Raw genomic sequence first — 144,179 nt, forward strand, 5'->3', positions numbered from 1 at the left:
GAATTTTTTTATGGTCATATTCGTATTCAGCACACCGAATTGCAAAAGAAATAACTGTTACTGTTCGGGACGCCGAAAATTTGACAAAATTTGTTGTCAAGTACAATTTGCATAAAGATGCATATTACGATCAGACACCATATTACAGATACTTTAAACCCTCAAAATAAATTGTGACACGTTCACAACCTTAGCGAATTCTCCAGCTGCCTGAGATAAAGTTTTCAATGAGAAATTTATAGTCAGACTCACGATGGGGAGATCAGATGTTGATATCTGGCACTGAGATGATCTAAACATGCATTATACATATAATAGTGTATGCCATTTCGTCAGCATCGAAGTTCGGTATTGGTTATCTGCTTCGAGACGTTCTTGAATTCCAAACGGGACTGGGTAGACAGGGACTACGTCAAGGAAATGGAATAATTGAACTCGGAAAGCGCCATTGGAAATATCTGGCGCCCGCTCGCGCGCGTGTCCAAACCTTACCAACCTCCACCGCTCTTTCCCGGTACCAGAATCCTTTATGAAAGCACCGCATTGTCAGCGTCGCATTCTCATAACTTCACTAAGCCGGGGTCTCTGCAGAGCAAATCTAGAGATGTCATGGAATGTATGCAGAATGCCGCAGGGAGAGTCACTACGAATAGCAATGACAGTACGGCTCGTCAGCGGCATAGAAAGCAAATCCATACAAGCATAATGACCTGATCAGATGTTGCTGTTGTATAGACAAGGTATTGAGGTACCTATATAAAGGTGCTTCTATAGGCTACGCATGCTCACACAAAGAGTTAGACCTAACCGAATTAATTTGTATGAAAGTCGACAATCTGAAATATTGTGTACAGTGAGTGCTCTCCATAAAGAACACAATTGGGACCAAAAACTAGGTCCGCTAACGAAGACTGCCCGTTAATAGATTGTAAAATACATTGTGAAGCACCGTTGACGTAATTCAGATATTTATTCGTTAACGGAAGGTGTCCACTAACTCTGGGGGTGTCCGTTATATTCAAGTTTCTCTTGTATGGTATGAATGCAATATGTAGTCAAAACTATGGTGTTTCTCAATGTTTATTAACTTCGTACAAGGAAATTTTCAACAGTTTTGTTTCACGTTTGCGGTGTTTTTCCCTTAGAAACTACCACAATTATGTCTATAAATTTCGACTCAATAATTTTTCAATAGAATTTTTTGATGTTAACTTTGGAAATTGGAACAAGATCCACAGCGTATTTGCAATCGATATTTGGTTTCCATCCATTGTGCATTGGAACATTGCAAAAGTTTTCATAAGCCATCGGTCACATTTTTGATATTCACAGCAAATTGTAATTACTTTTAAGAGGTGTCACGGGCCCTGATTCGTCAAAATGTCAACTTTTCAAAATATTCCGTTCAATTGCAAATTAAATGCAGAAAATCTCGTGTCAATCGGTTAGCTGGTTCTTCCAAAATGACAGTGTAAAAGTATTCAAGAAAAAGTTTGCACGTGTTTTTGTCAGATCGAATATCTGAAGCTTTTCAAGCCATTCGTAAATCGATCAAAAGAAAATAACTACTGCACCAAAGTTATGAAATTTTGTAGAAATGTTCATTTGACATGCGTTAGTAAAATGAGCTTCCAAATTAGCAACAGATCACGTGAATTATTTAAAAAAAAATTGTAAAATAAGATTTTTTGAATTTATTTTTTCTTCCAAACATTTAAAATTCTAACAATCTATTAATTAAATTTTAACAATTCTATCAACGTTCGAGATTCATTTTACAAACACATGTTAAATATTCCTACAAAATTTCGGAAATTTTCGTTCTGTTTGTTTGTCGTTTTATTTTCAAACGGACAAACTCAAAAACTGCAATTTCAGAAAATTCATTCAAAATATTTTTTCTTGTATACAATTACACATTAATTTCTTCTCTTTCTTTTTTAGAAGAAAAGATTGACGGATGGATACGATATATTTTGCATTTGATTTGCGTCAAAATAAAGTATTTTTCAAAGCAGTTTCTCTAAAAATCGACTGAAGAGGTCGTGGCACCTATTAAAGTAATTGAAATCTTCAACCATGTAGCTAGCGCGTGGGCTCTATAAGACGCTATAGACGCTATTCCTTATAAAGTGAAGTCGGCACACGTAGATCTCTTTATTCCTTCAGTAGTTTTAATTTTATGGCCGTAATCTTAGTGCTAATCTAAAAATAACTAACCAAACTTGTCAGATAGAAGAATTTTAATTTTTTATATTTTTTGTACTTGTCCGTTATAGTGAGGATACACTATGTCTGAACTAAAAAAAAAAAAATCAGAAAAACGAAATAAAAGGGAAAACTTCGGCCTCTTCAACTAAAATACTTGTTGCAAAATCTTCATGATCTAAACGTTTCCAAAAGTATTTAATTCAATTAAAAATGTATACACGTTCCTTAGATCTGTAGAACATTTCACGCCCGCAACTGTTGCATCTATAAATTACATTTTTTATATATATATATATATATATATTTTCTGAATAACTGCGAATTTAAAAAGACCGATGATACCGGTGCGTGAAATCGCCGGCTCCAGGGGGCGCATCGAATGTCAAGTATTCGCCGCTGGAATTCATCGCTGTCTTCAACGATTCGCCGTCGAAGAAAGGACGACCGTAATTTCTGCGAAGTTCTTTCGAGTTATATCCAATACGAGAAGGGGTAAGGAAAAAAAAAAAAAACCCAAGAAATATAAAAGTACCTATATACGTAAGGGGGAAAAAAAATAAGTCAAGTTATAATAAAAATCATGTCGTCTTCGTCGACTTCTTCTACTTTGTGCTGTGGACTCGCTTATCTATTTATTGAGGCTGAAAATACGGCTGATTCTGAACTGACGGAATTTCGTGATTCCAGATACAACGGTTCATCTACGAATTATGCATCAGTTGTTAATTTATCAACTGACGTGTCGAGAACCGAGGAGCAACTTGTTGATGAAGAACAAGGTAAGAAATAATGCGATATTTCTTTCCTCCTTAATTTCCCAGTGGAATAATTTTCATAATTTTCAGGAATATCAAGATGAAGATTTATCGTAATATTGAGGAAAATAAATTGTACTGAAACCTAAAAATTATCCCTTTTATTATTTTATTAAACTTTCAATTGTCAAAAAAGATCGACCCAATTGGGAACATTTTTATACAAAAAATAATTTCGTCATTCATGAAAACACTTGATTTTTTTTTCCTGAAAAAGTGATATTGCAAACTTTTATATTAAACAGAAATTTTATCCATATGTAAGTACTTATGCAATAAATTGACTTTTTTAAATCTCCTTTAATCATTCTTCCTTAATCATATCTTTCTTAAATCATGAGGAAGGGTAATTTTAATTTTATCGTCGTTTTTAAGGACATGGAGAAGTTCCGAAAAAATGCAGATAATTTTTTTATGCATTTTCGGGCTGATATTTCTAAATTAAAGGACTAGAAGGGAAAATATAAATATAAAATATTGTGTGCAATCTAAATATGAGTTCAGTCATTAAAATTATTAGTTCTTCATATTTTTATAGCACCGCTAGTTTTATTGCTTTTATTAACAGTTTAACCGCCAAAGTATATATTCCTAATTAAGAGCGTAGGTTTCAGTTGTCAGATTATTTTTTTATACAAGCACTTGATTTTTTCTCTGGATGTGTAATATTAAAACATATAATTTACAAAAATAATAATAATTCATTTTGGCACATATGAAATATGTGCCAAAAAACTATAAAACTATAACTTTCTTAAACTATTTTCTAAAAAAGAGTAATCTTAATGTTGATTGTATGGTCATTGATTAGTTCAGAAAACGTGTAGGAAAAATTTTAATGCGTTTTTCGGTTGATATCTCTAGATTAAAGGATCAGAAAGGAGGAGCAAAAAATTATCAAAAACAATCCTAACCTGTATTCGATAAGTATAAAAGGTCAATTCTTTATATCTCTATAATGCTGCTTCTTTTCTCGAACTTATATATACTCTAAATCACAGTTTTAGAATGGGTTTAATCACCAATGGACATATATGAATACAAACCAAATTAATTAGCATTAAAATTATTAAAATTAAAATTATTGTTTCAAATTAGTTCTAAATGAATGATTACCAGAAACGTAGATGAACTAATTCGAAATATATATATTTTTTAAATGGAATAAACTTTTATTTCTTAATTGTTTTCAAATTTTTTAAATGTACCTTATTCCTTCGAATTCAAAATGCCCCATTTCATTATTTTATTAACCTATCTGGTGAATGTTCCCAATGGGGAACATTGGCTTTATTAATTAAAAAAATTCGTATTTTTCGTTCATGAAAGCGCTTCATTTTACCTCTAGGTGTGATATTCCAAACTTAATTTATAAAACAAAGATTTAATAAATTTAGGCACCTACATTTTAAGTTCTTGAAATCAACTGCTTTTTTAAGAGAGAGTAATTTTAATGTTGGTTTCATGGGCATTGGCAAGTTCAGAGAAAAATGTATGAATTTGTTTTCTAAATTTATTTTTCCGTTGATATTTCTAAATTAGAGGTTCAGATGAGGAAATAAACGGAAAAAAATGATAAAAATCAATCTAAATCTTATTCGTTTGGTAAAAGGTTAATTACTTATCTTCTTATAATACCGCTAGTTTTTATGAATTTTAATATTAAATCACTTTCACAATAAATTTGATAAACAACGAACATCTATGAATGAAAACGCGCTTGATTAGTTATAAAAATGATAAAAATTGCAATTATATATTATTTAAAATAAGTTCTGAGTGCGTAATTACCTGAAAAATACATAAAAAAACTTTTATAGGAATAAGCTTCAATTTTTTTTTTCAAATTTATTAATAAGTACCTTACTTCTCTCTACCTATCTGAAGTTAGTTAATTTTTATTTGGAAAGCTTTTATCATTAGTATTTAAAAAGTATTATTTATCTCCAAGAAATTGAGTACCAACATAATATTAACTGATGAAATATCATTCCAAATTTTCGGAACGATTTCTAATCAGTAATATACGTAAGAATGGGAAATACAACAGAGAGAAATGGAAATTATCAGAAATTGGCTTATATTATTCAAAATGAATTATTTATAATTACTGGAAAATTTTATACACGAATCTTAACTTAGATTTTTTTAATACAATAAGTTTTTCCAATTCATTTAATGAATTTATTCATTAATTCTATACTTATCCAACGTTTATAGAAATCATTATCTTTAGGCTTGCGAAGCTTATACATATACGGCATTAAATTTTTTTTAAATTAAAGTTGATTATTTAATTCATTTTAACGTCTTAACGTTCTTTTCAATTGAAAAATCAGTCTGTCCAAAAAATTGACTATCAACGTTTAATACTTCAGCATTCAAATACTAACTGAAGAAATCTTATTCCGAATATTAGGAATGAGTTTTGATCAGCAGAGGAAGTCTATGAATGGAAACACAGTACTAATAAGGAATGAAAATTACTAAATTACTAAAATTTTTCGTGTTTTCTTTTACTAAGAAAAATATTTTTCCCATTAATTTTTTTATAGGTAGCCTATTACGTATTTAGTCACGATTTTCGATGATTCCGTGCTTAAAGCTTCATCATATTACTCAATCTGCACAATTTACGCGTTAAGATGTGAAAAAAGAATTCATATTACAATTGAAGTGAAATGATACCCTAGCATTAAAAATATCTCATTTTCCTACTGAAAATTATGTAGGAATACCATGTTGATCTGAAAATGTACATGTTTAGCATTAAATTACAAATGAATGACCCAATCTTAGTGGATTATTGCTAATACCTATGAAAAAAAATATTGCATATTTTTGTTTCTCCTCAAAAGTAGATTTTCAGGAATCATAAAAATTGTCGTATCTTCAGAGCACTATTACTAATGCAATTTTAAATCTAAAAGTGTATTTATAATTTTGCGAAATTCATTCGCATATTTGAATGAAAATTTAGAACTCACAGATTTCGAATTATACAAATACAAATACAAATACAAATACAACGCCACAACAGGCAAAATGCCCAACGAGGTGGCTGATAAAAAGATGCCCATAAAAATATGGATGTCATATGTTTCAAAAATACAGCAACCCCATTAAAAATGCAATTAACACAAATTATAAACAATATATACACATGATAAAATATTATACAATGCCCATAAAGAATACTTATGGTTGTCTTATTCTAAGAATGGATAGCTTCTCGATTTACCCCAACATGTTTATCGTATTTCTTTTTAAACGTGTCAATTGTGTTACAATTTACTACCTCCGGGGGTAAGCTATTCCATTTATTAACAACCCTATTAGAGAAAAATTCCCTGCGACACCATAACCTTGCATTGTCCCTCACCAATCGATACTGGTGTCCCCTTGTAAAAGCGGTTGATTGGCGGTGTACTAAAAGTTCATGGTCCATCCTATCCATCCCATTGAAAATTTTGAACACTTCGATCATATCTCCTCGACACCTGCGTTCATCCAATGTAAACATATTCAAAAAATGAAGTCTCTCTTCATAACTCAAGCCCTGTGTGCCAATAAGGACACGCGTAGCTCTTCTCTGCACCCCTTCAATCAAGTCTATGTCCCTCTGTAGGTATGGTCTCCAAAACCTTACCGCATACTGCAGTCCAGGACGAACTAAGCCTCGAAAAAGCGGAAGAATGACTTTAGGAGAACGCGAAGAGACCTTTTTGAAAATGAGACCAAGCATTCTATTCGCTTTTTTGACAACCGCTGAACAATGTTCAGAAAACTTAAGTCGCTCGTCAATGAGAATTCCCAAATCGGTGACTCTAGTTGCATCCGGGATAGTGACACCATTCAACTCGTAAGAGAACCGCGGGTTGTTCGAACCAAAATGAGCGACCATGCACTTATCTACGCTAAACGTCATGCTCCATTCATTTGCCCATGCTGCAATCTTGTCTAAGTTGGTCTGGAGCAACTCCCTATCGCTTTCATTCCCGATTACCCCCATTAGCTTATGACTGATTTTTTCGATTAAATTCTTTCTCATTTATTACGTGTGCGCATACATAGCGGGATCAGATTCATAGAAAAACTTTAAAGCAATATTCATAGTAATTTTTATTTGATAAACATACTACCCAAGATATTGACCATTAACATAGTGCAATATAACATGGATAAACTTACCAAATGTCATTACAGTTATTCAGAGTTTTTCTGAGCATTTAGCGAGCATTTTGTTTACAAAAATTATTAGTTATTATTATTGTTATAATTAATTTTATAATATAATTAATTATAATTATTATTATAAAATTATTAGTTATTAGTTATTAAAATTATTAGTTATTAGTTATTAAAATTATTATTAGAAAGTCTGAATTACGTGGAGGTTGAATTTTATCCAGTACAAGTGGAAAGCTGGGCATTGTACAATTTTTTTTTTCACTTTGACACTTTTGTTGAAACACACTGCACTTTATTACGTTTTTTTTAACTGATTAATGATTATACAGGGTGTCCCACAAATTCGTTAATAGTTTAAAAATTCATAAAAACTGAACTTTTTGTGAATGCGGTTTGCGAACAAAGTTATTTTCTCTCACTGAGCTGGATTTTTGTGGTACGGAAAAAATGCAATATCAACTTCAATCGATAGAGGTTGCTGTACGAGAGCAAATCACTGGAAATATGCAAAGAATAGTCCTGTGTGCGATAAATTGCTCGTTTCTGGAATTTTCCCGATACTGGCACTTGCATGAGATTTTCATGGTAATCTTCGCATTGGTAGATAAAGCAGTATTGGTAAAGGTTTTATACTTCAGCCCCGAATCACCGGATGGAGCTTTGAGAACGTTTCGGATACAGAAGAGATTAAAGAAGGTTCTGGTCATACAAATCAAGCTTGATTGGTCTCCTTGCAGCTCTCTCTATTGTTAAAACCCTGAACTATTTTTTCAGACCAAAAAAACAATCCCTGTTAGTGAGAATACCTTTTTTTCGCCAACAGCATCCAAATACGCCAATTTCTAAATCTTTTTTTGATTTTTAGAAATATATAGCATACTTGCATGTAAAATTAAACTAAGAATGAAATTAACTTTTTTTAGGCTAAATTTATAAATTTTTCATTCAGCTTGTACGGAGCAGCATCGAACAGGTACGCTTATGGGAGTCTTAAAGTCAGTTATTTTTCAATCATTTCAAATACCATGACAATTCACTTAAAAATTACAATTATTCATCGGGAATTGGATAATATTTCTCATGTTTTATTTACTTTTCCACTTGAATGTAATCATTTCATGTTCTGTAAATGAACTGAAGGAGCGAAAAACTTGAGAAATATATTGATCCTCAATTTCTAAAAAAATGACAAAATAGGTTTAAAAAATACATTTCTTTTGTGTCCGTAATGGCTTTTATAGAAAAGCACGTAGTCTCTCTCTCTCTCTGCCGTGAATTTTACATCAACTCATAGGAGGAGAAAAGAAGAGAGTACACTTAGTATTCGAGCACGTACTGGGAGCTAAATCCTTCAACAACTTACGTTGTACTTACTCGTAAAGCAATCCCTGGAATTACTTCAGTCGCTCACTGCTTGGACGAGTTAATTACAGGGCTTAATAACAGATTCTTCTTGCGTCTTTGAAAATCTTTTCTCCACTCGTTGATCGTATTCCTGCAATTTAATGACAGATTACGAGCAGTAGAGTCCTAAAAATATAGCGACCTCCGTTGATGAAGAATTAAACATAATATTTAATCGAAATACATCCAGCGTATAGAGATAGGTACGCACCGTTGAGAAAATACAGCACGCGCCGCTTAATGTAACCACATGTTGACTCGGGGCTTCTGATAACAATAACCGAACGATAACTATATCCAAAAGTCTCATTTGTGGATGTGTGGTAAAATGGGTGTTGGTGAAACGTGAACTCAGGGTCGCTCTTATCAGACGGGAGGCCAGAGGAGAAAATAGTAGCGGGCCAGAGGCATCTTGATGATTTCCGGGTCCCCTTAGAGCAGAGTTTTATATATATTTTGTGGGCGAACGGAATCAAAAATTCAGAAAATGAAAATCACGAGAATAACGAATAATAAAGAAACAATTCCAGCTCTCTTGATACTGCAGAGTAAATCCAAGAAATAATTTTAGAAATTGTAATTCACCCAGAATTTAAAAAAAACGATGAAGGATCTGAAAAATTATAGAATTATTTATTTCTAGATGAATATGAAGAAAATTGATGAATTATTTATTTTTAGATGGGAATGAAGAAAATTCCTGATTTATTTTTTTTAGATGAAAAAATGCAAAAATATCCAGAATTATTTCTTTTTTTTTCTAGATGAAAATGCGGAAATTTCCAGAATTATTTCTTTCTAAACGGTAATTCAGAATCCCAGAACTCCTGAAAGGAATTATCATTACTGTAAAAGCGGGAAGAGTCCAGTCCAGTCACTGGAACTATCAACATATACGTTGGTGCTACTCCCCAGTAAATAGATTTTTTAATATGCTCCAGTAATTGATAGGTGTTGTGCGATATATCCGCGTATTTCTGAGTGCAAGCTGAACACATAGGACGTTACTACGTGTGAATTGAGCTGATGGTTCACAAGCTATGTCCACTAGAAGACTTGTAAATATGACAGCACGTGGCGCTGCTAATGCTAAGCGTATGGATGGTCGGCGGGAACGGCGAACTGACAACCTGGTGAGTGAATTCCAAACAAGTTATTTTTCCTGGTTCTCCACCGCTTACTTCGGGTTCACAACTACGTATTGATTAAATATTTTTGTGTGTGAGATTTTCCACAAGAACTTCAAGTTTTGGCGGGTTTAGTGTTGCCACAGGGAGAAGGTGATAACGTATCTCTGGAACTAAATAACGGATTTCAAAAATTTTTGTGGGAAAGGCTGCAGATTGTTCTCAACATTAAAAAAAGAGGTTATAACTTTCTGTGTGCCGATTAGTAAATTTTTTATTCCCGAAAATAAGACTAATTTAACTTGAACTTCAGTGAAAATGTCGTTACATCGCTCAAAGAATGAGAGGATGTATGACAAGGGAATTGATGACGTGGAACCACACAGTGAACACTCCGTTGAGACAGACAGTGACCTGGTAGTTACTGAAAATATATCAAAGACTAAAAAGCGTAAGAACAGGAAAATAAGGAAAACCGAATCCAATATACAGAGTGAAAAGGATAGTGATGAAGACGATAGCCAAGGGAGGAGAACAGCGAGGAAATTTAACGATAGTGTGATGATGCACAATTCAATGACAAGTGCTTCAAATGTAAAATGGAAAAGAAAGGGAAACAACGCAAAAAAGAAGAAAGAGGACGAAATAAACACTGATAGTGACACTTCAAACAGAACAACAGAGAGGACAAACTTTCAGGATACAAAATTTAAAGTTGAGAAAACAAATAACAAGACCCCACCGAGTGCAGAGATAAGAAGGAGCACAAGACTTCGACTGAGAAGACAGATGATGGAGTCCATAGAGTGTTCTCCAACCTCCTTCCCGAATACTCTAAACTTGCATAATCCTAAGAGGGAAAGAACACAGTCAGATTGTAATGAACAACAACTACGACTTGGTCGTTTTAGATTCCTCTATGACACAGATTCATCAGAAAATTCTAAAGACCAAGGAGAGGACACAGGAAAAGGAAAACTGGGGCGTCTGTGGGCAGAGGTGGAAGAAAAGGATCAAATACAGGATCAAGTCAAGGGTAACAAAAGTTCTAGAAGTGAAGAACACGAAGAGGACGTGGAGATAAGACTGGGACGATTTTGGGCAGAGACAGCAGCAAAAAATTATTTTCAAAATGAGAAAGAAACTATGGAAAAGGAAAAATTAAAAGAAGTGCAGCAGTACAGCGCCGAAGAAACAAAAAGTGCTACAGAAGCAAGATCATCGCTGTATACAAAATCAGGAACAAGCAAGGATAATGAAAAAACGAAGAAAATTAAAAAAAGCACTAAGCAGAAACAAAGGGAAGAGATTGCGAAAAACGAAGATAGTAGAGCTGGACAATCATCTCTGCCAATGGTTGAAACAAGTGGGGAGAATTCGACAACAGAATCATCTGAACAACTTACTTTTAGTGAAGAAGAAGAGGTTTCAACAAGAAACAAAATTACAAATATTCCAACACTGCTTAAAAAGGTAAGAACTATAGTGAATTCAAACACAACAAATAATAATAAGGGTGTAACAAGATTCAACATACCAAATGCTCCAAGAAAAAAAGCTAACAGGATCCTGTTAAATATATTAGAGTGGTTTGAAAATAATACCAATGAATTTAACATTCTAAAGAAAAATACTATCACCAAAGAAGTAGAAGATAAATTGAATAAAATGGTGCAATCAGATATTACAATGCAAGTAAATATTTCTGGAACGAATGAAAAGCAAGTAGAGAACGAAACAGAAATAGAAGAAGATTCCCTACTTTACGAAAGAGTAATAGAAGAAATCAACTATGACGAGAAGGATATAATACCAGCACACAGTAATGAAAGAAAACAGATTGGAGAGACATCACCAAAAAGGGTAGCGTGGACTTCTCTAAATGAAGTTGAAACAGCATTTAAGGAGGTAATGACAAAAAAGAAGAAGAAGGAACTCGCACGTAAAAATAAAATAAAGACTGAAAAACAGAGAGTCGCAGAGTCACAACAGCAAAGATGGAGCGGAAAAAATATGAAAGAGTCATCGAAACAGCATCAATTATATTTATATCCTAATAAGAAAGATAGAACGGGCACATTTCAGCAAAAGATGAGGAGTATCACCGAACAAATAACAAAGGAAAATGCAGTAAGATTACAGGAAATAAATAATGGAATATTAATTTACTGCCGGAATGAGAAGGAAAAAGAAGAAATTAGACAAAAGATTTTACGAGACGAATTTTGGAGAAATACTATATATGTATGGAGTCCAAGACTCAATAGAAGAAAGCAGAGCATGCGTTTACCAAGGAATAGAAATTATCAAATATACAACCCCAGAAGAGGATATGCGAATACATATGGCAGAACAGAATGGTATGATTATAAGCAAGGAAATAACAACAGATATGAGCGAACAACAAACTGGAACAAAAGTGAAGGAAACGAATGGAATGGCATGGGGTATAATACAAGAACTTACTTTGGAAGCAATATGCAAGCACGATGGAACGATTATCGACGACAAAACACCAATGGATATGAGAGAGAAAGGCGATGGAATGGTGTAGAAGAAAATGAGCGGGGAAACAGGCAAAACAATGCAAATAGGGCCAATTATGAAAACAACAAAAATGCAGTTTATATTTCACATAACAAGGATACCTCTAATGACTTACATACGACTTATAGACCTATAAAAGAAGGAGGGATCCTCATAACAAGAGTTTTCAACAATAAGAAACATTTCTAAGAGTAAGAGTGGTTTTCGCTTGAAATAAAATATACAAACACATCTAACATTTAGAAAAAAATGAATATGGAAACGATACAGTGTGGTCATATAAACTTGAACCACTCGTACTATGCGTCGTCTTTACTCGGACAAACTGCCACAGAAAAAGAAATTGACATCCTCAGCCTTAATGAACCATATGTCTTCAAAGGAAAAGTTATGGGAATTCCTATGAGATGGAGGATAATTGCCAATGAAGAAGAACCTAAAGCAGCAATAGCAATAACAAACAAACGACTGAATGTGATAAAATTAGAAACCAGTAAAAATATTGTTGCTGCAAAGATAGAGACTGATAACACTAAGATTGTATACATATCTACATATTGTTCTCCATCGCAAGACATAGAGGAACATCTATTACAACTTGAAGATGTGTGTAATAAATATGACAATGAAATTATTATTATAAATAGTGATTTAAATGCTCATAGCAAAATATGGGGACCAGATCCAAAGAATGAAAGAGGTGACAAGGTTGAAAACTTCTTATTGACTAATAATATGGACTGTGTTAACAACAACAAAGATATTCCAACATTTTTCTGCATCAGAGGACAATCATGGATTGATCTCACAATAACAAGGGGAGGATTAGAGAAGATTCGAGATTGGAAGGTGCACGATGAATGTACCATTAGTGACCACAGACTCATCACTTACAAATACGAAGAAAACAGGAAAACAGAAAAAATCAAAAGACAGAATTTGAACTTTAGTACTAAGAATGTTAATATAATGAAGTTGAAAGAGAGCTTGAGAAACTTTCTACAAAAAGATGATATAGACAGCATTAGACAAATAGGCATCGAGAACTATGTGGATAACTTCCAAAAAGAACTTATTAAAATGTGTAAGAATTCGAGCCTGAAGAGAATTAATCGAGATAAAACTGAACCATGGTGGAATGCACAATTGCAAGAACAGAGAAGTAAAGTGAGAGCATGCAGAAGAAGAATGCAAAAAATACAAGGGCAAGAAGAAAGGAAAAAGATGGAAATTTTATATAAGAAGCAGTATAACATATACAAACGTATAATTAAGAAAGTAAAGAAAGACTCATTCAAAAAATACCTGGAAAATATAAATAAGGAAAATCTATATGGGAGGAGGTATAAAGTCATAATCAATGAAGAAAGAAAACAGGAAATTCATCAGGTCATGAACTCAGAAGGAAAAGAAGTGTGTGATGTAGCAGAGATGAATGACGTAAAAAATAGATATTTCTTCCCCTATGATCTACAATATTCGACATTTATGAAGATAGAGGGAGATTTGGATATGCAGTATATTGGACAAGAAGAACTCTCTATGATTATAGAGGATTTCGGTAAAGACACCACACCGGGAATAGATGGCATTACTAAATCTGTCGTAAAAATCATATTTCAAACATGCCCCGAAAAACTTCTTCATATCTACAATCTGTGCCTTGAACAAGGAACTTTCCCACAGATTTGGAAGAGGGGAAAAATTTTATATATAACCAAAAAGGAGATACAGATGAATGATATTAAAAACTTCCGTCCTCTTTGCTTACTATCAGATCTGGGGAAAACATTAGAAAAATGTATATATAACAGATTAATATATCACCTTGAAAAGGATAAGATAATATCTGATAATCAATATGGATTTATGAAAAACAAAAGTGCAATTCAAGCCCTACAAAAAGTTAAAAACACAATAATGGAGAACTTTGAGAGAGATAAATTAACATGCTTGATATCTTTGGATATATCTAATGCTTTCAACTCCATTAGAATAGATCAAGTTAAAATTGTCATCAGTGAAATGAAAATACCAACATATCTAAAAAATATATTGTTTGACTACCTACAACAAAGAACGTATTGGAATCAACTTACAAATAAGTTTGAAGAATATAACATTGGAGTACCACAAGGTTCGGTATTGGGACGCATGATATGGAACATTGCAGCAAATGAGATTTTAAAAAAGGCTACATCTAAAGGTATAATACTACAAGCGTTTGCTGATGACTTCTTGATCATAATAACAGGAGAAGCACCATACAAGTTCATCAAGAAATCAAAGAACATCCTTAAGGAGCTTGCAAGATGGGCGGACAGATTTGGCTTGAAATTTAATCTTCAGAAATGTCTATTTACGATAGTAAAAGAAAGGGGCAAAATACCAACGATCCCCTCCATAAAGATGAATAAAAAATCACTAAAATATGTAACAAAATTCAAATACTTAGGCGTAGTCATCAATAGAAACTTTTCATGGACTGACCATCTACAATACATTAAGAACAAAATGGCCAAAAAGACGCAAGAAATTGTTCAAAGATCAAGGGCCACTTGGGGTGTCAAAGCTGAAGTGCTAAAAAAAATTTATTTGGAATGCTTGGAGAAAATGGTAATATATGGGTACGAAATCTGGTACACAAATACAAGAACTCAGGATGACAAATTAATTTCTATCCAGAGGAAAGCTTTAATTGTAATCTCAAAATGCTATATTACGGTTTCTAATGAAGCATTGAATGTACTTACTGGGATACCACCCATACAGATTACGCTTCAAAATCTGCTGAAACGTTACAAATTGCTTCAACTTGGAGAACAAATATGCATTAATCAAAATATTGTTAAAAGAGAGCACATAGAAGAAAAGCCGGCTCTAATACCACCGTGGGAGAAAAAGAAGATCGACTGGAATGAAGATCAAAAGGATAGTATGGAAAATTCAATTTACACAGATGGATCCAGGATTGAAAACAGGGTTGGCTGTGCTTATGTGCATTATAAAAACACACAGATTGAAAAGGAGCAACTAACAAGGCTTAGTGATCATAGCACTGTATTTAGAGCCGAAATTACAGCGATATCACAGGCGGTGCAATATACTCATGAAAATCACCTTCAAAATGTGCACATTTTTAGTGATTCGAAATCGGCACTACAAGCGCTAGCAAACCCGAACAATTATAACGAAATTCATCGTACAATACAAAATCTGGCAACGATAAATAATATCAAATTTCATTGGATCAAAGCGCATAATAATAATAAAAGAAATGACTATGTGGATAATAAAGCTAAAGAGGCAACAAAAAAGGACCAAATTGACATTAAAACTAAAATCACTAAAATACAACTTAAAAATGCCATAAAAAAAAATATACAGGATGAATGGCAGAGGCTGTGGAACTCAACTACAAAAGGCAGATTTACACACTCAATAATGCCGAAGGTTAAAACAACCAACATCTATGGAGACTTCTACATCAACCAATTGTTGACTCAACATGGGGCACTGGGAGTCTATCAGGCAAGGTTCCACAGACGAGACTCATTATGTATCTTCTGCAAGAAGGAGGCTAGCGACGCTCAACATATAGTATATAGATGTGAAGCATGGGACAAAGACAGAAAAGAATGCAATTTTAGCGATCACAACATAAAAATCTTAACATTGGTGAAAAATAAGAAAATAGCAAATTTCTTAAAATCCATCATGCAAAAAAGCGTGGAATATTATATACATCACCAATAATGTCCTATTTTATGACAAGGTTTAAATGAATACATAATATATATGATATATTTGTTTTAAATATATAGATATTATTGAAAAGTTGAATAATTGTAAGGTGTTAATACAACATTGTATATAAGTGCATTTGATGAATACGAAAAGGATTTTCTGATTTAGACTGTATTAGCGTATACCATTTTTCAATGTAAAGTTCTCACTTTGATCTTTTTTGTTGCTGAGTTATACTGTAAATTTTAATTATACGTACTACAATTTTTTTTAAATTTATGTCATATACTGATTTTTTACGAAAATATGTAAACTTTTGTTCGTGATAGCATGTGTGGAGCAGTGCACATAAAATATATGTTAATATCTAATACATGGTTACAATGCATAAAATCGACTGAAATATAACTTGTAGTACAGTGTTCTTCGATCTCGTGCAAAATTAGCTGATTGACGGACTGATTTGCTTCGTGTATTTCAGCTGACCTGATGTGTGTATAGGTTTTTTTTTTTTTTTTTTTTTTTTTTTCTTTCTTTCTTTTTCTCTTTTTTTATGTTGAAAGATCAAATGATTGTCGGACTCATGTGTGATATGTGAATGTGTATCTACAGTGTGATAATTACAATGTAAAATATAATACTTTAGTGAAGCAATTATTATAAACCCCAGGGACACTAAATTGCTGCTCGCGAGTTGTTAATGGTTGCTCCCTGGGCCAAGATGTAAAGTTGATTTTTTTTTTTTTTTTTTTTTTTTTTTTTTTTGTGGAGAAAATAAATGCTCCCTTCGGGGAACCCCGTATGGCGAACTATGTTTGCCGGGCCGGGGGTTAGTATCTCTTACTGTAAAAGCGGGGTCTTTCAAAACGCGGACCCCGGAGCGATGGCACTTACCGCATACTCCTAAGGGCAGCTCTGAGTGAACTCGTAACGTAATCGTAAAACTTATCGTGAACGAAAATGTAAAATTTTGTTTTCCTACATAAATTGGTTGCAATTTTTATCCGTATTTTATTTTATTTTTTTTAATTCTAAAATGAGATTTTTTTCATCTTTAAGCTAAAATCCTACATTTTTTTATTCAGAATTTGTGAGGCGTTAGGCTGAAACTGTCCAATTCATATCATGAATTATTTTTTCTAATGTGCAATATGTTTCATACCGTGTTTCTCTAAAAATACGCCCTAGCATAATTTTTCAGGATGCTCCTAATATAAGTCCTACCCAGAAAAACACTAGCTAAAATCGTCAATGAGACGCATTTAGTATGTCTTTGTAAGAGATGTCGAACGAATGTATCCAATAGGCTTACTGGTTGTTTTTTCTGTTAAAAGATCTTTTATCAAACATTTATAGTTTTAATCCCGGCCATAAGTAAACTGATAAGTAAACCCGGCCATATCAGAACCCATACAAGGCATCGTCGAAAACACTACCAAAGGCAAGTAAATTTGCAAATTATAGTAGAAATATGTCAAAGGCGAGTAAAATTTCCAATTAAAGAAAAAATTTCAAAAACAAGCATAATTGATAATCAAGGAAAAAAATTGTGGAACGAAAGTTGCCAATTATAGAGCCAAAAACACCGTCAAGGGTAGGTATATTGCCATTTATAGCAACTATAAAATGTTTTGTAAAACTAGCAACTACCGCTAAAACTACTGAAAAATTGCTATTGGCAGGTAAATAGAGGTACTGCAATTCACAATCAATTAAAACAGTTCACCAAAAAAAAAAAAAAATCTAATAATAAAGTGTATATGTTTGACAAATATGTGACACGAATATATTTATATAATACTTGAAATCATAATTGTTATAACTTATAAGTTCTGAAAATATATAATCTTGATTCCTAATTTCAGTACATAATGAAACTGCGAGAAATCCTCGTTGAAGATAAGGCGGAAAACGGGATATTTTATGCAAAAATAATTCAGACGGGGCACCGAAATTTCGAGAATGTCTCGTAGTATATGGGTCATATGGTCAGCTCGTATTATATACAAATTTTAAACACAATTTTTAATCAATTAACGTGTACAAATTTCTTGGCAGAAATACCAAATATATGCCCTGAAAAGTTTGTGCAATTGTGCATCCCTAATGAACCCTATAATGAATTTCTTCTTTAAGCTTCATTATTACACTATACCCTACAATTGTTATATATTTTTCTGTAAAAAAAGAAACGTAGATTGGAGATAAAATGTATCATAAGTGAGATGATGTACATTTATGAGGTTCCAACATCACCGATATCTCATTTCCTGAGTAAAAGCGATTCACGGAAACTCTTTGCTGGAAACATTCTCACTGTAATATTCATTAAAACTAGTAAATGGCCTTACGTTTTTTGAGGATTCCAGAGTGAAATGAGCAAGGGTATATCTTTTTAATGACCAAAAGTGCAGGTTATCATAATGAATTTTCTGTTATTTTCATCGGTTTATTTTATTTATTCTTATTTCAGTCCTTACAAAGCTTTTCTAAGAAACTCGTTCAAGATAATTGCAGTTTCTTGATGTTCATGGCTATTTATAAATTTTTATTTTCTGATGGCTTAGCAAGAGCCTAATTATCTGATTCGGTAGCATTTCCATGATTATGAATACATAGATTTGTAATTCTCGCATCTGTAAACCAAGAAAAAATGGGAAAACTGGTGAAGTTCGGTTGAAATACTGACTTTAAATTTCTCATACGCGTGAATCGTTTCTCACCATATCAAATGCATTTTTGGCATAAACTGTACGCATGCTATCACTCTTCTAAAATGTAGTAATGACTTTTTTTACAACCGTCCACAACCCCGGTCTATCTCTATTCAGGCTATATAAAACCGTTTTAACCTTAAGAGGCAAGTTGATCCAGAATTGATTTTGTGTATCCTAAGCATTGTGTATTGAGTGATATTAGAGATTTTTTTCAGTCATGCTTTCCAAATCCGCATGCGGTGTACATGCATGTATATGTTACGGTGAAAGTGATAAATCCGATTATATTTTATCCATAATTAGGGTGGCCAGATGAAGTACCTGGGAAAACGGTACAAAACACGGAATCATTTAATAAAAACACGGAAATTTTTAAAAACACTTTTTTCGGGGACATTACAGTATAAAATTGCAAACTCACAATGCATTAGGAAAATATTATCACACCGCTTCTAAGCAAAGGTGCCATAATGAGTAAAATATCAGGATGGGGCTATGAATGTCGGACGTCCCGTATTTACGTGATTGAAAGGCGTGCGTATTGAACAGGGGGTAATGTTTTTATTGCATCCACAACTTGTAATTAGTTTCACATACATAAATCCTTTCTTTTTGCGATTAGTTTTCTAATTTGAAGATATTTCATGAAGCTACGGCACTTATGCTTATTGGAGATTTTTCTTATGTTACCGCCCTCTATTTGCTCTACAGAGAACAAAAATAAAATCATGTAATGTGCACGTACTAATTTTCGATCTCTTATTGCGCAAAGAGAAACCGAGACAAATAGTCACCTAGATAGTCTATTTCGGGCAGTCAATTTGTTAGCGATAAAACGGGAGTTTAAAACTGGGACAATTCGCCACACTATGCAGAATCGCCTTGGTAAGTTTGATTAATTTCACTAAATCTATCATTTTTATCGGCAACTATGCATAATTCCCAAGCGTCTGTTAAACATGATAACGGTACCAAATTTAAATTGCCGATTTTACATCACTTATACCACATGGTAGCCACCTTCTGTATTCGAGGGCCGCACCCGGGCACCATTCTGGCGTATGAGCAGCACACGGAAAACATACAGATTCGTATACCCCCCCCCCACAAGTAATATGCACTAAGGGCAATTTAGTCGATAAATTTTTACTCAGGGCTTTCGGTATGTGGTTGCATTCTCAGCTAGATGAAATGCAGAAGAAAATTACAGTTTCTCTTCCGCAAATTATTCCATTCAACACGTTCGTAGTTTGCATTTTACAGACAAAACCAAAACCATATACAGACAAACAAATGTGTGATACATGCATTCTTTTCACGAGAGTAGGAAGTGTTTTGAAGCTGTGAAATTTCTGTTATACCGGAGTCTGACTATATTTATCAAAAATGCAGGATTGAATTGGATTTTTTTTCATATTTATTAGCATTTAAATTTTCATATTTATCAATAACGTTCGGGTATTATGCATAATTGCATAATCACTGGTGAAACACGATAAATTCCAAAATGCCCAACAGAATAAGCTATTCAACTTGAAGCCACATTCGATAAGAAGATGATTATAATAAATAACAATATAAACTTTCTACGTCATGATTGCTCAACGTCGTTAAAACTGCTAAAAATTTAATTTAAACAAACATAATGAAAAAAATATTTATCAAATTCACCAGGTACGATGGGTGTTTCGTATAATTACCGGTAAAAAGTGATACTTTTAGCATTCATCAAATTTACCGATGGCGCTTGTGTATCATTCATAATCTTCTTTAAAGGTCGTAGATTTATCAATCATACCGAGACGATTGTGTATAATAATATATTTATCACATTTACCGTAACACATAAATGCGTTGTGGGTTTGGTACTCTCTCTATGGCGAGAATTTCCGAATAAGGAATTCAGCTTTCATTTGCGACTTGAAGCTGGGAACCACAGAAAACCAACTCTCAGCAGACAGGATGGAGTGAAACGTATTGACATGTCACACATCCACGTGAAAACGCTTTATTACACTTTTTGTGAACTGGGAAATTTCTGCGGTTCCACAATATGCACCATCTATCGGTGGTTCGATAGGAAAGGCACTTTCTATAAAAGTGTAGGTAGTAATTGCTGCCGTAGTTTTGGCGTTAGAAGTGTTTTAGACCTGTGGGTGCTCGACCGCTTCGCACATTTGGATTTTTCGGGCGAAATTTTACCTTACTGTTTTTATGTACAGGGTGTCCCATAAATTCGTAAATAGTTCAAAAATTCATAAAAACTGAAGGAGTTCGAATAGTTGAATGCGTTTTTCGAAAAAAAATATTCTGAAAAGGGGGACTTTTTTTCGCTATAGTTAAAAAAGGAAGGCAAATTACAGAGTTCTGGACCTGAACTTTTCATCAATCTCTTCTGTGTCTGAAAGATCAATAAATCGTCAGTCTGTGATTCGTGGTTCAATAAAAACAACATCACCACCAATAGCGCTTTATCCAGCAGTGTCACCACCACAATCAAAACATTATGCAAATTCCTGCAAATGAGCTGTTAATCGTGCACTCTGCATTTTATAGGACTCTCATTCGCACATTGTTAGTGATTTGATTTATTGCCATCGCCCTCTATCGACAACAGCTAAAACTAAATATTTTCTGAACAAAAAATAAAAATAATCTTCTTGAGAATAATTTTTCGCAAATCGCATTCAAATATATCAACTGTGTCAATTTTTTGATCATCTATGAATTTGTTGTACACTTTGTAAACATCTAACTAATAATTAGATATTGCATAAAATAAATGAATTTTTAAATTTAACTACTATTATGTACTCAAAGTAATTTAATTATTATAATTTTGTTGGTTTCTCTTTTTTTGTGGTGGAAGTGGGTGTGAAATATATACCCACAAGCAGTTTTTGAATATCCATGCCGAAATTAAAAAATTTGAAACTTCATAGGTGTAAACATCAACTGGAATTATTTGTAGTGTCACTCATTCAAAATAATACGTGCACTAATACGAATTACATATCACCACTCTCTCCTTAACACTTGAATAAATACTATGTAAGGTTACAGTATAACTAGTTGCGTCGGATGTCGAAAATTCCATTACCGTCATTAAAATGATGTTAACATTAGAATATATCTACATTGTTATAATTGATGATTCTCAGTCCCGACACAGTAAGTTCGTGATCTGAAATGTAGCTCTCTATCGAAGCGGAAGCGTTTCGCCGAAGTACAAGATTTTGAAGCGTTATTAACTTAATATACCTCGTATCCATTGCTGTAATTCGCTCATCCTTTCACGCTCATTATGCATCATATTTCTCAAAGCATCATTGAAACTTAAATTGAATTAGCGTTCCATTTTTCTTCAGTAAGTACATCGAGAAAGCTTCAGTTGTGTGTGTGTGTGTGTGCACGCGTGTGTGTGTATGTGACTTCTACAATAATATTAAAATATTTGCATCGCGGACGAGTCAGAAAAGGATTACCATATCTGTATCGTGTTAAATTAGTTGTGAGTGCGGTATGCTTACTGATATACAGGGTGCCCCGTATATCCTGAATATGACTTAATCATATTAGTTATTCATCGTAGAAGTATGGTTCTAATTTAAAAACAAGTACTGAAAATGTGTTCAGGAATAACCCTGTACCGGTTTTGAGAGTGAAAATATATCGTGTCATGAAATAAAAAAGCTAAATTTTTGTACGGTTCCTCTGTCTTTTAACTTCCAATTATAAAGTTGTTGCCCTGTCGCTCCTGATGCCAAAAAAAAACTCCCATGTTTGTTTTCCAGTGCAGCATCCACTGAGGTATTTGCGTTCAAGAATGAGGAGAAAAATCGAGAAAGTAAAGCATAAATGAGGAAAAGAAGTCCGTTAGTTTGTGCTGTTCTTTTCCAACTTTTTTTCCGCGATTCTTGAATTCAAATACTCAAAATGCGAGTACGCAAAGATCTCAGCGAATATTGCACTTGGAAACGTGAAAATTTTTGTTGGCATCAGGAGAGATAGGGCAACCACTTTCAAATTGAAAGATAGACGACAGAGGGGGCCGTTTAAAAACTTAGATATTTTATTTTATGGCACACTATGTTTTAACTCTCGAAACTAGTACACAGTGATTAATGAACAGGTATTTCGAGCATTTTTGAAATATAATCATTCCTCTACGACGAACGGTTGATGAGGTAAAGGCCGAAAAAATTAAGACTTACATGTATAAATAAACAATTCCAGTAACATATTCAGATTGTAGAGATTTGATTCATACATATATATATATATATATGAAAAATCAATAAGAAAATTATACATTCGTTTGAAAACAGACAGCATTGAAGTTCAAAATTTGAAGTTAGAGTATAGTGCGCAGCTGCATAGACTTAACTAGAAATTGTATACAAGTGAAAATTTGGAGCAAAGACAAAAAAAACGAACAAAGAAGGAGTTAATTTAACAACGAGAGGCGGTCTTTCTCTCATTCTTGCGATGAAGTGGAAATTGAATTTTAATGGTAATACCATAAGCAGCATAAAAATCACAGAAACTGTGAGTCATAAATACAGTAAACCATTGGCAAAGTTTCAGTGATTTTAAAGCCATTTTGATGAGCTGATTCTGAATCTGGTATTGACCTTGCCGAACTGGCTCTATAGTTTTTGAGATAATACATACTCACTACAATGTGATTTGTACGATGCTTATGGTATCACAACAGAAATTTAATTTTTACCGTATCTCAAAACATAGAGCCAACAAAACCAATGCAATAGATCCGGTATCACCGCCACAAAATCACTCTAAATTTTTTTAAATATCTCAGCAAATGATTATACTTGTAACGCACAGTTTCAATGTGATTTGTATGATGTTTATGTCATTACCGATCAAATTTTATTTTCATATTATTTCCAAAACTAGAGGCAATCTGAAAAAAACCATTGGCAGATTCAGAATAAGCGGCTCCAATATAACCTGAACTCAACACTGATCAAAATTTGTTATTTGGTGGGAATGGATTTTCCTCTCTTCCATTACATCTACTGCAATTACATTTCCCACCCAAAATCGGCAGTTGCAAAATAAAAACTAGAGCTAATTATCAATTTTGTGTGTCATTTTGGTTTTTCGATTGTGTGTTCGATTCATTTTTGTGTTCGAAATTATCTGTGAGTCTGGTTGATTCTTTTAAGAAATTTCTCGACTAACCCGTTTGCAATCACGAACGAAATATTTCGCCCAAACTCCAGTGGAATAAATTCTCTCTCTCCTTCAGTTCTCTGTGTTTTTTTTCTTTTTCCCTCATCATCGCGCAGCTTTAACGTATCGTTATGAAACAAAGTTGCTTTTTTCCCCCGTTTTTTCTATATTCAAGTTGGTGATTTTTTTTTTGCAACATATACTGCATCTTTCTACTATACTGTTATATTTCTACATGTCCGAGCGTAAAAGAGCACATAGCGTGAGGGTGAAAAGACTCATCTACTCTATACTCTCTTATGCGTTTACCAATTACATTGTTTATTTTTTTTATATTTATTTCATTCTCTCTCTATACTTCTACGCCCCTCACTTTCTTTTCTCTAACGTGCGGTTTGGTTAGGACAAGATTTATTGCCGATTCATCAAATAGAGATCATGCAAATTTGTTGCCAAAAGCTTGTAATTGGAAGAGTTAAATTCAAATGCGAATCATGATGTCGGATCACCTTCAATGACCATGTCTATGCTATTTATACTGTGTTCACGTGCAAATTTCGGTTTACGAGTGACTCGGTTTACAAATGTTTCGTTACTTGATCAAGTTTTGACTCGATAAACGGACGATGACTCACTATAAGAGTAGACATATTTCGTTTTGTTTACGTTATCGCAACTGAACCGATGGTTGTTAGCTTTCACCTACACACGTGTTGTGGGATTATGCGTAATCTTCAGCAAACAGAACGCATCTTAACTTCCGAAAGTTTTGTCAAAGATATTTCCTTATTATGCACTGCCTTAAGGTCATTGATGGAGCTAGGGATGGGGGGTTTGGTCACCAAGATTAATTTAATTAATATTTACAAATTATTATTTTGTCCTCATTTACTAATTTTTTTTTGTCCTCGTTAGTTTATTAATATTATCATATTTTTGTATTTTAACTTTTAAGAATCTCATCAATGATATTTTAGTTTATATTCAGATATTATTGCATTAACATCGAGAATCTCATTAAGCACATTTTTTTCCCTCGCTTTAACTGCTTATATAGCGAGTCCTCTGACACGCTATATTGAGATTCAATACTTTCCAATACTATCCGGAAATTTCCATATTCTTATCCTCTGTTATAACGTTATTACTCTTCTTCATCCTAAATCAAAAGTTTAACTATTTTCTAGCAATTAATCACGCGTCACTTCCTATGACATTTGTATCTAGAACGCGAAACGGAAAATTAACTAGCGAATAATTACTGACTAACAATTAACGGCTTTTAATTAGTGTAAAGTCTTTTCACATTCGTTGTATAGAGAATGAGAATTGTGATAGAAAAGATCATTATCAAGCGCTAATGATCATTAGCAGGGAACATCTGTTCGTGTTAAGCCTATGAAATGCTAGCCGAGATCGATTTCTCTCACTGTTTAGCGATGCTGATCCCTTTCTGTCCACGCGCGAGTCGTATTAATCACCATATAATTCTGGGAAAATATCTGGAATATACGCTGCTTTTTAAATTGCATTTACATAAATTATCTTTTAGCCATCTTGATGATTGAATGGATCCATATAATAGTCAAAACAAAGTTATTTTTTCGTTCAGTCAATATTATTTTATGTAGGATTGTACAACTTTTCATACACTGTATAAGGTATTTCTACCTCTCGAGGGCCAGTTACATTATATAGAGTGGGATGTGACCACATGATCTGTATTTTACGGCACATCCCAGTCATTTTGGTCGAACTTTCCTGAAAATATCCCTTTTTTCTCTTATAATCAACGAGATTTATTTGCATTTTTGAAATCAGGAATTAAAATTATTTTCGTTACTTACAAATTTTACTATGATAATTATGGCTGTAATAATTATCGTAATAATGTTATCGTAATATCAATGATAAAATACAATCATGTAAATTTCTTCATCTCACAATGTCTGTCAAATATACTACGTTCAAAAAGTGTTCCGCGACTTATTTTATTACGGAAGAATGAATACAGATAAAACCTATTTATTTGGTGTTTCCTTCGAAATAACTACCCTGTGGGATTATGCATTTTTGCCAGTGTTCATGCAAAGATGTAAATGTGGGTTGCAAGGCTTTTTTTGACTCATCCTCCAGTACCTTCGTCACTCTACTTCTTCTTTGGAACTTGAGAATCATTGCTCTCATGGTCCGAGTAAGATGGAAAAAGTCACATGGAGCAAGATGAGATTATTAAGTTGGTTGTGAAAGTATCGGAACGTAATGTTTTAACAGGTAAGGAAATCTACCTCCAGGTGAGTCCTTATATGTCTACATGATTCGGTGAGACGCAAGCGACCAGATCTTTGAATGGACAAGTCGTGGTGTGCTCCAGAATTTGCTCAAGGGGACAACGACGCTCAGGTCCCAAAAAAGTGCAGCGAGCAGCGTCGAAAACACTGGAGGATGTGCCAAAAATGACTTTCAATCCGCATCTTTGTATGAAAAATGTCAAAAATTTCACAAGGTAGTTACTTCGAATGGAACACTCTAAATGAACAGGTTTTATCTGTATTCATTCTTACGCAATAAAATAAGTCTCGGAACTTTTGAACGTAGTAGTAGTACGTTTTCTTGGTGAATTACATTTTTACACACCAACGGCAACTTTCGGTAGCCCTTCATTTTTCACCATTAACGGTTTTTGCGCAATGTTAACCATAACTGGTAACATTACATGGCTTTGACAGTTTTTTGGCTGTAATTGGAAACTTTACTTGTTTTTGGTAATTAAAAACGTGAGACGGAGTGGATCCTTCCATGTTATATTAGGCCTTTGATAATTTTTCTTGGATGTGTTATTAACAACTTTACTTGTTTTTGACAATTAAAAATACGAGGCGGGGTGAATCTTGCCATGCCATATCATTTATGACTTTGCTAATTTTTTTGGCAACTTTACTTGCTCTTGACTGTAAACGACAACTTTTTTTGCCTTTGAATATTTTTTTTTTACTCTAATTGACAATGATCAACTTTATTTGCATTCTGCAATATTTTTTGGCGATAATTGTTTTTTTTTGCGATATGTATCTCGATTCCCCGTTTATTCATGATGGCTAATATGGTCAGCATAGGCATTTATCGTGTTTTTAGTGTATAAAGATGCTTTTTTGTTTACGGGACGGAGATGTGCTTCCGTAATTTCGTGCTATTATGCGAAATTTTAACAGAATATTTACCACCTGAGGTTTTTATAGTATTTATATTGTTATAAAGTTTGTGAAACGTAGTTTCAAGCAGGAATAATATGCGTATTTTCACTACTATAATCGGCTCACCGAAAGCCGTGCTTGAAAGTGTTACCAACTATGACCTTTATTCAATTTCTGAAATGCAGGAAATGCATTGAGAAACACATTCATCAAATGTCACCGAAATCGTAGCTGATAATGAATGAAATTTGCTTAAGAGACGTTTATATTGCGTTCGCTTATCAGAATTTTGACTAAACTTGTGATAAGTCGTGAATGAGGAATTTAGTGGTGCTTGTGTATCCGATAAATCGATCAAATCTAGAGAAATCACCGGTGTGTTTGACGTATGTATTTGGATTAACCCATTTGTACCCACTGTACCTATTTGAGTAGGCTACAGCGAGAATTAGGAGTTGTTTGATATTTTAACCTTGCGGCTAGAAGTTGTATATGTTAGCGTGTCTGTAGATGACAACCCTACTTAGAGATTGGCATTCAAAAAATTATCGACAAGATATTTCTGGTATCCACTCTTGTATTTTTTATCATCTCGTAGGTACTTTTGTTTTCCACCTTATACTATCGATAATATATTGTTATTTCCATGCAGTGATTCTTTTTTGATAGATTATGTATACAGTAAAAACTTCGATTAACCGTCCCTCGTTTAACCGTCGCGTTGTTTTTTACAAACATCTTTGTTTCTCCATGCTCCATGGCAAGAAGTCGTATTACATGTTTTGTGCGGACTGAAATACAATATATTTTTTCACATAATATTTTATCAAATAGAGTGTATAAAATACGTGTATACATATATATATTGAATATAAATGTGTGAACACAAATTAATAGTTATTATATAACATATGAGACATTAATAAAAATATATACAATATTTACAAAAAGTAAAAATTGAAGAAAAATAAAAAAATAAATAAAAATTGTATGTGTGCGAACAATCAGTTGAAGTGCGAGAAAAGTGTTATCGAAAATGGTACGAAAAATTAAAAATCAAATAAAACAAAATTTTTAAGAAGATACAAAACAAAGAAAAAGCAAACTGAGAAGAAGATACAGAAAAGGAATGAAGAGGTGAAGGGGGGAAAAATTAAGAAACGTATTAAAGAAACTAAACAAAAATGAAAAAGAATAAATTAATATACCAAAAAAAAGCAAAAGAAATCAAACATTTAAGATTTTAAGAAAAATTAACAGAAGAAAATATGTTTCTATAAAAAACTGTTAATAAGAAAAACTGAGAAAAAAATGTTAATAAATAAGTAAAAAGAAGATGCGAAAAAAAGTAATAATAATTTCTTTTTCCTCAAAAAAGAAAACAACATTTATGTAGATACAAAAAATTAAAAAAAAACGTATATTTAGAGAGAAAAAGTTGCTCATACACACAGGTACGATAAGCTATCAATAAAACCATTAAATATAGAAAAATATTCATCTGAAATGAAAGAGTTATCCGTTACCCAATTAAGTGGGGCCGACCGTATTTCTATTTATTATTTTTTTAGTTCTTCGCCCGTCTTAACACTTACAGCGGAAATCACAAGATTAACCGCCTAACATGATGAACTTTATTTCGGCAATCACGAAATATCTCGCCTCCTTCAAACCTTATTTCGGCAATCCCGAGCCCAACACTGCGTTGAAGTCATTTTTACAGTCAAACATGCTTTCCACTTTCCCCCCTTCCCTTCACCTCCGCGACAACTGCCAGTGGGCGGAGTCAGATTTTGTCCAATAGTTAGGTTTCGTCTGAAGTCTGACAACAGGAGGAGAAAGACGGCGCTTGTCCTTTCCGTTCCAGGTAGTTTATTATGCGTGCATTATAAATAATATAACACGATAGAGTTTCTCCCTTCCCCTTTTATTATTATTCTTAGTGCTTTCTGTGTTTATTATTATTTCGTTGTATTATTAGTTTCGGTTATTTTCCGTGTATTTTGGTGTAATTATTATTATAATGAGGATCAGGAAACATTTAAAAACTACTTAAAGGGTTAAAGAAAGAAATGACAAGGAAAATTATTTAAAAAAAGCGAAAATGTCTTTTTTTCTTTCTAGCCCCTTTTTTAGGCAACTTGCCTACAATAGCTTCAGATTTCGTTATTTGTTTGTATGAATCTAAAATGAAAATGCATTGCACACAAAACTACTTTTAGAAAATCCATTCGTTAAATATGTAATTATATATTTGGCTGAAAACAAATTTAAAGCACAAGAAACTTGGACGATGAGAACATAAGTATCTTGATAACATCCTACGTTTTGTTGTGGGTTTGTCAACCATTTGTTTTCTCGAAAAACCAGGATTTCGTTGCTCAGTTTGTTCTTTCTTGTACATTCTGTAGTTAACACAAAGATTCAGGGAAACATTAGACGTTAACATTCCCGTAGGAAGAGGAAAAAAACACATACATAATCATGTCACAACAAAAGCCTCTAGCTATTCTCCCAAGACTTCATCCTTCTCAGTCTAGATAGTTTTAAACCACTCTCGCTCTTAATGATCGCCAATTTAATAAAACCCTCTAACAACCATTTTTTTTTTGTCCTTTGAAAAAAAAAAAAAGGAAATCATTGAGAGGATTAGATGAAAACTCAGAAGATTAAAAGCCCTGATTCTCCCGACGCCATTGTTTCCAGTTCGTCTTCTTGAAAGGGGCCTGAAAACATGAATGGTCTGTTCTAAGAAAGAAACTTTAAACTTTTCTTCACTTTTAATCTCAAGGGTTCCTTACCTCCGTATCTTAAAATTCGGGGACCTTCAATGGAACTAGGGGATAAAAGTTGAAGAAAAGACATTTCAAAGAGGATATCATTAGTGACACAATGCGACGGACATAATTGGGCCAATTTCGGCTGCAGTTTCTTATGGAACTTAGATTTCGAGAAGTTTTCTCCCTGAAGGAAATTGAAATATCGCTTTGAAACATTATGTATATATAGTTGGGACCGAAGATTTCTTTTTGTAAATAATAGTCTTCAATTAAGTAAAAGAAAATGTTTCGAAGAACAGGTAATTGGGGAGAGTGACTATCGATCAACACCTTCAAGAAATAGATAGATATGCACTGATGATAACAAAAGACATAATCTTGCTCCAGGCTTGAATCATTTATCTGATCGAGAGGTTGATGTAAAATAGTCATTAAACGTTTTTTTACGGGAAAAACCAAACATCTAATAGCACTTTTCTCGAAATATAATGAGCAGAAAGTTGGTATAAATTACAAAAATGACATGTCGTGTAAGGAAATAAATTTGAAGGAATGGAATTTTTTTCAGTAATAGAGAGAGAGGCAGTTATAAAATCTGAACAGAAAATAGGATAGGCCTTGGTCGATCATTTTATTCATGGATTTACTAATTCAGAGAAAAATCACTACAAAAATTAGTTATAAAAAACCCTTTTTTTTGCTGATAACAAGTCAAATCATTCATAGTCATTAATTAATAAATAAAAAATGTATAAAATAACAAGTAATTGGAGGGAGTGACTATCTATCGATACCTTCAAAAAATAGAGAAACATGCATTTCAGATTCAACTAGGAATATTCTTATCGGAGCTTGAATCGTTCCTCTGGTCGAGAAGTTTCAAAGTTGAAGTTATAAAATAGTCATTATTTCTTTTTTATGAAAAAAGAAAAATCTGTTTTTCGGGAGAAAAATCTCACATGTAATAGCTCTTTTTTTAAAATATGTATAAGGAGGAAAAAATTGGGGGGGGGGGTAGAAATCACAAAAAATGATATACTTTGAAAGGAAATAGAATTGAATGTGACCATTTTTTTGTCGCACCACGGTCATTCTCTGTACACGAGGGCTAATTAAACCGAGAACTACAATTTATTGCCGATACCGAAAGGCAGCCCTGTTTTCTTATACTCACCGGGAGGTCGGTGCGTTAACCCCTCGATGTGGGACTCCCTGCGGTAGCAATCATTTTATGTGATCATGCCATGAAAGTTTTCTGACAAGGACGAACCGGATATCGAACTCGCGACACCTATAAACATCCTTTGGTACTTCAGGCGAGTATCTTGATCAAGCTGGTCTACAGCGCACCATAAAAATTGAAGGAATAACAAATTTTTCTCCGCGGAAAGTAAAATCTAAACGGAAAATAAAACAATTTTGTCTTTCATATTATTAACCGATTATTCTTTTATTTTATCAAAAACCGATAGATAATTTTAATTGAAGAATCAGAACAGTTTCATTCGATAGGTGGCAGGGGAGATCCAATTTTAATCGATGTTTCTCATATATAATAAAATATAATGCTTTACTGTATAATTGACTTTAATATTTTCTGGAAGGCACACTTTACTAATAAAATTTTGTTTTTACTGATTTATTAGTTCTGGACAAAAGTAAAACAGAAAATTCACTTTGAATAAGTTTACAAAACATGGATGTTTACTCACTGAGAATGGTTCCTTTCCATACTGAATGAATGAGTTTTAATAACTGAGCAGAAAATTATTCCCCAAATTAAAAGGATATTATTACGCAATAAGATCAATTAACTCAATCAAAGATAATCAAAATAAGATCTATTTAAAATAAAACTAATCAAAAATTATGAAAATTCATCACTCCCGGTAAACATGCACCAAATATAATTCAATACGTGAAATTTCTGTGAAATGCACGAAATTTTCCCATAATCTCGACTGTAAGAAAAAACCGTCAAATTTTCAAATCGATTCTGCATTAAAAAAATTTTCCGACCTTATGCAGATGTTTACCAATATGAAAAAAAAGTCAATTGGTGATTTTCACGTGTTTGCAATGACAGATCACTTTTTCCTTGAAGTATTAGATTGTATTTATACCGTTTATTTGTTGTCTACGGTCCCCTCCCGACTGACTATACAAGATAATTCGGCGTTGGGCACTAAAACTGTTTGTAATAAAATTATAGAGAAAATATTTTCACCAAAAAAAGACTTGGGAAATACTAAGTACCGTGCTGAGAGGAGATTTTCAGGAATTATAACTTTGTACTAATGCAACGCGATGATTAATGTCAAGATCAACCTTCCTGATTTTGTAGCATTGGCTAAATATAGATCTCAATTTCCCGGATGCAATATAATTTCATGGTTGGTAGATCTTCCACTTAGTACCAGAACATCATGAGATTAGAAGCGTCCATCGGGATCCAACCATTTGATTATCGGATTATCACACTTACACTCAACGTATACTAAATTTATAAACACATATGAAACCCAATCAAAAATGGAAATTTTAGTAATGGGAGACATCAGATATAACTTAATTTTAAACTAATTAAATACGTCGTAGACGTATATATACGGTATTTAAATATTTTATAAGATTGGTGGATCTCCAAATGGAGCTTAACCATATTATTTACGGTGATTACATTTCTGTAGGACTTGGGGGTATCTCCATAAAATTTTTATCAATTATATCGATGGAACCAATAGAATTACTTCATTGGTTTTTATGGTAACTTGTGATTTTAAGGGGTTTTTTTTGTATCAAATTTATTAGGATAACTCATCGATACAGATCAGGTGGCAGTTCTCTACTGCAACATTTACAACATGCATACTGTATAAACATGTTCATGAAACAAATATGAAACAGTGCAGTATTGTCCGGGTGAAAATATTCATTTGCGCTGCTAAGAAATATTGCAGCAATGAAAATGTGCTTGTCAGCAGTTGAATATCAACAAAGACTATGAAGTTTTACGAACGCTTCCACTGGTGGTGAAGGAATATTTTGAGGTTTAAGGGGGTTCTTAGTAGAAATGCTCAAGAAAGTTCACCATTATTCCGTTGTACCATTGTTCCAACAAGCGGTGGCCCTATGATTTGCAAAACACCAGCGAGTTTCTTTAAGGAGGACCCTAAAATGATGATTGACGTTTTTGTTTTTCGCTATTGCTTGTCTGTTTGAACTAATTTGCTTACTTACTGAGCTTTCTGCAGGACATTGTTTCCGTTGGCTGTGAATTTTATAGAAAATTAGTTTCATATTGCAGTGTTGCCGCGAGCTGTGTTTTTTGCGGGGCGTTGGTTTTATGAAATTGTTTCCGTTGTCTGTAATTTCTGCAGAACATTGGTTTCAAGCCATTGTTTCCGTTGGCTGTGATTTTTGTAGGAACTTGGTTTCCATGTCGTAGGCTATTCTGTCCTTAGATTTGCTTAGAAAACAATATTGTTTTTCGACATGAAGATGCATCACTGAAAAATAATGTCCCAACTATTACATCAAAAATAAGTGAAAGAAAGCTATATCGTAGGAATAGTTTAGAAAAAAATGCCTTTTAATTATCAGATCTGTGACGCCTATGGAGGGCGTCTACTATGTTCCCTTTTGGTAGAAACGACCAACTTCCCCTATTGTGATTTCAACCAAAATTATTTCCGTTTAAATCTCACAGGGATCATCTCGAATATTCAGAAACCACCAGAAAGTGCATTTGGAAAAAAAAATCGAAATGTTTCATTTGAAAATAGGCTTCTCCATTATACAACTTCTTGCAATACGAGTCACACATCTGAAGTCTACACATAAATTGTGCAATGTGAGAAAATTTTTTCCTATTGAAGAAATGCTTCTAGGATCAGTGGTTCGCGAGTTATTCCAGAATAAAGGTACTTCCATATGTCCCCCTTAAATAATCCGTCAATATACTAAAATTATTTTCCCACCAAGTACGTGATTGAGACAAATAAAAAATTTTACAAATTCATATTCAGGAAAATTAGTTCTATACACGTGGAAAAAATGGTAATGACTCAAAAAATGTCATTGTACTCTAGAATACGAAAGACTCAAATAAGATGAAATAATTCGTGAACTGTGTGATGTTTATAATTTACTAGCAACAAACACCCAGTTCCGCTCGGGTTTTCTTCAATTACTGAAAAGATTGAAAAAATGAGAAACCACATTATGAAGGCATGAACTAATAATAAAAATAATACTGGAAGGGTGACAGAAGTGACAAAACATTATGAAGGCATACATGCACGTCGGAAAAACATTGTTAGGGAACAACGGTAACCAAAGTAAACATTCCGAAATTCATTGTTGAAACCAATGTCCGACAGAAACCATTGTTGTCGGACGGGGTTTTTACCCATTTCGGGCATTCGCCCAGCTCTGACGAACTTTTAAAGTACCCCATCGTTCAATCCCGGTTCTGTTTGGTATATATACAAAATTTGGCGACGATTGGTCTAAAATTGTAGGTTTGTATAAAGAACAATCATACACACATACAGACATACTTTCACATTTATATATATACAAGATTAGAAAAAGAATCACATTCTTTAATGTATCGAAACAGGTTTGCAATTTACAAGTGTCATTACTCGCATCAGGAAATTAATGCACTTTACCTCGAGTGACATGTTCGTGATGCAATGGATAATAAATCACAAATGTTTCCACGCTGGCACTAAAAACAGTAATGCAATAATAATATTAATGATTGATATATGAAAAACGTTTCCATTTGTTTTCGTTTCTTTTTATAATTCGAGAGACTTGGTGCCGTCGGTGCTTTAATGAATGGTTATTTAAAGACAGCTCAGGGGAATCGGTTCCCTCTTTTAATGCGATTTCTTGGTGCCGTTAATTTATCTTCGTCCCGTTAGCCCATCGTAAAGATTAGTTTTTGGGGAATTCAAACTCACTTTTGTGATTTGGAATTACTGCAATATAAAAAAGAAGATGGCTGCGAGAGAACTGACTTTTTAATTTATTTTGGAAAAATTGGGAAAATTACTTCAAAAAAAGGAGGGAAACTGTTTTTTATTTATTTATTTTTTCATATGTTTCGTGAATCCTTTTAGTTGAAACATTTTGTTTATTTATTCGGAAATGATAAAAAAATCGAATAATAAATAACGTGATTTCCGAATTTGTTTTAGTTCTGTTTAATAAATTCTATCTGGAAATAATGTATCAAAACTATTTTAATTCTTCCATTTTAATAAAACACAAATATGGTATGTTTAAGAATATGTGCTGTCTCAGGGGTTTTCAACCAGGGTCTGTATAGCTCCCTGGCGGTCCTGCTACGAAAATCAGATGATAGGTGAGTCACGAGAAGAGGTGAAAGGCGGAGGGGGGGGGGCACGTAAAGAGGTGATCATTTAGAGTTTTCAAGTGGTATATGGAGAGAGGAAATATTACTACTTTCAGAATCCAGCAGAATTGTCCATAGAACCGACGGGGACATGGCCCGGGCCCTCATATCTTTGGGGGGGGGGGCCTATATGATCTGGTACTATTATTTTCGAATGTATGCAAAATATGTAGGTTGTTAATTAAAGTTAAGTATGGGGCCCTCGAAAACAACACTTTACCCATGATGTTGACGTGTAGCCATGCATAAAACCCCCACAAGAAGGAAGACTACTGAACTCTAGCCTAGGGTGTGAGTGGACTCCGGGATGATTCAGGGCCAGCGACTGGCATGTGGTGACGAGGCAGCCGCCTAGGGCGGCATGATTACAGTGGCGGCATTTTTTAAGTAAATGCATGAATTTTTTTAAAGTAAAAATGCCGGTAAGTGCTCTTGCCCGGTATTCAAGAGATCCTGGGTTTGGTGGAGAGGAACAACTCTTTTTTCCTCTTCACCTCCGCATAATATCTAGAAAGCCCATTGATTTCATTTCCAGCATTGTTTAGAAGAATTGGATAATTTTTCATTCAGATAGAATTGCATTATTCAATTGTGTTGCATAATTCAATTCTCTCAGTGCAAGTCTGAGAGCACAATTGTCGCTGACCCACCTCTGTTTCGCGGACCATAAGTTAAGAAACGCTGGTCCATTCGAACATGTTAGAATTTCTTAGAGATCGTGGATCAATCTAAAGTAAATCAATGTACAGTCACGTTTGATATTTTCTGATACTTTGAAAAGCTGTATGTATATTCAATACCTACAAAGAAAAAAGAAATGCTTTTTCTAATACGTTGGAAACGTCTAATTTTGAAAATGCTTTCCACTGGGTTTGAACGGTTCAGAAATGATTTTGTCATACGTAGATCGTTTCTACAACGATTTTGACAGAAACGGATCATTTCAATGATGTTTTGACAGAAACGGATCATTTCAATGATGATTTTTACTGAAATTGAAAGTTTTTTTCAAAAATTCTTTTCTCCTAACTAGATCGTTTTAACAATGTTCTTTCCGAAACAAAAGAGCGTTTCGACGACGTTTATTTAATAGATGTTTCAAAAATGCTTTCAACTCTAATACATCGTTTCACTAATTCTTTTGTCAAAAGTTGATTTTTTTCATTTTTTTTCAAAAGATCATTTTAACAATGTTCTTCTCAGAAGTGCACCGTTTCAGCTATGCATTTTACGGAAGTAGATCTAGTAGTTTTTAAAGGTTTTATCGACATTTGCTTTCTTTGAAATATATTTTCACAACAATGTTTGTAACAGCTAGACCGTTTTAGCCTTTGTGAGTAGCAAATTTTCGAAAATATTTTTTTCACTGAAGTAGATGTTGTCAGAAGTATATTTCAACAATACATTTTTTACGGCAGTAGATATGTTCAACAATACTAGAAGCAAATCGTTTCGAAAATGTTTTTTACAGAGAAAGATCATTTCAGCAATGATTTGTCACTTTGTAGAAAGATGGATCAAAAACAAATAACCCGGGATCTTCCAAATCTTCCTTTCCACGCAGTGTTACACAAAAAAAAAAACAATTTTGAAGAGTATTTTCACTCCTTCCTAAAATTTTAAGGAGGTAGTTTCGCAAGCAGAGGTACATGTTTTTCTCATGAAAACATAGAAATAATTATTTAGGAAAACTTTCCTAAAACTTGGATTATTTACACTCCTCAATGAAATTAAGGGGAGTAAAATTGAATTTCAAGGCTGAATCACACATCTAAATGAGTATTGGCGAACAGAGCCCACAGAGACTGAAAACTTGGTCTGCTCAAGGGAAACATCCATTGATTGCTACTGAAATATGACATTCCAAAAAGTGTCCGTTTACGAGGAATGTCGATTATGAGATGTCGCAGTGCGTATATCACTATCACTGGAGTTAACAACAAACACGTGTATTAAGGTCTACATTTCTGTAACCTTGCCGTATCTTTTTGACTTTGGAAACATTCGATAAATGCTAAGAGCCGCGATTCTACCGTAAACGCGAAATGATAACTTCATTATACCGACAATACTGTGTATTCGCAAACACCTCACATATTATCCATTGCCGCTCATATTTCGGATTCAATCAGTTGTGACAATATTATACAGGGTAGTAAGGGAAATTCCTAGATCAAATTTTGCTGATGAACCGTTGATCCTAGAAGCATACTTCCAGTTATAAAAAGTATTCAAAGAACGCGCAGACCTTATATACCTCATTCATTTGCGGCAAAAGACTTTGTGTAGTTACTGAAATACAAAAGAAAATAAACTGACTAATTATTCGGACAGACCGTGCTCAAAAACCTAATTAAAAAGTTGTTGCCCTGACTCATCGAAGACCAACAAAAGAAAAATTCACGTTTGTGCTGTTCTTTTCCAATTGTTCTCCAATATCTCAATTCAATCATCTCGGTGAATATTACACTGAATTTTTTTGTTACCCGCAGAGAAGACCAAACAACCACTTTCTGATTGGGTTCCTGAAAGATTTTTGTATTAAAATTTGTATTTTCTACTTTAATAACCAAACACCGCTTGGAATATGAATGACGTATCTGAATTCTGCACGTTATTTGGATAATTTTTCTAATTGGAAGTGTGCCTCTCAAGCATCAACGGTTCACCAGAAAAATGTGGCCTGGGGATCTTATTCAACCCTGTATATATACAAGATTATTCTAAATTCATTCACTAACTATACGTGGCATGTCGCTTAAACAACCATTTTTTTTGTCATAGAATGTGCCGTCGAATCGCAATATTAAGGGTGCTAGAGGGTGTTTTTAGAAAGTGCTCAACAGCGCTTCACCAAAAGCAAATATATTTTCCCGATGAATTTGCTGCGATATATGCTATCAGCCAATCGAGGGTCATGTACATCTTTGGATTGATTTGGAGTTTGCTCTTTATTGGTGCAATTCCGATTAATTTTATGGTACGCCACAAGCGGTGTAATGACTTGTGATCGAATTTTCGTTACCCAGCTTGCACAGTGAGAAGACCTACCGCAATACAATACCCTGCACCCTCAAATGGTTTATGACGCCTATTGCAGAAAATCCGTCAGAAAAATATATTTGCTTTTGGTGAAATGCTGTTTTACCCTCTCCAAAAACACTCTCTACCGCCTTTTCTGTTGCGGTTCGACCACACGTTCTACGACCCAAAAATGCTTGTTTAGGAGTTTTATATCACCTCTCAAAGTTTATCCCGTGAATTTACAATCGCCCTGTATATATTGGCGTAATGCAGCGAAAATGTAACACTGCAATTTTGCATATTTTAGGGAACGCTATTGATTGACGAAATCAATAATTTTACATCTGTGTATCAGATTAACGTTTCAAATAACATCCATCATTCCCTGGCGTCATCAAGCTAGAACACATTATGTAATATTATACTAAAATCCTCGGTATAATCGTTGCAACTAACATCCATTCAACTCTCCTCGTTACACAATCGTGGCCAATAACAACTAATTATGATGGATGATACTATCACTTCAAAGGGCTTGATAGTTTATTAAATTTGCTCTCAACTCAACAGCTATGTACGGGTATCGAGGAGGAAGTAGAAAAATCCGAATACATATTAATATTTTGTAAACCCAGAGGCTTCCCCCCCGTCCATGGCGATTATGCTATTTTAATTTCATTTTTCGGAGTTTTTTTTTTGAGACATAAAATGTTATTTTTAGCCCAAGATATTGATTTTATACTGTGTGTGTGTGTGTGTGTGTATATATATATAATTTTAGCTCCTTATACGCAAAAGCTTCAGATGCAGTTTTCATTGATTGTGATGTTTTTTCAGCCGTGGGAATTGAATGAGTTGAGACGATCAAAAGAAGTAGTTGGATACTTTCTGAAGTGACTTGGTTTGCGAAAAAAAAGATTTATCGAGCGGAGATAACTGAGGGAAAAAATCGTTAAATCTACAAAAAAAAACCCTTTTATTTGTTTAATATTTTTTTCCTTCAATATTTCATCTTTTTTTTTTCCTTTCCACTATTAAAACATGTATTTTTTTTTCAATATTGTAAAATTTTTCAATTTATCATAGATATTTTTGAAAATTTCGTTAATGAAGTGTGTCGTTTTGTTTTGGTTTCGTCCTATTTCCTATACATAGCAGATATTGATAATTTAATTAACTCAATCTTTATTGCCGGGGCCTATACGAAAGAATGCGGGAGTGAAATTTAAAATGTGCGATGTTTTAAATTATACATAGATAGAATCAGGAAATCGTTGGATATTTGATGATTATTGATTGGTAATTTGTTCTAGTGAGTAATTGATTGGGGAAAGGCAATAAATTGTGAAAAATCTGTAGAAGCGAAAATGTTAGGGTATGATGTTTTGGGTATGATGGATTTCCTGTAGTTGTGCAGATTTCAATATTATACGAGAGGAATCAGGAAGGTTTTTAATACTCAAAAGATATATTAGGTTCAAAATGTTGTTATAATTTTGCTATGAGAAGAATTTTAGCGAGGAATTGAACGGGAAGTTGTGAAACCTCCAAGAAACAGCAGAACAAATAGAAGTAAATTGGTCCTAATATTTTGCCCTAATTATAAATCTATATCATGTGAAATATTGATCCTAACCACACTATCATTAGAACATAGTGAATTAACTGTGAGATGCGGTAAATATTTTTTTACGTTTTTTTCTCAATTTATTTGATGAAGTCGTGCATATTTTGATGTGTCCGAATTGAGAGTCTTTTCAAACATGCACATTCGAAAACGGATGCAGAATGTGTGATAAATAGGCATGAACCAATAGAGAGACATGGCTTGGTTGAAGGGGTGCAGAGAAGAGCTACGCGTGTCCTTATTGGCAGACGGGACTTGAATTATGAAGAAAGACTTCATTTTTTGAATATGCTTACAATGGATGAACGCAAGTGTCGGGGCGATATGATCGAAGTGTTGGTGTTTCGACGTGATGGATAGGATGGAGCATGAATTATTAATACGCCGTCAATCAACTGTTTTGACAAGGGGACACCAGTATTGATCGGGAAGGGAAAATTCTAGGTTGTCGTGTGGCAGAGAATTTTTTTTTTCTGTGAGTGTTGTTAATAAATGTAATAGCTTAACCCCTGAGGTAATAAATTCTAACACAATTGACACGTTTAAAAAGAAATACCAAAAACACGTTGGAGTAAATCGAGTAGTTTTCTACACGTAGATAAGACAACAATGTTTTTAAAGGCATTGCATAATATTTTATCATGTATATATAGAAGTCTATAGTTTTATGATTACATTTTTAATTGGGGGTTGCTGTATTTTAGAAATATATGATATCCATATATTCGTTATCGCCATCTTTTTTCCCAGAGACCTCGTTAAGCATTTTACCTATTGTGTCCTTGTATTTTTACTTGTATGAAACATATAAAACTGGTATTTCGAAGATGTTTGAAATTTTTAATTTAAAACTAACTTCATTACAAGCTTCAAATAACAGAAAAATTAAAAATATATGTTCCGTATATACATCGCTGGAATTGAAGAATCATTAAAACCTTAGTTTTTAAACTCCCCTTATAATCTTTTTGGATAAAAATAGTTTCTTGAGAAATAAAAAGGAATTTCTTTTATCCAAAACATATCTCCTGGTTTTCGGAAGAAGTTCTTGAACCATCAAGTTTAAAGCCTTTAGTAAGTTTTAAAACTCCTCTTTCGGCGAAATAAAATGTCTGAATAAAGTAAAAAAAAAAACCTTCTAATAAAAACTTTTGTTATTGTATGAATGTGAAGAGAATGAAAAGGAGCCAGGAGAGGATTGTTCCCTAATCTTTGCAAAATGAGTGGTCATGCAGATAAAACACAAAACCATACAGTGAAAAGCATTATAAGTCATGACAGCATGTGCGGTATGCATCATTATTCATCCTTATGTAAATAATGCATTGAATTCTACTGTGAAGACGCGATTAGGACGCCGCTGTATTTGGGTGCTATTAGCTAAAAACAATATAAGAACTTCAGTAACTGCATCATTTCTTTAAAAAATGTATTTTTTTTTATATTGCTCTGATTAACAAATTCATTTTTCGCCGGTAGAGCACGCTTAAAAAAATTGAAAAAATATTTAAAAATAAATAAATAAATAAATATTTCTCGAAGTAATCATTCTAGGACAGATCTGAGGGTGGTTGCGACTGTTGTTTAGAGACATGGTGGATGTATTTGCGAAATCCGTAGATGAGGGGTCTTCAACCCATGGCCTAAATGTAGCACTCGGAACTTTTTGTTCTAGCCCATCGACCATTTTGAGAAAATATCTATTTAAGATAGAAAAACGATTAAATTATTTTAACAGATCGACAAATAGTATTGGTCATCTGTACGGCTGTATTTAGAACTGTGACATACTTTCCAGATTCAATATTGATTCTGTGCGTTTGGCACATTGGATGTGTGAATTCGGAGAGTCCGGAGTAAAATCACTTTTTGAGACCTATGATTTCATATATTTCGAGAGGCAAAATTCGGCATCTATATATATAAAAGGTATACATAATTAAAAAACTTGCAGAACTACTGCAGAAATAATTTCGGAGAGTAATTTCAGAATTGTAAAAGTTCCTGAAAAATGTTAATAATTTGTGAAAGAAATACTTTTATAATTAATGAAAATTCAAAATGAATAGAAGAGCAATTTTACAGAATTATCAGCACAAATTTCGGAATAAATAAAAATATAATTATAGAATTATCGGGACAAATTTTAGAATGAATAAAATAAATAATAAAATAAATCGGAATCTATAAAAGCGATAATTTCAAAATAAATTCAAACTTAATAAAAGAAATAACTTCAGAGTGAAGAAACGTGTTCAATAACTAAAGATTTCCCTATTTAATAACGAGGAATAGCACGGTACGAATTGGTAGAACGCTAATCCATGGAAAGTTTGAATTTGGCCAAAAATTTTTGAGAGTTTGAAGACAACTGAAGAAAAAATAGGTATTACAAATTTCAGTTTTTAATCAAAATTAGTTTCACTATTTTCACCTCATCGGCATTCTAAAATCACCTAATTAAGCCAGGATTCTTAAACTTTGGGACATTGAGGGAAAAAAATTCAAAATCATACAGTTGTATTTATATTTCACACAGTAGTCACTTAACAGGTGGACCCAAAGAGGCCCAGGGCTCCCCCACCTGGAATTGAACAAGGAATTTTTAGTACAACAGAATTTTATTCCTTATAAAATTAATTTTTTTTATTGAATATGAATTTTCATGAATTCTGAGATTATTTTTTCATTAATGAAAATTACAACTGAAATTCTATATAAATGTTGTTTTCATTAAATATGAATTTTAACTAGTTATGCAATTATTTCGTTTAATAATTGTGGAACTATTACTCAACAAATATGAATTTTTATCAATAGTAAAATATTTTTCCCACAAAAATTCTGAAATTATTTTTTTCAATAATTATAGATCATTTCTTCCATTTACTTCTGAGATATTTTCTGAAAATACTAATTTCGAGATTACTTCTTGCAATCAATTTCGTAATATATTTTTGATCGAGGTTCTTTTCCAAAATTTTTAGAAACTATGTATTTCTGCTTTTCGGAGCGGGGGGGGGGGTGCACATAAAAACGCTTCGAGGGCTACATAGAAGCTTTACTATGTCAATGCTTACTTTTATAGTTTGATCTATCATTAGTTCAGAGTCCCCCTGTGTGTGTGCGTGCGTGCGTGCGTGCGTGCGTGCGTGTGCGCGAGCTTACAGTAATAGTTTACTGAGAATTAATTACATAGTTCGCACACAAAACAGGACCATATAACAAGCGTGGATATCTCATAACCACGCATAACCATGATCTCATCAGACGCTGGAGTCGGTACGAGCTGACATCCCGCGTGGCGTCATTCGTGGCTTTTGTCACCTCTTTCCAAATACATTTTTTTATCTCTATTCAAACTCAATTCTGAATTCAAGATCTCAGAGTTTTTATCACTTATTTACACAATAATTACACAAAAAATATGAAATATAAAAATGCCACCTGTACATAACAGTGACACTAGAACAACGCCGTGAACGAGAGATCTCTCACTTAAAACAGTAAAATTAGCAACTAAAATTTAAAATAATCTTCCTCAGTACAGTACGGCATGTAAGCTGATGTCGTCTGCGGGGGGAAAAAAATTAGCGTTGTAGCGTGACGTCACACGGCAGCTCCGAGACCATGGGCACAGAGCGAAATCTGTGAGTACAACATCAAACACGTGAAAGATCCCTTACTATATAATCCAGAGCTCAAAGTGATGCGTATCGCTTTCTTCCAGTGATTGTGATACATGAACAGTCCCTTAATCCTGTTAAACAATTCCAGTAGAGTAATTTACATGGAATAAGGATCCCATAGGAATTCTTAAATACCTCAAAGAAATTACTTTCAAAGACGTTATAGTATTATTTCTAAAAAAATAAAGCCATAGTATTGAACGATATAAATATTTATTACCCGTTTGATAGTTATTTGATGTTCATTATAATTTCACAGATGTCTCACGGGTCTTCGAGTTTGAACCACTAAGATCTCTAAATTACCAACATTCTTCGCTTTCACGCTTTATTTATTACATTTCGGCTAAAAAAGCGAATTTCGGGGGAAAAAAGCGTTATTGACTAAAAATTTCACATACCGTAATATAAAAAGTTTTTTTTTAATAAAAGTTTCTTTTACTAATGTTAGGATCACCTTAAGGGAGAATTTTTTTTCCACTAAGCTCCAACGTTCTTTAATGTACTATAAATACTTTTTAATATGTAAAATTCTTTGAAAAATTGAAAAACATTTGTCTTTTTTTGTATTAGACGAAAATTTCGATCAAAGTGTTAATCTTAGCAGCCGTTCAGGAAAGAAAAGCAAGCTCGTAGAACTTTCATAAAGGTTCTTTGAACATCATTAAACACGTAGTCAAGATTTCTTTATGATGTTTAATGAGGCAAAGAAGAAGTTGTCGAACACACGCTCCATGAAAATGTCATAATTTCGGGGTTTTTTTTTGGTTCCATTAAAGTCGTTAACTATCACAGAATTATCATATTCAGTTGACTAACTTTCGTAATAAATGTTGCATCAAATATCTGAAAAAAAATTGGAGAAAAAAAAGAAAAATGTCCTTTTTCAAATGCAAATTTCTATTCATTTTTTGGCAAAAAAATATTTGATATGATCTCTCATATAGGCTACAGGTTGTCCTGTAAATTCGTAAATATTTAAAAATTCATAAAAATTGGAGGAATTCGTATATTTGAATGCGAGATGAAGGGGAGATTTTTTTTTTTTGTACAGAAGGGGGGAAAAAACTTATTTTTCAAATAATTGTCAATAAAGGGTGTTAGACAAAAGTGAAGCAGGAAAACGTGAACACGAACATTGCTCCAATCTCTTCTGTGGCCGTAACGTTCGTAAATCTTCAGCTAGTGATTCATTACTGTTGTAAGACAGCTTTACCAGTAGTGTCGATTCATCCACCAATGTCAACATTACAATGAAAACGCCAGCAACTGGAGAATTCAGAAATGAGCTGTTAATCGTAAGCTCTGCATTTTATGACTCTGATTTGCATATTTCGCGTGATTTGTTTTCGTGCAAAGCAATCTATCGATAAGAATTAGAATTCTTTTCTCTACTGAAAAAAAAGAACTGTTTTCGTATGTTAGAATAACTCAATCATTACACTTCACTTAAAGGAAAACAATCGATGGTGGCACAAAAATTCACACAAAACACGACATAAGTACACAAACTGTTTGATAGACATGAACGTTTCAAGAACAGCTCACATTCGTTAGTAAATTGCCCATGGCGATAGACAGGAGTTTGACAGACAGAATTGAAATCCATAATATGAAACCCCAATCTACCGGGAAGGTTGTACAGGAAAAAATGGAAAACACTGGGAATCCAACCGATATAGAATACTACTACTTAACTACAGATGCACACACCTCTGCCTATGCTCCTCTGAGGAACTTCTGACGAATTAACTTATAACTACATGTTGGAACGTGTACGTATTGTGAACCTAACTTGTGCAATACTTGTAAAGTGCTGCCATCTATTTTATAACCAGTACAGACTGATTGGTTTAGACGGCAGAACCCCAAATCGAGTGCCAGTACGTTTAGCGTTTCTATAGAGGTGCCACTATCATATTTTGTAACGTTTTGTCTAATGCAGATTATGCACAATGAGATTACCCGCCCCTAGTGAGTAAAGAAAGAAAAGCGAAAAGAGCTTCGAAAATTCTCTCAATCTTTTCTTCAAAAAACGTTGAGGAAAAAATTCATAAAATCAGGAAAATCCTTTCTGATCAATAGCTGTGGCTGTAGACAGCTCATTATAGAGTAACTTTAGTTAAGTGGTGCCACGACCTCTGTGACTTGAAAATGTCAAGGGCGTGGTAGTCCAGGTCGATCAGATACTCGCTTAAAGTACCAAAACTTATTTAAGATTGTCGTGGAAGGTTAAGCCTTCCAATCAGGGGAACAAGCGAGGTGTGATCGTGCGGGGAGAAAAACAAATTAAACCAACTCAATAATTACTACGAGATTGGTTCAGAATCAGTAGCGTTTTATCACCCATTCGATACCCAATTCGTCCTTGTCAGAAAAGTTCCTGATGCGGGAGTACAACAAAGAAACGGCGACAACATAAACTCAGAAAAAGATTGCTGCCAGAGGGAGTCACCCGCCGAAGGGTTAGTTAACCAACCTTTCGGTGAATATATAAAAAAATCTAAAATGTGGCGAACTCTACTGTTTGGAATGGGTAATAAATTGTAGGCCCTGGTGTAACTAACCTTCCATCTACCAAAGTCAATTTGAAATCTGACTTTAGTGGTCCTGACACCCCTTAAGAGTGAACTTATATTGAAATCCTATTGTATATTTTAACAAAAAAAAATTAATTTGGGGAGAGTTCGTCAAATCCAGTGTTTCCTAAAGTGAGAAATGGAACTTTTTTAGGGTGGTGATTTTAGTTGCGGATACAACATGGGATGAGAATTGATTATTCGGGCTTGGAGATCGTCGTTTATTCTCATCAAATTCGCCGCGAAAACCTTATCAACTATTTACAATATGGAATCATCTGGAATCTTTCAGAAAAGAAGACGATGATGAAAAGAAAAATTCTGAAGAGGGAGGCACTGATGAAAATGGTTTTGGAAAATATGGTCAAATCCACTGTTTTTCCCAAACTTTTTTGGTCCATCGACCCCCCCCCCTCTTCTTCAGAAAGTTTTCGCCCCCTTAACTCCAGCGAACTCGTAAAATCCTACGTTATACCCGTGGCTTCTATTGACTCCCTGCTGTATATCATCATCCTTCCCCCATAGGTGATATTGCCCCCTTTCGGAAACATTCATACTCGTACATCGGAGTGCCGTAGATGAGAATTTAACATCTCATATTACCTCCACCATCGATTTGCCTAGTAAATACAGTAGAGCATTGAAGCCATGGTTGGTATAAGAGAATATGAATAACGGCAATTTGAGAGTTCATCTCGCACCATCTCCAACGGCTATTCACCGATATAGAGTTCCTGTCTTTAATCCTTTATCCCGCAATAGCAGTTAATCTCTGTCAGTAAATACGGCCGTATGATGACGAAAAATTTAGAAATGTGGCTGGAAATACATCTTTTTACCCCGGAAATTAACAGCCACCTCTACAGGAACTAATGCATATTATATATTGATGATAATTGATGCTAACTAAAAATGTGATAATATGATGTAATACAGTCGAATCCCGTTATAACGAACGCCAAGAGAGCGGAGGAATTACTTCGTTAAAACGAAATTTCGTTATAAAGGAATTTCAGGTTACCTAGCATCGTTCCTATGTAAACTTATTTGGGGGATTAGAAAAGTGTTCGTTAAAACGAGATTTTCGCTATAACGGTATTTGTTAAAATGAGATTCGACTCTATGATGAAAGTTAAAAGTCACCATACGGTGGGTAACATGCAGGAGATGTTAATAGTGATGTAACTAATGCTATATGAGTATGATAATGCTGAAAACATTAAAATGCTGATAAAAATAATAATGTTGAATAATATTGAACTTGAGGTTAAATACGGAATATAATACGTAATGAAATATTTGCATAGTCATGAAGTATTTGCAGTGACAATATGCAGTGTATCAATTCTGACAGAACCAGAGAGAAGAAATTAGCTATGTAATGCAAGTACGTGTCAAAGACACGGTACATTGGGTTTGGACATCTCGAGAAATTTTTTAGGTTTTTATTAATACAAACACAAATACAACGTAACATTGCAAAATGTCAAACCACAGGCAAAATCTGTGGTGTTTGATCAGAACATGATATCTCCAAAAAAATAGCATTTTGATCTAAAAGCAAGTCTTGCTAATTATTACTAATTACAAGAGAGACAAATACACAAATGCGTGCGTATAGCTGAACAACATGCTGATGTATGATATTTTCATTTGTATTTGTGTGTATGCTTCATTTTTGATTTTTAAACGACAAAGAAAATGCTTATATCTCAAAAATGTGATTTTGGAGTTATCACACCAAACACCACAGAAATGTCCAACGATGTGGCTGAGAAAAAAAATGCCCATAACAAATATGGATGTCAAATATTACTAAAACACAGCAACCCAATCAAAAAAATGCAATAAAAAAAACTAGAAACAATACATATATGCATGATAAAATATTATTAAATCTAAAAGTATCAGTGCTGATATAATTCTGAGTATATAAAGAAAACCCGGGCGAAATTCCGGTTATCATAGTAAGTATTAACATAAAAATGACCGCTAACATTTGACACAATGAAGCAATGCAATACTGTTGCATAATTTTACCCAAATGAGTAAAAATGAAAGAAATGGTATGGAAGAACATTTTTTTTCCCCGATGATCATTTTTCGACGTAAGTGATTTTTTTTCCTCCTATAAAAAAAAAATGCACACATTTTTACCTTTCACATACTCTCGCTCTCACTCTACGATTGCAAAAAGTGACTCACTAACGAGATTCCCGTAAATGACTTCGCGAAACCAAATCATCGAACATTGAATTCTGAAGCTCGAGCTTCCACACGTACCCCCTTTTTTTTGGTATTCCCTTCTGTACTCTTTTTTTTTACCGTAGATTACGAGATTCTTAAGATAAAAATATTTTGTAGTAATTAAATTTAATCTAGTGTCTAAAAGACGAAAAATAAGAAGAAGCTTTCGAGCTATAACTTCGGTCTGAGATGCGGCGTCACAATAAAAAAATAAAATGTTGAAGGACTTTATGTATATACGTGTAGTTGGAAGAAGAAGCGGTGAAAAAAAAAACACTTTCACACTATAATGAGGTTTACACTGTGAAGTGAAGCACTTTTCTGGAAACGAATTCAATTTTTCACTAGAAAGCACTTCGACGACCCCGTGAGCTCCCGACACCTGATAACACATGCTACCTTATTCGACGGCGACGCGTTATAGCTAGACAGCGGGTATAGCTGGATTATGTGCGCTTCCAACCATGCACTGGCAGATAGATGCACACGTCCTCCTATTTGTTGGGTCCGAAAGTTTCGTTCCCGACTTTTCGCCCCAGGCATCGTCCCCGGTATAAAGATATGGTTGCCCACGGACATTTTATCACATTATTTTAGTGAGCAATTGATTGTGTGAGTCACCTACGAGTGACTGTATGGGTGATGGACCGCATCAGTGACCGATTGCGAGTGACCGTATGAGTAGCTAAGTGAGTGGCAAGTGAGTGACTGTATGTGTGACGAAGTGAGTTTGTGAGTGAGGGTTTTAATGCCCAAGTGAGTGACCGTATGATATAGATATGTTGGGTATAATCGATAAAATACCGTTGTATCATGATTTCACTGTATTAAAAAAAAATATGTATTACTCACATTTTTTCAGAGCTTCCTCATTATGTCATTTATACGTTATACATTATTATTATATTTATTGTTCATCAGCCGCTGTGGTGGTCGAGTGGTTATAATGCCGGACTCGTGATGCGAGGATCCGGGTTCGAACCCCACAGTGGTGGTCGGTTGAAGTTGGTTTTCTGTGGTTCCCAACTTCAAGGCGCAAATGCGAGCCGATCTCCCCGTTAAAAAGTCTCGCCACAGAGAGCAACAGTCCTACAACGATAAATCATTCAATCATAACACTTCACTCATAGTTAGTAAAACTGGGGGCAGATGACAGCACTACACATAACAAGCATTACACAGAAACAAAACATTACGTCAGGTTTGCACTACACGTACACGCACATTCCCGCATGTACCGATTCGTTGGGGGGTTCCGGGGGGGGGGGTGCATGTGTGGTGTAGCAGTAGGGGCTCGGGGATCCATGATGTTCTTAAGTCAGCCACCTCGTTCGGCAATTTGCCTGTTGTGGCGTTGTATTTGTATTTATGTTCTTTTATGTTTTTTGTACAAGGGGCGAAATGTTGACGCTGGAATGCCCCACTCTCTCGATCACTCCTGCTCTCACTCACTTGGTCACTTATAAGGTTCCTAACATGGTCACTGATATGGCTTCTAACTTGATCACTCACAATCTGGTTCCTAACTTGGTCACTTATACGGTCACCTACTTGGTCACGCATTCGGTCACATCCACTCACTTCGTCATTCACACGGTCAGGGCGAAATGTACCTGGGCCGAACCGTGCCAGGAGCGATGTATCGGGATGGAACGTCGGAGCGAGAAATTTTCGTAAACTCTATTTGTTCTGACATGGTGAAAATCATTGATTATAATAATTGAGCATCAATCATGAAATCTCAAAATGATTTTATAGAATCTGTCAAAAGCGATTTCTGCTACCATTCACTTGATTAACACAACATAAGTTTACAGCATATTTTGCAACATATTTCCATTTAGACAAAAAATGATATGTGTATATACATGAAAACTCCAACAATGTCACCAAAACCATTCAATATGATTTCTAAACATTTGACAAACATATTTAAAAAATATATAATTATGAAATAGAAAAATAGAAAAGAAGGTTACAAATGCCTTATACTCTATGCCGGGGTGCATGTGTGGTGTAGCAGTAGTAGGTAGGGCCTCCAAAAAATGGCTCGGGGATCCATGATGTTCTTAAGTCAGCCACCTCGTTGGGTAATTTGCCTGTTGGGGCGTGGTATTTGTATTTGTATAAATGGTCATTAGAATTTTCAGAACATCAATACAATCCGCCGCAGCTTCTCTTCTCCATTGTTTTCTTGACATGCATTTCCGTACTTGATGTCATAATCAGTTCTTAATTTAATAATCGATGTGATCCGAATTTGGATTCCATTTTGCGATGGCCTACCCACAGCGAAGGCAAAATATATTCATTAATATACAGGGTGTTTGAAAAAGAATCATCCGATTAAAACAAATCGTAACTATTCAGCTTTTAATCCGTTTTGATCGAATAATATATAGGTAGATAGGGGAAAACCTCGAGTTTCACGCAGTTGCCGACAGGTAGCGCTAACGCTCTTCCTTCGGCCGTCACTTCAGTGTTTGTCAAGATTGCTTTTCCCGCAGTTAGAAACCGATTCGGATGATTTCATTTTCCAGCAAGACGGGGCACCAACACACTGGAGCTTGAACGTTCGAGAATTTTTGAACAATCGCATTCCTCAACGATCGATCGGCCGTACGGGACCTGACGATTCAGTTAAACATCACTGGCCTCCAACATCGCCGGACCTCACAGTGTGCGATTTCTTCTTGTGGGAGTTTATAAAAGACTACATTTATGTACCTCCCCTTCCATCTACATTAGCCGAGCTGAAGATTACGCATAACAGCAGCAGTTGATGCAAATATGCTCGCAAAAGTTTGGGATGAATTTAACTACCGTATACATATGCCGTGCGTACCATGATGGACAAATTGAGCGTCTTTAATTTGGTTTGTAAAAAAAACTTTATGATCAGCCATGTAGTATAAAATTAATTTTAAGTGTCTATGTTCAATATTTTTCCTAATATACACATTCGGAACAACGAAACTGATTCACTGATCAACGAAATTCACTGATCAACGGAATTCACTGATCAACGAAATTCACTGATCAACGAAATTCACTGATCAACGAAAATAGGGTGATTCAAAAAGAATCACCCTATTTTCGTCGATCAGTTTCTTTCATTTGAACAGATTTCTTTTCCGAGAGGTATTTCTCAAGGGATCTATGAAACGCGTTCTACATTAAGCGTGTAATTAATGATGTAGGTACATCAAACAGTTTCATTTTGGCGCCTCACAATGGTTGAATATAAAAGATGAAGAATTTTATATAAAGTAATGGGGAAAAAAGAGGTCTTGTGTTGTTGTTTTGTTTTTTTTTAGAATAGATTGGAACGACCGACCATTTTGCAACCAACCATGTGGGAAAAGAAACAGTTCCCTGTTTTACCATAAAACTCATTTACCCCATGTGTTCCGTTCGTCCAGATTGGATGTACGGTCATTGTACTTGCAAACGGGACTATTTTAGATATAGTTATCGGTTATTGCTCTAGGAAACTTCGAGTCCCGATGTGATCACATCAAGTGGCTTGGACTGTACCATACATTATTTAAGTTAAAAAAAAAGTAATTTCATTCGATACCTTAATGGCTTATTTGAGGCATCGAATAGAATTCTCGGTTTCATTCTGAAGTGATCCTTCCATTTTGCTGGTGCTTAGTTCGTCCTGGATTCGATTATGCTGTCAGGTTTTGGAGACCATACTTACAGAGGAACACTGATTTGGTCAAGCGGGGTGCGGAGAATAACCGCGTGTGACCTGGATGTCACACACGGCTTAAGCTATGAAGCGAGATTTTCTTTGAAAACGCTTACATTGGAAGAGCGCAGGTGTCGGGAGTATGTGATTGAAGTGTTTGAACTTTTCAACAGAATGGATAGAATATCCAAACAACTTCTAAATGGGGAACACCGGTATCGATTGGTAAAGGATAATTCTAGGTTGTGGGTGCCACAGGAATTTTTCTCTAATAGGGTTGCGACTTAAATAAAATAGCTTACCTCCGGGGGTCGTGAATTCAAACAAGACTGACACGTTTAAATAAAAAAACGATAAACATATTGAGCTTAATCGAGAAGCCTTAATCTATACTTAGATGAGACAACCATAATTGTGTATGCGCAGTATATTTATATTTTATCATACGTGTTGGTTTTTTCATTACTGTTATTGGGTTGCGGTATTTTTGATATAATTTAGATATTTATTCGACATCAATATTTTTTATGGGCATCTTTTCTCAACCACCTCGTTGGGCATTTTGTCTGTTGTGGCGTTTGTATGTGTATTTTGAAAACAAACATAAAACAACGTTTTGCTATGAAACGGATAGAAAAGGATAAAATTTTGAACAATCATCAAAATCACAATACGCCATTGTTTTATCCTGTTAAAAGATCCTCTAACGATACTATTTTCCCAAATGATAAAAAACACTTCTTTTTTATTCGAATATTTTTTCATTATGATTCATATCTATCTCTCTATGAAATGTGATTTTTCCTTTATAAATATAATAATAATAATACCTTCGTGGTGCTCGTGAAGCTTGAGTATTCATTCCCCTGTTGAGCTGGTACACAAAAAATGACTTTTATGGAAATCACGCGAGATGAAAACGCCAAGAGAATGGATAAAATGGTAATTAACATCATTTTTAATGAACAAGAACCTATTCATAAGTTCTTTTATAGGCTGCATGTTATTTTGCATACCAGGTTTGAATGCATTTAACATGTTTTTTGGACCTCTTTTGGAGTGTCTCATTCACATAAAAAATTTTCATTCAACATAAATACGTTCCCTGAGCAAATGAATCTTCATTTGAATTAATATTATCACCACCGTGAGAATAATTTTGAAATGGGTAGTCGTAATTAGCCGGATTAATAGATTTCGCACTAAAACAGTATGATTGCACACTGTTGACCACATTTCTTGATGACAAAAGAGGGATGTCCAGCCATTTGGCATCCAACACTCATTGGAATATTGCATGTCATTACCAACGATTGAAACAAAATCGTGTAGAGGAAACGGTTGAAAATGCGGGACTGAGAAAAAGAAATTGGACTTATGCAGTGTTTGATTTTGACTTGATGGGACCGTGGACAGAAGGGGTATTGGAAACCCCTTTGAGTCAAAGTGGTTTGGTACGTCAGCAAATACAGTGCATTTTGTTTGTTAATACATTTACAAAAAAAACGATAATCACTATTTTGAATGAGAAATGTAATGTAAAATTTTCCCACGAAACATCTTACAATAGATGCTTTTTTCGCACTCTCGTATGATCAAAATCATTGATAATGTTATCAAAATCTAATTTTTGAGTTATTTAAGCTTCAATACATGATAAAGCTAAGAATATGACAATTTTACTTTTAAAAGACTTGAACGAACTGCCGATTTTATCCTATTTTAATGAGTAGAATGATCTTTCTCTAGAACAGATTGATATTTGTGATGTTGTCAGTAATGGTTCAATGTTATCATACAATTTGTGAACGCCTGTTCTATACCTCTAAGCGTTATTTAACATTTGTGTCATTGTGTCACCAATTTGAACGAAGAATGAAAATTTTTGCAGTTGTCTAAAATGGTGTTTGCAAGAAGCGATGCATGAAGTTTTACATTGAAAATATACAGAATTCTCATGAAGATTCAAGGATTTCATGTTGATCAAAAATGAAGACTTCATATTTGGGGGAAAGTTTCAGGGAAAATTATTTGAATTTTTTCAAAATTTTATCGAATAAAATTTATAGGAAATTGAGTAGAATATGTGCTATATTGTATAAACCCCCCCCCTAAAACAATGGGTAAATGCTCAAGTTGCCCATACGGAAATCGGGCCCTGACTTTTGACAAATATTAAGACACGTTGAGAGGTGGTAGACTCATCGTCCTAAGGCTTTTGTTCAAAGCAAAGTGTCATCTAATGATTGAAAAAAAAGCGATATAGGTTTATATAACAGCGATTAACAAAAGTGATAATACTGACTTCACTTGCTCAAAGAAGTCCTTGCTGACACATTTGTGCTCAGAGGTGACAGATAAGTCATACTGGGGTAGTTTCAAGGCACCCAAGCCAACACAGCTCTGCAATCCAAAGCAAATTACTTTCCTAGTCACCAAGCAAATGATCGCCAAATCGGGATTTAAAAAAAAAAATTGGGACGAGGTCCATTATAGTTTTAACCAACGTCACTTATAGAATTACATATTCTCTTAAAAGAATGTTGTAATTTTAACTAGAATTGAGAAGTTATTAATTTTCCGTATTTTTTAGCACATCTGGGCGTATGCATGACATATAGACGTTTTCTACAGTTTGCTAACTTCGAGGCTCCAATCCTAGCCGGTCTCCCATTTAGAAACGTGTCTCCGCCGATAGCAGGCAGACACTTCAACACGGTACTTACATAAAATGAAAATTAAGGCACTCGAAATTTTCATTTCAAAGTTTGCAAGAAAGATGGCAGCACCAGTATATTATGGAATGCAGATGATTCTGTGTGACATCATAAATACAACATAACATGGTAGAGTATAGTGAAGTCTCGATAATTCCAGGTGAACGGGACCAAGATCGCCGATCACCTCGGATTACAGAAAACTCTGATTATCCAAAATGTGATAGAAAGCGTCTTTCTGAGTGAAAGGGGGAGAAATTCCCTTTAGTCCTACCTATTTTGATCTTAAGTCAACGACTTGATTGATTACGCAATTGCCAAATCCATACACTTTGGTTAAGGGAGGCTTGAAAGAGCTCGAAGCTCGACGGGGCGGGGGCAATATTAGTTTTTTCGTTTTATAAATATATACTACCAGTAGAGGGACCCAGAAATCCACTGGAGACTCCTGTCTATGATGAGAACCTCCTTCAAACTGAGCGTACTCTCATTCGTGAGAAAAATGGGACAAAATAAAACAAAACTCGTACTTGGAGGAAAATCGTACTTTCAAAAATAAAATTTTTGAAAGAAAAATTTAAACATCCCAGCACCTCGGATTATCTGAAACCTGGAAGTTTTGAGAATCGATATATCGAAACAATGTTGTATTTGATAAAGCATTTTTGAAAGACAACCACTCATCTACCATCTTTGCAGTTGAGCAGTGAGAAGTTGGCCTCCACTGTTCTTCAATATATTTGCAAAAAATAGCGTCATCTTTCGGGTAAAACTTTCAAAATTGCACGTTTATATTATGACTATTATAATCAACATAATATATTTTATTGTAAAGTAATTATTTATTTTTGATTATTTTTACTTTTATAACAAGAAAAAATTACGGTTAATATAAATAAAAGTATTTTATTTTAAATTAAATATATATAAATATTCAGTATGCTAAATTAGCTAGGTTGACCTTTTGTGATATTTATTATACTCTTAATCAGCGTATGCTGCGTTTGAGAGTGTTCTGGAAAGTTAGCGTTTAATCAGGTAGTACCTCGTTCCTACTCTGTAACTGAGTGCAGTGAATAATAATGCATTCATTTTCATAGTATTGATAGTCTGTAAGACATAATTGGGGAGAATATCCAAATAGAGACGTGTTGGTTCACAGTTCTGGCCAGGCTCTTCAAATTCCCCACAATAACACAAAATAAATAAATACTTGTACACAGATAAAAGAACGACACATGGGAACTCGACAAACTGTAGCGTATTCCGTACCAGCTTAACACAGTTTATATTTTCGACGACCTGAGGTCGTCATGCGATTTTTCGTCACTTAAATCACATGACATCCTCAGAGCGTCATACAGCTGTATTCATGTATATGTCCCCAACCATGCTGCTAGCGGGATTAAAACTGATTTCTCAGTCAACTCTAAGGATATTTAAATATTATATCATTGGGATAAACTTCCTTTTCGTGGATGCTACCGTATACCCAAACACTGCATCACACTGGCATATTCTGTACGCAAGATTTATCAATCTGTAAGACTCTTTGAGTATTCAAGTGCCTAATGTAGTTGTTCCTTTCATTATGCGAAATTACGAGTTGAAATAAAAGGCTAAGCAATGTCTGGGACCTCAATGTTGGAGGCGACCCTAGGTATGGGATTTATGTAGTTGCTCCCAGCAGCATCAAATACATTATGGCCATGCACAAAATCCTTTCCGACACGAACCATTTCGTCTGAAATTCCGCTTAGGAATGTGTACGAGGTGCATGTAAGGTAACGTAGATTAAAGTAGACAAAAACTGGTTTTCAACGTAAGGTGATAAAAAAAAGTCTGAGGACAACCGAAAAATCGCCATATCTTGAGAACTCGTACTTGTGAGAATGAAAATTTGAGTGATAACTACACATTTCCACTGGAAATAAGTTTGATGGGTGAAGCTCTTCTCCAGAAATACAAAAAAATTCTGAGAAATAAAATTAAAACTCCAAGCCTGCAAAAGAAAGTGAGAATGCACGGGTGTTTTCTGACGTGAAGGAAAGAAATTAGAATTTTTCTCATGTAGGCGCAACAGTCGAGGCTTCGTTGAGCAGTGATACGCTGTGTTGATTGAAGGCATTGAATGGGCGAAAGCTCGTTCTCAGAGAAAACGCGATTCCTCATCATGAAATGGCGAGAATAATTACAAGAGTCAAGACTCTTGGTTACAGTTTCATACATGGGCCAGAGAATTATGGACTGAGAGCTTGCATAAGAAGGCTTTTTTATTTTACCATTCATCAGAAAAAGACGATTATTCACAGGTTTTACAGTGTTAGTTGTCGACAATTTAGTTGTCGTTTTAGTAGTCACTGTAATATTTCAATATAAACGCCCTTTTCCAAAAATTAGAACACCCCAGATATTTACGAGAAATGTTTATGGGGTATTGAAACTGCAAAGCCAAATTATGGTTACGAATTTAAAATTTGTATTTTCATCTTCTAAAAGGTTCTTCTCGAGTATATATCGGCATCAAAAACTGCATAAATTAGATTGAATGTTTCTTAAAATGTCAAATTATTTTTCCTCTTTGTTTCAGAAAATTAGCCATCAAGATTTCGATTATGTCTAAGATGCTATATCGTTTGGCATTTTTGTATGTAAAAGGCACTCGCATATAATTCATAAAATCAACGAGGGATCCTGCTCAATTTTGTTATTTTGCTATTGTAGTATATGAACAACATTGCGCTTCATAAAAACCTACAACATCAAAATTAAGTTTCTACAAAATGCAACTGATATAATCCCGGATAAAACTCGATGCCCTGCGTCATTATTGTCTTCATAGCTCACGAGAGTAATGTGAAGGAAGATCTCGAGCAACCTTCTTATAGTGTCCAACTGTCCAACGAGATAAGACTCCCCCAAGTCCACAACAAAAGACAGTACTATAAATACCAATTTTCTAATCCAATGAATTCTCTTCTAGAAAGGATTAGTTGTGGGTAATCCTTGTTAGAAAAGCCTCCGGAAATGAACTGTTCTTCTTCTCCAAGAACTATCTAGCTCTTTGAAACTTACCTGAACTAATAATATTTTCATGGTTAACGTTAAATACAGACATCGGTATCTTCCGTAAGATGTGTTGTCACCACACGTGATTTCAAGTTGTGTTTATAACTGAAAGAGTTTTCACTTAGGAATATCTTTATTTTGATATTTGAATATTAGTTTAAAGATAACTTTTTTAACTTCAAGCTTTACACTGAACAAAAGGACATTTACAAGTACAAGACATTCCATGAGGGTTGTTCCCTGAAGAAAAAAAAAGATAAATAAACAGCTTTCATAATTATATTCATAATTATGGAAAAGTAAATAACCCTTTGCTTGATATAATCAAAAATGTGGAAAGACGATTAAAGATAAATACACGAAAAAATGCGAAATTCCAAATGCATTTTGACACATTATCAGTGTCGATATCAGAGGATAAATAAAACCACTGTATTACTGACTGGGGATTCCACTTGGGTTGGTTATGAAATCTTAACTCCCGGTTACTCAGAGGAAAACAAATATGTCCGCGTAAGTCAACCGTTGTGGTCATCATGAAGCTAAGCTCTTGCATGTTCTGATTGGTTGCTTGTTGTAATTTTCAATTACCCGGGTATTGATTGGGAGAACCTTTCATCTGGAAATCAGTATGAAAGAGACTTTCTTAAGTTGGTGCTCGAAAATTTTTTGTATTAGCATGTATCAGAAGCCACAAGGGGTACTGCTATTTTGGATTTAGTTCTTACTAGTTCTGAGGATCTAGTTGAACATGTTTCGGTGGGGGAAGAGTTTTCTTCCAGTGATCATCGTATCGTCAGATTTCACTGTAACTTTTCCTCGGGTAAGGTTGATAACAAAAGACTGGTTCCTTGTTTTCGGAGAACTAACTTTGATGTTTTGAGAGGAAGGTTAGCGGAAGTTTTCAAAGACCGGTTGGAATCAGTAGGGGTGGTAAGTCAATGGGAGGAATTTAGTACGAAGCTGTCCTCTGTTTTGCACGACGTCATACCCTTTGTTCGAAAAAAGCGTGTTTGTACATCACACCCTCTATGGTTCACGGATAGCGTGCGGAACCTTTATCTTGAAAAGAAAAGAGCATTCAGAGAGTATAAAAGTGGACGTGGTGACCTATCATTGTTTACTGATAAAAGAAGACTGTTGAAGAAAGCAATAAGGGATAGTAAAAAGGAAGTTGAATCTAGGTTGGCAGATAACATTGGCTCTGACCCAAAATCATTTTTTCGATACGTCAATAATGGATGTAAGGGGACAGTTGGTCCCCTCTCGATAGGAGGCTCTAAGGTAGAGAGCAATGTAGGCATGTGTAGTGCTTTCAATGACTTTTTCGCGTCGGTTTTTAATGGAGATAATGATATTCGATATACGGGTGTTGCATGGGGTAATAGAACCCTCAACGATATTCAAGTAGAAGACGTGGAGGTCCTAAATCTTCTAAGAAATGTATGTGCAAGCAAAGCACCAGGACCAGATGATATCTATCCCAGGGTTCTCAGGGAAGGTGCTAATGAATTGTTGGGGCCAGTCGCACAGATATACAGGAGTAGTGTTGCTGAGGGTATCGTCCCGAGAGATTGGAAACTGGCTAACGTTGTTCCGATATTTAAGAAGGGTCTAATTATCGTCCAGTGAGTTTGACGAGCTCCCTCTCGAAAATTTTGGAAATTATCATCAAAAGGCAGTTTGTGAAGTGGATAGACGAGAATAATGTATTGTCGGATAATCAGCATGGGTTCAGGAAGGAGAAGTCATGTGTAACTAACCTCCTTTGCTTCTATGATTACGTGACTAAGGCTTTGGGTAAGAGCAAAAATGTCGACGTTGTTTACCTTGATTTCCAGAAGGCATTCGATCGGGTACAACATGGCAAACTCTTGAAGCGTTTACACGAGATTGGAATAGGGGGCAACTTGCTGAATTGGATAGAATCGTGGTTAAGAGATAGGTCGCAACGAGTTATGGTGAACGGGGAATTCTCTGGTTGGACAGACGTCACAAGTGGAGTTCCTCAGGGAAGTGTCCTTGGCCCCATACTTTTTTCACTTTTTATCGACAAACTCGATCAGGGTATCGATGGAATTACTAGCAAATTCGCAGATGATGTGAAGCTAATGGGGGTAATCGGGAATGAAAGCGATAGGGAGTTGCTCCAGACCAACTTAAACAAGATTGCAGCATGGGCAAATGAATGGAGCATGACGTTTAGCGTAGATAAGTGCATGGTCGCTCATTTTGGTTCGAACAACCCACGGTTCTCTTACGAGTTGAATGGTGTCACTATCCCGGATGCAACTAGAGTCACCGATTTGGGAATTCTCATTGACGAGCGACTTAAGTTTTCTGAACATTGTTCAGCGGTTGTCAAAAAATCGAATAGAATGCTTGGTCTCATTTTCAAAAAGGTCTCTTCGCGTTCTCCTAAAGTCATTCTTCCGCTTTTTCGAGGCTTAGTTCGTCCTGGACTGGAGTATGCGGTAAGGTTTTGGAGACCATACCTACAGAGGGACATAGACTTGATTGAAGGGGTGCAGAGAAGAGCTACGCGTGTCCTTATTGGCACACACGGCTTGAGTTATGAAGAGAGACTTCATTTTTTGAATATGTTTACATTGGATGAACGCAGGTGTCGAGGAGATATGATCGAAGTGTTCAAAATTTTCAATGGGATGGATAGGATGGACCATGAACTTTTAGTACACCGCCAATCAACCGCTTTTACAAGGGGACACCAGTATCGATTGGTGAGGGACAATGCAAGGTTATGGTGTCGCAGGGAATTTTTCTCTAATAGGGTTGTTAATAAATGGAATAGCTTACCCCCGGAGGTAGTAAATTGTAACACAATTGACACGTTTAAAAAGAAATACGATAAACATGTTGGGGTAAATCGAGAAGCTATCCATTCTTAGAATAAGACAACCATAAGTATTCTTTATGGGCATTGTATAATATTTTATCATGTGTATATATTGTTTATAATTTGTGTTAATTGCATTTTTAATGGTGTTGCTGTATTTTTGAAACATATGACATCCATATTTTTATGGGCATCTTTTTATCAGCCACCTCGTTGGGCATTTTGCCTGTTGTGGCGTTGTATTTGTATTTGTATTTGTATAAATGGAGATGTTTGATTGGTCTGTACGAATATTTTCTTACGATTCCCACTCGTTACGAACCAAAGCTCGTAATGATTGGCAGTGGTGATTTTCTATCGGTTACTTATGTATTTTGAGCAGTGCCATGACTTAGGAGGCTCAATACGATCGAGAATTGTAGTAATTCGAATATAGACAAATCAAACAGCTTCATTTCGCAAGCAACCAATCAGAACGTTGCATTAGACTTGCATGCAAGCACTCAGTTTCATTCTGACCATGAAGTTTTACTTGAACATACTTATTTTTTTGTACGCTGAGCAACCGGGAGTTAAGATTCAGTAACCACACCAAGTGGGATTCCCGGTCAGCGTGGTAGTAATTATGTTTATCCCCTGAAGTCGGCACCAATGCTGTGCCGAAATGCATTAGGAATTTCGTATTCTTCCTTTATCGTTGTTCTTCCTTCAAGGTTATTAAAATCTTGACAATGGAACCTTTCTTGAATGTTGATTATGATGAAAGTTTTTGAAATAATCAACTTAATTATTCGAAATTTGTTCGCTCTTCTAAACACAATTAAATGAGGTGAATGAGAATTTATGATGTTTATTACTCTTTGTAAAAACCCTGATATTCTTGATATACTCAAGCTTTACTTGGTACACAATAATAGGACCCGCGAGAATTATCTGTTTGTTCGATAACCTAACAACAATCCCATGAACAAACATTATTTTTCATAAAACGCATGGTCGTAACTCAAGCGCTCAATTTAACTGCCAGACGGCACTGTCATTGAATGCGTAAAACATTTGTTTTGCCGCTTATCGTAATTTCTGTTGTGGATTGGCTGACTTCACAAATTTGGAGAAGCCGCTTTATATATTTTTTATGTGTGTTACTGCAGACGGGGATGCTCTCTGGGAGTTCAAAGAATGCACCTGGAGAGTTTTCTGATAAGATACATATGCCAGGTCGAAAAACCTTTAAGATATTAAACTAGTTTGAGTACGAAATATTTTCCCTTCTCAGAGCGGCAAGGCAGAATACAGGGCATGCCAGGAGTATCTTTAACTGCCACACCAATCCTGTTTTACACATACCCAGGTTCAATCGTTCTAAGATCTATCGATCTTATTCGATATGGCACGCGTCTTGTCGGGAAAATCTCTCTGTGGGCTTCCAGAGCATTCTTATCCGCAGCACCATGCATTATAAACGCAAATAGCCGCCTTTCTAACCCTTCTAAGATTAAAAATTACGGTAAGTACTTTAACCAGTGCTTTTTTACGTGCTCAACGACAACGCCGTCCTGTGGTTCACCATTACCACCGTGCATTTTGCAACGAAAATCGTTTCTTCGATGTGTTCTATCACACTCCTTAAAGTATTGCCAATTAGTTTTGATACTGCAGTTTTACCCATGAGTTGTATTACTGCCGTACTACTTACAGTAGATCCCGCGTACGGACGAATCCGTAGCGTGTGAAGGAGCGTAATGATTGAATAATTGTATCGTTGTAGGGCCTGTTGCAATCTGTGGCGAAACTTTTTAACTGAAAGATCGGCTCGAATTTCAGAACCATAAAAAACTCCAGGCGACCACCAATGTGACGACGGTGGGGTCGAACCCGGCTCCACGCGATGCGAGTCTGTCACTAAGCCGGCAAGGCACAGAACTATGCGTCTTTCCTGGGCACGACAGCACCACCATTGAACTGTTGACCACTACTTTACCACACACCAACGTCGGTCATATATCACCAAATGGCAATTTCCATCCTATGAGCTGTGAAATGGGATGGGAAATGACGGTTTCATCTACCAATGGTCGTCTCAGAATCGGTAAGTAAAGGACTTGTTTCTGGCGTTCTATGTCCAGATTAGGACCCGTGGACCTTGACAGTAACCTTCACAGTGGAATACGAGCATCTTACGTCTTTGCCACTCAGGCACACCATTGACGACTGGAAACACGTTGCCTTGCCTGTCGAGTCGTGTTTTTAGTAGTTTCGAGCTGGTGAGTGTGTATGAATACAGAGAAAACCCCATAAAACCACGGACCTTGCATATCCAGAGGAGACTGTTAAAGCTAGTAATCGTTCTGTCATAGTATGGAACCCCTGATAAGGCTACAGACGATTCTGAATGGTGACCAGTACGTCAACATCCTTTCCAATCACTTACACCCATTCATGTCCCGTATGCAGTCCGACGGGTTTCGACAATTCCAATAGGGCAATGCGACAACACACACACGCGTCGAGAAGTGCTACTCTCTGAGGGGTTCCAGGAACACTCTTCTGACTTCAGCATCCTACGTAGGCCACCTTAATTCACAGACATGAACATTATTGAATATGAGATACTTTGCAACGTGCTGTAGGAAATCCTCTCGCACCGTTATTTAATTTTGGACTGGACCTGAGAGAATCATGGTGTGACTTTCCTTAACTTAGTTCTCACGCATTAGTGGTGCTTATGCCACGTCATGTTGCAGAAGTTGTGAGTGATCGAGGGTGTCCCTACACGATACTAGGTGGGTGTGCCATTTTTTCCTGGAACTTCGGTGTGTTTACGGGTTTTAATGTATGTTTTTTAATAATACATAAATTAATATACATTAATTTAATGTATTATTAAAAAATACTCAGAATCCATTTACAACCGAAAATATTCCAATACTTACGCACTATTCGTATCCTACACAGTATAGATATAGCTTTTTATTCGATTTGATATCTTGTGAGCTCATGTTCGTGCCTGCAAATGAATTTAAATCAAATATGACTGAATTCGAATAGCAGTTTAGCACGTGTGCTGGGAGCATAACTTGGTAACATACGTTGTTTTTTGGGTTTTTTTCATCAATAGAATATCTCAATATTTCGAATTCCATGTTATTTCTCTACCCATTCAAAATGTTACAAATATCGAATGTTTTGGGAAATGAAATTTAAAACCCTATTCATGCTGGATAAAAAATTCCATAATTTTTCTAGATATATGTTATCAGATGCATTCTCTTCCATTGGTTATAGAAAATACGTATGGAATCATATTAAATCTCACTCGCAAAGTCATTTTGTTCGCCCGCTCCTGTGGGAATATTTCTGTATAATGAATTTGCATCGGTCCTTTTTATCAAAACGAACACAGGAACCGAGAGAAAATTAATTTGCATCTATTTTGCATGACAAAAGAACGCTAAGAGAAGAACATTAACATTGCATGCCTATAGAATAGTAAATTTATCGGTATTATATACAGATATGTGTAAGGTTCGGAATTTTTCGCTCTTTTTACAAGGAAGGTATTACTCTAATCGAAAATAAGATTCACACCTTTTTCGAATAGATTATCGGATTCCAATAGAATGGTTCTCGCGTAAACGTGAATATCGGAGTGCAAAACCAACACATTGCAATTTCATCCTAAAGATAAACTGCAGTAAAACCCAGAAATTGAAATGCAATGGTCGCTATTTTCATATAGTATATACTTCATTTATTGGCGATTTTGGTGTCAAAGAAAATTTTCCCTCCTTATCGCAGCTTGGTAATGATCTTGCGTGATTCTAGTGGCTTTTCATAGCTTCTGATATAATTGAAAAAAAGGATATGAAATTTCATCATTTATCTGGATAATTATTATGCAAATATTCTAGATGCTTAAAGAGGAATGTTTGTTAAAAAATTACCGGAGGTTCAGGTTATCATTGGTATCCAAGCATTATGTCACTATCGTGGCAATACGCGTGTTAAAATCTGGATTTTAAGAAGACGCGCATACTTGGTCTATAGGCTGTAAGAGGGTGATAGACTCTACATTTTCGTGGGTGTTATTAAATTACAGGGTGTCCCATAAATTGATAAATAGTTCAAAAATTCATGAGAAAGGAAGGAATTGGTATATTTGAATGTGGTTTGAAATAAAAGTTATTCCCATGAAGGGGGAATTTTATGATACAGAAGAAAAAAATGCTCCGAATTTATTTGAGGATAGACGGTGCTGCACGGGATCAAACCACTGGATATATTCAAATGAGAGCCGTATAAAATGCAGGGTGTACTATTAACGCTCATTTCTCCTTTCCTGTTACTGGTGCTTGCATAAGATTTTCACTGTGATGTTAACTTTGGTGGATGATGTTACTGTTGATGAGGTTGTTTTACGTCAGCCACGAATGGCCAGTTCAAGCTTTACGAATGTTTCAGACACAGAAGAGATTGAAAAAATATTTCGGTCCAGTCCCTTTTTTTTGCCCTTCTTTAATATCTCTATTGACAAAAAAAGTTATTTATTCATTTCCCACCTAAAAATCCCCATTCGTGAGAATACTTTTTCTCCAAAAACCACATTCAAACATTATTTTTTTCAATTTTCATAAAATTTTAAATTAGATACAAATGTATGAGGCACCCTGTGTATACAGTGTTGGAGTACAGCAGAGTATTTTTCTGCTGTACTCCAATTCTTTTGTAACTCCGATTCGGTGTCCCTGGTAGTTTGAAATTACTTTATTAACTCTTCATCGTTGTCTTAGAGAATTTCTCTATTCGACCTAATTATAACTGCTGAATGACCTTTAAAACTAACTTGACTGAGTAATCAGATTTAAATCCCCAAGCAGCATGGTTAAGGACATATGCATACATAGAGCTGCATGACGCCCTGAGGATGCCGCATGATTTATATGCCAAAAAATCGCATAACGACCTCCGGGAGTCAATTCCAATAAGCTGGTACGGAGTAGGCCTACTATACCCGTTCTCGAGTTCCCAAGTGTGTTTGTTTTATGTATGTATATGTATTTATTTTGTGATATGGCAGTTAGTATTTGAAGAAACTCTGAACGAGCAGGCCTCTATTTGTATATTCTTCACAATTATGTCTATCCTTATCATGAAGATGACAAACCGCACTCAGTTACAGGGCAGTAATGTACAGTAGTTTGACGATCATGCCCTGATTACATGCTAGCTCCTCGTAATACTCTCGAAGACAGTTCACGCTGCTTATCATACTTTTAATGAGACACTTTAATTATGACAAACTTTAACAGACAGACAGAATTTAATTTTTCTCGTCGCTGCCCAGCCCAAAGGGGCTGCCTGGCGACTTACAGACTGCTCTTGCTAGCTATGAAGAGGGTTATAGACAAGTTTGTGCGTGTTTGTGTAGATGTGAAGTGCTTGTAAGTTAATAGAGAGAGAAAAAAAAAAAAAAAAAAACACATACAGTCCGATAAATGCTACCATCAGAATAGTAAAATACACAAAGATCAGCCAAACTTCACCAAAATGCCACTCTATGCAATAGAGCAGATGATCAGTAAAATCAATATTATAATGGACACAAAAATGAAATTACTTATGTACAATTCACCAAAACGCTACATAATGCACTAATGAGAAAATAATAATAAAAAATAAATCTAACATACAAAAGAAGTCATAGAAAAACAAATGTGTTAGCCGAAATTATACAAATTGATGCAGTGCAAGATCAGTCATGTGCATCAAACCACAATGCCACTCTATGCAATACAGTTGATCGATTATTTCGATAGTAAATTAAAAGTACAAAAATATTATGATAGATCGACAAAGATTATACAGCTCAGTAGTTCAGACCCTAGCGCACCGACCATGGCACGTGCAGCACGTTTTGAGGTCTAAGAAATTTTAGTCTTTGACGTGGGTTGTAATCGACCAGCTCTCTCAGATGCTCGTATTCTGAGTTCCTCATCCTTTCAAAGTGATCCTCTGAGATTTGTTGGATGTAGCTGAGGATGGTTGGAATCTTCAGGTCTTTTCTAATGTCAGCCCCTCTGATGTACTTTGGTGCACGCACAAGAGTTCGCAGTATTTTATTCTGTTGACTTTGCAGACGCTGCATGTTGGTTTTTGAAACATGAGCCCATACTGGGGCGGCGTAGGTCATGATAGGTCTAATGATTGATTTAAACAATATGAATTTGTTTTTAAGAGTTAGTCTTGCACTTGGAAATGTAATGCGTGACATCATTCCCATGGTTTGGGTAGCCTTAGTTCTTACGTGATTTATTTGCGGAACGAAGGATAATGATTGGTTTAGAATACATCCCAAATATTTCACTTCCTTCACAGGTCTTATGGCTTCTCTGCCCAGGTAGATTGGTGCTCTAGTGAATTTGGTTCTTCTTGTTAACCAGATGAACTGACACTTGGCATGATTAAGCTCGACAGCATTATCCTCACACCAGTCTTCAACCTCCTCTAGAGTCTCCTGAAGATTTTCTCTGCATTTATCAGATTTTCTGTTGTTGGTGATAATAATTGCATCATCCGCAAAGAGACCCAGTATGCCCACTTGGGGGGCAGGGAAGTCATTGATGTAGATGGAGAAGAGCTGAGGTCCAAGAACTGATCCTTGGGGAACCGAGGCTCTTATTGGACGAACAGAAGAACAAGCATTTCCATTTTTTACCAGAAAATGCCTGTCTTTAAGATAGCTGTTGAAGAACAACACGTAGTGGTCAGGAAAACCGTATTCAACAAGCTTGGCCAACAGAGTTACGTGATTCGTTTTGTCAAACGCCTTGCTAATGTCCAAGCACATTGCGCAGGTGAAATCCTTGTGGTTGAAGGCTTGTATTGCAAATTCTACGACTCGATGCAGCTGTGTGACACAGGAATGGTTACTTCTGAATCCATGCTGCTCAGGACGAAGAAAATTAGAAGATTCGAGATAGTTATTGAATCGTATAAGAAGAATACGTTCAAACAGCTTAGATATATTGCTCAGAAGGCTGATCGGTCGGAAATTTTTCGCTATGAGAGGGTTTTTTTTTTTTTTTTTTTTTTTTTTTTTTTTTTATTTGGGTCCTTCAGAAACAACTCCCCGTGTTCCACAGAGTATGCCACGAGGCTTACAAACGTAAGTAACAACAACAAACATATACGGTTCAAGAAACTCAAAATTTGCAATACAGCGTAATACAAAAGAAAGGAAAAATCAGATCAGTATGTACAATAACAATATACGAATGCACTTCAAAGCGCAATATTGCACCAGTGAATGCCATATGGTATCAATGCAATGAAAAAAAAAAAAAAAAAAAAAAAAAAAAAAAAAAAAAAAAAAAAAAAATTTTCAATACACACACATGAATAGAAAAATATACGACCACACATAAGTATATATATATCCACACATACACATATATATACACACACCAATACATACATACAAAGATAGTGAGAAAAAAAAAAAAATAAATAAATAAATAAAAATAAAGATAATAACAATAATAATAATTAGTACTTAAATGGAAATTTTTATTAATTATTCAAGAATCGAAAACAGCACTTGCAAGGAAAATGAGAATGTACACATTGTATATACAAAAAATAACATAGAATCCAATTATTTTTTCGCAAAGATATTTTGTACATATATTTTTAGAATGCGAAGGACTTCCTTTGATTTGACCAAATCGGACAATGCAGGCGGCCAAGAAATAGACAGTTTCTTAAGTTCTTTTCTGAAATGAACCCTCTCCTTCGTTAGATTTTTGCACGACAGAAGAAGATGCATAGGATCTTCTTCATTGGTTCCACATATACACAGCGAACTACTGGCAAGTTTCATTCTCGCGAGATAACTTTGAAAATTCCCATGCCCAGTAATAAATTGGGTCAGATGGAAATTTGTGGAGAAATGGTAACACTTCCTTCTCGCCGGAATCGAAGGGAAGAATTTCTTTACCGGCCTGGCATTTTTGGAACTGACATATTCTGTGTTCCACTGATGGATTGATTTGTGTCGATACACATATTTATAGTGAGATTTTGGGACTTTCACATTTTCTATGACATTAAGAAGTGTAGCAGACCGTGCGAGATCATCTGCCCTCTCATTCCCAGTGATGCCACAGTGACTTCGAACATGTGTGAAATCGATTATATATTTTTTCTTTTTAAGATCATTTATAAGACATTGTGTCTCCACCACAAGTTTTTCTGTAGAATTTATATCTTGTAGACTTTGCAAAGAAGAGAGAGAATCTGAACATATCAGCGCGCTATTACTATCGTTTCCAACACAAAATGAAATCCACTTGGTGGCAAGATTCAAGCAGAGGAGCTCGGCTTGAAAAACAGAACAGTTATTTTCTAATCTGAATTGGCGAAACAGGAGCTCATTCTCTTGCTTATAAACAACGTAAGCGAGACCCACTTTGCCATCAATTTTACTGCCATCAGTGTAACAGATGAGATCGTACTTAGGAAAAGACTCTTCATTGTAATTTACAAGTGCGATAGCAGCTCGTGTCGCTGGGTGCGGAAGAGATGAAAAAGGTACTATACCCGAAAGGGAATTGTCATCACAATTTCTTGAAAATATGTTCTTGGCCTCGTTATTGTAGAGGATAAGGATGTCAATAGGTGTTTGCCCAGAAATAGCAAATAGTGCCTCGTAGCTAACTGAACGATATCCTCTAACAATTCTCAAAAGAAATCTCCGCTGAACTTTCAGAATATTCTTACTTCAGAATATTTATGAGAGGGTTAGAGCCAGATTTGTGGATAGGTTTGATTACTGAAAGCTTCCATACCTTCGGGAAGTGACAAGTTTTTAACAAGCTATTAAAAATATTGGTGAGAGTCATTAGGGCAGATAGGGGCAGATTTTTGAGAGCGAGATTGGAGATTTCATCCAGTCCAGAGGCTTTCTTGATCGAGAGCTTGTTAATAAGTTCTCTAACCTCCTCCATAGTTGTTAGCTCTGAATCTTGAAACCCACTAAGACTCTGATGACGTGGTCTGTTGAGAAATTCCTCAATTTTATGCAAGTGTTCCCGCTGAGTGCCAATCGGTTGATTCGTGTTAGGTTTGAATTGACCCTCATAAGTTTCGGCAAGCACTTCCGCTATCTCAGCATCAGTGAAAACCAGTTCACCTCGTTCGTTTTGAATTTTGGTAATTTTCTTGGTTTTCTTTTTACAGATCTTCCAAACTTTCCAAAGGGAACCTTCACTCGCAGTGGCCTCTTCAACGAAGTTCGAAAAGCGCTCGTTGACGAATCCTTTGATTTCTTTCCTGATTTCCTTTTCCAGTCGATTGAGTGCAACTTTATCCAAAGGGCGACGAAATCTTTGCCAGGATTTTCTTATTTTATTTTTGAGTCTAATTTTTTCCTTTAGCTCAAGAGAGATTCCAAATTTGTTTCCCGGATATTTGATTTTTCTAGTTGAATTGTGTAATGCGGCTTTAATACTGTCCGAAAAGATGACCGTTGCTGCATCAACTTCCTCCTTGTTTGCATGCCGAAGCTCGAGAACTTCGTCAACATCTAGCAGATCCCTGAATTTATTCCAGTCAGTGGCAAGGCAGAAAGGAACATCTTGAGGTCTTGTTAGATCAATCGTGAATATGATTGGATTATGTGTTGAGTTGAGGCCAGTGAACGATTCTAAGTCAACATTATTCCGAAAGTTTTTAGAAAGACCATAGTCAAGTACATCCGGTGAACCCCGCCCTCCAGGGTGATGGGTTGGTGTGGAACTGGAGTGTATTTGTAGGCATTTGTTTCTACACCATCTTTCCAGAATTCTACCACAGGAATTTGATCTGTTACTGCAGAAGGCAGGACTTTTGCAATTCCAGTCCCCAGCCAGTAGAATTGGATTGTTGGTGTTGATCAGAAAGTTAAGTAGATTCAGGTCAAGTCTGTTTCTAGGTGGCTTGTATATCGCACATAGAGATATCGGATGCCTGTTAATAAAGATGGTAACTGCCAGTTTTTCCATGGAGTCGGAGTCTGGTGTATCAAGTTCTTGAAATGGTATATCATTTTTGATGAAGACTGCTATTCCACCTCCTCTTTCATTTAGTCTATCTTTTCTGAGGCAGGTGTAGTTAAATATGTTAGTGGAGTGTGAAGGCTTCAGCCATGTTTCGCATATGAGGGCTACATCAATTTCCATGTCGTAGAGTGCCTGCCCAAACTCTCTAAGGTCATTTCTCAGACTTGTGGCATTCCATGCCATAATACGCAGCGGTTTGCTGCTGGCAAGTCTTGGCGTGCTAATTGTTGGAGTGTGAGATTATAGTTATCAAAAATTGCAGTATGAATTCAATTTTGTCCCTGGATAGACCCAGTTCCCTCAAGAACGGTTCTAAGAGGTTCAGGAATTGTTCAATATTTTGAGCAGGGGAATGAGTTGCTGCTGTTGGATGGACTAAAACTTTATTTTGTGAGTTGTCATTATTTGGTAAGTCTCTGTCTATATTATCTTCTATACTTTCGACTATGATGTAGGTTTGATCACATTTGTTGTCATAATAGTTCCGGAAAAGTGAAGGCCGTAGAAGGGAGAGGTTTGTTGAAGACACACCCTTATCCTGATTCGTCACTTCCAACTCCAGTTCAAGTTTGTCCTGTACAGCATGATGGGTCATGAAATCTTCTAAGACTTCTTTATATCTCATTCCTGTTTCGCTGGCTTTGAATTTAGTAAGTTTTTCACGCTCTGCCTCTAAAAATTTGTTGTGCAGCTCCGCTGATAATTCTTCCATGGAAAGCTGTGGCTTGCCTTGCCCCAAAATGTGTAATCCTTTCCTCGTTATTTCCACAGGGGGGTTCTTGGTCTTGAGTCGGTTGCTTGTCATTATTGTTAGCCCCTATGTTCCAAGGATTTATTCGAGGTCTAGACGGTAGCCCACTTGTGGACGAAGGACTGAAGATGTGAAGGGGTTTACTTGTTTCAGACTTGTTAGAACTTTTTTCGAAAGAGGGAAAGTTCATTAAGCTGGGAGGTAGCTTGGGAAGAAAAGTTCTTGCCCCGTCACTTCTACTGGAAGGTCTTTGTGGACAGCCTGTGAAAGTTCCAGTGTGTGGACCACCACACATAATACATTTCATTTTAGATTGATTCCCTTTTGAGGGACAATCTCTGGTGCTGTGTCCAAGGGCACAAGAAGCACAGTTTGGTGAATTAAAACAGTAGTATGATGAATGTCCGAATAATAAACAATTTCTACATTGTAGAGGGAATTTATTACCTCTGTAACGGTCTATTTCAATTGGTACGTCTTGAATATCAACTAAGTTGGCAATTTCTTTGCTGCTGATAGGTACTTCTATCAAGAAGAGTGGTAGAATACGTCCAGTGGAATAATTTCTCATATTGGAGATTTTTTTGATCTCAAAACCCTTGTTTAGCAAATCTGATTTAATGTCCTCAAAGCTGGTGTTCGCCGGAAGGCCTCTGATGACGAATTTTAGAGATCTCTCACTGTCTAGTTGGTATGTGTGGTATTCCAGATTCTTTTCATTTAAATACTTAGTAGCCGTTCTATGATCTTTTTCAGAAAAGACATTTAATAATATATTTCTCGATGTTGGTTTGGCTACCGGAGGGAATTCGCACATTCCCCTAATTCTTTTGAAGTCATTAATCCAGTTTTCACCCCATTTGGTGATAACTATTTGGGGAATACCCGATTTCTTTCTTCTGTGGTTCACTTGCGTGAAGTAATCATTGTTGTGGTCACTGTCATGCTCTGATTCGTCAGAAAGTTCCCCATCCTCTTTAGCTACATCCGCAGGCACACCAGTATCCGTAGGTGGTCTTTGAGGACCAGGTTTGTTAATGAGCGCAGCCTTGGTAGCAAGCTGTGTTCTATCTTTGTCAAGCTGATGGATCGCAGACACAACCTGTTTTTTGGAAGACTTAACCCGAGAGAGCTGGGTTGAGCTTGTCAGTTTATTCTTATTGTCATCTTTTTTATAATATTTAAGTTCCATCTGTCCTTTCCTCTCTGCTGCTTTTAGCTCAGCTGTAGAAAGTCCACTAGTACCAGGGACCGCAGCATCATGAGTAGGGATCTTTTTCTTTTTATTCTTCCCTTTTTTCTTTTTATTTGCTTTGAATGTCGCATTATCACCAACAAGGTCAGCGTTTACATCTTCACTGTTCATAAAATCAATAACGGATTCATTATCTAGATTTTTATCACAATAATTATTTTTCATTTTCTTCCTAGATTTCTTATTCTTACTAGTTATACTCGTTTTATTTTTTAACACACTATTTTGCATCTCCGATAAGGAGTCAGATTTATACTCAACATCACTTATGATATTATTGACATTAGCATCAGAATTTTTTGGAGTGTCCATCATGTCATCATCGTTCTCTGTAGCATTCATGGGATCAGAAGTACTCAAAGGAGCATAAACATTAGAAATTCTAATACCATAGGTTAAACAGTCCAAACCACAATCACTGCTCAGGGAATCAGAAGCATTAAGGTCATTAGATACATTGAGAACGTCCATGACAGAGTGGTCACCCCTTTTCACAGAAGCTAACCTGTCATTAGCGCACGTATTCTCGCTCAAGAAACAGTTTGAAGTAGTAGACTCATTTGGGGCTTTGCTATAGCCACTAATTGCCGAGTCAGCTGACAGTTGTGTACTATCAACACGAGTTTTCCCTTCCAAAAGAACATTACATTCAGTCTGGGAGTTACAAACAATGTGAGAAAAAGTTTTATGAATTTTAGCATGATCAGCACCTCCAACGTTAGGAACGCAGTGCTTTAGAGCATTAGTGCGCGCAGTATCACGTTTATCATGTGCACAAGCATTACATTTCAACAAATATTTATTAGAAAGCACAGAATCATTAACAACATCAGTTTTATCGTGCAAAGTGATACCACCATTAAGAATAATTTCATTGGTTTGAACATTACACTCTGAGAGACAATCATTAGTTGTGCAACTATACATATCAGTACCATTAGTAGTAAAGACACAATTTACATCCAAAATTTTTTTGTCATTCAGAGTGACACTATTATTAGGAACATCTTCTAAAGTTCGAGCATCACACATTAAATTATAATCATTTGTGCCACTATATTTGTCAGAATTATCACCATTCGGAACACTATTTTCATCAAAAAATGTTGTGACATTTAAGGTGTTACCATCACTAATTACACCTTCTGATATATGAGCATTACACACTACATGACAATCCTTAGCATCACTATATTTATCGGTGTCATTAACAGAAGAATTATCATGTTTATCCAAAGATTTAGTATCCTCCACAGAGGTACAACCGTTAGTAAATACTGAGGTTTGAGCATGACATACCAAATGGCAACCATTAGTATCACTATTTGAATTTGGTACAAAGGAAACACTATTTTCATCTAAAAAATTTTGACCTTCCTTAACACATTTTGCTTTATGTGTAGGCCTAACATTTTTACTAATTACTGGCACTTTACCATCTGTTTCAAAGCGAAAGCTTTTTTTGAAAGCACTAGCCAGTTTATGTATACAATCAAAACCATCCAAATTGTTAAAAAATCTGACAGCTTCAATTACTAGTTTACGGCATATATCTCCATTCGATGGCTCTACCAGATACTCGACATACACTGAAATTACGTCCAATAACTCTCTAATCACTTCACAGTCATCAACAAAACCATCATTGCCTGCATCGTATTGAGCTCGAATCCAGGGAAAGAAACTTCCCGCAAAGGTTTCGAGATCTCTCCCTTTGTCATCGTGAGCATTTTCCGCAAGCCTTCGAAGCCCCAAAATTTGGGCCCTGTCAACGGGATTTCTATAGATACAGCAGAGTGGCATGACGCAGTCGAAAAAGTCGAGAACTTACCCCTGACGAGCCACATCTATGGTCAGGGCCAGGTTTTTACCCTGGGCAAGACCGTACGACCAAAACAAACCACGGCAAAAAGTTTCGGAAACTTGGAAAACAATCGATGTCCGTTGAAATATCAAGACCGTTGATCCGTGTCGATACGCAAAAACTCGCAACTCTTAGGCGAAATCACACGTCATTATACTGACGATTCCTATGACAAACTTTAAAAATATAAACTTTTATATAAGAAAAAAATATTTTTGTCTATAGTGACCGCTAATGTTTCCAGTATAAGTTAAAATAGTTGAAAAAGCTGATCCACGGTGTAGAACCCATTTCTCAAATTTGAATGCCCAATAGGTTAAATATTTATTTTTTAACATTTTTCCCGATAGGTGACACTTTTTTTCCTTCGTAGCGTAGAACACAGGGGTGTCAAACTTACGGTTCAAGGGCCAACATAATGGTCAGCAGCAGCGTCGTGGGTAGCACCAAGAACAGCACTCCAGTGTATAAGCCACACCAGTAAAATGACCCAGAATTCTAATCGCAGATTTGTGTCCGCCATAAGCCATACGGTGAAAAACGGGCAATTTAGCCATTCAAATTTTACCCTTGTTGTCTCCACTTCTTCATAAAGTGATAGTGATACATATACCCATTATTTGTCTGGTTTCTTGGTTCCCAAATAGCAGATGCAGCACATCAAAAACTACTGTCTCTTATGCAAATTATTCCATTCAATTTTATCCGTAGTTGGCATTTTACAAGCCAAACAATTTTTTTACATTTTCTGCAATTACTTTTATCACTCACTCTTGATTTGGCAACCCGTGGGGCCGCACGGGGGTCGAATAGACAATGAATTGATTCAATTGATTCAAGCACCGGTAGAGTTCAAAAGTTTTATTACTGGGATGGAAAGTATGTGTGAAAAGTTAATCCCGTGGATAGTGTTGAATATCATGGGTAAACGCGTGATTGTATCGAGATTAAATGGATTAGCTTTGCATAGAGCACGCTGAATACCTGTAGATGTGAAAGGATGCCCAAACGCACCATTGCCAGGTGCTCCTGTTTGTTCATGAGATTACGCGGAACCAGATTTGCGATACATGCATTCTTATTACTTGAGTTACCTTCTGACTACAGAATATCGGTATTTGGGTGTGAGAAAGATTTAGTCTGCTTCAATGTGGAATGCCACCAACCTGCCATGTCGAAATTCAGAGATGACCGCTTCTATGGTTTCGAGACGAAAAGTTATCGTGTCTGGGTGTGGAACTCTCTTGTTCAACGCGCAGAATGTAAACATGACTTATGGCTATATAATATGGCAAATTCTTGTTGTTTGGGATGATTATTTTATTTTGGCGGAAAACTAGCATGAGTTCAAGAAAATAAAGCCACGTGTAACTAACCTCGTGTGCTTCTGTGATCACGTGACAAAGGCTTTCGGCGAGGGCAAAAATGTCTATGTTGTTTACCTTGAACGCTTTTGACATTCGATCTGGTCCACCTTGATAACTTCTACATGAGCCTTCTACTTCATAGCGTCTACATTAGATTGTGATTGACAGCAATTTGTTAAATTGGATAAAATTGTGGTTGAGAGATGGGTCAGAAAGGGTTATAGTGAACAGAGAATTTTCTGATTGGACAAGTGTTAAAAGTGGAGTCCTTCGAGGAAGTGTCTTTAGTTCCATTCTTTTTCTTCTATTTATAGATAAACTCGATCAGGGTATCGATGAGATTGTTATCAAATTCGTAGATGACGTGAACCTAATGAGGGTTGTTGGGAATACAAGCGATAGGGAGATGCTCCAGACGAACTTGAATATGATTACAGCATGGTTGTATATGATGACGCTGGTCAACGAAATTGTTTAATTAACACTAGAAAGACGAGAATTTTGAACTACCTAGAAGAGGAGTTCTTACCATTTTCAGCCGCGACCCAAAATCAGCAAGATTAGCTTCGCGACACATTTGACTGCTTGTATTTCGAAATTGGTGATACCCGGGGTGCAATAGGTGCGTTTTTATAACATCACTCTATGTGGATTTGTACGACTCATGTAGGAAGCCCCGGCAAATGAAGTTTGTGCCCTGATCCGTGACAAAAGAAACCCTGGCTGTAAGTGCTTTTGTTTGACTCATTTCAAAAACCTATGTGAATCAAGTTTGGGTAATGACAAGTTCGAGAACCTGGCTTTGAATGGATTTGAACGACCTATCCCGGAAGCCCCACCGACCTATGTTTGGGTCGTGATCCATATGTTAAGAGCTCCCTGACCTAAAACGACGGTAGCGGTCATATATGGCCGCAATATAAAAATAAAAATTAACATAAATTATTTTTCTTTAAAGAAAGTTCTTAAAACTGCACATATTCAGTCTCTGTGACTTATTTTTCCAATTACCACTTATTCATATATCAATATTTTGGAATTTTGGATAAAAGGGAGGACTTCTTTTGACAAAGGCCAACTTGTTTCATTGCTTCAAAAAGATGTTTGACTATGATTTCTTGAACTCTTGTAATTCGTGTCTTCATTTCCACCTGGCAGTCTACTGACAAGTTTGGAGAGAAATTTCGAAGAGATTGAATATGCGGCAAGAAAACAACCGTGCATAGACGCAAAATCCTGAGCAATATAAAATACGTACGCAAGACTTTTCGAAGGCGATCTCATTGTGGTCTGAATGGGTTAATTTTATTGAAAACATGAACGACTCTTATTAGTACAGTAATAAAATTTATTAATTTTTGGCAGAAGTTTCTTTTGTCAGCGATTTCATTTTTGTGTGTGCATGTTTCTCAAGATCTAGATTTTCTTTTTTTATGAAACAACACTTGCTGTGGTAGAAAGCATGATATGTGTTAAAATAATGACACACCCCATATCATCCAGCCGGGCACCAAGGCTGAGATATTTGTTGCCCCCTCCCATACATAATTTATAGTGTAGAAAACAAGAAAACAATATATATATATATATATATAAGAATCGTCTCAGCCCCTGTCAGGAGTAAATCATGAAAATTTTTTCATCTTGGAATGCAACGCAGTAAAAATTCAAAGATCCATAGAAACGGCAAATGAATTGAATAGCGTACGTCGACCTAGCTTCTTCAAAAGTGCACCGTTAAATGGTTCAAAATGGGCACTTGAGCACTTGAAAAAATGTAGAAACCGTGATAGAACGTCTGTTCCCTCAATATTAATGTTCACATAAGAAGATTGCCCATTTTAACGCCTTCGTAATCGTATTAGGTAAATATCCTGTAGTTCTAGGTAGAACTTCATTCCACCAATAAACTAACAAAAGAAAAAAGAGAGGAAGGAAAAAATAAACCTAAAAAAAACTATTAAAAACACTAAAACGTTTATATTTTTAGGAATTTAAGAGCCTCAACACAAGATGAAGAATGTCATGAAATTTCAACAACCTGAGATAAACCATTTTGGGTATAATCGCATGTCAAACTAGCTCTGCGGACAAAATTCCGCTTCTGTCGTTCTAAAGTTAATTTAAGTACATAATTTGCTTAATTTAATTTAACGCAAGTACGTAAAGGTTGAAGAAGCACTGATACATGAGTTTAGCATCGGGTTATTGCGAAAATTATATCTCAGTATTTTTGGGTTGTATTTTCTCGTAACTGTGTAACAATTGATAACACTTGAAACAAAACATTTTGTCACAGAAACAGTTGGCGAAGGCTATCGTAAACCTTAAAAGTTTATTTTGAAAGTCGTGAAAAGCCATAAATAACTTTTTATTCACCATGAAAGTGAATGTCTTTTCGTTATTCTTCAACGCGTGACTACCAGAGACACATATCTTACTCTGCTGACAGCTATACAAAGGTACCAAGAATGTGTGTGCCATCATAACCCATCTAACTTCAACACGTGTTAATGAGTTCCGCCAAGTAAAAAAACATTTTAAGGCTAAAATTTTGAGCATAGAAGAAATATGACTTGGCGGAAGAAACTTGAACGGCACAAAACAGTCCTTTTATGCATGTCATGCCATCTTCTTGGTTCTCTTTTGATACAACATTTTTTTTTCCTCGAAAAATGAATGCTTCGTATCGTGGTTACAGTTGGAAAATTCTAGTCACGAGCATCACGTAATAAAGTTGCGAAACAAAGCAATCTTATGAAACAACGGGGAGAGAGGTGAAAACTTTCTATTTTTCCTAAATACAGTTAAGTTGGTTGTAAAGAGTATAGCTTATAACGTGAATCTCGTTATAACGACGGATTTTCGAGTGATTGTCAAAGGTACAAAAAATATATCCGGTTACAGCGAGTTGAAAGTTGTAAAACTTGCGCTTTGACGACAACGAAAGTTTTTCTTTCTTGAACCAATGTTGGATCACTATCACAGCATATCTCCTATTAAACATGGCTCCGAAGTTACAGTCGGCCCCACCCAATCGGTGTAAGGGATAAATTCCTATGGGACTAATATATTTTTATGTGACAAAGCTCCTCGCACACTCCACGAGGGCATTCCATTTCACACGAGGAATTGGAGTATAAGAGAAAACAATTTAATTTCAGACCTGACCAGAATTAAATTTTGGCTGATTCCCAGCCCTGTGGGCCACCTGTCAGCGTACAAACAAGCCAAGAAGGCCTATGAAGAAAGGAAAGTATATATTGTTTGAATATAGAATTGTGTTGTGCATGTATGTGTTTGACAGAAAGAAGTCCAATCGGTCATGGTCTGTCTGTCACCCTTAACACTTTCAATGCCGCTCGAGAAATTCAGTTTCTCTGCGGCTTTTCAGTGCTTTTCCTGCTGGCACGGGGCAATGCCCCTATATATACACATATATATAGCTCTCTATTAATTTTACCTTTATTTAAATTTTTCAGGCAGGGCCGGATCTTGAATCCTGTGAACTACGCGACCGCAGAAAGAGATAACTGGAAGGGGCATAAAAAACAGGGCACCAACTGAAGAGGGGAGGTTTTTAGGGCACCAACTGAATAGGGGTGAGTTTGTAGGGCACCATCTGAAGTGGAGGAGTGATTTTTTATCACCAAAATATTATTTTACACTTGAAAAATGTCCAGAACCGGCCCTGATCGTAGTGATGGTAGTGATTCTCGAAATTTTCTCACCCACCGATCCTTTGCTTAGTTCGTGGTTCTCATGCGGTATCTGGGCTCGGATTTGCCGTTTTGAGAGCCCGAGACATTTCAATATTTCCAATATGTTAGAGTTTCAGGAACCCGAGGATATCTCGAGATTGCCGCTGTAAGGGTTAAACAGCAATGCAATTGTCCCCGCATAATCGAATACCACACCACGAATGTCGAGTGCTGGAACAGTGGATATTTTCATTTCAGTGGGGCCGACTATACTTCTAAATGAGAATGAACCCAGAAAAATTATATTTTTTATCCCCCCCCCCCTCAACAATCCGTATTTTTAGACCTCCCCACTATACACACGGGATATATGTGCCAATTTTATTCGACTTATGTCTCTTCCAGTACTTTTTAAGAGATCACAATCACTGACATGGCTCATTTCACAGAAACGAAGTTTTTTCCGAATGACTCAAGAAATCGTAATAAATTTCCGATTAGCGGAAAATATGAACGGATTCATACAGCCATGGAATTGAGCAGTAATACAATAATTGATAATTTTAATTGTTCGGTGAGTCCTCTAAATCGTTCCGAGAATACGAAATTATATGCAAAACAAAATGCCATAAATATAACACATTACTGTGATTCCAAACATCGATTTTAGGAGCCCTGATCATTCGATATTAGCACGAAATAATCGAAAAGACGATTATAAGACGAATATGCAGATAAATTAGAAATTTTCTCCATTTTTTTGTAATCTAACATAGAAAAATGTAACATTTCACTTATAACGAAGTCCATTATCACGACAACTTTTTCCCCCTAATTGTAACCTCTCATAAAAACGGATTTTTACTCTATTATCTACGAGTAGTTCCTTGAACGCTTTTAAGTGACCTTGTTATATTCTTAAGAAAATTACTTTATCGCTTAAAATAATCGGTAACGATATCATTGAAAAACGGTTACATCTACTTTAAAAGAAACGGAGCTAAATAAGGTATTCTCTCTACATTCCATGTTCAAAAAATCAATTAATCTTAGTTGAGAGGTGATCCCTTGATTAAAGTTCAACGAGACGGAAAACAAGCAGGTGCTATTTTATCTAGAACACATTAATAATGAGGCCTGATATAAATGCTTGAGCTTGACCCTTCTGATTCAAGTGATAATTAAAAAATGCCTGTTACTGGCCAAAGCCCGAAAGACGGATTGCACATTGGGCGAGAGTTTTGGCCAAAGTTAAATTTTCAGAAATGATTCGGGCTTCAGCCGATCAATTTGCAAAGTAAACATAGATCGCTGGCCAAATTTCGATGTACTGATGTAAGATGGTCCGGAAGGCATCGAATCCATTTTTTCATCACCAACGTGTAATATATTACTATACTGTATATATTAGCTATATTGGATAAGTTCCACGCGACGAAAGAAAAACCAAAGTGAATTTTGAAAGGGAGAAAAAATAACTATTAATATAATTACATAAACGTATAGTTTTTTTTCTGTAAACTTATGAAGAAAAAATTATTTCCGCATCGTGACTGTGGTTTGATGGGTTGTCATAACTAACGTGGACATAATTATCACGAAGAAAATACGCCAACTAAGCGATGACCCCGAATCATGTGTTTTGTTATCAAACCTCGTCCGGCGATCCCTGTCCAAAGTCTGATAACAAATGACATGACTTCTCCAACTGGGTGGCCACATCTAGAAATTTGGACACGACAAAGGTCAATTTCGGATTTGCCAGTAACGTAGCAGTTCAAAACCGCACGTAAAAACATTGAGGGAAGACGGACAACATGATAGTGAACCCTACTCACATGGAAAAAACCATGTCCTAAATGTCACCCGAAGTTGATTGAAGGTACTGTTCTCTAGCACAATGCACTATTAGGACATCCTGTGAGAGTATTCACGAAGTCGAAGTCATGACGTACAGAGCCCATAGAAAGCACCTTGATTGTAAGAATAATCCTCACTGTTTTGCCGATATCCAATAAACTTCAGCTGTCACTGAAAATTTACGGCATTTTTTCACTAGTGAATCGCTGAAAGTAGCAGTGATGATGGCTTCTGTACGTCGATCATTATTGAGGTAATTGTTTTGTACACAATTACTTTACATATCTTCCCTTAGTAAGAAAGCTCCAATGACGCACTTGGAATAATGGAGAAAAGTTTCGCCTATTCATCGGATGACATTAGCGGGAATTCGTTCCGAAGTTATGAAAATCAAATTTATGCATTATTAGCAATGCATTATTAATAATAGTATCATGACAATAACGCATGTGTCAATAATAATGTCAATTTTGATAATTATAATGAAATGGTGATAACATTACCACATGTGCATTACTATTACAGGAACTCAACCACCGAAGGATGAACGAAACAATTCCTCGGCAAGTTAGATTTCGGGAAAAAAAATGTAAAACCTTGCATTTCCAGATTCCGAAACAAACTACCACTACTTGTCGGGCCACATCGCCATACTTACTTACACAACTTACCGCCGTTATAAGAGTTGAGTTGAACATGAAGGCACCATCTATGGGTCGAAGGGTCGTCTTAAGCTCGTCAGGAAAAAATATCCTTCCTCCGGAACTTGACGACAACCTTCATGTTGGTTTACGAGCAAATTACCACTACGCCACTCGGTCGTGGCAATGCACTGTTAGCCCCGAATAATCAATTGCAATAATATGTATCTATAGGGGTTTTGTAGCTCTTGTTATAGACAGGGTGGATGCCTGTATATAAAAAGACCGCCCAAAAAACCACGTGATTCCTTGTCAAAAACTCATAATAGCAAATGTTTTCCGTTTTAGGATCGGGTGAATATTTCAAGAGTTGGGACATTTTTTTTAAATTTATTTTGCGACGCGTTACCGGTCAGTTACGCTCCAAACACCAACCGAAAGTATTTTTGATCCCATGCAGCGGTTGCAGCTTCTTGAAAATGCATAGCGATAGCCCATTAACCGTTGTACGCCTGTTGCTCTCTGTGGCGAGACTTTTTTAATGGGGAGATCGGCTTGCAATCGCATCTCGAAGTTGGGAAACACAGAAAACCAACTGGGAAGTGCACTCGAAGCACCGGTAGAAATTAAAAAAAAAAAAACATATAGATATTTTTTCCTGTATTTTTTATTGTATATTTAAAAGAATAAAAAACGAATTTGAAAAAAAAAAATCTCTCTTTTATTTAGATAAAACATCCAACGATAAGTTTTATTATAATCAATAAATTTATCTAAAGATTCTACCCCTATTTATTGTTACAAATTTTAATTTCTTATTGATACGTAAATAAATTTCAATATTATACGAATGGTATATAATATTTATTACTCGTCTTAACGAAATAGTATATAAGATTTAAATATTAACGAAATAGGGAATAAAAATGATTAACTGGTGTTAAATATGCAAGAATGTATTTTCTTTTGAAAAATTACGAATTTTGTCTTGTAATCTTATTTTTAACTCTCGTTTCTTTTCTTATATATATTCCACTCTCGAGTTATGAATTCCCGTTGCGTTCCATTTGTTCTGGAATTGAAACGGGGAAGTATTTTCCGGTTTTCTTAGTCCTGTCGTTGTTTGTAAGTCGTGAATAAATGATGTTTTCCGCCATCGAAAGACCAGGAGCCTGGAAATGTGCGTTAAATATTTCAAGTTTTGGGATTTCTGGCGCATTCCGTAGCGCATTCTAAGATTACTTAGTTCGGAGCTGAAACAGAAAATCGATCTCTCGGTCTTTTCTTTTTTTACAGTTTAGACATAAAATCATTGGGACAACTCGATTTAGAAATAAGTCTTAAAGAAAATCCGTATCTTTGGTTTTTCTTTCCTAAAGAGTCACCTGTTTGAATCGATGCGTCTGTCAGGGACAGAAGAAACAAATGGAAAATGGTTCAAATTCAACATGTGTAGAAAGTTGCTATTCAAAATAACATTGCGAATGTTTCTCACAGTTTGGTATATTTTCAACTGTTTATAGATGTTGGAAAGTGTATCGTTAAGGAATGTTGAAGTCCTTACATTTTTGGATGAACTTTCCGAAATAATGGTGCACATAACCTGTGTATATTCCGCAGATAAAAATTTCGATACCCTGTGGGGGGAAAAAAAATAAAAACATCGCACAGTCCTGAATAATCGTCATATAAAAAATTTCCATCATATCAATATTGAAATTTTCACCATCTATGGCACGGGGTCCCAACTGCTGTTTTGTGGAACCCTGTGGTTTCGTGACATCTTTTCTGGGGTTACACATGATCGAACACCACGGAACTCTTAAAATTCCCGGAACCCGGAGTGAATTTGAAGATGAAAACTTTCTTTTCATTCATACCCGCAAAGCTGTCCTTTGATTAAAGTTTTAACGTGATAGTGTTTAAAAAAATCGACCACTAGAATGACTAACCTAGAGAGTGTGCAAGCACGTGAGTGACAAAAACAATGTGCAAGTATGTGCGCTCCCATGAGTTAAGACGGACCTGGGGTACTTATATTTAAGAATCAGGCAATACCTTCCTCCTTCAATCAAGAAACATACAAAATGAGTGAAACATCAGTCAATGCATGATAATTAATCAAAACCTTCCGGCTGAGAAACACCTGAGGTGTGGTTCTGTTTTGGTCGAAAAACAATTGCTCATTATTGATATAATGGATCCATTTCTTGCAAGCATATGTAATGATACAATTGAAAGCCGACGTAGATGAACCCAAAATTGCAAAAGAACCACGGCTATACGCGTTTCGGACCTATATGAAGTTCCTTCATCAGTAGCAGAAACAAAGAAGAAAAACTCCTTATAGCCGGAGTTACTCGCTTTTGTAGACGAAAGATTCGAATTCAAAATGAACTGGCAACAAAAGAATAGAGGAGGAGAATGGGCAAAAGGAAAAATGGCGGAGCCAATCGCAAACGAGAACGTGACAGTGATGCTAACGGAGAAGAATAATCATTGGAGAAACTGTTGTCAGATTTTTGAGAAAGGTGGTGTGCTAGTTACATCGTTGACCAAGTTGCTTGTGTTTTGTAGATGTGGAATGATTCGAAGAAGTCAAAGTCAGACGGTGAGGGGCATTTTTGAATGATTTTGGCACAAGAGAAGTCAAATTTATGGTCAAAGGACCAACAGCGTTGCGCTATAGATGAGCGGTTAAAGTCTTGGTTGGTTACGTATCTTCTATGCTCATTTGAAAGGTATTTTAAGGCACGTTTAGTTTCGCCTATGATAATTCGCATGGCAATGATTTGATGATCATTATCCGCATGATGATAATCCGCATTGGCATGAAATGCTGTAGATGCCCTAGTTGTTGAGAGTGTCAATTGGATCTTTTAGTTTAAAGAATCGAAGTTTATTGACGGGGGTGAAAACCACATAAAAATTGTATTTTCGTAGGATTTTAGCGATGCGTTGGCTGGTTTTTGGGCGGAAAAAGACAAAATGATCAAGTTTTTGCGTTCAGGTTTAGGGTTGGTTGCGGAAGTGTTTTTAATACGTTTGCTGTGTAGATTATCAATGAGAGAGCTGCGGTAGCCACGATCGACTGCTATTGCTCTTAGGATATTCAGTTCAGCATCGAGTAGCGTCAGTGAAGAGCAGATATTAATGGCTCGCTTCACGTATGTGTAGAACGAGGCATACTTTTGTGCCGGAGGATGCGCAGAGAGGTTGTGACGGGGTAGAGAAACAGCAAACGGTTTGCAAAAGACAGTGGTAGAGAAAGTTTGTTCGTGGTTGAAAATTTATGAGTTGTTGTTTGTTGGAGAGTTGTAAAATAAAATATTAATAACAATCACGAAGTCTTAATCAAAAATCATACAAGCCCCTTTGTTTAATTATTATCGAAATTACAGGAAGCTATTAAGATCATCATTTTGCGAGCATTACTAACGTTATTTTACAACATACAAACGGCAACTGTTAAAATTTTTAGGAAAACATTATAATTTAACTAATATCCAAAAAATATTTAATATCATACCGTATTGCTTTCCTTCATTCGTCACATTAATCAAAAACCGGTCACCAATCCAAATCGAAGAATCATAATAATTATGTTTTTTTTATTTGATGTGTGGCAGAAGGAGTTCTAGTCTGATGCGTTTCTCAATACACACAATGCCTACTACACTGCACAGTCATTTTCTAGAAGGCATATTTTGCGGCTGATAAAATTTTATTTTTACCAATTTGTAGGTTATGAACAAAAGTATCTAAGAAAGACATCATTCTTTCATGGTGAATAAGTTTACAAAATATGGATGTTTAGAGTCTGAAAATGGCTGAGAATCAGTGTTACAAAAATGCTTACTTGATGTGAAATATTTTTGCTACTGAAAGATTTTGTGTACGATCTACGGTTGAAAAGGAAATTGCCAGGGTAAGGACTTCTTGGACACAATGTATATTGAAATATGAGAGAAGAAAATCAAGGTGACTGCCTGCTTTCAAATAATGAATTCCACAACATGTACTCATTTGAAAGTGCAGTTCTTCTAGAATACACAAAACTGTTTAATTTTTGTGTTATAATAAGTAGAAGCTTAGTTATTGCCAATTTAGTAAAGCGAATAAGTAGATCTAAATCCGGCAATGAAATGCGTTTGGTTCCTTGGATGCGTTTTCTGATGATTTGTAATTTTAACTTTTTCATTTCACGGAAAACTTCATGGCTCAAGCAATTTTCAAAACAACTTTATAAAATTTTTCCACAGTATTTTAGACAGTTCAGACACTGTGCAATGAACTAAAAACTGAATTCGAAACTTTTAGATTTACATAATTTTCAATGGAGAATATCAAGAATATCAAGTATTTTTAACGAAAAATTTTAAATCCATAATTTTTTTTTTTACGTAACCAATCATATCTCAATAAATTTTTACAGTACTGTATATCAATTCACAGAATTATTGCTCTGGCGAAGAACATGTTGATGCAAATACTGGTTTTTTATTGTAGAACGTCGAGCAGAAGTACTAAAAATATGGCACATTTACATATAAAATTCGTAATAAATTTTTTTGCCAAAATATCCGTGAAATATCATTCATTTTCTTAATTTTATGTCATATACAAACCAAAACTACATCCGTTTTATCCAAAATGATTTGCTTCAAAGTACTCGAAGAGAGAGATAGACCGGCAGTAGCCTCTTAATGAAAATTAAATTTTTAGTGAAAATTACAGTAATGCATTCTGATGATTCTGTTTTTAACTATATGGATACTGATTCCACTTATTATTCATTTCCATTTCCAGGACTGACGTGGAGTCAGATATCCGGCGGAGAGGTTGTCATCAGGATATTTGGGGCAATAATCTGCGCTCTGCTCGTGACGATGACACTAATCGGAAACGTTCTCGTCCTCGTCGTGGTTTTCCGGTTCAGGAGGTTACGATCTATAACAAATTTATTGCTCGCCAGTCTAGCCACAGCAGACATAACGGTTGCTTCGTTAGTCATGCCTTTCTCGATAGTTTATGACTTGGATCGCCAGTGGAGATTCGGCCCGATCGCTTGCCACTTGTGGATCACTTGCGACGTAATGTGCTGCACCGCCTCTATATTACACCTCTGCGTCATCTCCCTGGATCGATTCTGGGCGATTACGCGCCCTTTCAAATACAGGAATATCGTGAATAGGAAGCGCATAGGTTTCGTCATATTATTCATATGGTTGTGTAGCGCGGCTATTTCTTTCATCCCCATATTTCTAGGGTGGTACAGTGACCACCCGGTCAGCATTTTCGAGCCGAGCACACAGTGCTCGCTGAGCGTCAATTCCATCTATGCAACTATATCGTCCCTGACGTCGTTTTACCTCCCTCTACCGATAATGTTCTACGTTTATTTCCGTATCCTAATGGTTGCCGAGCACCAGGCAAGAGAAATACGACAGTTGGAACAGTCGCTCCAGGGAGTTTGTGGAGCCTCTCACGGTATGCGCAGGAGCTTACGCCGTCGCTCCAAACAAGTCGTGACGGACACGAAAGCTATAAGGACACTCGGCATCGTTATGGGAGTATTCTGTCTCTGCTGGCTGCCGTTTTTCCTGATGTACATAATCCTGGCGTACTGTACGGACTGTTACCTGAGCTACGAGATCCGTAGCGCTATAACATGGCTAGGATATTTCAATTCGTCGTTCAACCCGTGCATTTACGCTTACCTGAACCGAGATTTCAAAGATGCGTTCAAAGTCGTTCTGTGCTGCAAGCGTCTGTCGTCGGGATCCGCCGAAGAATCCAGTACGGCTGGAGCCGGGGGTGGACGGAACCATTTGAACATGGACAGGCTCAACGTCGACGCTATCACACCGGATATAAGATCACCATGTCTTAGCCCGCAAATGGATCACGTGTCCTGGCCTTCGGGTGAGAGCTGCGGCCCACCGTCACCTCACTCGACGTACTTGACTGTGCCGGGCATGAGGAACCATTCGAACGAACACTTCCTATGACACGAGAATAGCGTTTCTTCTTTCTGATGTAACACCCTCCTGTTCGTGCGCATGCGCGGAGTATGAGGAAAGGATTAATGTTGTGCCATCTGGATACACGATATACGCGCGTCACGAGAAAAAAAATCTACACCCCGGATGTGTGGATTTCTTGAAACGTGATGTAAATGGATAAATATGCGAAATTACATGGGAGCTTACTCTACGCTCAATCATTCAAGTAATTTCATTGAACAGTTATCAAAATTTGATGCTTATAATGTTTTTTTTTTCATTATTGTCATTATTTATTAAATGTGTATAAAATATATGAATTTTCTCTGCACTTGATGCACATTCAATGTTTCATGAGCACACTTCTATCAACTTATTCATCCCATAGACCAATGTTTGTTGTTGTTGAAATGATAATAATATTTATACAAGAAAAAACATTATTTCGCAGATATAATTATGAATCAAGAGAGAATGCTGAGTGACAATTTACGAATTCTAAATGTATCCTTCTCCTCGATTATTTAGTAGTTTCGTTTTTGCTCAATATTGTGAGGCCTAATGATATGAATCGAAGTAGTAATTAATCGTACTTCGTAGCAGATTTATATGATATAGGACCAAAAATATATCGATCACAACGCAAAATTGTAACCATAAAATTGTTTAAAACTATTATTCTTGAATCTAGTCATTGAGTGAGCGACGGAGTCGGAATCCCGACAGCACAAAATACCGACATTACAGAGATACAAATAAGTCTAAATCTCAAATCGATTCCTAGTTATTTTTTGCCGTTGGGATTTGATCGGAAATAATTGATAGCATCATTATATGAATAATAAACAGCAATGTTCACGTGCTAATTAACGACAAAATCAGGACCAAATCATGGAAATCGACAACATGCGAAAATGTGGTTTGCATTGAGATTTATGTAATGAATCTAGTTCTACGTTTGGCAAAAATATTTAGCCGGTATGTAGCACTGTGTCTTTCATCTTGATCTTCGCGTGTTATCTTGATATATAGACACCACAGGCCGCTGTGGTGGTCGAGTGGTTATAGTGACGGACTCGCGATGCGAGGATCCGGGTTCGAACCCCACAGTGGTGGTCGGCTGAAGTTGGCTTTCTGTGGTTCCCAACTTCAAGGCGCAAATGCGAGCCGATCTCCCCGTTAAAAAGTCTCGCCACAGAGAGCAACAGTCCTACAACGAAAAATCATTCAATCATAACACTTCACTCATAGTTTGAAAAACTGGTGGCAGATGGCAGCACTACACATAACAAGCATTACAGAGAAACAAAAAAAAACTTCACGTCAGGTTTCACTACACGTACACGCACATTCCCGCATGTACCGATTCATTGGGGGTTCCGCGGGGGGGTTGTGGGCGGGGTGCATGTGTGGTATAGCAGTAGTAGGTAGGGCTCGTAGGTAGGGTAAAAAAGGGTTCGGGGATCCATGATGTTCTTAAGTCAGCCACCTCGTTGGGCAATTTGCCCGTTGTGGCGTTGTATTTGTATAAGTTTCTATCGATACACGAAAATGTTGTTAAGTAGAAACAGTTTAGGTAGGATAAATTGACAAGCAAAGCTTTATCAACCAAACTCAACATACAACAGCTCTGATATATAAACGAACAAAAAATTAAATTAAAAAAAAAATCATTGAACAGCTTCTTTTAACCCTTCGGATGCGCAAATAGTGGTGGATATGCGCAAGAATAAGGAAGTTTAATTTTTTGCAGCCAGAGTTTAACGTTTGTTTACTTTCCTTTTGTGAGGGACAGATGGCACTCAAACTATCAAAAAATTGATAAATTATGTAAAGTTAATCTAACACGCAAAAAAACAAAAAAATATATATTTTATGAAAACTTTCATCACGATATTTACATGACATGAAAATTAAGCCATTTACCATATTCACCTCAAAATATGGGAGTCAGAGGGTAGCACCGGTATAACATAGAACAAATATACTCTGACAATATAAATACATTAGGAACGCGAATGCCACACACACACCTAACACGTCCCTGCATTTATCAACATGTAGGAAATTTCCCCGATTAAAGTTTACGGCAGGGGTCTTCAACCTTCAACCTATATACACAACACTCTTAACACACTCACCGGCACAACTTACTAGGTAGTAAATTGCCCATGGCGATAGACCTGAGTTGTGCTCGGTTTGAATGAATGAATGAACCTTTCTCAGACACGGTACGCAGTGGTCGCTATAGCGAATTTAGCAGGAAAAATACGTTCTAAAATCTAATGCATATTTTTTGATATTCATTTTGATCCACGTCAAAAATATATATCCACACGTACTGAGAGATATAAACGAACAGTAAAATAATATTGGGTGATTGTGAGAACTATTCTAACACGCAGTTCTCTGCATTTTAAAGTCAAAATTACATTTTCTAAATCATTTTTCTTCCAGAGAAGACCCCCCTGGCTTACGGGATGCATGTGCAGCTAATGGGGTGAAGTATGGGGTGATCTATCAAACTATAAGCAAATAATAAAAACAAAGGAGCAAAATCTTCTGAAAATGATTCGATAAATATTTCATTTCTTTGTCTATGCTACGTGTTAAAAACGTCGTCGAATATCGGGTGCATTTTTCAAAAATTTGATATTTTTATGTCTGATACTTAATTTTGAGGTATGAATCTGAAAAATGAAAAGTGATTATTATTTTTTTTAATTTATTAATCATTTGCTATAAAACATCAGCCGTCACTGTAGGTATAAACCATTATTTTATATGAAAAACATTTTCAATAAATTTCGAAAGTATTCAGTGCCATTTAAACAATCGCAACTAAGGTTTTCTTATTAGAACTTTGAAAATATTCCACTATGTCGTTTATGTTGTTCTCGGTTGGAGAGCGCGCAACTATTATCCTATCCGTCGGTCAGGGAAATTTACGGGAGCGTGTGTGTTCCTAACAGTCTGAGTGCATATCTAATGTTGTCTCATTTTTCAGTGCTCCCATCTATGTTTCAAATTGTGGGAGAAGTGCGATGATTGGATATCTATACCGTTATATGCTTGTTGCTCTCTGTGGTGAGACGTTTAAGCTGGGGGGGGGGGGGGCTCTAATTCGCGCCTCGAAGTTTGCAACCACAGAAAAGCAACTTCAGCCGATCACAACTGCGGCGCTGCGCCAGTGGGATTCGAATCCGTGTCTTCGCGATCGAGTCCCGTTACTACGACCACTCGACAACCAAAGCGGAAAAAATGAAACTGTCGTAATAACACATGTGCTATCATAACTAGCTTAACTTGTATAGTAAAATAAATCAACTTTAACGCTAAAACGGACAGAGCAGTCATTTTTACTGTTTTTGGTTTTGACACATTTAAATAATAATCAATATCATGGCCCTGATGTTGTTGTTGTTGACCTAAAAATCCCATGAAATGACCATAAACATGACTTGAAACTCGAAAACATTCTCTGAAAAAACCCTAAAAACTTAAAAAAATATATATAAATGCTATTAATTTTTTTAAAAACTTTCAAAGTGAAAGGGAACGTTTTTTACACTATTGAAAATTACGTGTAAATTCATTCTCAACATTATATTTCATCAAAACTGTCAATGGAATGTTTCAAATAAGCAGTTTTCTAATTTATGAATAAATTTAAAAAAATATAAAAGATATATATATATATATATATCTGCAAGTGAATTTTTATACCGAGATAAGCATCAATTTCTTCTACTGGGTTTTTTTTTTTAAAAAGTTACCGGAAGTTAATTTCAAAATTTTTTGACATTCCTGTCAAGATTTCAAAGAAATTTTTCCACTTTTTTTAAAAAATCATTTTGACGAATTTCTTAGTACTAAATTGGCTTACGACAGCTTCACTAATCTTTACGATAACATCAATATTCTTTTTATACCTTCTTCCTACAAGGATTGGATGGTGAATCCCAAATCATTGTACGTCATCTGGCCTTAAATATATTGCCTGTCCAAACAAAGCTTGCGAAATCTCAATACATGCCGCATCATACGGATAAAAATCATTTAACATGAATTTGAAATTTTTTCCTTGTTGTACATGCAAGTATTTTCCAAATCAACACTTTTAAGTAAGTTGGTTATATATATATAAATGAATTTTAAATATTTATAGTTTTAAATAAGTTAAAAAATGTCTCCTCGCGCTCCACAGGATCAGAATTTCTCGAATTCCTCTTCATTATTATTAAATATTTCGTGAAGTGGCCAACTGTTGGAATTTTTACTAAATTAGATTTGAATTATACCACTAAAGTTTGTATGTTATCTGTAAAGAGAGAGATACCAATGCGATGAAAGCAGTTCATCTTAAAAATACATATAGCGTAGTTTTAATTATTATAAATTTCTTAATACAGGATTTATAATTTTTCAACTCTTTCTTATTCTGAAAAAAAAAATTGAAAAGGGAAAAAAGGCCTAAAACTTGGAAAAATGACTATAAAGCAAAAACGTGTGGAAAAATCTAAATGTCATTAATATCCGTGCTCTGATGATGATTATTATATCGGTACTAAATGATATTTCACGCGTATATTTGATGGCATTATCGTAATTGTCCACAAAATTCGGAGATATGTGCTCGATCTCATAGAAAGGTCTGAACAAAAACTCCATGAAACCACTGGTGAAGTATAAATACATCACACCGATCGTAAATCAATGTAAAAAATAAATTAATAGCCATCAAAAACGCATTAGTTCTTACCTTTGCTCCAACGTTGAAATCGGAACTGATAAAAAGAAATTGCCAAAGAAGAGATAAAATTTTATAAAGTCTAACACGGATGTGATTTTTTTTTTCATCAAATTTCAGTGACGTTTGTCACTGAGGGTCTTCACCGTCAAACCGAAAGATACCCAGGCCACATCGCCATATGGCAATATCGGCTCATTGTCCACACGGACTGGATACCTCTGGCAATTTATTCATAAAAAAGCATACATTAGAATCATAACAGCTATAAAGTCATAATCTAAGTGTGAAATCATAATCTGAGTATAAAATCAATTGTGAGATCACAAATCTACGTGCACAATCGGAAATCAAACATATAATCCTATATATTCCATATTAAATCTTAATTCGAATATAAAGTCCTAAATCACATATTGAAATCAATAATAAATCAGATAAAATTCATAATCGATTTCATCCTCAATTTAAATCGTTCGATTTCTATAACATTATACTGGTGTTGCGCCATCAGTCAGTCTTCTTTGTAGTTGATCAGTTTCTTTTTTCTTTGTGAGCGGCGAGGTGGTGCAGTTTGTACTTTTGCTATAGGCTGATAAGACGTCCGTGGGATCACTTTGTCTTCTATCCATCTAATTATTTTCTTGACTTTATTTATTCTACTTTTGTTTTTAAAAATCTCTCTGATCCAGAGTGTGGCATTTTCAGCAGCGGGCACAGCCATGTGCTTTATATGTGCAGTTAATGTACATGTTGTCAAGTAATGGATGGGAGTGCCGATTTCACCACAAAGGCAATGATCTGTTCCTCGTTTTTTGAAGCGGTGAAGGTAATTTGGAAAAGGTCCGTAATTGGTTGTAAAAAATACAAGTTCTCTGCTCCAATTTTGTTGCATGAAACTTTTGGTACTATTTTGTGGATATTTCTTCCAGTTTTGGGCATCATTCCATCGCGTTTGCCATAGATTGAGTATTTCTTTTCTAGCCTTTTGTTTCGCTGTTGATGATGGTAATAATATTTTAATTAAATGGGCGCCATTGATTGTCGTCGCTGCTTTGGCTATTGCGTCTGCTTCTTCGTTCCCCCACTCACCCACGTGCGCTTTGATCCAAGATATGCGAATTTGTGGGTTCTTGTGGAGGAACTGCCGAATTTCCCTAGCCATAGCATGGATGGTCATCGGGTTCTGTATTGCATATATACTTGAAAGACTATCGCTATAGATTATAGATGCTTGTTGGAATTCTTGAGCTTTTATGGTTGCCATGTATAACGCTAGTAATTCAGCTTGAAATATATTATTGTCATTTTCTAGCTTACTACTCCAGCACTCGATGATCTTATGATCTTTCGCTACTACATATGCTGATGCTGTTCCGGAGATAGTTTTCGAGCCATCTGTGTATATATGAGTTCTTTGGCTCCTATTTCTTTGTTCTGGGTATTCCCGATAGATACTTGGTGTTGATGCAGGTCTTCCGATGGGTGGATAGTTATTTGTTTTTCCCGTCTCTGATACTCTTCTGGAGCAAAGTTTAATGCACCAATCTTTGCTGGTCGGTGTAGACGTAACAATAGACTTATTTGTGCTTCATAATTCATCCATAGGCTCCAAGGCGGACAACCTGTAATGACATATAATGCGCTATTTGGTGTTGTGTGGTACGCTCCTGTGATATATAATAGTAAATTACGTTGGGCTGAGTCTAATTTCTGTTGCATGGAGTTGGTTGCGCCTGCTTACCAAATAGGTGTTGCGTAAGCCATTATTCGTGTTGCTAATGTCCAATGGAGAACTCGTCGGTGTCGATATTTGATTCCCCATTTCGCTCCGCCGATGTTTTGGAGCTGGAGAAGAAGCTTATGAATTTTTTCGGTTTGTTTTTCTATGTGTGGACACCAAGTTAGTCTAGAATCTAAGTACACGCCGAGGTATTTTAATACATCTGTTCTTTTTATAGATTTTCCAAGCATTCTGATGGTGGGAGGTTTTTTTGAAGATATCCATAGAAACTTTGTTTTATCTGCTGCGACTGTCAAGTAATGTTTTCTCAACCATGTCGTAAATTTTTCTAAGGCTTCCATCGCTATTTTTGCAGTGCCTTTGACTGTGTGGTATGAGACTATCAGGAGAATGTCGTCTGCATATGCATCGTCGTCACCAATGGTAAATGAATGGTTCGAGTGTTGATGTATTGAAATTGTTAATTAAAACCCTTAGGCTGCGATAATAGTCGGATAAAAGCTGCTCTCACAACGGCTGTGTAATAAACGGCTGTTTTTCTGTTGTCTTTAATAAAGAATAAATGAGACGACATTCAAACTGATACGTTGCAAATAGCGTAATACCTCTTCTAACACATATAACTCATTCCAGAATCACGGTGATTAGCCTAAAACTTCTAAATCCCAAGTGTTCGTTAGCCGAGGTATCACTCTGCAGTGAAATCCATCTAACGAAAGTTTTTAACAGCTGGCGGATGCGAAGATATATTTAAGACAGAGGGAATATATTCAACTGCCCCTGCGGGGAATCGAACCCACATCCTTTCACTTTCCGGATGAACATTCTAGACGGCAAAGGCAACGAATATAGCAATCTTTCCTTGGAGCTCATATTGCACTAAACAGGACCGTGCATGTCCCGTTCATGTAGAAAAAGAAACTCCACATCTTCAAATGCTGTGTCAAATGAGACATATATAGTTAAGTTTTTTTTATTTTTACTTTTAACCTAAAGCTAGCGCTCAAAGTCTTCCGACAACTATCAATTTTTCTGCAAATTTCGTATTTGAATTTTCTAATAAAATATATCCTATGAAACACAAACACTGGATCTCATTACAAGCTATTATGACAAAAAAAAAATCTTACCTACACTTTGTGTAAGATCAGAAAAAAAATATTACTCATTAAAATCTTTCAACACAAATAACAACAAACAAGGATGCAATCAGCTAATGAATAACAAATTCATTATAGCCTGGGCATTAAAATAAAGTGGAATGAGTCCATTAGAGGAAACATTTTGATTGCTTAACCCCTTGCTATATATTGATATGGGCCCAATGAATTTGCCGCATGGTCAGTGCGTATTTGTTTCATTCTTTGTTCACAAAAAAAACAAACATAGTTTCTGGCTCCGACTCGTGTATCGAAACTCAATCCATAAATGCTTGATGATATTCAAGTTACATAGGTTTAACTTATAAAGGTTTAACTTTTACTTAGGTCTATAAAACTTACGGGTAATGACTAACTTTTGAGCTATATTTACGGTCATTGTCGTGCTGGAATATCAGTAATACCGGCATGCGTCACATCGATAAGAACGACATGCAATTACGAAACACATTTTAATAACAAAACCTGTCCGTGTGTGTGTGTGTTTTCAGAAGACAAAGGGGACCGATATCTTTAGCAGGGAAGCATCATTCTCATTTCCCAACTTCGTGTTAAACAGTAAGAATTTTATTATACCTTGATAATTACCCTATACAATACCTCTAGAGATATCTGTAATAGCTAATATTTTTGACAATTGGGAGATTGGCACAACTCACCATCTCACTTGCCCTGGTGTAATTAAATAATAATTACGCTTTTTTCACTTGGAAAACAACCAAACTAGCCCAAAATGTTTAGCTCACTTTTTGCAAGCGATACACTCGAATTTAGTTTGAGTTTCGAATTAAATTCATCAGTTGTTTTGCGGAGTAGACATTTCAAGTATCTCTCTTTGCTTGCATTTTGATTGTTCTGTCTATCTTATCTGATGTCTTCTATGGTTGTATTAAAAGAAAATTACTTTTTGCAGGTTCCCGAGATTACCAAACATGTTTTCACAAACATATCAACGGTCTTGAAATACCAAAATCACTTGCCAACTTGAAATGGACTTCACTCCATATTCGAAGCCTCAATTACGCTTCCCGGAAACGAAAAAATAAATAAAAATAAAACACATAGATTATTCTTACGTCTGCATATTCCTACCATAAATTCATATTCAAATAAAATTATTGATTTCTATATTTGACTAAACTATATTCGTCAAAACACTTTCAATCCACCCAATAAAAAAAATCCGAGAATATATAAAAGCTCACTAACACCAAACAAATTTCAACTACAAGTGTCGAAAAATATCATCCTTCTGCTTTACATATTTCAAAGAAGTCAGGTCAGTATATGCGAATGAACTGCTGCTACAAGCACTCATTAAATATTAAAACATTAAATTTTGGTTACCAGTCAGTTAGGACGGTGAACCAAAGAATCCCTACCCTCCGATTGAACATAATCACGGACATTGAAAGAGTATTGTGATGTGGTTTCCATTTATTGCTCATCAACAGTTGCTGGTGCCACAACGCCTTGTCTGAGTTTAGTGGGAATGATAATATAGATTTCTCAATAGTTCTGTGGCCTGCCCCATATAGTAGCTTGCCACAATCACTTATCTAACACTAAATGTCTTTTTTTCTTCTTCCTAAATCGCTTCTCAGATACTGTTATTTCATGTCAAAACATCTTGTATACTTGAATGTAAATAAGTACGGGTTGTTAGATAATATGTGCTTCTTTGTTAATATTGGAATACTGACTGACCAAAATTGTTTGTCCGGTTCACGATCTCTGTGCAATCATTGACTCTGTAAATATTCTTCCAATTATATAATGTTTTCAATGAACTTATGGTTATTCAAACTGCCATAATCTTTTTGAGAGGCTCCATAAATCTGAAGGAAAAAAAAAAAGATTCACATTCGGTGCCAAAATTTCCAATCAGTGCGATTTAAATTTTGCTGTCAGAAGTTACAAAGAAATCGTATCCTTATTTAAGGACGTACAAAGATTCTTTCGTTTTATTTTGCCTCACACACACTTAATTTCGGACAATTTTCTTTGAAGTGCGAGAAACCTGTGTCATATTAGTATATATCTTCTTCACAAAGAATTTCACTTGTCTCAAATTAATGTGAATGGTGGCAAATGGAACAACAGATGGGGCAAAAAAAACCCATCAACCAGAGGGCTGTGACGAGTGTTATTTTCTCCTTATTTTATGATGATCTGCGGTGAGCCTACTATCCCCACATGCAGAGAAAGCAACAGGATATGATGAAGCTATTTTGGAAGTCCAAGCAAGATAGATATTACAGTAGCCACCGCTTATACGAATCACTGGTTACAATAATCACCCACTTGTAAGAATCAAATCGGCTATCTATATATACGATAATATCGGCTCAAAGGATGCCCCCCCCTCGCGTACTCCAGTGGTAAATAAATAGGAGCAACAGGGAAAAAAACTAATAATCAACCGCTTATAAGAATCAAAATGGCTGAACCAAACGTGATTTTTATAACTCTGCTTTCAGATTGCCGCATAGTTTCTACATATTTTAGTCATATTTTGTTGCAGAGAGAGAATTTTTTTAGTCTCCTCCTACTCACACCACGTATTTCCGCCTTCCATTTCGCAATTATCCATGGCCGTAATTAGGATTTTTGCCGCCCCGACACCTTTAATATTACATAAGTTTGTAACGGTGTTCTTTGTTCCCTTTCTAAAATTGCCGCCCCCTCAATTTTTCCGCCCGGGGCAGTTGCGCCCCCTCCCTGCCTCCCTAGTTACGGCAATGTGCTTATCCAATTCACATTACAATCATGTTCATTTCTATTCTTATTTAAATTTTATCCCTTGCCGTGTTCAACGTTTCTAATTTTCTAATCCCATTCCTACTAATCCATTTCCAAAAATCATTTCAGATTATGTAACAATAAATAAATTCAATGAAACTATTTAATTTTCCAGATCGATCGCATTCTTCTTTTAAATTTGAAATTTATTTTTCAGGATTTCAATCAAAAATTGTCGACAAATGGTCAAAATGATAATATATATATCGGAGAATATATTATGTTTAAAAATAGTTTTGTGTTGATGGCTTTTAGGAGCTGGGTATACATGCACTTATCGTAAGTTTTTGCACACACTGAAATGGTAAAAAGTTTATGGCATTTTAAATAAAAACAAATTTCAAAGCAATTTTTGTCAATCCTATAATTTCATTTTGTGTAATTTGCTAAAGTCAATAATAGTTGCAGATAGAGTTTGCTGGAAAAACAATTTTTGGGACAGCCAATATAGCGTATGGATAGGCTTTTTAAAGAAAAGTTATTCAAGAAAACACATCCGATGCATTTTCCATTGTGTCGAGCTTTATTTAGCCCTGCAATTTAATGCAGATGTATTGTAATCATCTGTGATGAATGTTTCGAAGTATATGCGTACATATATATAGAAATATATGTATAAATAATATTTGTCTGTGAATATAATTATATGTATATATGAGTACCTGCTATTTGCCTGCCCAACTCTGTTTTTCGACCTCACCAGAAGTGACCTTATGTGTGAGACTGAATTCGGTGTCATTACATTAGTGTTTGTTCATAGGTGTTTAAAAAGCTCTAAAATGTGCAAAAAAAGTGGTTTCACATGTTATTTATTGTCATGAATAAAACAAAATAAAATATCCATTCTTGATGTTGAGTCACTATATTGATGTGATTTATACTGTAGAAATTTTTATCTTGCCAATACTTCATAAACCTGATTGCTATTTGTAGTGATTATTTATGTCAAGAATTTCACAGGAGTTTGAACACGTTTCGTTTACAACTGCGAGGAACATCTTCAACGGAGCCAGTAAGATCTCGTCAGTGTCATCTGAGGATGCAGACCAGTGTTTTCTAACCTTTTTGGTGCCGCACCACCCTGTAATGTATGCCAATGCTTAAAAAATTTTATAAAACTACAATTATAAAAAATCCAATAAACTATAATCTCACAGCACAAAATGTGTCATTCATGTAATGGTAGTAAATGAAAATGATCCTGCAGAGGGCATAAAAAATACTCACGGACTCTCTGAGGTCCACGGGCCACAGGTTGAAAAACACTGATGTAGACAAAATTCATGAAATAAAAATTCCTCTCGACAACGACATCTTCTAACCTTTGCAGAAATTTTCAAAAGATTAGAAAACTCATGAACAGCAGTCCTATTCATATTAATCGCTTTACACACGTTAGTGTGTGATTGTGAATGTGATAATATATTGCAGGCAATGTAAAAATAGTCACGATTAAAAATAACGAAAAAATGTGGTATAAAAAAAACACTACTCTCCTGAAGCTTCTATTTGAAAAATCTGCAGACCTCGCTCAACCCTTGGCCTGCGGGCTAAATGAGGCCCCTCAAGGGCAACTAATGTGACTAGCAAAAATAAATTTATGAATTCGCACGTAGTACATATTAGTTCATAAAAATATGAGTATTGAAATTTATATGTTTTGACAGATATCTAAAATTCAGGTTTGTCTGTAAGTCATAGACGGCGATCCGAATAAAGGTCGTCTCAACACATCATAAGCGGGGGGGGGAGGGTTTGTCTAACCTCGTCTGACCAGAATTAAAAACTCATTCTTCAGCTGCAGAAAGTTGCGGAATACTGAAGCCTTAAAGTCATATTAATTAAAACGGTAGAAAAGTAATTGTGTTCGATATTGGAACTTTTTACCCTCCCTTGTCTGATTCGAGTTGTGAAAAGGAAATTAGTACAGTACGCAATAGATAAAAATGAATTATCTATCTTCTGGGAGGAATTATCTTTCTTTTGAAATAAACATAGATATCTTTTATCTCGCATATTCATTTAAACACGGTATAGTGATATGAGATGGGGAAAAAATCAAGAAAGAGGATGTGTGTATGGAATGATCCTACCAGCAACAAAGTTGCAGTATCGCACCAATGTTGCGCCTAGAAGAAATGCAAAAACACTTTCATCATTGTAATGGAGATTGAAGAAAGAATTCAATTGTGTGAAGGAGGTTCAATCACTTCCGCCGAAATGGTTTCCATCGTACGATTTTGGAAGCAACTAGAAATTTGTGTCATCAGCGTTGCAGAGCTGGAGTACGTTTATCAGAGGTTAGTTTCTACGTATCTACTGCCAGTGATGGCCGAAGATGCAATTTTAACACTCAATAAATCACTGGAGACACTCGAGTACTCGTGGAACAGTCCCCATTTGCGTTGTGTGATAGAGCCTGGGTGTCTCTAGGTACTCTCGGTCTGTTCCTCCACTGTGACTTCGCTAATAGACTCTCTAAGGACGCGCACATAATCAGGCGACCAAGAGATACGGGAGTTCAGAATACAGATGAGCGGTAAAATTTATTGTATTTTTTTCTTCTACACCGCACATATTCGAGAAGCGAGACAAAGCAGAGAAAGAGGCCACTCAACAAACTGCGCGACTTGAACAAACAAGTTGGTCTTCATCTCGATTTGCGGATTTTCGCAATCTGCTGGTTCTGGTCTGTTTCCTCCTTCCCCCTTTTTCACTCTCCCTCTATTTCTCTTTCTTTATAGATAGAAGAGCTTCTCCGGAGGGATCATCAACATTATGACCAATACCTCTGGTCGTTTTCTCTATCTTCCCTCCTCCTGACTATGTGTGGCCATCTCTTCTTTCACCTCTATGCGTTTTTTTCTTCCTAGTTGCAATACTTGCACCGCGTACCCCCCCCCCCCCTACGCAGCTTATAGGAACAGTCAACGAATGCAGCAAGTTGTGCATGAGAACTGTCATGAATCATTAGCACCCCAAAGACATCGGTATTCCGCATCATACATGACGTGTTGCAATTGCACCTCTATAAGTTGTGATCATTGCAACAGCTCTTGCCAAACGACACAGCAAAGCGAGAGGGGTATTCACAAATTGGGGGTTTTCGAAAATTGACGAAGGTCCACAATGGCTGATCGATAAATTATGGGCAGATGAGACTCATTTATCATTGCATAGAACAGTCAATTTCCAAAAGTGTAAAACCTGAGAAAATGTAGAGCCACGTGACTACACTGGGAAGACCCTACATTTACCACGTGTGACTGTACGCTGCGGTAGTACTCACATCGTCCATTATTTTGGGACGATTTTGTTTCAAGATCCCTACGCAAAAACAGACCGGTAGCAGTACTCAGTTAATGGAACACGGTATTGGAAAAGCACTACCGTGGAGAAAGCAATGCCGTGCTTATTGGAACATGCTGCCCCCTTGACACAGTGACATTCATGAGTTTCACAGTGACACAGTGACAACAACCGAAGAGTGAAGACCTTTCACTGAAGTGTTAGCTGTCAATGATTCATCAGCCATCACTGTACAAATACCTTGCCCATGGTTTCCACATTCTGCAGCAGGGGCCCTTTGACTGTGACTGATAACATACTTATAATGTGAGAAAAAACGAAATGAAAAAGTTATAAAAATCATTCCGAGAGCTTAACCCGAGACCCGGGTTCGAACCACACCGTCGCCATAGCGGTGGTCGGCTGAAGTTGGTTTTCTGTGGTTCCCAGCTTCAAGGCGCAAATCCGAGCCGATCTCCCCGTTAAATAGTCTCGCTACAGAGAGCAACAGATCTACAAACAGCACAGATGTAATTCAATCATAACACATCACTCACTTCACTTCATCTGAAATATAGATGGCAGCGCTGAAAAATCAAATTACAACACTACATATGCACTCAGACTGTTAGGTACACAAACATTTACACCTCCGGCACAACTCGCTAGGTAGTAATAGCCCATAAATGGTGATAGTCCTGAGTTGTGACGGTTCGAAAGAAACAAAAATGGCCGACATACAAGGTCCTTGATACACATGCTGCCATGTAGCACGGAAGCATGCCACTTTCGAACATATGCAACCAATTGCGGACGACTTCATTGGTTTGAAATCGTGTCGCGGGCCTCTAGCGTGACCTGTAAATGTGTCGCCGGTCACTCAATTGATCTGTAAATGTATCGCGGGTCATTTAAGTGATATGTTAAATCTGCCGCGGGTCACTTAAATGATATGGGAATGTGCGGCGGGCCACTTAAGTCATTTGTAAATTTGCTGTGCGCTGGCTACTTGAACGGCCATAAAAACTAGCCGCGGGCCACCCGAGTAATATAGAATTGTGCCACGGGTAACTTAGGGGAAGTGGAACCTCACCGTTGGCTGCTCCATTGCTCTGGAACGGACCCAGCCACACTTCACTTAATCAGTAATCTGTAAATATGTCGTGGGTCACTTGAGTGATTTTTAAAAAAGTGTTGCACATCCTGATGTGGAACTGTACCGAGGGCCAATTAATATCTAAATGTGTCGCGGATCACTCAAGTGATCTGGAAGTGTGTCGGACATCTCATGTGCTATGGAACTGTGGCCTGTAAATATCTGCAATCTGTAAATATGTCACGCCTCACTTAAGTTATCTGTAGTGTGCACAGGCCGTTTAAGTATACTCTCGAAATGTGCGACTGATCACTTGGTTGATCTATAAAAATGTGTCACTAAGTTGATTTTTAAAAAATTAGGTTTGAGGTCGCGGGTCATAACAGATGACCCGTGTGGGTGTCACGGGTCTCCGCGGGAAATGGGTTGAGCATACATCGCTTAAACGGTGACTTTTATGAAAATACCCTTCATCAATTTTTATAGAAATCAAAAATTCTTCAAATACTCAATAAGCTCGATGCTCACCTATTGGTGTTTTCCCACTATTTGCTAGAATATGGGTAGACTTTAGCCCGGGGGCCAAATATTAATGTAGTTTTGCATGAGTGAGTGTGCATGTAGAGTGCATGAGTTTTTTTTAACACCATGGATTTTCCGCAGAGTGGACCTTCGATCTTTGAAGACCGGACAGCGCCCTCCCCCCACTCCCGTTTCCCATCTCTAGGCAGAGTGGCCTGCCATAAGTGTTACATGCTGAGAGGCCTGACTGTAGGAGAGTGCGCATGACGGTCTCAACATCATCATAAGGCCCTCTGGCAAACTGGGCCTATTTTTTACCTTACAAGAAGTACTTGCCTACCTATTTACAAAGTTATTCTCAAAAACATAAAGTTAATTTGCTTGCGGGGTCGTATTTTTGTTTTTCTAAGAGTGGCCCGTTAAAAAAAATTAACTACACTATACTGTTTCGACATGGTTTGGATTTTCAGCGCAGCGCTCTCTACCGACCAAAGTTTGAACTTAATTATTTTTTCTGTTGCAATGATCAAAACTTTAACAAACATTTTTTTTTTCGTACACTGCATTCAAATATGTATAATTTTTTTTTAGTTTAATAATTTTTTTAAATAATTAACAATTTTAGAAACACGCGGTCTTCGAATTATATCAATTATTTATTGATACATTTTGATATAAAATTACATTAACAGGCTTGAAAAAATAAAAAATTATATAATAAAGTATTAAACGTATGTGCATGAAATAGTTGTTATGGTAGTCATTATTTGACTATGACTATCATTTTATGACTTTTTCCTATTTATTATGCATTTCGGTACCTTCATGCGATGGAACATTTTCCCACGATTTTTAGTATAGCATATATAAAAAATTATTTCATGATTTTCAGTAATTTTAAGGAATTTTTCCATGATTTTTAATAACTCTAGGACATTTGCATTTTTGATGATCTTCAGAATTTCAGGCATATTTTAATACTTTGTATATTTCAACATAATAATGAACGGGGTATTTTTTTCCCTCGAGTTCTTTCTTCTCTAGCTTCATTTTCCAAAACTGACAATTTTAACAAAAATTGGCAATTTCATCTATCTTTGACATTATTTTTGAAATGACTGGAGACTTCTCGGTGATATTAGCAACTATTCACAATTTAATTTCTGTACCATTGGCATCATTTTGACAATAATTGGCGATTTCCTATAATTCTCCGTGTGTGTTTCTCTAGGAAATATGGTCAAAGCGTATTTTTAAGTTCTTGCGGAATATTTTTTAGTTTTTCAAAGCAAAAATACATTTTTACGCTGCATATTCTGACAGTTTTTAGATCACAAAAGTTATTATGTATATTCAAATATGTCAGAAAATATTTAATTAAATTTTTAATAAAAATTTCTTAGATCCAACAGATATGAGTTACTTACACCGGCCCTTGGGTTTCTCGGAGGTAGCATTCATTTTCTTAACGTAAAAAACAGGAAAGTTTATATTTGCACCCTACCCCGGGGAGCACCATTAACATCTCGGAAGCAGCAATTTGGTGCCCTGGGCCTTACAATAAGTATTTTACATTAGAGAGAAACATTAGCTTTTTATTACAGAGAGAAACATTAGCTTTTTATTACAGAGAGAAACATTAGCATATTATTGCATTGGCATGTCGTTAGCATATTATCACATTACCATTATATTAGCATATTATCACATTACCATTATATTAGCATATTATCACATTACCATTATATTAGCATATTATCACATTACCATTATATTAGCATATTATCACATTACCATTATATTAGCATATTATTACAAATGAATTATGTATGTAATAGTAATAGATTATGTACATAGTGTTCTAATTTTTTTTTCTTTATTTGCGTTATAAGAGATCCATTCTTTGTCGTTTTTATTAATGCCTAAATGGTTATGATTTAATTCTTGAAATTGATGTCTTCTCTGTTTTTCTCCCAAGCTTCTTACTATACATTCGATGTTTACCATCATTGACCGTTTTCTCACAAAACATGAATTCCCGAGATTTTTTGTGAAATCTTTCTTGGTATACAACAGAGGCGCCATGTTATGACAGAACTTGATTGAAGTGAAAATCAACCTCACCATTGAGTGACGCTTTTGGAAATATTTCATGGGTAAATTTTGTATTTTGTGAACTGTCTCTCATTATAGAACCAGTTTTTCCAGAACCAGTTATTCTCTTAGAACCAGTTTTTCCAGAACCAGTTATTCTCTTAGAACCAGTTTTTCCAGAACCAGTTATTCTCTTAGAACCAGTTTCTCATTATCAATCTCTTTATCATGTTTTTCAATTGTATGGATGTGATTTTAACTATCATATATATTTCAGTCTTGTTTGTTGCCTCCTTAGCTTTCTGATCTGCGTGCTCATTTCTTAGATTCCGATTATTAGCTTTGACCCCCAATGAAATACTATTTCGTTCTTTTCGTCTAAAACTTCCATGTTGTGTATGTTTTTATCTTTGTAATTAGTTTTCCTTAATGTCTGTAGTACTGATTGATTGTCACTACACTGTAGAAGTTGGCGAATTCTGATTTATTATTGTGAAAGGGGTCTATAGCGTCCTTTACGGCTGCTATTTCGGCTTTATACGTTGTACGGCCATTGTTCAGCGGAACCATGCCTGCATACACTATATTATAGTTGTTGTAGTGAACTACTGCATAACCAACTTTGTCAGAAATTTTTGAGCCATCATTGTATATTGAATGGATTTATTTATCAATACATTTATATATCTAGGACACAAAAGACGGACTAACTGCGACATTTTGTCAAGTTTCGCGATCATTTGTTCCTTTTAAAGAAACCATCACACAAATATACCTTTTAAAATTTTAAACTCCGCTATACACTGTTTTGAAAACTTAATAATACCGAACTTTCCGGAAATTACTCCCAGGTGTGCTATAGGGTACAGAGAGGTGTAGGGCGACGGCGATAGTTTGAGTCCGCGCTAGTGTGGTTGATATTTATTCTAATCCACCTATGATAGATTCGGAAATTCTTCAGCGACTGTCGACAAATTCATTGAGATTAATGTATCGCTTGGCTCTCGAGATTTTCGGGTTATTATCGAAATTCTCGAATCTTTTTCTTTCGGAATGTGTACGAGGTTTTAAACATCCATTATACTACTTTGTTTGGAATATGGAACGTGTAAGATCATTCACGTTACTTCACAAGACAAAAAGAACTGATTTACATGTTCGCATGTTCGCGTGTTTCATTTTATTAGGTAATGCGAAGCATCGGAAGGAATGCCATTCAAGTGAGTGAGGCGAGACTTCCAATATGCGGAATTATTCGAGATTATGAAAGCGAACAATGTATTTTATGAATGCAGTTTTCTCGAAGATTTACGAAGAATTAATTTGACGTACGACAAGATTTCTAATGTATTAACACGAAGAATATTTTACTTACTTCACGTACAGGCTTCTAAATACAAATTTGGCTTATATGTATTCGGCGAATTGGCGATAAATCTGGTAACCTAATCCTAACCTAACCACATATTAGAAAAAATTAGTAAAGGAAATAAAAAATAAAAAAGGAAAAATTATAACAGATAAGGTAGATAACAGTTTTTAGAGACCTGTTTGCTGCACCCTTACCCTAAGTGTTCTATTCGATATTAAATGTATGTAGTAGAAAAATACATTATATGTGAGGAAAGAAAACATTAACAGGAGTAGAGAAAGAAAGGAGGAAAAGAAATTAAATTGGTAGGGCTACTGCAAACGATGGTGAAGATAGAAGTAGGAAAACACACAGAACGCGTTGAAATTTATTCCGCTGGCGTTTGGACTTAATATTACGTTCACGATCGTAAAAGGATTAAACTTACATCGATTTTGATTCAGAAAATATATTTCTATGAATTTATATTTATGAAATTTTCGTTTATGGGAACGCAAATATTACAATTTTGGTATACGAAAGGTAGAAAAAATATCAAATAATTATAAATTGACATTTCATAGGAGAATAAATATCCCAGACAACATGAAAATTGCTATATATATATATATATATATATATGACCTTGGTCCTTGTGGCATGTATTTTCAATTTTCCTGGGGTAAATTTTGGAAACGTGCAATATCACGGATAATTAAATAGGTGATAGAATGTGAAATCACCTCAATTATTGCTTACAAATAAAATAACTTTTTCAGAGTATAAAATCTACAGCAAGCCTGCAATAAATCAAACATTATTTTACGAAACAGAAACTGTTGTACATCAGTTTGTTCAAATTTTTGTTGCTAATCGAAATAGCTGAAAAATTTCGCGGAATGGTAGAACTGAGAGACATAGCGCGTAAGTAAGGGAAAGAAAATGTACATAAATAGGATTAAAAATTTGTGAGACGGCAAAAAAAAAAAAACTACAAATAATACATAAATAGAAGAAATAATTTGTCGACCGGAAAAAATTCATAAAAAAAATTTATAATTTGTGGACCGGCAATAAATCAATAATGAATAAATAAATAGGAGAAATGATTTGCGGATCGATAGGAAATACAACTTCAGATATTCGTACAATTTTACAAACGATTTTAATCCGTTGTGAATGGCAATGAAAGTATGTACTTCATTGCCCAATATCTGAATTTTTCATGAATATAGCAACAATTGGCAATTCTTCTTCATTTAAGCAATTTTGGTGACAATTGAGGTATTTACGTATTTTTTTCTGTAATTACGATCAAATTTCCAGCGTTTTTCACGAAAAGCCGATTTTACAGCGAGCTGATGTCCCTGTTAAAAGTCTCGTCACTGAGAGCAACAGGTCCACAACGTGAACGGTACAATAACTAAATCATCATCATCCTTCAGTCATAGTTAGAAAAATTGATGTCAGATGGCAGCACTATATAAGAAGTATTACACACAAGCAAACTTCACCATAGCTTCACAACATATACACGCATATCCCGGCATGCACCAATTGGTTAGAAATTCCGTAGAGGAATGCGTACAAGTGCATGTTCGGTTAAGTTGTAGTACTAGTATTTGTCACAAAGAATTTTGGTTAGCCCACGTATAAGGATCATATGTTATTATTCTGGGTTGGTGAAATTCCCATGACATTTCAAAAACTGATTAAAAAAAATCAAACAATTGTCATGAAAAAAAAGCAGTTTCCCCAAAAATACTCCTCATGGACAAAACTACAAAAGTCGACACAAACGTCGCATAATTAAGGTTCATTACGATTTATTTTAACTACAACAAACATATTTGAAAATGAGACCCATTTTTACCTCGGGCTAGAATTACTGACGCTATAGCCGAGGTATTACAACCGAAGTCATTATAAGAGATTGCCTTATTCACTTTTCTACGGAAATTGGAAATGTTCATTGATTTAGTGTCCACCAAGTATTAAAATAACAACATACGTGATCAAAAACTGCCGATTTATTTACAAGAAAGAAAATTCAGCGGAAAAAAACACCAACTTATGACTACTACATACAAATAAACAAAAATCACTGAAGGCATCACGATTTTTCCAAATAACAAACGAATCTGTGAATGTTTTTTATGTTCTTATGAATATCTACTTATACCCTAGAAATTTATTCAGGTTTTATATATATTCAATCAAGTAATTAATACTATTAATAAAACCAAAAAAAACCAATTCATTAAATCTAAGTTGATAAAAAAAATAATTCTTTTGATAATTAGGTTTCAGTAAATTAATTCCAGGCAAAAAGAAAGATCAATGCTAAATGTTTTCCTTAAAAAAATTGTTTGAACACTTGTGGTGTAATTGTAACTGTATAGAAAAAGATTACAATTAATTGGCGTGTTTCTGCAATTTTACGTGATTCCAGCGAAAATAATAAGCGTTGTTAGACAATACTCATCCCACAGAAACCATTAAAGTTAAACCTAAAAACATTGTTACATGTTTTGGTGGTGGTTTTTTCTTCTGCAATTAAAGGAAGCCAATTATCTCTATTTTACAAGTTTTTCTTGATGGTTAAGTAACTCTAAATAAGACTCTCAGAATCTAACTTCTATTGTTTCAATTTTAGTTGTGTTTCATTTTAATTTTTACTTTAATTTTTTTCGATATGATTTCCTTATTTTTACTATTTTGTTTTCTTCAAAAAACTAAATTCATGATGGAATTTTTTCTTCTATATAGTCGCAAACTATCAAATATACACTATATAGCCATGAAGCAGTGCTCATTTTGAAGTAGTGTATAAACTTGTTTTGTTGATAACATGAGTGAGTAAGAAGGCAACACAATGTTTCTTTTCTTTTTTTGAAATGCTTTACTGAATTAAATGCCGTATCATCATGACATTGTTAAGGCTCTTGTACTCGACTTTCAATCAATATTTTTCTTTTTGTTCAATTCATACTACATAGTACAATCTGGATTTTAGACATTTTTTTTCGAATTTCTAGAAATATGATAGATGCATTGTTTTGAAATTTCGGACATGCAAACAAAACGTCTCTACTCACACTGCCCAGTGAAAATTCAGTGATGAGTGGATTTAGGGCGAACTGCAAGAGACTGGATAGGGAAAAAAATGTTTTTTGATCAATTCTGTATCATAATATACTGCAAACAATTTTTAACTTGCGCACAAAATATTTTATCTATTTTCCGTAGTATGTACTTGCATGCATTTTCGTGAAAAATAGCTCATATATTCACGGACATATAAGCGCATTTCTTCTAAAAATTCCAGTTTTAATTGCATGTTTTTTTGCTTATATTATGCAGAGTTTTCAACCAAATTTCATGAAACTTGCAAAACATTTAGCACTAATATATATGATATACTGTTATGAAATGAGACAAGTTGATACTCAATGAAATGTGAACATTCTGATAAAATGATTTTTTAGTATACGTGCACGAAAAGTATCATTTTTATTTCTTCATAATTTTTTTGTGAAATATATAGGGCAACTTGGAATAAAAATCCATTTTAATGTCGTGAGATTTCAGACAGATGTCAACGATACAGTGAGCTGTAATTTATGTTACTTGCTGAAACTAGCTGGTGGTTGATCAGAAATTTTCCGCAATTCTTTATGTCATTAATTGCCCGTCATTTGATTCTTTCTAGAATAAGCCTCCAGTATTGCACGAATGAGCAAAAATATGGCTGATGACAGAAGTGCTTAAGCATAACAGGTATGTATAATGTCCAACTAACGAACTGAAGGACATATTCAAATGAAGAAATGATCGAAATACTCATTTGCGGAAATTCCTCAACTTACAGCTATTTTCAGCAAATAACTTGAAATTCAGCTTACTGTATCACTTTTATCATCTTTCTGAATTTCCACGGCAAGCAACGACATTTTTCACACGTGTTTCCCCCAATTTATCTGGCAATAAAATTATTTAAATATGAAATTAATATCTGCGCATGCATAATTGAAAATATGGTTCTTGAAATGCTCATACCCCTAATGGAATATTAAATTGTGATCACAAATTTCCCTACAATATATCCTATATATGTTCTCAAATTTTCTGCAAGTATATAAGTCACTGACAATGCCCGAAGTGTGTCCAATTCGCTACAGGACCAGCCACTTCGCGAATCGGCCAAGAGCTTTGGTCCAAGTCTGAATTTCTGAAATTCAGACTTTGGTGGTTCTTTCGTGAAGTGGCCGAAGATCATTGGCCAAAGACCGAAGTGATGATGTAAGATGACCCGGCAGGAGTGAAATACATTTTTTTTAATCGCCAACGTGTACTACATCTCTATATATAGCGGCTGTATTGGATTAGCTGTATGTGACCAGAGAAAAAAAAAACATAAACATAATTGTACAAACATATAATTGTTTCTGCCAAAGTTTGGAGAATAAAAAATGATTCCCACATCATAACTGCGGTATGATGAGTTGCCATAACTAACGTGGACATAATTATCACGAAAAAATACGCCATCTTGAAGATGATCCTGAATCATGTCTTTTATCATCGCACTTGGGCGAGGGATCACCGGTCACTTTACGAACTGGCTGTTGAACGTTCTCCGAGTCAATATTTAGCGGCATTGGTCAATTAGCGAAATGGCCGGCCCCTTCGCCAATTAGCCAATTTCAGGCTTTGGCAATACCATAATTACTTAATACAATACAGCTTTCTTAATCGTTTCTCAAATTTAGTTTAAAACTAGACATTTTATAAACAAAAACGGTGATTGACAATTGAAATTTTTAGAAGAAACATTGTACGTGCTATTATAACATAAATGCATACAAATATTTTACAAAAGAAGTAGCGTATTTAGACAAAGATACAAATCGTTTGCAGGATCCTATGTGATATAGTTAATCAAAAACATCTTTTTATTATTTAATGTCTTGTTTTGGTCCCCTGAATTCACTTTTTCAAAGAAAGAGTGACACTGAAGGTACAAAACTGAATGTTTTGACTAAACCTTCACTGAAAAGTGTGAGTACGAACGTCGTGTTTAAAAAGAACTAAAATTTCAAATTAATACATCCACTATTTTTCTAGAAATTCGAAAAAAAAATGTCTAAATGTCACAGTGAACACTGACTGTATGACTATATAGTATACGGTGTATGTATGAATCTGAAGAGGAGGAGATTGATCAAATTCCCTGAAAAGCGTCAGAACAATGCTATTTAAATGCGGTACTTTTACTTAGTTAAGTAATAAATTTTATGTAAACACATTGTGATGCATTTTTACTCACTCACATTTTTAACAATTTCAGTTTTTCATCGATTTATAAAACCAGTGTTTTAAAGAGAATGGATACGAATGACTTGAAGAATGAGAGTTCAAAATTTCTCTTTTTGAAAAATATAAAACACCATTTTTTGTTCTCTTTTTAATAGCACAAGATAATTTTCTCATAAATTTGAATACTTTATCCTAATTTTTGTTTTCGTCTTGAACTTTAATTTCTTTCCTAGGGACGTAAATTTACAGTTTTTTTAACGACCAAAACAATGCGTCCTGAAAAATATTTATTATGCATTACGCCTTCATTTTAATGGAATTCCAGAGATATTTCGATGTTAATAACTTTTACTTGAAACTTTTTAGGAGAACATGACGTTCTCATGAGAGTAGGGTGGCGAGGTGTCCCGGTTTTTTGATATTTTTCGCCCTGTCCCGAAAAAAGCTTTCAGGATGCCTGTTCGTCCCGGTTTTTTGTATGCGCAGTGAAATATAATTACTTTCAATATGTTTTCCATTTTAACTTTTAGCTGCGTTAGATATTATGCTAGGAATTTATTATTTCACTGTTATATTTTTGCTATGTTAATATTTTATATAACCATGAACGCCGAACCAGTTTTGAAACATCGCAGCCCCGTTTACAAGTGTAATATTGTGGCTTGGTGTGGTTTGGTGAATATATAAACGGGCTCGGCATTTTTTTTTCCATCGCAGCACCGTTTAGAAATTAATGAAATGAAAAATAAATTGAGTTTTGAAGGAATTGTGGCCAGATTGCAGGCAGAAATCTTTCAAGGGCTTTGACACTGAGACTATAGGTGACGTATTGAATAAACCAGACATGGCCCGCGGCGTTTGTTACGATGTGGGATATAATCCCGTTATCTAGCAAAGTTGGGATTATCACTTCTAGGGAAAACCGTTTTGAGTATTAGTGTGATGATTTCAATCGCTTTTACGTTACACCCTTGAGCGTAGCACTGCTGTGCAAGTTCGCAATGGACATATTCGCAGTCCTTGGAACGAATTAATCAGTTTTATATTCATTCCTATAGGGGGGAAAACTATTTCTGTTTTCGAACAGTTAGGTTTGTGTCCAGACTGATGGAACGAACTAGTAACTAAGTAAACCTAAGGTTGAAAACGAGGGTTCTAGAAGTATTCGTTACAATATGAAATTGATCACTTAAGAGTATTTAAGTTAATCCCCCACTCCTTCCAGTAATTTATGAGTATAAATGTAACGATAACTGAACGTCTGGCAGCCATGGCTTCCATATCTAAGTATTGTGATACTAATTGTGGTGCTGGTATAGGATATAGAAACGAATTCTATTTTCTTATTTTGGAAATCCAAATATGATGATGCTCTAAAATAGTATTTTGAGGCTTAATTCTGTGGTGTTTGGTCAGAACATGATAACTCCGAAATCACATTTCTGACATACAAGCATTATCATTGTCATTTAAAAATCCAAAATAAAGCATACACACAAATACAAATGAAAATGTTATACATCAGCATGTTGTTTAGCCGTACGCACGTATTCTTGCATTTATCTCACTTCTAATTATTAATAATTAGCAAGACTTACTTTTGGATCAAGAAGTCGTTTTTTGGAGTTATCATGTTCTGACCAAACACCACAGAATTGTTGTGAAGTTCAAATACGAGCCACAGGAATGGGGACTTTTTATAGATGACTCAAAATTTAGTCTAACGGTTGTTCTTTTTTGGTAATAATATTATTATTCCATATTTTAGTAATATTATGCCTTCGGTCCCAGTTACCTATGCGAATATGACTGAAGAGTCGTACGATATTTTCAAATATATTCTCGAATTAGTGAAGTAAAATGAGCATGAATAGAAATTGTGCTGTGATTTGAAAGTTTTGAATGTTTGCTGCGTGAGTGGGATAGACGAGACAGAAAAATCCCCAATACAAAAGGAAGATTTGGCCTCAACGTGAATGGAAAATTGAAGAAAAAAATATACTGAATGGAAAATTGGTAGTCAGTGATGATGTTCTACTGTTTCCCCCTTTTTGCACCAAACTAGGTGTTGCAAAATAGTTTTTCAAAGCCATGAATGCATCTGGAAAGGGGGGTTTATGTGTTTTTCAAAACATTTTCCTCGTCTTTCTGCAGCAAAAATAAAACAGGGAGTGTTTAAGAGTTCCTAAATCATAGAACTTCAGAAAGACACACATTTTGATTAATGTCTTGCACAGAAAGAGAAAAGTGCATAGATTTGTTTCCATGAATGTAACGAAAAACTTTATAATAAAAAAAAGTGCTAACAACTATGTCACGAATTGGTTCCACAGCTGATAAATGCATACTTGGATTTAGGACGCAACATGTTCCTAAAAGTGTATTTCCTAGATTCGCATCTGCATCATTTTCGTGAGAACTGGAGGGATGATTTCGACGGGCATATTGAAAGGTTTCATAAAGATATAATTGTCATAGAAAAGCGGTATGAAGAGGAAATAGGTACCTGCAAATTGCTTACTGAGTATTGCCGGAACATTATTTGAGATTGAGACAGCAAAAGTGATCACGAGAGAAAAAAATACGACTTCTTAAATTCTTGTGGAAAACATGAATTTGTTGATATTTTCTATCTTTAAATACGTTTTATTTATGAAACGTATGATATAATTCATTAGCCTGTATTTATTTTTTGATTTAATCTGTTTAGAATGCTCCGATGAAGTTTTAAAAGTGACTAGAATAGTGATTATTACATATATTTTCTATATAAATACACAGCGTAGCAGAATAAGTCAACAATTTAAAATTGCTAATGACTTGAAAACTATGCCTGGCACAGAGGAAAAACGACAGATTTGGATTCACGAAGCAGATTTCCATAAGAATCACGACTGTTACCCTTAGGAAAACGATTTTCATTTTTGTTTCTAGAACAGTGTAATCAGAAGTTTACTGAAATTTAAAACAAAAGTTTTGTAGAAAAAGTGAAATTTATAAAAGTAATTTTTCAGAAATTTTACAGTAGCTCAAACAGACATGCATGTAGACCGCGGTTAATTTTTTCTATTCATAATATTTTCCAATTCTTTCACAAAAAATAATTATAACAAATAGCTTTTCTCGTAGAACACCCTTTTTTTATATTTGAAAAACATTTATTATTGAATGTCAAAGCAAATACATTGTTATAATACAGCAATGTAACTCATCTAAACAGTTTGGAGCATTCTAATTCACTAATATTTTGAATAATTTCGATTTCACAGCGATTTATAGAACGTGTATTTCTAAAGAGAATGGATATAAATGATTTAAAACGGTGATTGAAATTCCTCTGTCAAGAATATATAACAACATATTTTTTTTCTTTTTCGTTTAAAACATCACAAGAAAAATTTCCCATCGATTTGAATATTTCTACTCACTTTTAGCTTCCAATTTGACCATTAACATATTTTCTTGGAATGCGAAGTCACAGATTTCTTCACGATCGAAAATAAAAAGAATATGTCGCGAAAAATTACTTATTATCCATTGCGCCTTCATTTTGATGGAATTCCGGAGATATTTCAGTGTTAATAACTTTTACTTGAAACCTTTTAAGGAGAACATGGCATTAATGAAAGAAACAAATTTCAGGAAAAATAATTATAATTAGTTTTTATAGTTTTCCTTCATTAGATAAGAAAAACAACCGAATAAGAGCAAAATATAATGGAAATGAATTATAGGGAAGGGAGATAAAAAAGTAGAATTTTTATTTTAAAAATATCTGATTTTGCTTAATAGTAAGATGGCAATAAATACTAAAGAAAAAATTCGTAATCAAAATGTTATTTTAATACACGAAAATAATATCGGTTATTTCTCGATTTTTTTTTGAAATTTTAAAGAAATTAAAATTTATTATTGCAAAAGCATTCTCTTGCATTTTCTTTTTTCTAATTGGATAATAAAATTTAAAGTTACTTTAATAATCTAAGAAATGTAAGGTTTGATATTTATTTTCTCTTTCATAACGTTAATTAACATTCACGGTACAGTGTCTAATCCCCATTTGCAAAATTAATATTTATGTCTAGGTACTTAATCCCATTGGAAGGTACATGGTAGAGATCGATCGTATATTACCAACTTATATAAATATCATGATAATATTTATTTTCTTGTGTGCTTTTCTGCTATTTCTAGCACATAATTAGCGTTAAATATTTTATTTTAGGTATGAAAAACCTATTTATTTTAATTTTTCTGAAGTAATTGATGTCGTAAGAAAATTACGGAAATAAATTATTCATGGATAACTGATACAAATACAACAAAAAAATCTATTGACTTAATGAGGAAATTTCCCAAAGATAAAATGCTATATTATTTTCCTTATTGGTTTTCACGGTGTTTCACAAAGAATCACCCTATTTGAAATGCGTATATTACGAAAAATATTGAATATATATAGACACTTAAGATTAATTTTATATTACACGACTAATCATAAAGTATTTTTACAATCCAAACTAAAGGTGCTCAATATGTCCACCTTGGGATGCACGGCCCAATGGTCAAGCTACAATGTTCATACGGTAGTCAAATTTGTCCCAATTTTTGCATCCACTGCGAGTGGATTTCTCGTTCAATCGTTCGGGGAACGCAAGTAAGATAAATCAGTTTGGGAGAAAAAATAAATAAACTTGATGAAAAATGTCGTTTTACCTGAATTTACTTTTTCTACTTGAATTCGCGACAGAAAAAAAAAAAAAATCTTGTATGAATATTCGCTCACCGCACACAGCTAAGATCGAACCTGTTAAAAACTCTCATCTCCATCTCTCTCTGTTGCAATAATTTATGAATATTTGGAGACTATTGTATGTATATTTTCTCTCGTTCCAAAAAAAAATCTCTTCGCGGTAGCCAGTTGTTAAAAATCTTCGTATGATAGCGGAGAGTGGCGTCATCCTTGCATAATTTTTGTTGGCTTGCATGTTCGTAAGCCAAGACAAGTTCGTAAATTGAAACAATTTTTTGTTGCCGTAAACTGAATTGTAAGCAAACTGAGACGTTTGTAAACCCAGGGTTTATTGTATTCTATTGATATGCTTGTAAACAGATTGTTGCACGCAAATAAACGTATTCTGAACTTATGTTTCGTTTAGCGTCCTCTACCGACAAAACTTTTAACTAATTTTTTTCTGTATAAATCAAATTCTCCTTTGTGAGAATAAATTTTTGCAGGTTGCATTCAAATATACTATTTTGTTCAGTTTTTATCATTTTTGGAAATATTCACGAAATTATGTTGCAGTTTGCACTTAAGTTTTGGGAATTATGTATGAAATATTCGAATACAAATTAATGTTGTGGTTATCAATAGTCAGACGTATGTGTTCAACCTTATTCAAACCTGAAGAAATGGGTTTTATACAATACGGAAGGAAAAAAACTCACCGATGGTTGTTTTTAGCGTAATATTACGAGCAAACACCAATGGAATGAATTCAAACAAGTTCTCCATGCTTTTTTTCCCTCTCTTTTCACCATCACGAAGCTTTATGGCAATCCTATATTTACGGAAGTTGCTCTTTCTTTCCCTTCTTTCTTTCTATATTCTTGTTGATGTATTTTCCCCCGCACATATAATGTATCTTGTTGCGATATGCTGTTCGCTTTGAGCAAAAGATGACATGTGGGGGGGGGGGGAAGGGAAAAACAAACCTAAAAAAAGTGCACTTTCACTATCTATTGTACTTTTTCCATTCATATATACTTTCATTTCCCCCCTTTTTTAACATGCATTCTTGTTAGCACAAGGTTACCATATTTATCGCCGATTCGCAGAATAAATATAATCCAAATTTCTTTCGAAAACCTCGCACGTGAAATGGTTAAGCAACCATCTTTCCATTGGCTGATCAATATCTCTACTTGAGTAAAGAAACCGAGGCAGAAGGAACGAGAGCTCAATGATTGGTATGTACTTCGCAACTGGCATCGGCAACTAAACAGATAAATTCATATATTGGTCTATTGCACTCTAAGGAAGCATAATTTGGCGATAACGCTTCCTTTATTTTACGGTAATTACGTTCATTAAAACATGTCAGAAATTATAGGAGAAAATATTTCATAAATGTTTTAGATAAAAATGTCTTAGGCTCACATCAGATATGCACGGCGTAGAAGGTGAACTGCGACGTTTTCTCGAATTTCGCGATCATTTATTCCTTTTGAAGAAACCATCACGCAAATTTCCCTTTCAAAATTTTAAACTTCGCTGTACACTATTTTGAAAACTTAATATAAGACCGAACGTCCCGGAAATTAGTCCCAGTTGTGCTATAGGGTACAGAGAGGTGTGTGGTGACGGTTTGAGTCTGTGCTTCTCTATCTCAAGCGGTTAATATTTATTCTAATCCACCGTCGATGGCTTCGAAAATTCTTCATCGACTGTCGACAAATTTATTGAGATTTATGCATCGCTTTGCTCTTGGGAGCTTCGGGTTATTATCGAAGTTCTCGAATCTTTTTCTTCCGGCACGTGTCCGAGATTTTAACCCATCCATTATACTACTTTGTTTGAAATATGGCTCGCGTAAGAAGATTCACGTCGCTTTACAAGGCAGAAGAACGAATATACATGTTCGCGTGTTTCATTTTAGTAGGTAATACGAAGCATCAGATAGAAAGAATGTCATTCAATTGTGTGAACCAAGACTTCCAATGTGTGGAAATATTCTACATTATGAAAGGGAAGAATGTATGCAGTTTTGACTGCAGTTTTCTCGTTACTAAGAATTAATTTGTTGCATGGCACCATTTATTGATACGAGGACTATTACATGCATACCTGTGGATTTTGATTCAGAAAATACATTTCTTCAGGGTGACTATAATTAAACTGACACTAGTCAGCCATACAGTATGTAGTGCCTGTTCTGGTGGACGTATTTAGTTGAAACGTGGTATGTAGGTTATACTATTAAGTTGGGAAATTTCAAAAACTAATTTTATTGCGAAAGAACAAATGCAAATAGAGCCTGTTTCTTTGGTGTTGCCTTTGAAATAACTACGCTGTGCAATTTTGCATTTTTGCTGTTGTTCATACAAAGATGTGAATGCGGATTAAAAGCAACAAAACAAAGAAAAAAAATAAAATTTGATGTTTTCTGCGCATGCATTTCTTCTTAAAATACGCATATCTCATGAATTATTTAATTTTATTCTCTTATATCAGCTTCCCATATATTTTGTTCACATCTTATTCCCTTACATTATACAGGGTAAACGTGACATGCTCGGCTAAACGAAAAAGGTTGATACGCGAAGCAAAGTACATGAAACACCTTGCTAAGCATGCGCTATCTCTGTTTTCGAGTTATGATGGATATTCGATTATGGGGGAAAAAAATGTCTGAAAAATCCCGAATAAGCGAAATTTCTGACTTACGTGGAACATAAGAATACATGTTTGAAAATAAAAAACAAACAAAAAATCCTATAAGGTGACGCCAATTCCATTGGAATATCAGGATTTATTGGCGAGCTATGGGCGCTGATTGACAAGATTGGCAAAGTTCAAAATCGAACCGTAGCCAAAATACTTCATCACCAATTACACGACCACCCTTGTAGCTACAATCGTTAAATTTACTAAAAACTTGTGCCAGCTTTTGAAAGAATCTGCAATAAATCATGTCGTAGTTTTTGTTCAAGATAAATTCAGCCATTTGCCCGCAATACATCACTGAAATTAGCGTTTATGGAAGTAGATATTCGACGAAAACTCGGAATTGGCGGATGCAGATTTTGATGGCAATTTTATTTTGCAGAAAAAAATCCCCTTTGGATATAATAAGAAAAAAATTAATGTCTCAGTAAATATTGCGCTTACATGCGTGAGGGTTTTTATTTGTTGGCATCAGAAAAGACAGGGCAACAATTTTCTAATTGGGTTTTTGGACACACGGCGACTGTATAAAAAGTTGACCTTTTTTTATTTTAATAATGATACAGAACCACTTGCAAAATGAATGACATATTTACACGTTACTACAGACAGATAGATAGAACCACTCACAATCCCGGACTGATGCAAAGCACCTCAAAAGAGGCATAGTTGCGTCGAAAAAGTTAGCAAAGATTTATAGTGATGGCTCTCCTTGACCCGTGCTCGCAAGTCTTGAATCACTCGCGTCGTTTTTCCCATGAAGACAGCCATCAACTCGATGCAACGTACAAGCCATTTGACTAAAAATGGATAGCTGAACCCAATGACTAGGAAGAAAAATTTCACGTGCGTCCAGTGGCACATAAGGGCTTGAGACCGCAGCCTGGCATTTCGAGAAAGGTTACTACAGAAGATACACGTTACTACACGTCGTTTGGGCACTTTTCCGAAATTATTTCTTTCATTTATTCTAGAATTAATCTTTCTTTAATGTTTTCAACCATTTTCTGAAAAGGATCGGGAGGCTTGGAGAAAAGAGCTCCGAGGGCCATGAGTTGAAGGCCCATGTGATAAAGCCACAAAGAAACAAATATTCAGGGGCATTTCTCATTTCGGGGCAGGCGTTGTGAAGTCAAACTGCGCCAACAAAGTGCAGAGGAAAATTCTGGAACGTTAAGCGTAAGTTAATGTACAATGTCAGATAGTCAGAAGTTTACGGTAATTTGAAACTAATATCTTGTAAAACGAGAAACTTATAACGATCCTTTCCCAGAAATTTTATAGTAGTTTAAATAAAGGGATACTAAAAAAGCAAAAAAAATATGTTTTTGATATTTTAGAAAATAATAGGAATAAGAAATTCCTATTTTCCCCAGTACTTTCTTTCACAAAAAATAATTACAATAAACACATTTTCTCAGAGAACAGCGCTTTTAAAAATTTGAAAACATTTAGCCTATATTCGAACGTCAGAACAGTTTTTTTTTTATATAATAAAATACTGTAATGCAACTCATCCAAACATTTCGGTGAATTGCTATCAGTCAAATTATAAAAAAAATTCAGTTTTTCAGCGATTTATGAAACGCGTGTTTCTAAAGGAAATGGATATAAATGACTTACAAATAAACATAAGAAATTCCTGTTCCCAGAAAGTTCCTCTTTAAAACACTGAGAGAAAGTTCCTTTTTAAAACACCACAAGAAAAATTTCTCATAAATTTGAATTTTTTCCTCCTCACTTTTGTTTCCGTTTTGTCTATCAATTTCTTTTCCGGGAACGTAAATTTACAACTTTCTTCACGACCGAAAAAATAATAATATTTCGCGGAAAAAAAATATTTATTATCCATTGCGTCTTAATTTTAATGAAATTCCAGAGATATTTCAATGTTAATAACTTTTACTTAAAACCTTTTAAGAACAACATGACATTCATGAAAGAAGAAAATCAAAGAAAAAATAATTAAAATTATTTTTCTATCGTTTACCTTCATTAGAGAAGAAAAACAGACGAATAAGAGGGAAAATATAATGGAAATAATTTATAGACAAGGGAGAGAAAGTATTTCTAGCTTAAAATTTTTGATTTTCTTTTATCGTAAGATGATAAATAATAGAGAAAAATTTCGTGACCAAATTTTTTATTATTACACGAAAAACACATAATGCTCATTTCTTTACTTTTATTCTGAAATTGTAGAGAAATTAAAAATTTTCCATAAAAAAACATGTTTTGGAACTATTTTTTCCTTAATTCAAAAACAAAAATTAAAATTACTTTAGTGATCTAAGAAATGTAAGGGTTTTTAATGTTCTCTTTTTCTCTTTCATAACGTTAATTAGCATTCATGGTATAGCTGCTAATCCCATCCTAAAAAAAAATAATTAATAATACTCATGTGTGTGTGCTTAATCCCATTCAAAGTTGCAAGAAGAAATTGATCGTGTATATTACAAGGTAGAGATTGATCGTGTATAAAATACGAGGATAATGTCCCTTTTTCTTGGATGTTTTTCTGCAATTTTTAGAACATAATTAGTATTAGTATTTGGTTATTTTTTGAGTCATCAAAAACCTATGCATTCGAGTTATTTCTGAAATAATTGACATTATAAGAAAAATTACGGAAATAAGTTATTCTTGTATGTTCTGATAGAAACAAATCTATTGGAAAATGATCAAATTTCCCAAAAGTAAATACTATATTTTTTCTTATTGGTTTCACACAAGTTGTTCGTTATCCACGTGTAAAAAATGAATGAAAAAGTACGCGATGAGTAAAAGAAGGGATAGTTTGCCCCTTTTTTTTGAAGAAAACAGTAAATTTTCAGTCAGTGTCATGATTTAAAAATTTGTTAGAAATTTTGCACTATATGACAATGCACACAGCTAGAGGCAAATAAAATATGATATTCTCGAAATATCCAGTATTAGCAGCAACAACTCTTCGTGCAGTCTCAGAATTCTATTGCCACAAATAAGAAATGTTCCCAGTGTAAATATATATATATTAATTGTTTCACATGTGTAATTTTTATTGTTATATACAGGGCACCGTAAAATTGACTGGGCCCTTTCACAACAACAACATAGCCTTAGAACAAAATCCGCAGATACCGCTGCAGGCGTCTCAGTCGTGATTTCGAAAATTTCGTATTTTATTTTTTTATTCAGCCTGCAGTTATAAATGTTAATAAAGTCTGTAACTAATTTTGAATTTTTTTATTAATTCAATTAGTTTATATGTCATTCGGCTGAGACGTTTGCAGAGTGCCCTGTGAATTTTGTTCTGGGAATTCTACAAGGTCACTCATACTTAAATTCTAAAATAATTCAGAAAAACAATTCACAACAATTGAAGGAAATGGTGTATTTGAATGAGGTATGCGGGGAAAATATTTACACAAAATATAGAGGGCTCTGCATGCAAGTCAGAGAGGAGTGATTGAACCGGAACCTTGCCGCTAATATATGATTCCAATTTGCTGGTGATTTAAATGTTTTCCAGTACTGATCTTTCATCCGGATCTGAAAGCTATAAATGTTAAATAACGCTTATCTTATAGCTAGAATTGATTTGAACAATCGTAGAATTGACAAGAGTGATTTTGATCCATGGTCTCTGGAATATTATCTCAATTTACAAGTTCATTAGACATTCTTCAAACCGATTTGACGATACAAAATACCGATACATGCAACGGCGCATGGCTCTCAGTAGATGGGCATCAGCGATTGGCCGCAGATCGTATGTTCTAGAAGGGTCCGGACGAAGACACCTAACTGGCATATAGTCGTCATCATCACCTCGTTTAAGTTTCGTGCCAACCCATTCGGTATGGATATGATGAAGGAATGATGAGGACGTTTGTCCAGGAATTGAATTAGTTGGCGAAGTCGACCGAAGTTGATTGAACATGAAAGTACGCGTCGCTTCCAGCAAATGTCACCAAGAGTCTTGCTGTGCACCTGTATCACCTTACTCAACAGTAGCAAACTCGGCAAGAAAACCAAAGCTGAAACGTCAGTTGACCGAGTGATGTTATTAGTGAAAGCTATTGTGATTTTTGCTGCGATTGGAATGGTGTTATCTTAAAGCATGCCGTTTATGCGGAGTACTACTGTTTGTTTTAGCTTCTCTTAATATGTAACCTACATGTAAGAAGGCGAAAGCTGCGTCGCATAGACACCTGTTGCGTGACTTTGCCTTGCAAGCCGCGAAACACGAGCAACTGCTCGGGAGAGGATGCATTTTTAGGCTGTTCACAAATTGTTGGCCAATTGTCCCGCAACAGCAAAATTATTGCACAAGTTATAGCGCCGCCCGCAACGGGGCATTTCTATCCATAACAACGCCTGCCACTAGAATAACTTTCTCTTTCGGGTTTCGCCTCCGGCCTTGCTTGCTCTCGGGGCTGATCTGGTAGAGTGGACGATGTGACTTTGTCTTGCTGTCTGGCTTTGGATGGCTGCTGATTGGGTGGTGCCTGCACGGGGTCCGATTGTGGTGGTGCATGGTAACGGACGGTGAGCGCGTAGGATGTGAGAAGGGAGAGGAACTGCCCAGGAAATATGGGTCGGAGAGCTTAATCCCAGGCTACTATTGTGGCAGCCTGAAAGTGGTTCTTGCCAAAGTTTTCGCTTCAACCTTTCTTCAACCATCAACTTTCAAAGGTCCTTAACCGTTCATCCGTTTAGCGGAACAATCTGCCAGCGGCTCTAATAAGAAAACGACGATACTTTACTTTATACATAACTCACCCATCATTATGCACAATCATGCAAGAACGCATACAGCATGAGTTGTTTCTGATTTGTTCAATCGCTAATGTTAGTGCTCTACCAACCCCCCATACTCTCTCGATTAAGGTCTTTGCTAATTTAACCTAATCTCTAAAATAAAGTCACGACTTTATGGGATCCGCTTCCGAACAGTTGAAAACGTTCTTCAGGTACGAGTAATAGATCGCTCTTTCATAACATCAAGCTATTACCGATGTTAGGCAATAAAAACAGAATCCAAAGGCTTTCGCATCGCTGGAAACAAGTCGTACGCAACGCTGGTGGCTACATCGAAGGACTTGAAAAACTTAGAACTTAGAATCCAGTATGTATAGCATGTGCATAGAAAATACGAAGTTTCCCCCTATTAAAAACAAACCTATGTATAACTCTTTACAAAGGTATATTACTTTTAAATACGTGTTTAAACAGATTTCGAATTTTACTTTCATTAAAATTAGAATCAATAGTGGTTAGAAATCAACGTCAATTCAATACCCAAGAAGTAATATATTTTGAGTTAGAATTTAAAAACTCTTTCAACTTAACAATGTTATTAATTTCGATGGGAAATTAAAGAGGTTTTTTTTATTTTTATCAGTAACGGTTCCTATACTGAGTCAACCAATCACTAGTGAACATAACATAATACTCCATGAACCAAATTGTTTTAATTGCAATTCATGTAACTTTCAAACGTCTTGAACAAACAACTACGATATGATGTCATATAAGTCATGTTGACTAGAATTTAAAATTTATTTCTCATATTAACCATTTACAAGTTTTGTCATCTCAAACCTATCGTGAGTAAAACCTTTTCACTAACCTACTACTACTCAATGTTTCATTCTCATTCACTGTAGGTCTATCAGTCTGGGAAGTGATTATGTATCTAATATATACTTCTATTTCGTCTCTACAAAAAAAACAAAAAAATATCAGGCTATTGACATCTGACAGCTGATTATAACATTAATTCAAACGAACTCTTCCATCAACTCCAGACCCTACCTCTACGCTATTATATATTTCTATAGATCAGTAATGATAATCAAGAATAATCAATTCACTCTACCCTCAAACTCATCCCACACATCCACTCGCCTTAATCCCACTCATTCACTACCTTTTGTTCACAAAACTATACTCAAAAACATTTCAGTTTTCTCATTCCAAAAGTTTATAATACCCTTCCCACTGAGATTAAACAGGCAACTACATTCTCGAGTTTTAAAAAAATCTTAAGTTCTTTCTTTTTCAAATTCCAGACATTAAGCTCCATTTTTAATTTCATCCTCAGACTTTTTCCTCTTAAACATAACTTTTATTTTTTCCCTCTGCTTCACAAACTCAATGTATGAATTAAATAAAACAAAGAGTACTGTCAAATAACACATCCATTTTGCCGCTGTGGTGGTCGAGTGGTTATAGTGCCGGACTCGTGATGCGAGGATCCGGGTTCGAACCCCACAGTGGTGGTCGGCTGAAGTTGGTTTTCTGTGGTTCCCAACTTCAAGGCGCAAATGCGAGCCGATCTCCCCGTTAAAAAGTCTCGCCACAGAGAGCAACAGTCCTACAACGGTAAATCATTCAACCATAACACTTCACTCATAGTTAGTAAAACTGGGGACAGATGACAGCACTACACATAACAAGCATTACACAGGAACAAACTTTACGTCAGGTTGCACTACACGTACACGCACATTCCCGCATGTACCGATTCGTTGGGGGGTTCCGCGGGGGGGGGGGGGGCATGTGTGGTGTAGCAGTAGTAGGTAGGGGCTCGGGGATCCATGATGTTCTTAAGTCAGCCACCTCGTTGGGCAATTTGCCTGTTGTGGCGTTGTATTTGTATTTCTTTGTTCAGAAAAATTTAGACAATTTCAAATGCATTGCATTGGCATGGATATGCATTATTGTATTCAGCATATGTTTATTGATGTTATCGTATCGCATAAGCGTCACAGCACCTTCAACCCCGTTACATGTTCTTTTATTTACACCAATTGTACATATCCTGCCACCATCTATTATACTAAATTCCATTACATTTCTCTCTTTCCTTTCTCTTATTTTCTTTTGTTTTCTGTTGTTTATTTTCCACTTATTTATATTATAATACATATTTTTACTTTTGCTTCATTAATTATAATGTTTCCATATATTGGTCAAGAATTTTAACTTATTGTAGTAATCTTAACATACATAAACATTTTTGTTGTAGCAACAAGTACGGGACTAATGTATCCTTGGTTGTTTTGTACTTGTATATGAATGATGTTTTATTTTTTGTAATTATTCGAAATAAATTGGAAATTTGAAATTATCATTATCTCTTGGAAAATATGGAAAATTAATTGAATTTTCTCTCTCACGATGAATATTCAAAACCTTCAGCGGAGCTTTGTGTACAAGAAACATTAAATTCGAAATGGTAGCAGATATATTTACTTTAAATTTCAGGAAATATATGCAAATAATTTTGAACTTCCCCATTTTTTAATAATTTGGGAGAATTCATTTGGATATCCTTTCAGATAACACTTCTTAACACACATAGTACACTTCTTAAACATCTGAGTTTAATAAACGTTGATCAATATAGCAAAAGAATCATTAAAAAAAACCATTTACTACAAACAAGAAGCAGCCTTCAGAATATACCAAGAAATCACCAACTGGTTCAACATAGAAAAAGGAATACGACAAGGATGCATTCTATAACCAATCCTTTTCAATATTTATAGTGAAATCTTATTTAGAGAAGCACACGAAAACATTGCCGGTATGAAAGTAGGAGGGGAAGATATAAATAACGTAAGATATGCAAATGTGATACAGCAACATTAACCTTACAAACGTCAGAAGTAAATAGAGTAAGAGATTCCGCTAGCATAGTAGGAAAATATTATGTCATCAAAATAAATACGAAGGAAAAAAATCATGATTTTCAACGAAAGAGAAGGAAATAACTATTTTTCATTATAGAAAAAGTGAAAACATTGAAATATAGGGGGACAAACTGAATTACCTAGGAAGTTGCATTACTAATGATGGAAGAAGTACTACGGAAGTAAGAAGGATAATTCAGCTTGTTAAAGATTCCTTTTGTAAATGTAAGCAATTCTTAAAGAAGAACCTAAACATGAAACTAAAAATGAGTCTTCTTAGATTTTATGTATGGCCTGTATGCATGAGAAACCTGGACATGAAACAAGGAAATAAAACGAAAGATCAACTCATTCGATGTTTGGTACTGCAGGATAATGTCAAAAATGAAGTAGACTGACAAAATCACCGATGACGGAGTCAGGAGAAGAACTGCAAATCTCGACACTCTGATAAGAATTGCTGCTGCTGTGAGTAAATAGAAGTATGCTGGAAACATATTAAGAAGGTCTGCAGATGAGGACACGAGACTGATATTAGAAGGATACGTGAGAGGATACAAGAGGAGAGGATGACCAAGAAGAATGCGGACAGAGGTCCTGAAATTATGGAGTGGGTAACAGTATGGTTTGCTAAAGAGACACCTCACGATCAATTCAATAGGTCAATTTGCAAGTTTTTCAAGATTAAGGCCGTGATACACATGCTACTGAGCAGCACGAATATGGCATAGTCTCATGCTACATAATAAGCGCGCCTAAATCAATAAAATAAAACTTCCAGCTCAATTTCAAACCACACGTCTATTTTTTTTTAAATCCATTCTGGTATTGTTATGATTCAGAAATACATAATTGATTTTCATGAATTCAAACTGATTTCATGTAAAAGTATGCAAATAGATCATTTCCAACTTCGAACATATTCACAGAGCAATCGCGTGTAAAAAATTTTTTTTTGCCTCCAAACACGAACAGATGATTTCTTTCATGAACCAAGATTTTTTCACACCATCCAAATCCTTAGTAAAGCCATAGTAAGAAAGCCAAACTGAGAATGGCTCCCTTGAAAACTGAGAATGGTTTTGCTGACACTTTCCCCACGTAGAGGATTCAGCGTTTTATCTGCCTGATACGTCTAATGTAGAGGACTACCACCCCTTATTTCTGGACATGTTCCACTAGCAGAATGTATGCCAGATCATAGAGAGTTATACAAATACAAATAAAAATATACAAATACAAATACAACGCCACAACAGGCAAAATGCCCAACGAGGTGGCTGATAAAAAGATGCCCATAAAAATATGGATGTCATATGTTTCAAAAATACAGCAACCCCATTAAAAATTCAATTAACACAAATTATAAACAATATATACACATGATAAAATATTATACAATGCCCATAAAGAATACTTATGGTTGTCTTATTCTAAGAATGGATAGCTTCTCGATTTACCCCAACATGTTTATCGTATTTCTTTTTAAACGTGTCAATTGTGTTACAATTTACTACCTCCGGGGGTAAGCTATTCCATTTATTAACAACCCTATTAGAGAAAAATTCCCTGCGACACCATAACCTTGCATTGTCCCTCACCAATCGATACTGGTGTCCCCTTGTAAAAGCGGTTGATTGGCGGTGTACTAAAAGTTCATGGTCCATCCTATCCATCCCATTGAAAATTTTGAACACTTCGATCATATCTCCTCGACACCTGCGTTCATCCAATGTAAACATATTCAAAAAATGAAGTCTCTCTTCATAACTCAAGCCCTGTGTGCCAATAAGGACACGCGTAGCTCTTCTCTGCACCCCTTCAATCAAGTCTATGTCCCTCTGTAGGTATGGTCTCCAAAACCTTACCGCATACTGCAGTCCAGGACGAACTAAGCCTCGAAAAAGCGGAAGAATGACTTTAGGAGAACGCGAAGAGACCTTTTTGAAAATGAGACCAAGCATTCTATTCGCTTTTTTGACAACCGCTGAACAATGTTCAGAAAACTTAAGTCGCTCGTCAATGAGAATTCCCAAATCGGTGACTCTAGTTGCATCCGGGATAGTGACACCATTCAACTCGTAAGAGAACCGTGGGTTGTTCGAACCAAAATGAGCGACCATGCACTTATCTACGCTAAACGTCATGCTCCATTCATTTGCCCATGCTGCAATCTTGTCTAAGTTGGTCTGGAGCAACTCCCTATCGCTTTCATTCCCGATTACCCCCATTAGCTTCACATCATCTGCGAATTTGCTAGTAATTCCATCGATACCCTGATCGAGTTTGTCGATAAAAAGTGAAAAAAGTATGGGGCCAAGGACACTTCCCTGAGGAACTCCACTTGTGACGTCTGTCCAACCAGAGAATTCCCCGTTCACCATAACTCGTTGCGACCTATCTCTTAACCACGATTCTATCCAATTCAGCAAGTTGCCCCCTATTCCAATCTCGTGTAAACGCTTCAAGAGTTTGCCATGTTGTACCCGATCGAATGCCTTCTGGAAATCAAGGTAAACAACGTCGACATTTTTGCTCTTACCCAAAGCCTTAGTTACGTAATCATAGAAGCAAAGGAGGTTAGTTACACATGACTTCCCCTTCCTGAACCCATGCTGATTATCCGACAATACATTATTCTCGTCTATCCACTTCACAAACTGCCTTTTGATGATAATTTCCAAAATTTTCGAGAGGGAGCTCGTCAAACTCACTGGACGATAATTAGACACCACTTCTCTACTACCCTTCTTAAATATCGGAACAACGTTAGCCAGTTTCCAATCTCTCGGGACGATACCCTCAGCAACACTACTCCTGTATATCTGTGCGACTGGCCCCAACAATTCCTTAGCACCTTCCCTGAGAACCCTGGGATAGATATCATCTGGTCCTGGTGCTTTGCTTGCACATACATTTCTTAGAAGATTTAGGACCTCCACGTCTTCTACTTGAATATCGTTGAGGGTTCTATTACCCCATGCAACACCCGTATATCGAATATCATTATCTCCATTAAAAACCGACGCGAAAAAGTCATTGAAAGCACTACACATGCCTACATTGCTCTCTACCTTAGAGCCTCCTATCGAGAGGGGACCAACTGTCCCCTTACATCCATTATTGACGTATCGAAAAAATGATTTTGGGTCAGAGCCAATGTTATCTGCCAACCTAGATTCAACTTCCTTTTTACTATCCCTTATCGCTTTCTTCAACAGTCTTCTTTTATCAGTAAATAATGATAGGTCACCACGTCCACTTTTATACTCTCTGAATGCTCTTTTCTTTTCAAGATAAAGGTTCCGCACGCTATCCGTGATATAGCGTGCGGATATAGTTCTTCCAATGATGTTATAATCAACAATGCTGTTCATCAACAGTGGCCTAGTTCCCGATATCTGGCGACACGCTCATGTAATTCCTGTCTTCAATAGGAAAGGTTGCTCGTCCGACCCATGCAACTACCATCCGGTATCTTTGACAAGTATGGTTTGCGAAACGTTAAAAGGTACCTGTATTTCCCCATCTTACAGTTTTTCCAAAATGGAGATATCAACAACAAAGAGCAGTTTAGCTTCGTTCCAGGAAGATCGCCAACTACCCAAATATTGAGTGCTTGAACGAATGGTCCACCGCTATGGATTTGAATAAATCAATAAATGTGATTTACGTTGACTTCGAGAGAGCATTTGACAAGCTAGAAAAAAAGATAAGATCTCTTTGCGAAATTAAATTACTTAGGAATTATTGATAAAGTGATAGGTATATTAGCCGCGTTATTTTCAATCAGATACAACTATCAAGCTTTCACATTTCAAGTTTCGTGATCATACCTATTTCAATTTAATGTTACTCATGTATGTACAGTATGTAGTTATTTGCTCCGTTTCTTTTGATTTTGTTGTGTTTTTCTTTTATTCTTCCCCGCTATGTAAGTTCAACCAGACTTTTGAGGATGTAAATAAATAAATAAATAAACTCAATTTAGAACTGAAATCATTTGTTTTCGTTGAATAGACTTGAATAGATGCAAAATTTCAGACATCTGATTGGTTTCGTTAAATAAAAAAAGTTAAATTACTGATTGTTTTTACACAAATTTTAATGCAACTTTAAAATGAGTGATCGTGTCAATTAACTAAAGTTTTTAACTGCGATCAATAATTATTTATTAATAGTATGTTCAGCCCTACTATTAATTAATAATTGTATTTACTATCTCCTCCGACTTAACCGGTTATCGCCGGTCCCACCTATCACGTTACTTCGTGAGTGTAGCTGTATTATGCAAAACTTTCTGTCCATTGTTTTTAACTTTTCAAGACAAACACTGTGAGCGATATATACTACGTATATATACTGCTTGATTTTGAACGTGGAATGACCGACGAGTCAACGTCAACGAGAGATTGAGTGAGAGTATACAGTATCGGCATCACCATCCAGTAATTAGTTCTCTTCGGTGACCTCTCATTAGTGGAAGTAATTAAAACTTTCGCTGCCGAGAACGAGATCCGTTCCCTACCTGCCTCGGGGTAATTTCAACATTCGCTGCGCTCAAATTTTCCAAAAGTGTTAGTTCGAGCGATTCTTATGAGAGCTACCCTTGGAACTGGATTTTTTTAAAACTATTTTCCCGATGGAATAAAAATTAAGTACTTCTCCGATTAGAGTTGGATCAACTTTTGTGTTCTTGTATTAGATAAACTGTTTTCTAAAATAAAAATCCCCATATATAATACTATAAAGCTTTAATGCAAAACTAGTTATTGCTGTTCTTTGTAATATTCATAATTCATGATAATTAATAATAATATAAAATTAAATATGCGATTTTCGACCGATGAAACTAAGTGAAAACTTTTTTAGACCAGCATAACTCGGGAAATAATTTGCGAACAAAAAAAATAAATAAATGAAATAAAGGAAAATCTCATTCTTATTTACAACTTCATAATTTATATCCTCATATACAGTCAAACCTCGTTCGTGCGTCACCCGGATAACGCGTCACTTCACTTACCGGGTCACTTTTTGGAAATCTAAATTGTCTCCTGTGGGATTCTAATGCAATTTTATATAAAATCTTGATAATACGTCACCCAACTCCGCTTAAGGAGTCAGTTTTGTGAAAATACTATTTCCGAAATTTCCATTCAAATCGGAAACTCTTCGTATAATATATACGATGAGTTCAACATTCACTCCCACCACGTCAAAGATCTACCTAGCAATTCAAGCAGAAGACACTGAAGCCTCCATTTCTTCCCATCCTCATTCACTGCAGGGTTGTTGACAGATTCTTTCAACATTAAACTACTTATTTGGGAATGGTTCAGCGGGATTTTTTTTTCCTTGGCGAGTTACGGTTCTTAGTCAGCTTTTGCTGAAAAAGAGACCATGGCAGAAATCCACCGTATTTTGGTCGGGTTTTTGACATTTCAAACAAATCTTGGCTGGACGATTGTCCAGCATCTGTAACCCTGTGTTCACCCTACTGCCAGAATGGTCTCCAAATTTTAAAAGAAGTGTGTTCACCCTACTGCCAGAATGGTCTCCAAATTTTAAAAGAAGTGTGTTCACTTTTGAAGACAAAGCAGCGTTAGAGTGGAGGGATATGAAAAATCGATCTCTTAAGAAAATTTGTATCGATACTGGAGAGCACAAGTAGTAGTGTTTGGTGAGTTTCTGGAGTGGCCCGTATGTTTTTTGGTGCGTTTCTGGAGCCGGAGAAAAACAAACGGACCTCTCCAAAAACGCACCAAACACTGCTACTAGCACAGCAGGCAGACGTCAAATTTCTATCTTCTTTAGAGAAAAGAGAATCGCTTCTTTGAACTACCAATTCCACACAAGCAAAACTCACCAGTGTTTGTTTTCATTGAAAAATATAAACGCATTTTTTTTTCGTACACACAAAGAGCATTTTGTTTTCATTTATGATGTTCAACAGAATTAAACTGCCATACAAGACAACAATATGGTTTTCATAAACATGCGAAGAAATTGGGAATTTTTTTAAAACTCGGAAAAGATAATATCTTGTGTTTTATTCAAATGCATCATTAACATTAATTGATTAAGAAAAACTCGAGTAATCAATTTCCATGACTGAACTTGTTTGATTAACTAAAATTGTTTTTTTTTTCCCTGCATGAATGCGTCAATAGGGAGATGGGAATCTACGCGGCCATGGCTTACCCCGTTCAACGAGTCACTCCGCTTACGACATAATATTTTTAGTCCAACAAGAATGACTCATTAACGATGTTTGACTGTATATATTATGGTAAATGTGATAAATGAGGTTAGTTTAACATTTCAAATTTATTATCACTATATAAGTACAAAAAAAATATGAGAAAAATATAGAAAAATTTAACGAGGAGTCAAGTAAAAAATTTCCTATTTTGGTAAATGATAGTAGAATTTAGCATGGGAAATAAAATATTGAGTGGATAAAACTGAATGTCGAGTACTGGATACATATATTAAAAAAAAAATTCATGGCAACAGAGGAGTGCAATTTAAAAATAGTTTTACATGTTGCATCAAAATATATATTAGATACTAGAATGAAAAACAAAATCAACTAGAATAAATTCAACTTTTATGTCATTTAAGAATTACATGAGCAATAAAATGAGAATATGTATTGCTTGACACATTATAAGGAAGAAAAATCAGTATTGTGAGTGATTTCTGGTGGTAATGTGTTGTAGAACTTTGGGATAAGATAAGTAAAATGTTCTTTCAAAAGTAGAAAAATTAGAAATTTCTAATTCTTTTCTAATTTTTTCCTCCCTCTATATCAATGAGCAAAGTTTCCATGGGGTCAAAACGAGTCCACCACACCACTTGCATAAGGCGTTTATGTCTGATTGCCGGAGTGTTCAGATCGAAATGGCGTCTCCGAAAAGCGGCAGTTTTGTAGATAGCGGTTTCAAATTGATCATTAACATCGGAGGTTTATCATGAGGATAGTGCTGCTAGTGAATTTTATGCGAGATCCGTGTGATCAACATGTCGTGTTGTTTGCAAGCATTGTTTCCGACTTCGAATAAGTCTAATTTTTGGTGCTTGAGAAAAAGTGTAGTAAATAATATTTTAATTTTTGTAAATTTCATTTTCACCGAGTATATTTCAATCATATCTTTTCATTTTTCAATCACATCAAAATTGAGATGAATAAATTTAAGATATTATTTTAGAAAAATATCAAAAGTCATGTATCCTTCCATTTTTTCGAACGTGTGTCCTTAAATTACATATATTTTATATATTATTCAACACAAAACAATATTTTATACTTATCGGTATGTCCGATATAAATATAATTGAAACTAATTGGCGAAATACTGTTCTACGATTGTGTTATTTTTTGTAGATGGTAACAGTGGTTCCAGTGTCACGTTTATACGCAGTATTTAACACGGCAGAAAAACGTCGATCCCTTGCTGAAACCTATCAAATATGAACAAAGCTATTCCGGAGGTAAAATTGGTTGTTCGCTTCCGGTGTGCAGCATTAAAATTGAAAAAATATGGTATAATACTATATATTTGTTATTTTATTGCTTCATACCGGTGTAACTGTTTGTCAGTTACCATGTTTGTTTGCAGTAAAAGTTCAGCCATAATTTTTCACGTGCCGAATATGAATGCATATTTCGTACAGTATACGCAGTCTGTTATTATATATGCGAGAAACAGCGTTGAGTTGAGACTCCTGATGCCAGCTATAAAATAAAATAAATTTATTTTAATAATTGTGTATATTCAAATACGATTGGTTATTGATTTTAAACGAGTATGCAGCATGGAAATGAATTGAGTGAAGCTGTAAAAACAGAGGTATCCATTCGATTTCTCTGTTTCGTTTATCACTGACATGGCTGAACACTTTTTTTTTCAAATGACTTGACATTTGATAGAAATTTCACATGAATAGAAAGTATTCTTCTTACTACATAGCAATAGACATCCCCAGTCATTTTTAGGCTTTGAAAATTTAGCAAAATATTTGGCAGACCGGTAAGAAATATTTACGGTCGGAATTGGTCTGCGGACCAGCGGTTGTAGAGCACTATCTGAGACCATTGTCCTAGAGAAATGCTTAAGAAATATTCTGACCCATAATATCATCTAACAAATCTTGCGAAGAACGCTATTTAAGAAGTATCGTGGTCTATTGTCCTAGAATAGTCTCCCAGAAGGTTGTTTATGGGATAATGTGGCTATGAAAACTGTCTAAGAACCATCACTTAAAGCAGTGGTTCAAAAAGAAAATGAGCAAGGGGAGTCACGAGAGATTCTCCAAAAAAAAAGTGTCCAAATAAGAAAAAAAATATTTTATAAATATTATATTTAGAAATATATATATTTAAAAAAAAAGATTCTTTATTCAGTTGAGCTACTTGCTATGCATCATACAATGCAATTTTATCAAATTCTACTTGTATGATGTATTGCTCTAAGGTAGAGAGCAATGTAGGCATGTGTAGTGCTTTCAATGACTTTTTCGCGTCGGTTTTTAATGGAGATAATGATATTCGATATACGGGTGTTGCATGGGGTAATAGAACCCTCAACGATATTCAAGTAGAAGACGTGGAGGTCCTAAATCTTCTAAGAAATGTATGTGCAAGCAAAGCACCAGGACCAGATGATATCTATCCCAGGGTTCTCAGGGAAGGTGCTAATGAATTGTTGGGGCCAGTCGCACAGATATACAGGAGTAGTGTTGCTGAGGGTATCGTCCCGAGAGATTGGAAACTGGCTAACGTTGTTCCGATATTTAAGAAGGGTAGTAGAGAAGTGGTGTCTAATTATCGTCCAGTGAGTTTGACGAGCTCCCTCTCGAAAATTTTGGAAATTATCATCAAAAGGCAGTTTGTGAAGTGGATAGACGAGAATAATGTATTGTCGGATAATCAGCATGGGTTCAGGAAGGGGAAGTCATGTGTAACTAACCTCCTTTGCTTCTATGATTACGTGACTAAGGCTTTGGGTAAGAGCAAAAATGTCGACGTTGTTTACCTTGATTTCCAGAAGGCATTCGATCGGGTACAACATGGCAAACTCTTGAAGCGTTTACACGAGATTGGAATAGGGGGCAACTTGCTGAATTGGATAGAATCGTGGTTAAGAGATAGGTCGCAACGAGTTATGGTGAACGGGGAATTCTCTGGTTGGACAGACGTCACAAGTGGAGTTCCTCAGGGAAGTGTCCTTGGCCCCATACTTTTTTCACTTTTTATCGACAAACTCGATCAGGGTATCGATGGAATTACTAGCAAATTCGCAGATGATGTGAAGCTAATGGGGGTAATCGGGAATGAAAGCGATAGGGAGTTGCTCCAGACCAACTTAGACAAGATTGCAGCATGGGCAAATGAATGGAGCATGACGTTTAGCGTAGATAAGTGCATGGTCGCTCATTTTGGTTCGAACAACCCACGGTTCTCTTACGAGTTGAATGGTGTCACTATCCCGGATGCAACTAGAGTCACCGATTTGGGAATTCTCATTGACGAGCGACTTAAGTTTTCTGAACATTGTTCAACGGTTGTCAAAAAAGCGAATAGAATGCTTGGTCTCATTTTCAAAAAGGTCTCTTCGCGTTCTCCTAAAGTCATTCTTCCGCTTTTTCGAGGCTTAGTTCGTCCTGGACTGGAGTATGCGGTAAGGTTTTGGAGACCATACCTACAGAGGGACATAGACTTGATTGAAGGGGTGCAGAGAAGAGCTACGCGTGTCCTTATTGGCACACAGGGCTTGAGTTATGAAGAGAGACTTCATTTTTTGAATATGTTTACATTGGATGAACGCAGGTGTCGAGGAGATATGATCGAAGTGTTCAAAATTTTCAATGGGATGGATAGGATGGACCATGAACTTTTAGTACACCGCCAATCAACCGCTTTTACAAGGGGACACCAGTATCGATTGGTGAGGGACAATGCAAGGTTATGGTGTCGCAGGGAATTTTTCTCTAATAGGGTTGTTAATAAATGGAATAGCTTACCCCCGGAGGTAGTAAATTGTAACACAATTGACACGTTTAAAATGAAATACGATAAACATGTTGGGGTAAATCGAGAAGCTATCCATTCTTAGAATAAGACAACCATAAGTATTCTTTATGGGCATTGTATAATATTTTATCATGTGTATATATTGTTTATAATTTGTGTTAATTGCATTTTTAATGGGGTTGCTGTATTTTTGAAACATATGACATCCATATTTTTATGGGCATCTTTTTATCAGTCACCTCGTTGGGCATTTTGCCTGTTGTGGCGTTGTATTTGTATTTGTATTTGTACAATAATCAATACATCAAGCCATTACGTATACAGGGTGACTCAGAGAGAATCACCCGATTTCAAAAAATTATATATTTTTTAAAACTGAAAACACAGAATGATGAGTAATATATGAATATAAGGGGGAGGGGTACCTATGTTTATGAAATATATACAATTAATGATCGATTTCAAGTGTAGAATCATTATGAAATCAGATAGTTCTTTCTTGTATACAAAAATCAAAGACCATACACCTTTTACTGGCAAAAAGTCATAATGTCCCGGACAGTCTATGTGAGTGGGGGGACGTCGATGAATTTGTTGTCAAATGACTCTTCAAAAAGTTTGGTAACCACTGACTTAGAGCATTGTTAGAGAAATATTGTGGCCTATAATATTGTCCAAGAGCCGTGATTTGAATTATTGCCATTCGGAAATACCACATACATAGTTGTGCATTCCTGATTTAAGGCGTTGATGTGGGCTGTAAATAAAAATTGTCGTATAACAAATATTAGTTTATATACTTTCGTTGAATATGTATTGAAAACAATTCTGATTGCTTAAATTTTAATACCAATTCGTACTTTTCTTTTACGTGCACAATGATAACCCATACTAGATAGAAATACGATAGGGTCACTAACGAATAAATAAGGAAGTGAAGTAAACTTCTATCAAAGAAAGAAATTCAAATTATTTTGCGTGTGTATGATACGACTCTAGAGTTTTCAAAGTCATTAAATTATTTTGCATGAAAAACCCAAACTGTTTGAAAACAGCTCCGAGAACAACAAGCTGTAGTTGAAGAATGAATAAAATGAGGATAACAATGGTTAAAACATTTTACGTGACCTCACGTGTTCCGAAATTAAAGGAATCGTAACGGAAATCATCCAGGTAATAACTTTTATCCAACAAGAAGTCATGTGCGACTAATGTTGCCAGCATTATTTTCCTAATGTTACAAATTTGATTGTTTATCTATGGAGCATGACGTAGAGAATCTTTTTTTATTTGTTTTTTCTGTAAATATATAGAAAAATAATAATTTATGCTATGAAATTTTATCTCTAGGTTTGTTTGTATTTTTTTGTGTTGTGTTTGTATTTTTCTTTCTATTTTTCAGCGGCACTTACTCGTTAAAATGGCATTTAAATTTTTACTTCAACTGCAGAGATCGTTAAAAATATCGTTTTCATTTTATTTATTCAGCATTTGCTGGCAAATGCCTACGTACTTGCGAAAGAATGAAATTTTTCCTTCTGATAGAATCGCCATGAACATTTCGATATCAAGATTTTAATAAAAATAAATAAATAAATTCTGTTTCATTGTATTCTCCAGCCTTTTTTGAAAGGCATAAATCTTTTGTGGTTATTAAAATAAAGCTTGTATCTTGATAGAAGCTACGTTTGTTGTTTTTAATTCCCTTCGCACAACGAATATTTCTTCCATAATCTCCAATACTTTGCAAGAAAAATTTATTTTTAATTGAAAACATTTTTCGTTGCTGCTAATATTGTAGTTGTAGAGGAGAAATGTTATTTTGACATTTGATTTATTTTTGAGAAAAATAGTGAAATTGTTTTAATAAGAAAGTTATCTAAAGTTGTAATTAACCTCTATACGAGGAATTCTATAATCAAATCTCGATATAAATAACCCATGTTTAACAAATGTTATGATCATACCCAGATAAAATGAACTCACATTCAACGAATTTCATTATCATGAAACGACATGGCGTGTCATTTTATCAAATTATAAGAAATATGTATATAAAAATCGTATTATGTATTTTTTTTATCATTTATCAAATTCATCAACAGCCTTGGTTATTATACATAATCACCGGTAAAAGTGATAAAATGTGTTTTAGTATTTATCAAATTCGCACCACGGCCTAACTCCACGATGACGGAAAAGGGCAGGTCTACCTTTATCATACGCGCAGCCCGATGCGAGAATAATTTTGGGCTTCTAATCCCCGACTTTATATGTTTCTGGGGAGAGGGATTGGGCATCCAAAGATTTTTGTATTATCACAGAATATACAGGAATGCTGAAAAGTAGCTATCACCAAAGAAAAATCAGTATTAATGAATGAAAAAATACCAGAAGCAATGAAAATTCAGAATTAATTGGAAAATAATTCGATTCAAATAATTGATTGAAGAAAATAACTCATTCAAATTCATAATGGATGAGAGAATTAATTCCAAAATATTGATGAAAATTTCAGAATCAAATCCCTTGAATCCTTGCTTACTACGAAAAAATTTTTTATATTTTTTTATGTATATTTTTTCAGTTCTTTTACCATAAGAGCTGGGCCCGTATCGACCGCACATGTCGCTCACACCTAAGGGCGGCTCTGGGGACAAGCCCGTCATTTGGGTGGTCAGGGGACCCCTTGGCTTTAGAGTATATGTTCTTTCCCCCTTCCCCTGGAAAAGGTTGAAATAACGGTAATGGGGAATGATGAATACCGAGATGCTCGAGCAGGAAGGAATATTTTTTATTATTAAATGAAATGTACCTTCTAACTTTTTTTTTCCTGATATTAGGCATATTGTCTTATTTCACCTGCACAGATATGTTTCTCTGCAGACAGAATTTGGAAAAAAAATGGTGGCTTACTTAATTTTTTACATAACCAATAAACAGGTAAAAAATGAATTTTTATCGCCAAAACAATGTGTACCAAGCAACGTGCTCTCTATAAAATATTGAAATGAATTATATTGTACAGTATTATGTATTAAATGTGTGAACATAAATGAAATATATATGGAACCCCTTCCGCCACTTATCGAGTGAAACTGTTGTAAATCTTTGATTGAAGTTAGCGACTGGTATGTGATTAATTTCTCGCAAAAAGCCGTTTAATGTGATATTAATTAATATTTTATAATCAATAATATTATTTAAATTACTACACTTTCTTCAAAATTTTAACAGTTGATATTTGCATGCGGTAAAACTTTTTGTTTACTACACGCTTTATTTATTTAATTTTAATCAAAAAGTTAGAAGGTTACCTTTTGCTAATATTACTAATGTCACTGTACAACACATAAGCAACAACTGTTACAATTTCGGGATAAATTTGCTAATTTAACTAATATTATTGATTATAAAATACTCCCTGATATCATATCACGTTGGTTTTTTGCAGCAAATTAACAAGAAACCGGTCGCTTATTAAAATTGAAGATTTATAACCGTTTTATTTGATAGATGAGGGGAAATGGTTCCAGTTCATTGACCTGTTTCTCACATCTAATGCATAATACTGTACTGCATAATTGTTTCCAATATTTTCTAGAAGGAATATGTTTTGCTGATAAAATTTTATTTCTACCCGTTTATTCTTACCCGTTATGGTTATGGACAGAAGTAACAAGGGAAGACGCAATTTTTCCATTGTGAATAAGTATACAAAATAGAATCTTTTAGAGGCTGAAAATGACTGAGAATGAGTCTGTGTACACAGAATATTTCTTGCTGCGCAGAACTCACATACTTGCTCGTTGTTTTCGACACTCATATGGTTGCACACTCTCTAGGTTAGTCAATCCAAATGGTCTGCATTTTTTGTTCTACGGCACTCCCTCTATCATGTTAAAATCCAAAATATATAACAGCTTTGAGAGTATCAGTAACAAAAAAGTTTTCTTCTTTGGAAGCTTTGTGGGTTCTGGGAGTTTTAAGGATTACGTAGCATTTAATCGTGCGGAACCCCTAAAAAAGCTGTCACAGAACGCTAGAGTTACGCAGAACATCAATTGAAAACCCTTGGTCTATCTACTGTGATTCCAAAACGACGCAGGTACATATTTATCCCACGAAAATTGTATCGTAAGCCATAAGCATGTTGCATGGATCTTCTTAGTTTTACATGCGAATAAACCCCTTGGCTTACAAGCGAACTGGCAAGAAATTTGTATGCTCTCTAGACGAATCGGCAATAATTTTAGTAACCTTGTGTCCCAAACTAACTACCCGTTAGAAAATGGGAAGGAAAAAAACACAAATAAAAGAGTAAGACAGTATAAAAGATGATATGATAAGATTGTAAGTACAAAGTTACGTAGTTCTTTTCACCCTCAACCTACCTGTTCTCTTTCACTCTTATAAGAAAGATACATCATTTGTGAAGAAAAAAAAAATCAATATCAGGGTGCACTAAAAAAAACCAAAAAATATAAATTGTATAGTTGCAATAAAGCTTCGGAATGATCAGTAAAAAGGAAAGAAAACAGAGTAAACTTGTTTGAATTCATATCACTGGGGTTTGGACGCAATATTACGTCCTTTGATCGCAAAGTGGTTAATAGAAAGAACTACTGAAAATTTGAATGAAGAACATCATTAACTTTCCAATAAAGAATTTTTGAATATGTACGTCTTCCATGGATCTAAAAAATAATTATATATTCTACCCATTCTCGAATAATGAGATTATATGACGTTAAAGATAATTTATTATGCTACAAGGTACGTTCAAGAAACATGCTTAGACATGCATTTTGTTTCATCATTGTTGCGTATTATTATATCTATCTTCCTCCTTTTAAGAAAGCCGGCTTTTTAAAATTTTTGATAAATAAAAAACTAAATATTTTTCTCTTTAATTCTCTTCAGGAAGAACTTCACCCTTAGCTACGTTTACATTCAATTATGACAGGGAGTTGATACTACAGAAAACAAAGAAGAAACAAAAACGTAATAAAAACAAAATGTTTTTCATTCGCTAACAACAGCAGGTTATCGGCGAAGAATCGAATCGATGATCCACGTATGTACGCCTCAATTAATTAAATCCCGTTATACCTTTCGTGACAAGATTCTCACGGAAATTGATTTTTAGTGAGCTTCTCCGTATGTTCCTTATAGAGATCTGCAATATGAGACTGATCTCTGCCTTATTTATCGCACATACCAAATATGATAGGCAAGTTGAACTGTTACAAATGCCAGAAATGGTTAGGAAACTGCCTAGAATAAATATTTACTCTAAGAAGTCATTCTGGGAAGTGCTTGCTGAGTCTTCGCAAACCCCGCGCGCGTAGCCCCTTCAAATTTAAATAAGCCACTGTCTCCAAGTCCCTCTTTTGGTCACTAACATGTCTTGATTACTCTTTGAGTCTGTCGCTGACCTAGTCCCTCGCTCTCTAGGTCACTCTTTCGCTGTGGTTCCCAACTTTGAGGCGCAGATGCGAGCCCGATCTCCATATTAAATATTCTCGCAACAGAGAGTAACAGGCTTACAACGATAAATTATTCAATCATTATACTTCACTCATAGTTAGAAAAGCTGGTGGCAGATGGCAGCACTACACATAACAAGCATTACATAGATACAAAGATCACGTCAGGTTTTAGTACACGTACACGCACGTTCCAACATGTACCAATTCGCTAGAGGTTCCGCAAAGAAATATGGCCGAGTTGTTTGTATGGTTTAGTAGTAGTAGGTTACTCTTTCGGTCGCTCATATGATTGCATAAACTTTCCGCCAATCCGATAATTACACACATGCCCTAGGTCACTCTTTTGGTCGCTCAGCAAACTTTTATTTCTAGGTCACTCACATGCTTGCAAGATCTCTTACCCACTCTTTTGACCACTCAATGACCTTATTCCTTTCTCCTTAGATAACATTTTAGTGACTCAATGGCCATATCCCTTGCTTCCTAGATCACTCTTTTGGTCACTCTCATGCTTTCAAGCTCTCCAGGGCACTCGTTTTGTCAATCAATCGTGTAGTCCCTCATTCCCTAGGCAGGATATATGGATTTGAGCAATACAAATATTGCTTCCCTTCTCCCATTCCACCAATTTTCTTGACCACTCATTCTGCGAATTTGCCGCCACTCCGAACTTGCTTTTCCTTGGGTGATTTGAGGGCTATAATCTCTCTCCTTCCTCCTTGCAAATACGCCTCTGCTTCGGTGGATTTTGAAAATTCTAGTCTAACTGCCACGCTTCCCAAGCAATGCAGTTACATATTTATTATTTACTCTATAAAATAATATCTCGTAGGTCATAAGACTGGTTTAAAGATAAAAATTCTTGTATAATTAATATGCGAATTAATAAAAAGAACTGATGAAGATATTGATTGTTGTTGCTCCTAACATCATTAACTATTAAATAAGAAAATTTCAATATTTGGGACTTCAATGGATCTTAA

The 144,179-nt window shown here is 35.4% G+C and overlaps 1 protein-coding gene across 1 annotated transcript; it reads left to right on the forward strand.

The window, feature by feature from the left end:
• Positions 1 to 2,656: 2,656 nt before the first annotated feature.
• On the forward strand, positions 2,657 to 88,592 carry LOC149064934 (D(1) dopamine receptor-like). The gene is made up of 2 exons (XM_089254771.1): positions 2,657 to 2,990; positions 87,212 to 88,592. The coding sequence occupies exons 1-2, from the start codon at positions 2,792 to 2,794 to the stop codon at positions 88,411 to 88,413; spliced, it is 1,401 nt and encodes a 466-aa protein (XP_089110897.1). The 5' UTR covers positions 2,657 to 2,791; the 3' UTR covers positions 88,414 to 88,592.
• Positions 88,593 to 144,179: the final 55,587 nt, after the last annotated feature.

This window comes from Pholcus phalangioides, unplaced genomic scaffold (assembly GCF_987345545.1).
Source record: "Pholcus phalangioides strain wild (caught in Gottingen) unplaced genomic scaffold, Ppha-v1.0 ptg000042l_1, whole genome shotgun sequence".
Lineage (NCBI taxonomy): Eukaryota > Metazoa > Arthropoda > Arachnida > Araneae > Pholcidae > Pholcus > Pholcus phalangioides.

Bases quoted from the DNA above. Each gene is read 5' to 3' on its own strand.
- LOC149064934 (XM_089254771.1), top strand. From the start codon at position 2,792: ATGTCGTCTTCGTCGACTTCTTCTACTTTGTGCTGTGGACTCGCTTAT. The intron at 2,991-87,211 runs GTAAGAAATAAT...TTCCATTTCCAG, and splicing joins ACTTGTTGATGAAGAACAAG to GACTGACGTGGAGTCAGATA.